The following is a 144,179-nucleotide window of genomic DNA, read 5'->3' as shown; positions in this document are numbered from 1 at the left end:
TAATTCCAATGACTGTGTAACTGATTGAAGAGCACCATTCTGTCAACACATTCCTTCAAGGTGAACAACACATCCGCAGATGGCGCAGACCCATCGGCCGATGGGTCTGCATTGTCATTTCTCGTGCATCCACAGATGGGTCAGACCCATCGGCCGATGGGACCGATCCACAGATGGGTTCCAACAATCTCTCTGACTCTCTTGAAAATCCTCTCTATCTCTTTGCTGATGACTCCACTCTCTGCCGCTCCATTCCTCATCCCTCAGATCGGCAGTCTGCAGCCTCCTCACTCTCTGCAGACCTGGAGAAAATCACAGACTGGGCAAACAAGTGGAACATGTCTTTCAATCCTGACAAATCTCACACTCTTACGATGTCTCTCTGAAAAGACCGACTGGACAACCCTCCCATCTACTTTCTGAATAATCCTCCAAGAAGTTCTGTCACTCAAGCTTTTGGGTCTCACTATCTGCCATGATCTTTCCTTGGAAAACCACATTTCCAAGCTGGCCTCCAAAGCCAGTCGCCGACTGGGCATCCTCCATCGTGCGAAGTCCTTCCTTGGCACACCTGAGCTCCTCACCACCTACAAGGCTTTCATCCGCAGCTCAATGGAGTACTGCTCTCCCCTCTGGGCTGGTGCTCCTGCCTCACACCTAGCTCGTCTTCACGCTGTTTAAACCAAAGCGTTCAGAATCATAAGAATCTCCGGCGATGAAGCTATCTCCGAGGGCCTCTCACTCACTCACCGCAGGCAGGTTGATGGTCTTTCCGTCTTCTACCGACTCCTCTCCGGCCTTGCTCCCCCAGCTCTCTCTGGGCCCTGTCCCCCAAATATTCCTACAGGTCGCACAAGATCTTCCTGCAACCCTCTTATGGTTAAACTGCCAAAATCAAGACTCTCTGCTCACCTTCACTCCTTCATACCTCTTTTCTCCCACCTCTGGAACAAACTCCCTCACTCTCTTCAATCCCACTCCTCCCTCCAGGTCTTTAAAACAGCTGTTCACCACCATCTCTTATCTTCCCCCATCCAAAACCTTGATCTTATCTACCCCCGCTAATTTTACCCCAAATCCACTTTTTTGAAATACCAACTTCTTTCCTGGAAGTCCTTGGTGTCCTTGTGTTTTATACTTCTCCCACCCCCTCCCCCTTCCCACGCCTCCTCCCCCCAAGCCCTCTCCCTCCCACACCTCTCCCGATGTCCCTGCTCTCAAATGTTGTGTTTGCGTGCTTCCCCTTCTCTCCCCATCTTGTCTACCGCTCCCTCTTTTTATATATATTTGATTGTCTGTTGTACACCGCTCCTTTCCTATGCCATCTCCAGGCATTGCAAATCGTCATTGCCGGGCACCAAAGGGGGCTCGGCAGTGACGCACGCTGAAAGAGAGTACTCAGTTTTCACTTTGGTTTCTTGTTGTACACCGCTCCTTTCCTATGCCATCTCCAGGCATTGCAAATCGTCATTGCCGGGCACCAAAGGGGGCTCGGCAGTGACGCACGCTGAAAGAGAGTTCTCAGTTTTCACTCTGGTTTCTTGTTTTCTTTCTTGGTTGTCCGGACGATATCTCAGCCATCCTTTGAGCTAGGAAGCTGAAATTTCGGCACAGTAGTGAGCAAGTCCTTTGTCAAATACGGTATTTTTTGTTTTTTGAATAATCAATTAATTGAGGAGTTATTTAATTATTAGCGTTTAATTAAGTACTTATTTAATTAATTAAATTTCATTTATCTTCTGACCATTATTAACTCAGGCACCTTTTGAGTTAGGAAGCTGATATTTGGACATGCCAATGACCAGGTGATTTGGCTGCAAAGGATATTTTTGATTTATTAATTAATCAATTAATCGATTAATTATTTAATTATTCGATTAATGACAAAAAAAATTTTTTTTTTTAAGTTACAGATTCTGATGAAATAGTGGTAGTTTATGTGTTCTCTGACCAAATTGATTAATAATTTAATTTTTTTATGATTATTATTTATTTATTTTCATTATTAATCATTTATTTATTTTCTTTCTCATTTGGCCAATATCTCAGGCACCTTTTGAGCTGGGAAGCTAATATTTGGACATGAGTGACCAAGTGATGTGGCTATCAAGGATATTTTTGATTTATTGATTAATCATTTCATCTATTAAGTATTTATTGATTAATCGATTAATTATTTATTGAGTAATCAATTAATTATTTAATTTTTTATAAATGACTTATTTAATTAAATTTCTAAAAGATACATCTTCGGATGAAGCACTACTGGTTTAGTTATGCGATTAGCCAATTGATTATGAAAATATTTTGTGATAATCTTTTATTGATTTTAATTATACAATTAATCAATCAATTAGTGTACACCTCTCCCTCCCAATGCAGCCTCAATGAGCTGCACTGCGGTATTGCCGGGCGCCGGAGGCGCCCCGGCAATGCCGCGCTGCAGCATATTTAATTATTTGGCATGGGGCGGTGTACTTTGAATGTATGTGTACTTGTTTTCTTGTTTGTTTGTTTTCTTTCTTGGTTGTCCGGACGATATCTCAGCCATCCTTTGAGCTAGGAAGCTTAAATTTCGGCACAGTAGTGAGCAAGTCCTTTGTCAAATACGGTATTTTTTGTTTTTTGAATAATCAATTAATTGAGGAGTTATTTAATTATTAGCGTTTAATTAAGTACTTATTTAATTAATTAAATTTCATTTCTCTTCTGACCATTATTAACTCAGGCACCTTTTGAGTTAGGAAGCTGATATTTGGACATGCCAATGACCAGGTGATTTGGCTGCAAAGGATATTTTTGATTTATTAATTAATCAATTAATCGATTAATTATTTAATTATTCGATTAATGACAAAAAAAAATTTTTTTTTAAAGTTACAGATTCTGATGAAATAGTGGTAGTTTATGTGTTCTCTGACCAAATTGATTAATAATTTAATTTTTTTATGATTATTATTTATTTATTTTCATTATTAATCATTTATTTATTTTCTTTCTCATTTGGCCAATATCTCAGGCACGTTTTGAGCTGGGAAGCTAATATTTGGACATGAGTGACCAAGTGATGTGGCTATCAAGGATATTTTTGATTTATTGATTAATCATTTCATCTATTAAGTATTTATTGATTAATCGATTAATTATTTATTGAGTAATCAATTAATTATTTAATTTTTTATAAATGACTTATTTAATTAAATTTCTAAAAGATACATCTTCGGATGAAGCACTACTGGTTTAGTTATGCGATTAGCCAATTGATTATGAAAATATTTTGTGATAATCTTTTATTGATTTTAATTATACAATTAATCAATCAATTAGTGTACACCTCTCCCTCCCAATGCAGCCTCAATGAGCTGCACTGCGGTATTGCCGGGCGCCGGAGGCGCCCCGGCAATGCCGCGCTGCAGCATATTTAATTATTTGGCATGGGGCGGTGTACTTTGAATGTATGTGTACTTGTTTGATTTCTTTTTTATGTGATAAATGTTAGCTCTTTCACGAGCCTCGATTCTGCATACAAAAAAAAAGAAAAAAAAAAGCAAGCTGCACGCTAACATAACACACCAAGCAAGCTGCACGCTAACATAACACACCAAGCAAGCTGCAAGCTAACATGACACACCAAACAAGCTGCATGCTAACATAACACACCAAGCAAGCCGCATGCTAACATAACACACCAAGCAAACTGCAAGCTAACATGACACACCAAACAAGCTGCATGCTAATATAACACACCAAGCAAGCTGCAAGCTAACATGACACACCAAACAAGCTGCATGCTAATATAACACACCAAGCAAGCTGCAAGCTAACATGACACACCAAACAAGCTGCATGCCAACATAACACACCAAGCAAGCTGCACGCTAACATAACACACCAAGCAAGCTGCATGCTAACATAACACACCAAGCAAGCTGCACGCTAACATGACACACCAAACAAGCTGCACGCGAACATGACACACCAAACAAGCTGCATGCTAACATAACACACCAAGCAAGCTGCAAGCTAACATGACACACCAAACAAGCTGCACGCGAACATGACACACCAAACAAGCTGCATGCTAATATAACACACCAAGCAAGCTGCAAGCTAACATGACACACCAAACAAGCTGCATGCCAACATAACACACCAAGCAAGCTGCACGCTAACATAACACACCAAGCAAGCTGCAACTAACATAACACACCAAGCAAGTTGCATGCTCACATAACACACCAAGCAAGCTGCATGCTAACATAACACACCAAGCAAGCTGCATGCTAACATAACACACCAAGCAAGCTGCATGCTAACATAACACACCAAGCAAGCTGCATGCTAACATAACACACCAAGCAAGATGCATGCAAACATAACACACCAAGCAAGCTGCATGCTAACATAACACACCAAGCAAGCTGCATGCTAACATAACACACCAAGCAAGCTGCATGCTAACATAACACACCAAGCGAGCTGCATGCTAACATAACACACCAAGCAAGCTGCATGCTAACATAACACACCAAGCAAGCTGCATGCTAACATAACACACCAAGCAAGCTGGTTGCTAACATAACACACCAAGCAAGCCGCATGCTAACATAACACATCAAGCAAGCTGCATGCTAACATAACACACCAAGCAAGCTGCATGCTAACATAACACAACAAGCAAGCTGCATGCTAACATAACACACCAAGCAAGCTGCATGCTAACATAACACAACAAGCAAGCTGCATGCTAACATAACACACCAAGCAAGCTGCATGCTAACATAACACACCAAGCAAGATGCATGCAAACATAACACACCAAGCAAGCTGCAAGCTAACATAACACACCAAGCAAGCCGCATGCTAACATAACACATCAAGCAAGCTGCATGCTAACATAACAAACCAAGCAAGCCGCATGCTAACATAACACATCAAGCAAGCTGCATGCTAACATAACACACCAAGCAAGATGCATGCAAACATAACACACCAAGCAAGATGCATGCAAACATAACACACCAAACAAGCTGCATGCTAACATAACACACCAAGCAAGCCGCATGCTAACATAACACACCAAGCAAGCTGCATGCTAACATAACACAACAAGCAAGCTGCATGCCAACATAACACAACAAGCAAGCTGCATGCTAACATAACACACCAAGCAACACCAACATAACACACCAACATAACCAGCCAACCAACACACCAACATAACAAACATAACACACCAAGCAAGCTGCATGCTAACATAACACACCAAGCAAGCTGCATGCTAACATAACACACCAAGCAAGCTGCATGCTGACATAACACACCAAGCAAGCCGTATGCTGACATAACACACCAAGCAAGCTGCATGCTAACATAACACACCAAGCAAGCCGCATGCTAAAATAACACACCAAGCAAGCTGCATGCTAACATAACACACCAAGCAAGCTGCATGCGAACATAACACACCAAGCAAGCTGCATGCTAACATAACATACCAAGCAAGGTGCATGCTAACATAACACACCAAGCGAGCTGCATGCTAACATAACACACCAAGCAAGCTGCATGCTAACATAACACACCAAGCAAGCTGCATGCTAACATAACACACCAAGCAAGGTGCATGCTAACATAACACACCAAGCAAGCTGCATGCTAACATAACACACCAAGCAAGCTGCATGCTAACATAACACACCAAGCAAGCTGCATGTTAACATAACACACCAAGCAAGCTGCATGCTAACATAACACACCAAGCAAGGTGCATGCTAACATAACACACCAAGCGAGCTGCATGCTAACATAACACACCAAGCAAGCTGCATGCTAACATAACACACCAAGCAAGCTGCATGCTAACATAACACACCAAGCAAGCTGCATGCCAATATAACACACCAAGCAAGCTGCATGCTAACATAACACACCAAGCAAGCTGCATGCTAACATAACACACCAAGCAAGGTGCATGCTAACATAACACACCAAGCGAGCTGCATGCTAACATAACACACCAAGCGAGCTGCATGCTAACATAACACACCAAGCGAGCTGCATGCTAACATAACACACCAAGCGAGCTGCATGCTAACATAACACACCAAGCGAGCTGCATGCTAACATAACACACCAAGCAAGCTGCATGCTAACATAACACACCAATCAAGCTGCATGCTAACATAACACACCAAGCAGGCTGCATGCTAACATAACACACCAAGCGAGCTGCATGCAAACATAACACACCAAGCGAGCTGCATGCTAACATAACACACCAAGCGAGCTGCATGCTAACATAACACACCAAGCAAGCTCCATGCTAACATAACACACCAAGCGAGCTGCATGCTAACATAACACACCAAGCGAGCTGCATGCTAACATAACACACCAAGCGAGCTGCATGCTAACATAACACACCAAGCGAGCTGCATGCTAACATAACACACCAAGCGAGCTGCATGCTAACATAACACACCAAACGAGCTGCATGCTAACATAACACACCAAGCGAGCTGCATGCTAACATAACACACCAAGCAAGCTGCATGCTAACATAACACAGCAAGCAAGCTGCATGCTAACATAACACACCAAGCAAGCTGCATGCTAACATAACACACCAAGCAAGTTGCATGCTAACATAACACACCAAACAAGCTGCATGCTCACATAACACACCAAGCACGCTGCATGCTAATATAACACACCAAGCAAGCTGCATGCTAACATAACACACCAAGCAGGCTGCATGCTAACATAACACACCAAGCGAGCTGCATGCAAACATAACACACCAAGCGAGCTGCATGCTAACATAACACACCAAGCGAGCTGCATGCTAACATAACACACCAAGCAAGCTCCATGCTAACATAACACACCAAGCGAGCTGCATGCTAACATAACACACCAAGCGAGCTGCATGCTAACATAACACACCAAGCGAGCTGCATGCTAACATAACACACCAAGCGAGCTGCATGCTAACATAACACACCAAGCGAGCTGCATGCTAACATAACACACCAAACGAGCTGCATGCTAACATAACACACCAAGCGAGCTGCATGCTAACATAACACACCAAGCAAGCTGCATGCTAACATAACACAGCAAGCAAGCTGCATGCTAACATAACACACCAAGCAAGCTGCATGCTAACATAACACACCAAGCAAGTTGCATGCTAACATAACACACCAAACAAGCTGCATGCTCACATAACACACCAAGCACGCTGCATGCTAATATAACACACCAAGCAAGCTGCATGCTAACATAACACACCAAGCAAGCTGCATGCTAACATAACACACCAAGCAAGCTGCATGCTAACATAACACACCAAGCAAGCTGCATGCTAACATAACACACCAAGCAAGCTGCATGCTAACATAACACACCAAGCACGCTGCATGCTAATATAACACACCAAGCAAGCTGCATGCTAACATAACACACCAAGCGAGCTGCATGCTAACATAACACACCAAGCAAGCTGCATGCTAACATAACACACCAAGCAAGCTGCATGCTAACATAACACACCAAGCGAGCTGCATGCTAACATAACACACCAAGCTAGCCGCATGCTAACATAACACACCAAGTAAGCTGCATGCTAACATAACACACCAAGCAAGTTGCATGCTAACATAACACACCAAGCAAGTTGCATGCTAACATAACACACCAAACAAGCTGCATGCTCACATAACACACCAAGCACGCTGCATGCTAATATAACACACCAAGCAAGCTGCATGCTAACATAACACACCAAGCAGGCTGCATGCTAACATAACACACCAAGCGAGCTGCATGCAAACATAACACACCAAGCGAGCTGCATGCTAACATAACACACCAAGCGAGCTGCATGCTAACATAACACACCAAGCAAGCTCCATGCTAACATAACACACCAAGCGAGCTGCATGCTAACATAACACACCAAGCGAGCTGCATGCTAACATAACACACCAAGCGAGCTGCATGCTAACATAACAGACCAAGCGAGCTGCATGCTAACATAACACACCAAGCGAGCTGCATGCTAACATAACACACCAAACGAGCTGCATGCTAACATAACACACCAAGCGAGCTGCATGCTAACATAACACACCAAGCAAGCTGCATGCTAACATAACACAGCAAGCAAGCTGCATGCTAACATAACACACCAAGCAAGCTGCATGCTAACATAACACACCAAGCAAGTTGCATGCTAACATAACACACCAAACAAGCTGCATGCTCACATAACACACCAAGCACGCTGCATGCTAACATAACACACCAAGCAAGCTGCATGCTAACATAACACACCAAGCAAGCTGCATGCTAACATAACACACCAAGCAAGCTGCATGCTAACATAACACACCAAGCAAGCTGCATGCTAACATAACACACCAAGCAAGCTGCATGCTAACATAACACACCAAGCACGCTGCATGCTAATATAACACACCAAGCAAGCTGCATGCTAACATAACACACCAAGCGAGCTGCATGCTAACATAACACACCAAGCAAGCTGCATGCTAACATAACACACCAAGCAAGCTGCATGCTAACATAACACACCAAGCGAGCTGCATGCTAACATAACACACCAAGCTAGCCGCATGCTAACATAACACACCAAGCAAGCTGCATGCTAACATAACACACCAAGCAAGTTGCATGCTAACATAACACACCAAGCACGCTGCATGCTAACATAACACACCAAGCAAGCTGCATGCTAACATAACACACCAAGCAAGCTGCATGCTAACATAACACACCAAGCAAGTTGCATGCTAACATAACACACCAAGCACGCTGCATGCTAACATAACACACCAAGCAAGCTGCATGCTAACATAACACACCAAGCACGCTGCATGCTAACATAACACACCAAGCAACACCAACATAACACACCAACATAACCAGCCAACACACCAACATAACAAACATAACACACCAAGCAAGCTGCATGCTAACATAACACACCAAGCAACACCAACATAACACACCAACATAACCAGCCAACACACCAACATAACAAACATAACACACCAAGCACGCTGCATGCTAACACTAGAACGCCACTCAGTGGAGCGCATACTCCCGCCGTGCGTCAAGTTGGAGCCCTGTCTTCCAATTGTAAAAAATCCTTCAAAAAAATTCCTGGATCCGGAATAATATCCTGAGCTTCACCAAAAACTAATCAATTCTTCCTTATCCCAAGGGCAATCATCCCACCAACTTTCATCCAAATCCGTTGAGAACTTTTCCAGATATCTTGTTCACAAACACACAAACATATGAACACACATACGCACACACACACACACACACACACACACACACACACACACACACGGACGGACACGATCGAATGCATTACTCCCTGGCGGGAGTAATCTATCTATAATTCCAGTAATCTCTGTGTGTATGTATGTATGTATGTATGTATGTATGTATGTCTGTATGTCTGTGACCGCTGTTTCTCGACAACCACGGGTCCGATATACTTTTAACTTGCCAGGTATATTGCTGGGGGACCCGAGGATGTGCCTTTTCAAGGTTTCATATTAATCGGACAAGTAGTTACCGAGCTATGTCCAAAAAACGATTCAACCAATCAGAGAGCAGCGAGCTATCACGTGTGCCGAACGTGCCGAACAGACTCTGCCTCGGACGGCACATTTGAGAGCGTATTCATTTATTTCACGTTGGCAAACTATGTTGGCGTTCAACTATGTTTTAAAACTAATTAAAACTAATTTGCGATTCTTTCGCTTTCCTGCGCGTTTGTGCACGCTATGGCGATTTCTTTACCAAACTCCGCAAGCCGTTCGCTTTGGACCAAACCATTTCATGTAAATAGAGGGGGGGGATTGTCACCGTACTCGCAAGCCATTCGCTTTGGACCAAACCATTTCATGTAAATAGAGGGGGGGGGATATAATTTTAGATATAGATATAGTACGGGCATGCCCTAGTAAGTATAAACATCACAGAAACAAGGCAGCTGTAAGTTAACCCACGACTCTCGATATGGCAACTTATCAGTTTTTGCAAGAAAGCAGTTTGTACAATCAATCCCAGTAGTGGGGCGGCTTAGCCCAAATATTCAAAAGAATTGTGCATTTTGTGATACAAGCACCAAATTTGGCACAAATGTACATTAATATGTTGCGAACATTTTCAGATATTGGGCCACTTGAAATTCCGTAATTTTTTTTTTCAAATTTTTTCAAATTTCGTAATTTCAAATTTTTCGGGTGACACCGTCACAATTTCGGTCTTCGAGGCCGGCCGATAGGCAAAGTGTGACCGGAAGGGACGAGGTTCTCCTGACCACGTGGCCCTCGATCTGGGAAGCGAGAGGCGTTCCATTAGTGGACGCGCCCCTCACGCCCGACTTTTGGGCGGCCCCGGCAGGCCGTTTGTTTTGACGTTCCGTGACAGGCCCCGCACCCCCACCTCCGGGCCGACCGGAAGCTTGTGCTGAGTACATCATACCTGAACAACTCAGTGAGGCAGAACACAGCAGTGCACACCAGGGTGACCCCTTCAGTGCATAAACCAATTAACCTGTCCACTGCAGGGCATATAGAAATGAAGTTATTTTCTGCATATAATAATAATATAAGTTCAGTTCTATATAACAATTTCTGTTATCACCACTACCACTACAACTACCACTACTACAAGCTTTGTCTGGAATTTTGTGGACTAACAGACAAACAGACATACAGACAAGCTGGGATCAAAACATTACCTCCTTCCACCATTGAGTGTAGAGGTAAACATCATGGAAATTATATCATGCCCTAGATTTAATTCATGCTTACCCGTGTATTTGCTTCACTGGTTCACAAGGTCTTTTGCATACATGTAATTCAGACTCTCGTCTTCATTGCTGACCACACAATGTTCGCAACATATTAATGTACATTTGTGCCAAATTTGGTGCTTGTATCACAAAATGCACAATTCTTTTGAATATTTGGGCTAAGCCGCCCCACTATATCGGCCGGCCTCGAAGACCGAAATTGTGACGGTGTCACCCGAAAAATTTGAAATTACGAAATTAGAAAAAATTTGAAAAAAAAAATTACGGAATTTCAAGTGGCCCAATATCTGAAAATGTTCGCAACATATTAATGTACATTTGTGCCAAATTTGGTGCTAGTATCACAAAATGCACAACAGGTTTGCTATGCTGCTACACTACAGTGTGTTATAAGTGGGTGAAAGGTCGGCGGTGAGCAAGGTCAAAATGATCTAGTCCGGAGGGTGCGCACATGATGAAGCTGAATGGACAGTCGTGTCTTACAAGTCCTCAGAAGGTGAAATCCTCATATCACCGAAGCATGGAAAAGAACTTGAGTCCACAGGTAATGTTGTATCAGAAATTATGAAGATGGGAATTCCAAGCTGTTTTGGACAATGTGTTACTTGAAGAAGAGGGGAGATTGGAGGAAAGAATAAGCTTGGTGACGGAATAACCCGTCAATCAGCCATGTGCCTTCTCAAAAATTACGTGTAAATCACCCGAAATGTCGCCAACGAGGGTATACAACCTTCAAAATTGCCGCAGAGGTAACATCAGTGCAATGTCCGACAGGTAGATTCCACGAGTAGGAGTATAGACAAAAATACCTCACTGGGTATGATATAAGCGAAGTTGAACCTCCACAGACTAACACACAGCGGGTTGAAGTTGGTCCGTTGTAGTAGTATATTTGGTCTTACTGACTTTTCTTTCAATGAGGAAAAGGAGAAAATACCTGGCCTGTCATGGCTGACCCGGAATAATTGGAAGCAACACTAAAACCTTGTCACCAGGATCAAATCCCTTTTCTTGGAATACCTATCATGCTGAGCTTTCATTTTCCCCTGCGACGCTTTCAAGTTTTCTCTTGCTATTTCACGTGCCATCTCAATAAGCAAGAGCAGACCCAGTCTCTGGACGCTTCTACGTTTCTTTACATAAATTTTCATTTGCAGACGCTTTCCAACTGTTCTGTGATTTTTTCTCTGTGTATCGACTTCGATGTCCATCTGCATGCGCAATTTTAGCTTTCTACATCACCTGGAAGGTACCAAAATATGAGAAATTTATGAGGATATCCCGAAGACTCAATAGCTCAGTGGGCTGTCACCTTGTAAGTGATGAGGTCCTTGGGTTTGAATCCCAGATTGAGTCAGAACTTTTTCACATTAGCCCCCACAGGAATATAGTTTGTTAATATATATATATATATATATATATATACGCACTGTCATTAATATATATATACTAGCCGAAAGCAGCCGGCGTTGCCCGGGTTCTTTTTGAATGAATTTACTACTATAATTCAGCTTTTACCACGCGGTCGTAGACGATTGACTACTATAATTCAGCTCAGCTTTTAATTGCGAAATGGGCCCAGCCTGGCCGAGGCGGCCTCGACCGGCCTCGCCACCTAGCCTATAACGTTCCCGGGGCCCGTCCCGACATTTTTTGTTTTAGAGGTTTCCTCCTATCTTTCACCGTTCAGGAGATTAGCGCGTGCAGACAAACAAACAAAGAAACAAAAACTTTCTTTTATATATATAACAAAAAGTAAATAAATATATATATATATATCAGAATATAATTTCAGCTCTCCAACCAAATGAGCGCATGCTGTGACGTCACCACCACGTACGTACGCAGAAGCTCCAGAAGACCCATATGACAGTGCGTAATTTAGATCTTAGTTCAGATACTATCACAAGTGCATACAAAACTCACAGTTACCGACATGGTTTCACCATTGTTGGGGCTTAAATCAGGGCAATGCAGTGAGTATACTGCGTTCAGTGAGTATAATGACTGATATATATATATATATATATATATATATATATATATATATATATATATATATATATATATATATATATATATATATATATATTGTTACGGACCGCGGATAAGATGTTGGTTTGCCAAGCGGATGGCACCGCGGCCGCACAGTTACCCCGACTAACCCGATTCCTGAACGTTGGCCGGATCGCGCCACAGATATTCAATGGGGAAAAGACTAAAGCGAAGGATGTGAAGAAGAAGAAAGACAAAGGGTAAGGAATACGAATATAATTTATTTACTATTTACAACCAAAAGTAACCAAGGAAGAAGGAAAGATAAGAAAATAATTTACAGAAGAATTCAGAGACACAGTGCAACGCTAGCTTATACAAACTTAATTAACCCAGGGACAAGACACACAGAACAAACTCATGTACACAAAAGGATGGCAAGGCAGGAGGTGGATGGCTGGAGGGAGAGGAAGGTCCAACGGGTCCTGCAGCACGATCGGCGCGTTTCGCAGCCGCCGTTCCTTCGCGGCCCTGCTCAAAACTGCCGTCCGGGCCCCAAGCGGCTGTTGTTGCTGCTGTGGCTGCTGCTGCTGCTGCGGCTGGGTGGACGTCGCGTGCTCTTTTTAGGACTCGTCTCTCTCGTTTTGTCAAAGCTCATCTGGTCCAACCACTCAACTCAACAACAACGCACGTCTCCCTGTCCAACAACTCCTCGGCTCTTGCGCGCGCGCTTTTTATAGCGCCTCCGGCGATCAAGCCGCCGGCCTTCAGGACCCGCCCCCCGGTGAGCTCGCTTCGGGCCTGGTTGGTGGGCACAGGCCCTCTGACTCCACCCTTGATGACGATGGGCGGGCACGCCCTTCTTCTCCGAGCTGAGCACATGCTTAATGGCGGCTTTGGGGCGAAATCAGCAACCCACCGCTGTAACAAACCTGGCAAACTGCCCAGTGCGGTTGGCAATGGAGACTTGGAGGGGATGTAGCTGGAAATGGAGATTTTGGGAATGCGAATGAAAGGGGATCTAGCTTGTTTCACTTGGTGCAATGGAGTGTCATCTTAATGGAAGACAAGGCCTTACCCTAATACACATAATAAAGATATAACTATCAACAAGGGGAAAATCTATGATTGGCTGACATGTATGCTTTATGGAATTAACTACGGGAACGCCCTTTGACCTTGAAACAACACTGGAGTGAGGAGGGTCCAGAATAAAGCGATAATTATAAAAAACACAATAAAAAAACACAATCCTCATATCCATAACACTGCACCCTCCTCCTCTTAGGCACGTCCCTGGCCTATAACTTTAACTTGGTGTGACACGTAGGTGTAGTTCCCTCTACTTTTAACCTGACCCTGAGTGCGACAGTTTTAAAACATAAATAAATATGTCCCGCTGCTCCATTGCACCCTGCCTAACAGATTCACGCCCACAGCTAACCGAATTGCGGAATGGTCTTCAAACTACACATTGACGGTGGGGAGCATTATTTACAATGGCTCAACTTTATTTACAAAATGCAACCCAGGACCTGTGATTGTTCTTTTGGGGGGAGAGACAGTCTGCTCTGCATCGACGCACCATGAAAGCACCAAAAACGCACCAACACACCCTCAAGCACCAATCGGTGCACAGTATCACTGTCATCAATAAAAATAAACCAACAACCCCTAACCCTGCAGGTGGTCTCTTGCTCTTCGGCTCCCTCTGCTGGCTATTTGCTTTCTTCCAGTTGTTGTCTTTCTTTCATTTTCTTACTGGCGGCCTATTGGTGGAATTAAAATGCACCCAACGTGTCCATTTTTATTTATTTATGGCCCACAGGGCCGACTAGTGTGGTTCACCTGTGGGGCATCGGTGCCCTGTGGCCAAGGTCCGCCAGCAAGATCTCGGGCCTTCATGGCCGGTTCCAGCAGAGGGGCCATGCCCCAACCCATGGGGTCCATAAGTGGTGCTCGGCCACAGACATGTGGTCCATAATGTGGTGCATCGATGCAGACAGCTGGTTCTGGGAGTTCCGGGCGCACAATGGCGGACTCACGCACGCTCCCCTCGGCGCCCAGTGGCGCACAGGTCCTCATGTGGGAGACAAAGGGGGGGAAAAGACAGATGAGCGAGGGGCAAGGTGCCCTGTGGCCAAGGGTACACATCAAACAAGGCAATTCAAGGCGAAGTGCGTACGGAGAGCGAAGTGAGAAAAACTCGTCCCTACCGTACGTCACCCCCCCCCCTTGTCACCTACTCTACCCTTGCCCTTACCCCATATTTACAAAATCTACATCTTTACAAATTCGTCGCTAATGTCACATCTTCCCCATATTTCCCCGATACCAAATTCGTCTCCACAATCCCTCTATCCAAAATTTGCCATCACCCAATTCATCATCAATCCTCATAAGGAGGCAGAGATGGAACATCAAGCACAATGTCACACCCACGTCATGATGCGTCTCACATTCCAAACATCTGCACAATAAAAATAATAAAAACAACCTGGCATGGTGTGGAGGTACGTCATCTCAGGTGAGTGGATGTAGATGGTGGGAGGAGATTTTCATCCTAACTACTTTCTAAATGACTTTAATACACTTTACACTACCCGGGGTCTTTCCCTGCCAATCCATTGGCCATCTTACTCTCTGGGTTCTAAAAACCAATTCCCATTGACCAAACTGTGGTGCTTCTCAATTTGGGGTCTCACTCCCCCGATTCAACTCCCTGTGCCCTTGCACAATTTCTGGGCTGGGTCGTGCAGCTCTCCCAGCAGGTCTACCCACCTGCACACCTCCACCACTGTAGTTGCCTCCGAGCTTACCTGCTCCTTACCTAACCTATCTAACTGGGGAAGGCCCCTCCTGGCTCTGTCACCCCTCGGTGCCCTCTAGCACTGGGCTACCCGGGTCCGTCCTCCGGATCCTCGGGCCCCATCCACAACAACTCTACCGGCTCCCAGAGCCCACCTCCGGCCTCACCTGGTCAACATCCTCACTGTGGTGGAGTGCCCAAACCAACTACACACACTAACAGGCTACACGCCCAGCCATTTCCACAGCACTAATGCACCCATCACAACTCTCCTGTGCAACTACCCGCACCACAGATGCCAATATCCAACCACACTTTACCTATACCCTCTACCTAACACTTACACTACCCTCCCCGGGTATTCCTGATGGGGGTCCATCCTTCCCCCATTCACACCTTCGCACCATCCACTCCACTCCATAGTTTCCACCATACTCACTCCACGACCATCCATTCCAATACTCCATATATTCCACACTACCATTTATTCCATACACCTGTTCTTCATTCACCTGTAGTTGCACACCTGTGCAATCTCACCTGGTGCCACCTGCACCCTCCTTGGTCCCTGGACCATTTCGTCAACACAACGCACAATCACCTTCTCTCACTCATACACTGCTCCACACACCTGTTCAGTTGCACACCTGTGCAATCACACCTGTTCCTCACACACTTTTCACAATACACTTCTGAATACACCTCCAACACTCACACGGCATCATCTAAACTACCTGTTGCCCTGCTAACTTAGTGCTCCCCGTCTTCCCTTTAAACTAAGCACATACCACGTCATTATCATCCACACTAATCTACCTGCGTCCCCACTACAGGTATCATTGTCACTAACTAATCTTAACATTACCTAAGGTCATCTTCTAGGTCCCTATCATTATATCCTAACCCTCCCAGGCTAGTTTTCACTGCCAAACCCCATAAACTAATGCTCCTTTGCCCCCGCTGTGAGAGATGGCAGAGTTGCCATCCCACCACATCAGGTATCTCTCACTATAATTTTGCTCACCAAATTCCAGCCAATCAAAAATTTGCCAATCACTACCCATCATCTGCTAATCATCACTCTGCCAATCATCAAATTTTGTTTTTCTAATTTCGGGTCCAAAACACTATCCTCGTCACACATCTACTCACTAGTGCCTCTCGGTGCGCCAATTCCTCTCCAAAGCTCGGCTTCATAAAGCCGAGCAATGAATGCGGGTTGCTTGGTGCCAGCGGCTGGATACGTCCGGCATTCGGTGCAGGGAAGGACGCTTACCCGGGCCGAGATCCCACGCACCATCTCGGCACAGAGCCGTCAAATGGCCAGATCTCGACCTGCCGGAACGCCTCAACAAAAAGGGGTCGCCATGACGACCCTTCCTATCGGGCTGCCCGCTCTGCCTAGTGGAGCACGGACGCGGCCGTTCCGAGCGAGGCCCAGCGTGGATCGCGTACGGCGGTTCTTTCGAAACCGCCGTGGTTCGGATCCCCGCTGGTCCTCGCGGCACGCAAAGCTGCCCGGCGCGCACCGAGGGCCCGATTCGGCTATACGTCGCTCTAACTGCTAACCCGGTCACCGTCGATGCTCCACTTGCATGCTCACACCCCGCAGCCCGTTCCTTGCTCACACATCCAGCTGCCTCCATGCTATTTGTCATTGCACCTTCCCTGACACACCCAGGTACACTCCTTCCGCTCACAGACTTGGTCACACACCTGACCACCGCACACCTTTGCACACACTCGTCGTTCGCACACCTCACCAACACACCTCTTCGCGCCCCCTCCTCGGTCACCTCCTCTGTGACAACCACAGGTGTGCTCTCACTTGCACACCCAACCACGTGCCTCACTACTAACTCAAGTGTGCATTCCCACACACGCTCTACCATTCCAGGTGTGCATCCTTCCATTCCAGGTGTACATCCTCTCATTCCATGTGTACATCCTCTCTCACCTGCCACAACCAACTCACGCTCCGTGTCACTCTCACTACTCTCACTACTCTCACCACCACTCTTGACAGCGCACTCTTTCCTCATGCACTCCTCCATTACACACCTTCCTCGCGCATCCTCTTGCGCACACTCTCGCGTTACATCCTCCGTAACACTCACCACAGGTGTGCATTCTCCCTTACTTTTGACAGCGCACTCTTCCCTCATGCACCCGTCCGTTACACACCTTTCTCGCGCATCCTCTTGCGCACACTCTCCCGTTACGTCCTCCGTAACACTCACCACAGGTGTACACTCTTTCGTTACATCCTCTGTAACACTCCCCACTACGCGCTTCCATGTGCTCCCTCGCACACGCGCTACGACCAACTCACTCTCGACAGCACACTCACTCCTCGGCGCGCACTTTATCCTCACACACCCCATGGTCGGACATTCTCGCACACCTCTTCCTTCGCACACCGTACCTGTCGCACACTTCACCAACGGCCTCTCATGAACACCCGGATCCAAATCAACCCCCAAGCCGACTGAAGCTCCCCTCACATCATATGCATTTCCGTTTATATCGCCACTCACCTTGGCACCTCGTCTCCGCACCTCCTTCGCCACCTGCAAACTCTTTATTTGGTTAGCGAGCACATCATCACGATTTGAACAACGACCTTGCACATATTCCATCACTTCCTCCTGTATTTCTCTCTTAGTTTCTGTCCGTCTCTTCTTAATTTCACTCACCCCCTCTTCCACCTTCTCTAATTTTTCCTTCACCTTTTTTATTTCCCGGTGCATCTCCTCAATCTCGTCCTCTAAGGCTACCTTGACCGTTTCTATGTGCGTCCTCACCTCCCGGTCCTTCGTCTCCATTACTTCTGTCACCTCGTCCAACCTCGTTGTCAGTCCCTCACGTACCATCTGACATTGCTTCTTCGTCGCTATCAAGTCGTCCTTGATGTCTCTTTGTGTCGCTTTTAACCCTCCTAGTACCGCAGTATTCCTTTGTACCTGCTCCACTAATTCCGTCTGTCCCACCGTCAGCTGTTCCACCTCCTGCGTCAGGTCCTCTATGCCCCCTTGTAACCTTGCTGTCCCATTTCTCACCTCTTTCTCCATACGCTTTTCACCTCGCTTTACCTCCTCGCGTACCCCCGAGACCTCCTCGCTTACACCTCGTCGTATCTCCTCCTTCATCTCCTCCCTCTCTTTTGTAGATGCCACCCTCATCTGTCCCAATTCATCCCTCTGAGCATCCAATTTACCTTCTAACCCGATTTTCACCTCCTCTATCTGGTTCCCCATCCGTTTGATTTCCTGGGCGGATTGCTCCCCTACTTCCCGCAATTTGCCTTCCATCCTATCTTCTAGCCCCCTTAACCCATTTTTCACCCCCTATATCCCATTGTCTAACCCCTCAAATTTCTTGTCTAACCCCTCAAATTTCTTGTCTAACCCCTCAAATTTCTTGCCTAACCCCTTAAAATTATTGTCTAACCCCCCAAATTTGTGCCTAGCCCCCCGATTTTTCCATCGAGCCCCCCAATTTTTCCATCGAGCCCCCCGATTTGGCTTCCCATCCTATCCATTTTTGCATTCAGTTGGGTCAAGAATAATCTGAGGTCAAACCCGGTTTGCCCAGCGTCCCCAGCCGCCACCGCGGGCTCGCCCTCCGCGGCGCCGCTATTTTGGGACCCTTCAACCACGTGCGCGAGAGCGCCATTTTGTGCGCCTAATACTCCCTCAACCACCTCCTCATTGCTCCCCTCCATTTGATCCTGGGTTACTCCTAACCCCTCTTCTAGTTCCCCCACCGGCATCCGATCGCCTTGACTAGCCATGGCGCGATTTCAAAATTCGGGTTTTTTAAAACAAAACAAATTTCAGCAGCTTGTAATTTTGAGCACGTTAAGCGTGCTTCGGGTCCGACCCCGCTCCCGACACCAATTGTTACTGCCAATAGTACAATTGGTGTTCCAAATTTGGGCTAAATAAATTTAGTCCCAGGTTCGAATCCCAACTCCTGACTACCAATTGTTACGGACCGCGGATAAGATGTTGGTTTGCCAAGCGGATGGCACCGCGGCCGCACAGTTACCCCGACTAACCCGATTCCTGAACGTTGGCCGGATCGCGCCACAGATATTCAATGGGGAAAAGACTAAAGCGAAGGATGTGAAGAAGAAGAAAGACAAAGGGTAAGGAATACGAATATAATTTATTTACTATTTACAACCAAAAGTAACCAAGGAAGAAGGAAAGATAAGAAAATAATTTACAGAAGAATTCAGAGACACAGTGCAACGCTAGCTTATACAAACTTAATTAACCCAGGGACAAGACACACAGAACAAACTCACGTACACAAAAGGATGGAAAGGTGGGAGGTGGATGGCTGGAGGGAGAGGAAGGTCCAACGGGTCCTGCAGCACGATCGGCGCGTTTCGCAGCCGCCGTTCCTTCGCGGCCCTGCTCAAAACTGCCGTCCGGGCCCCAAGCGGCTGTTGTTGCTGCTGTGGCTGCTGCTGCTGCTGCGGCTGGGTGGACGTCGCGTGCTCTTTTTAGGACTCGTCTCTCTCGTTTTGTCAAAGCTCATCTGGTCCAACCACTCAACTCAACAACAACGCACGTCTCCCTGTCCAACAACTCCTCGGCTCTTGCGCGCGCGCTTTTTATAGCGCCTCCGGCGATCAAGCCGCCGGCCTTCAGGACCCGCCCCCCGGTGAGCTCGCTTCGGGCCTGGTTGGTGGGCACAGGCCCTCTGACTCCACCCTTGATGACGATGGGCGGGCACGCCCTTCTTCTCCGAGCTGAGCACATGCTTAATGGCGGCTTTGGGGCGAAATCAGCAACCCACCGCTGTAACAAACCTGGCAAACTGCCCAGTGCGGTTGGCAATGGAGACTTGGAGGGGATGTAGCTGGAAATGGAGATTTTGGGAATGCGAATGAAAGGGGATCTAGCTTGTTTCACTTGGTGCAATGGAGTGTCATCTTAATGGAAGACAAGGCCTTACCCTAATACACATAATAAAGATATAACTATCAACAAGGGGAAAATCTATGATTGGCTGACATGTATGCTTTATGGAATTAACTACGGGAACGCCCTTTGACCTTGAAACAACACTGGAGTGAGGAGGGTCCAGAATAAAGCGATAATTATAAAAAACACAATAAAAAAACACAATCCTCATATCCATAACACTGCACCCTCCTCCTCTTAGGCACGTCCCTGGCCTATAACTTTAACTTGGTGTGACACGTAGGTGTAGTTCCCTCTACTTTTAACCTGACCCTGAGTGCGACAGTTTTAAAACATAAATAAATATGTCCCGCTGCTCCATTGCACCCTGCCTAACAGATTCACGCCCACAGCTAACCGAATTGCGGAATGGTCTTCAAACTACACATTGACGGTGGGGAGCATTATTTACAATGGCTCAACTTTATTTACAAAATGCAACCCAGGACCTGTGATTGTTCTTTTGGGGGGAGAGACAGTCTGCTCTGCATCGACGCACCATGAAAGCACCAAAAACGCACCAACACACCCTCAAGCACCAATCGGTGCACAGTATCACTGTCATCAATAAAAATAAACCAACAACCCCTAACCCTGCAGGTGGTCTCTTGCTCTTCGGCTCCCTCTGCTGGCTATTTGCTTTCTTCCAGTTGTTGTCTTTCTTTCATTTTCTTACTGGCGGCCTATTGGTGGAATTAAAATGCACCCAACGTGTCCATTTTTATTTATTTATGGCCCACAGGGCCGACGAGTGTGGTTCACCTGTGGGGCATCGGTGCCCTGTGGCCAAGGTCCGCCAGCAAGATCTCGGGCCTTCATGGCCGGTTCCAGCAGAGGGGCCATGCCCCAACCCATGGGGTCCATAAGTGGTGCTCGGCCACAGACATGTGGTCCATAATGTGGTGCATCGATGCAGACAGCTGGTTCTGGGAGTTCCGGGCGCACAATGGCGGACTCACGCACGCTCCCCTCGGCGCCCAGTGGCGCACAGGTCCTCATGTGGGAGACAAAGGGGGGGAAAAGACAGATGAGCGAGGGGCAAGGTGCCCTGTGGCCAAGGGTACACATCAAACAAGGCAATTCAAGGCGAAGTGCGTACGGAGAGCGAAGTGAGAAAAACTCGTCCCTACCGTACGTCACCCCCCCCCCCCCCTTGTCACCTACTCTACCCTTGCCCTTACCCCATATTTACAAAATCTACATCTTTACAAATTCGTCGCTAATGTCACATCTTCCCCATATTTCCCCGATACCAAATTCGTCTCCACAATCCCTCTATCCAAAATTTGCCATCACCCAATTCATCATCAATCCTCATAAGGAGGCAGAGATGGAACATCAAGCACAATGTCACACCCACGTCATGATGCGTCTCACATTCCAAACATCTGCACAATAAAAATAATAAAAACAACCTGGCATGGTGTGGAGGTACGTCATCTCAGGTGAGTGGATGTAGATGGTGGGAGGAGATTTTCATCCTAACTACTTTCTAAATGACTTTAATACACTTTACACTACCCGGGGTCTTTCCCTGCCAATCCATTGGCCATCTTACTCTCTGGGTTCTAAAAACCAATTCCCATTGACCAAACTGTGGTGCTTCTCAATTTGGGGTCTCACTCCCCCGATTCAACTCCCTGTGCCCTTGCACAATTTCTGGGCTGGGTCGTGCAGCTCTCCCAGCAGGTCTACCCACCTGCACACCTCCACCACTGTAGTTGCCTCCGAGCTTACCTGCTCCTTACCTAACCTATCTAACTGGGGAAGGCCCCTCCTGGCTCTGTCACCCCTCGGTGCCCTCTAGCACTGGGCTACCCGGGTCCGTCCTCCGGATCCTCGGGCCCCATCCACAACAACTCTACCGGCTCCCAGAGCCCACCTCCGGCCTCACCTGGCCAACATCCTCACTGTGGTGGAGTGCCCAAACCAACTACACACACTAACAGGCTACACGCCCAGCCATTTCCACAGCACTAATGCACCCATCACAACTCTCCTGTGCAACTACCCGCACCACAGATGCCAATATCCAACCACACTTTACCTATACCCTCTACCTAACACTTACACTACCCTCCCCGGGTATTCCTGATGGGGGTCCATCCTTCCCCCATTCACACCTTCGCACCATCCACTCCACTCCATAGTTTCCACCATACTCACTCCACGACCATCCATTCCAATACTCCATATATTCCACACTACCATTTATTCCATACACCTGTTCTTCATTCACCTGTAGTTGCACACCTGTGCAATCTCACCTGGTGCCACCTGCACCCTCCTTGGTCCCTGGACCATTTCGTCAACACAACGCACAATCACCTTCTCTCACTCATACACTGCTCCACACACCTGTTCAGTTGCACACCTGTGCAATCACACCTGTTCCTCACACACTTTTCACAATACACTTCTGAATACACCTCCAACACTCACACGGCATCATCTAAACTACCTGTTGCCCTGCTAACTTAGTGCTCCCCGTCTTCCCTTTAAACTAAGCACATACCACGTCATTATCATCCACACTAATCTACCTGCGTCCCCACTACAGGTATCATTGTCACTAACTAATCTTAACATTACCTAAGGTCATCTTCTAGGTCCCTATCATTATATCCTAACCCTCCCAGGCTAGTTTTCACTGCCAAACCCCATAAACTAATGCTCCTTTGCCCCCGCTGTGAGAGATGGCAGAGTTGCCATCCCACCACATCAGGTATCTCTCACTATAATTTTGCTCACCAAATTCCAGCCAATCAAAAATTTGCCAATCACTACCCATCATCTGCTAATCATCACTCTGCCAATCATCAAATTTTGTTTTTCTAATTTCGGGTCCAAAACACTATCCTCGTCACACATCTACTCACTAGTGCCTCTCGGTGCGCCAATTCCTCTCCAAAGCTCGGCTTCATAAAGCCGAGCAATGAATGCGGGTTGCTTGGTGCCAGCGGCTGGATACGTCCGGCATTCGGTGCAGGGAAGGACGCTTACCCGGGCCGAGATCCCACGCACCATCTCGGCACAGAGCCGTCAAATGGCCAGATCTCGACCTGCCGGAACGCCTCAACAAAAAGGGGTCGCCATGACGACCCTTCCTATCGGGCTGCCCGCTCTGCCTAGTGGAGCACGGACGCGGCCGTTCCGAGCGAGGCCCAGCGTGGATCGCGTACGGCGGTTCTTTCGAAACCGCCGTGGTTCGGATCCCCGCTGGTCCTCGCGGCACGCAAAGCTGCCCGGCGCGCACCGAGGGCCCGATTCGGCTATACGTCGCTCTAACTGCTAACCCGGTCACCGTCGATGCTCCACTTGCATGCTCACACCCCGCAGCCCGTTCCTTGCTCACACATCCAGCTGCCTCCATGCTATTTGTCATTGCACCTTCCCTGACACACCCAGGTACACTCCTTCCGCTCACAGACTTGGTCACACACCTGACCACCGCACACCTTTGCACACACTCGTCGTTCGCACACCTCACCAACACACCTCTTCGCGCCCCCTCCTCGGTCACCTCCTCTGTGACAACCACAGGTGTGCTCTCACTTGCACACCCAACCACGTGCCTCACTACTAACTCAAGTGTGCATTCCCACACACGCTCTACCATTCCAGGTGTGCATCCTTCCATTCCAGGTGTACATCCTCTCATTCCATGTGTACATCCTCTCTCACCTGCCACAACCAACTCACGCTCCGTGTCACTCTCACTACTCTCACTACTCTCACCACCACTCTTGACAGCGCACTCTTTCCTCATGCACTCCTCCATTACACACCTTCCTCGCGCATCCTCTTGCGCACACTCTCGCGTTACATCCTCCGTAACACTCACCACAGGTGTGCATTCTCCCTTACTTTTGACAGCGCACTCTTCCCTCATGCACCCGTCCGTTACACACCTTTCTCGCGCATCCTCTTGCGCACACTCTCCCGTTACGTCCTCCGTAACACTCACCACAGGTGTACACTCTTTCGTTACATCCTCTGTAACACTCCCCACTACGCGCTTCCATGTGCTCCCTCGCACACGCGCTACGACCAACTCACTCTCGACAGCACACTCACTCCTCGGCGCGCACTTTATCCTCACACACCCCATGGTCGGACATTCTCGCACACCTCTTCCTTCGCACACCGTACCTGTCGCACACTTCACCAACGGCCTCTCATGAACACCCGGATCCAAATCAACCCCCAAGCCGACTGAAGCTCCCCTCACATCATATGCATTTCCGTTTATATCGCCACTCACCTTGGCACCTCGTCTCCGCACCTCCTTCGCCACCTGCAAACTCTTTATTTGGTTAGCGAGCACATCATCACGATTTGAACAACGACCTTGCACATATTCCATCACTTCCTCCTGTATTTCTCTCTTAGTTTCTGTCCGTCTCTTCTTAATTTCACTCACCCCCTCTTCCACCTTCTCTAATTTTTCCTTCACCTTTTTTATTTCCCGGTGCATCTCCTCAATCTCGTCCTCTAAGGCTACCTTGACCGTTTCTATGTGCGTCCTCACCTCCCGGTCCTTCGTCTCCATTACTTCTGTCACCTCGTCCAACCTCGTTGTCAGTCCCTCACGTACCATCTGACATTGCTTCTTCGTCGCTATCAAGTCGTCCTTGATGTCTCTTTGTGTCGCTTTTAACCCTCCTAGTACCGCAGTATTCCTTTGTACCTGCTCCACTAATTCCGTCTGTCCCACCGTCAGCTGTTCCACCTCCTGCGTCAGGTCCTCTATGCCCCCTTGTAACCTTGCTGTCCCATTTCTCACCTCTTTCTCCATACGCTTTTCACCTCGCTTTACCTCCTCGCGTACCCCCGAGACCTCCTCGCTTACACCTCGTCGTATCTCCTCCTTCATCTCCTCCCTCTCTTTTGTAGATGCCACCCTCATCTGTCCCAATTCATCCCTCTGAGCATCCAATTTACCTTCTAACCCGATTTTCACCTCCTCTATCTGGTTCCCCATCCGTTTGATTTCCTGGGCGGATTGCTCCCCTACTTCCCGCAATTTGCCTTCCATCCTATCTTCTAGCCCCCTTAACCCATTTTTCACCCCCTATATCCCATTGTCTAACCCCTCAAATTTCTTGTCTAACCCCTCAAATTTCTTGTCTAACCCCTCAAATTTCTTGCCTAACCCCTTAAAATTATTGTCTAACCCCCCAAATTTGTGCCTAGCCCCCCGATTTTTCCATCGAGCCCCCCAATTTTTCCATCGAGCCCCCCGATTTGGCTTCCCATCCTATCCATTTTTGCATTCAGTTGGGTCAAGAATAATCTGAGGTCAAACCCGGTTTGCCCAGCGTCCCCAGCCGCCACCGCGGGCTCGCCCTCCGCGGCGCCGCTATTTTGGGACCCTTCAACCACGTGCGCGAGAGCGCCATTTTGTGCGCCTAATACTCCCTCAACCACCTCCTCATTGCTCCCCTCCATTTGATCCTGGGTTACTCCTAACCCCTCTTCTAGTTCCCCCACCGGCATCCGATCGCCTTGACTAGCCATGGCGCGATTTCAAAATTCGGGTTTTTTAAAACAAAACAAATTTCAGCAGCTTGTAATTTTGAGCACGTTAAGCGTGCTTCGGGTCCGACCCCGCTCCCGACACCAATTGTTACTGCCAATAGTACAATTGGTGTTCCAAATTTGGGCTAAATAAATTTAGTCCCAGGTTCGAATCCCAACTCCTGACTACCAATTGTTACGGACCGCGGATAAGATGTTGGTTTGCCAAGCGGATGGCACCGCGGCCGCACAGTTACCCCGACTAACCCGATTCCTGAACGTTGGCCGGATCGCGCCACAGATATTCAATGGGGAAAAGACTAAAGCGAAGGATGTGAAGAAGAAGAAAGACAAAGGGTAAGGAATACGAATATAATTTATTTACTATTTACAACCAAAAGTAACCAAGGAAGAAGGAAAGATAAGAAAATAATTTACAGAAGAATTCAGAGACACAGTGCAACGCTAGCTTATACAAACTTAATTAACCCAGGGACAAGACACACAGAACAAACTCACGTACACAAAAGGATGGAAAGGTGGGAGGTGGATGGCTGGAGGGAGAGGAAGGTCCAACGGGTCCTGCAGCACGATCGGCGCGTTTCGCAGCCGCCGTTCCTTCGCGGCCCTGCTCAAAACTGCCGTCCAGGCCCCAAGCGGCTGTTGTTGCTGCTGTGGCTGCTGCTGCTGCTGCTGCGGCTGGGTGGATGTCGCGTGCTCTTTTTAGGACTCGACTCTCTCATTTTGTCAAAGCTCATCTGGTCCAACCACTCAACTCAACAACAACGCACGTCTCCCTGTCCAACAACTCCTCGGCTCTTGCGCGTGCGCTTTTTATAGCGCCTCCGGCAATCAAGCCACCTGCCTTCAGGACCCGCCCCCCGGTGAGCTCGCTTCGGCCCTGGTTGGTGGGCACAGGCCCTCTGACTCCACCCTTGATGACGATGGGCGGGCACGCCCTTCTTCCCCGAGCTGAGCACATGCTTAATGGCGGCTTTGGGGCGAAATCAGCAACCCACCGCTGTAACAAACCTGGCAAACTGCCCAGTGCGGTTGGCAATGGAGACTTGGAGGGGATGTAGCTGGAAATGGAGATTTTGGGAATGGGTATGAAAGGGGATCTAGCTTGTTTCACTTGGTGCAATGGAGTGTCATCTTAATGGAAGACAAGGCCTTACCCTAATACACATAATAAAGATATAACTATCAACAAGGGGGAAATCTATGATTGGCTGACATGTATGCTTCATGGAATTAACTACGGGAACGCCCTTTGACCTTTATACAACACTGGAGTGAGGAGGGTCCAGAATAAAGCAATAATTATAAAAAACACAATAAAAAAACACAATCCTCATATCCATAACAATATATATATATATATATATATATATATATATATATATATATATTGTTGCGGACATGAGGCCTGTATTTTTTTGATTGTGTTGTATTGTGGTAAATTGGTGATGATTATTGTTTATTCTGCGCCCCCCTACCTCCGGAGCTGTGTAAAGGTGAAAGGGCATCCCATAAATAGTCCACAAGCATACACATCAGCCAAGTAATAGAATACCCCTGTTGATAGTTATCTCTTATTATGTGTTTTTAGAGTAAGGCTGTGTCTCCCATTAATTGAAATACTCCATTGCACCAGTGAAAGAGATAGATTCCCTTCATTCCCACTCCCAACACTTCCATTCCCCCCTTTCCGTCAATTGCAATTCGCATTGCCAACTGCATGTTGGGCGGTTTTCCCTTCATCCGCCATTGACCACGAGGCAGGGTTGGGGGAAGGAAGGCGGGTCCCCACCTCGTCAGAGAGGGGAGGAGTGATCCAGCCCCACTCGACCAACCATGAACAAGGGGTTTGGCTTGAGAGGGCGGGGAGAGAACGTTTGGGGGAGGTTCGCAAAGGTTGAGGGGCGGGGCCTATATAACCCACGGCGGGGGTGTTCCCAAAAGAGATGCACTTTGAGTTGGTTGAGAGTCGGTCGTCAAGTGGAGAGTGGTGAAGAGTCAGTCAGTAGAGTCGGTTGCCAGTAGAGGGTCCGTGAAGAGTTGGTCACAAAGAGTTGGTCACAAAGAGTTGGTCGTCAAGAAAGAGTCCTGAAGCTTGTGAGGGAAGGAGAGAGAACCCGTCACACCAGAGCTCCACCAAGCGTTCACCTCCACCAAGGCTCCACCAAGCTCCGCGTTGGCTCCACCAAGCGTTCACCTCCACCAAGGCTCCACCAAGCTCCGCGTTAGCTCCACCAAGCGTTCACCTCCACCAAAGCTCCGCCAAGCTCCGCGTTGGCTCCACCAAGCGTTCACCTCCAGCCATCCACCTCCTGCCATTCCTGTCATTCCCCGCGTGAGTCTGCCTTTTGTTTGTTCTGTCCTGGGTTAATTAAGACTGTAGGTAAGCTAGTATTTTCCCTGTGTCACCTGCGTCTTATGTGCTTGTAAATAAACGTGACTGCTCCTTTTTGCTTGTGTGTGTACAATAAATCCAATTACTCTTCTGTCCGTCTTCTCGTTTTATTCCTTTTCCTCTTTGCATTCGTCGTTTTTGTCTTTTCCCCTCATTGAGCAGCTGCGGTGCGATCCGGCCAAAGTTCTGGGTGAATCGGGTGAGTCGGGGATCCTGTTAGGTCGCGGTAATACACCACCGCTCGGTCATCATAACATCTAAACCGCGATCTTTAACAATTGGTTGTCAGGAGTTGGATTCGGACCTGGGACTAAATTTGTTAGGCCCAAATTTTGGACACCAATTGTGTTAGTACAGTAACAATTGGTGTCTGGGAGTGAGATTCGGGGCCCGAACCAAATTTTTTTTAAAAACATCTAGAAAAAATTAGGTCAAAATTTGGAGCGGACGAAATTTGTTTTGTTTTAAAGCAAAACCCGAATTTTGAAATCGCGCCATGGCTGGTCAAGGCGACGGGATGCCGGTGGGTGAGCTAGAAGAGGGGTTAGGAGTAACCCAGGATCAAATGGAGGGGAGCAATGAGGAGGCGGTTGAGGGAGTATCAGACGCACAAAATGGCGCCTTTGCGCACGCGGTTACAGCGGCACCAAATCTAGCCGCGCCCGTGACCGTAGTAGCGCCGCTGGGGAATTCGGACCTTTTTATGATGATACAAATGAGGGCCCTTATGGAGAGGCTAGAAGCAAAAATGGATGCCATGATAGACAAAACAAGGTGTGATCGGGGAAAATTGGAGGGAATAAATGACCGGGCCAAAGAAGTAAATGAGGGACTGGCGAGGGACAGAGTCGCATATGAAGCAAGGGAGGAGCAGAGGGACAGAGACCGCAAGTTGGGCGAAAGGGTCCCACGGGTGCACGACGAGGTAAAGCGGGTCGAAAAGCACTGGTTGAGCGAAGCAGAGGAAAGCACGGGTACAATGACGGGGGTAGAAATCGCGACACGGGGTTTGGAAAAGCCGGCGACCGCTGAGGTAGAGGGTGTTTTATTAAAGCCAGCGGTCGTCGAGGTGAGTAAAGAAAAAACGGAAGTGGGCATTGAAATTGAAGAGATGACGGAGGTAGCCCGGGAATTGCAGGGAGAAATGGATTATGTACAAAGTCCCTGCTCACATCACGATGCTGTGCTTAACCCGAATGGAAGTTTGCAGGTTCGCGTGGAGAAAAGGATCCCCCAGGTGAGTCGTGCTGTTGTGTATTGTGCGGGGAGATTTTGTAAGAGGATGTTTGGCGACAAAAGAATTTTCGCGCGCTTGGGATCGAGGAGGCATCCGGGCGTTGGTGAAGGGTCCCGTGTGAGTGGAAATGGCACGCGTGCGAAGGAAAAAGTGTGCGTCGGCGAGTGGGTGTGTTATAAAGTGTGGGAGTGAAACCGAGTGCGAGCGAGAATGCACGTCGGTGTGTACGGGGTGTGACACAGGGAGTGAGAGCAATACGGAGTGTACGTGCGAGGGTGAGTGTGACACGGAGAGTAAGGTGGTGGTGGAACGTGTGCGACAAAGCACACCTGAGTTGGTGGTAGCACGGGTGTGGGAGAGCCCGTGTGAGCGCGTTAGTGGGTGGATGCAAGAGTGCACGCCCATGGTGAGTGTTACGGAGGACGTAACGGAGGAGAGGTGTGGACCAAAGTGTGCGCAAGAGTGCGCGCGAGAGGTGTGGTGTGTAACAGGGAGAGCGTTGGTGGAATGTACGGACGGCGTTGGAACGCCAGGTTTTGTGAGGGTGAAAGGGGTAGCGTATGCTTGTAAGCATGCAAGTAAAGCATCGACGGTAACCGGGTTAGCGGTTAGGGCGACGGATAGCCGATGCGAGCACTCGGTGCGAGGGGTGCTTTGTTGGGTGCGAGGCCCGGCGCGGGTCGATGCTGCGTCGCTTCTCTTCGAAGCGTCGTTGCCGATTCGGGCTTGGCCCCGCCCCGCACGGTCGAGTCCGGGCTTTGTCGGGCGAGGCGACCGGTCCGGTTCGAGGGCGAGTGGGAGGAAGCGGAACGGTGCCCCCTCGTGGGGACGGGGTTCCGACCGGGGGAGATTGAGCCATCGGGCCTGGGACCGCAAGGTGCCGCGCCGAGATGGTGCGTGGAATCTCGGTCCAACCAAACCACCTCCCTTGAACCGAAAGCCGGATGGATTCAACCTGCAGGCGACCAAACCACCCGAATTCATTGCTCGGCTTTACGAACCGAGTTTAATGATGTCACGGCGCACCGAGAGGATCTCATAAGTAGACGGGTGATGAGGATAGTGTTTTGGCCCCGAAATTAGAAAAAAGCAAAATTTGATGATGGTATGGTGATTAGCAGTAAATGGCAAATTTTTGGTTTATTGAATTTGGACGAACAAAATTTATAGGGAGAGACCCCCGATGTGGAGGGATGGCAAATCCACCATCCCTCACAGAGTGTGGGGCAAATGCGCTATAGTTTATGGGGTGGCTATGACAACCGAGCCAGGCAGGGTTTGGTTATATTGATAGGGATCTAGCGAAGATGACATTAGGTAACGTTAAGGTTTAGATAGTGACTGATACCTGTAGTGGGGACGCAGGTAGTTTAGTGTGGTTGATAATGACGTGGGAGCGCAATAGTTTAAAGGGACGACTGGGAAGCGCAAGTTTCAGAAGGGAGTAGTTAGCTGAGATGATGCCGTGTGTGTGAAGATTGAACAGGTGAGAATTGAACAGGTGTGATTGCACAGGTGTGCAACTGAACAGGTGTGTGGAGCAGTGTATGAGTGAGTGATGGTGATGTGTGTTGTGTTGACCAACTGGTCCAGGAAGAGGAGGAGGGTGCAGGTGGCACCAGGTATGATTGCACAGGTGTGCAACGACAGGTGAATGGAGGACAGGTGTATGGAATAAATGGTATGGAGTATTGGAATGGATGGTCGTGGAGTGAGTATGGTGGAAATTGTGGAGTGGAGTGGATGGTGCGAAGGTGTGAATGGGGGAAGAGTGGACCCCCATCACGGATACCCGGGGCGGGTAGAGTAAGTGTTAGGTAGAGGGTACAGGTAAATTGTGGTTGGATATTGGCATCTGTGGTGCGGGTGAAAGAATGGTCTTTGGATGGGTGCATTAGTGTTGTGGAAATGGCTGGGCGTGTAGCCTGTTAGTGTGTGTAGTTGGTTGGGCGCTCCACCACTGTGAGGATGTCGGCCAGGTGAGGCCGCAGGTGGGCTCTGGGAGCCGGTAGTAGTTGTTGTGGATGGGGCCCGAGGATCCGGAGGACGGACCCGGGTAGCCCAGTGCCAGAGGGCACCAAGGGGTGACAGAGCCAGGAGAAGGCCTTCCCCAGTTAGATAGGTTAGGGTGAGGAGCAGGTAAGCTCGGGTGGCAACTACAGTGGTGGAGGTGTGCAGGTGGGTAGACCTGCTGGGAGAGCTACACGTCGCAGCCCAGAAATTGTGCGAGGGCACCGGGAGATGAATCGGGGGAGTGAGACCCCAAATTGAGAAGCACCACAGTTTGGTCAATGGGAATTGGTTTTTAGAACCCATAGTGTAAGTGGCCAATGGATTGGCAGGGAAAGACCCCGGGTAGTGTAAAGTGTGTTAAAGTCATTTAGAAAATAGTTAGGATGAAGGATCTCCTCGCACCATCTGCATCCACTCACCTGAGGTGACAGGTACTCCGCACCATGCCATGTTTAATTATTTTTACTGTGCAAATGTTTGGATTGTGAGACGCATCATGACGTGGGTGTGACATTGTGCTTTGATGTTCCATCTCTGCCTCCTTATGAGGATTGATGATGAATTTGGTGATGGCAAATTTTGAAGTAGAGGGATTGTGGAGTCGAATTTGGTATAGGGGAAATATGGGGAAGACGTGACAGTAGTGACGAATTTGTAAATGTGTAGATTTTTGTACATATGGGGTAAGGGCAAGGGTAGGGTAGGTGACAGGGGGGTGACGTACGGTAGGGACGAGCTTTCTCACTTCGCCCTCCGTACGCATTTCGCCTTGCATTGCCTTATTGATGTGTACCCTTGTGACCTTACCCCTCGCTCAATTGTCTTTCCCCTTTCGTCTCCCACATGACCTGTGCGCCACTGGGTGCCGAGGGGAGCGTGCGTGGGTCGGCCATTGTGTGCCCGAAATTCCCAGAACCAGCTGTCTGCATCGATGCACCACATTATGGACCACATGTCTGTGGCCGAGCACCACCTATGGACCCCATGGGTTGGGGCATGGCCCCTCTGCTGGAACCGGCCATGAGGGCCCGCAATCTTGCTGGCGGACCTTGGCCACAGGGCACCGATGCCCCACAGGTGAACCACACGTAGTCGGCCCTGTGGGCCATAAATAACGAAAATAAAAAGGACACATTGGGCACACTTTATTGCAAATAGGCCGCCAGTAAGCAAAGCAAAAGAATGACAACAACTGGAAGAAATAATAATAACCAGCAGAGGGAGCCGAAGAGCAAGAGACCACCTGCAGGGTTAGGGGTTGTTGAATTTATTTTTATTCATTGAACACTCTTGAACAATGGTGACTGCACCGATTGGTGCTTGGGTGCTTGTATTGGTGCGTTTTTGGGTGCGTTCATGGTGCGTCGATGCAGAGCAGACTGTCTCCCCCCCAGAAAGAACAATTACAGGTCCTGGGTTAGTTTTGTAAATAAAAGTAGCGTCAAGTGTAAATAATGCTTCCCACCGTCAGTGTATAGTTTGAAGACCATTCCGCGATTCGGTTAACTGTGGGCGTAAGTCTGTTAGGCAGGGTGCAATGGAGCAGCGGGACACATTTATTTATGTTTTTAAAAAAACTGTCGCACTCAGGGTCAGGTTAAAAGTAGAGGGAACTACACCTACATGTCACACTAAAAATAAAAGTTGTAGGCCCGGGACGTGCCTAAGAGGAGGAGGGTGCAGTGTTGCGGACATGAGGCCTGTATTTTTTTGATTGTGTTGTATTGTGGTAAATTGGTGATGATTATTGTTTATTCTGCGCCCCCCTACCTCCGGAGCTGTGTAAAGGTGAAAGGGCATCCCATAATTAGTCCACAAGCATACACATCAGCCAAGTAATAGAATACCCCTGTTGATAGTTATCTCTTATTATGTGTTTTTAGAGTAAGGCTGTGTCTCCCATTAATTGAAATACTCCATTGCACCAGTGAAAGAGATAGATTCCCTTCATTCCCACTCCCAACACTTCCATTCCCCCCTTTCCGTCAATTGCAATTCGCATTGCCAACTGCATGTTGGGCGGTTTTCCCTTCATCCGCCATTGACCACGAGGCAGGGTTGGGGGAAGGAAGGCGGGTCCCCACCTCATCAGAGAGGGGAGGAGTGATCCAGCCCCACTCGACCAACCATGAACAAGGGGTTTGGCTTGAGAGGGCGGGGAGAGAACGTTTGGGGGAGGTTCGCAAAGGTTGAGGGGCGGGGCCTATATAACCCACGGCGGGGGTGTTCCCAAAAGAGATGCACTTTGAGTTGGTTGAGAGTCGGTCGTCAAGTGGAGAGTGGTGAAGAGTCAGTCAGTAGAGTCGGTTGCCAGTAGAGGGTCCGTGAAGAGTTGGTCACAAAGAGTTGGTCACAAAGAGTTGGTCGTCAAGAAAGAGTCCTGAAGCTTGTGAGGGAAGGAGAGAGAACCCGTCACACCAGAGCTCCACCAAGCGTTCACCTCCACCAAGGCTCCACCAAGCTCCGCGTTGGCTCCACCAAGCGTTCACCTCCACCAAGGCTCCACCAAGCTCCGCGTTGGCTCCACCAAGCGTTCACCTCCACCAAAGCTCCGCCAAGCTCCGCGTTGGCTCCACCAAGCGTTCACCTCCAGCCATCCACCTCCTGCCATTCCTGTCATTCCCCGCGTGAGTCTGCCTTTTGTTTGTTCTGTCCTGGGTTAATTAAGACTGTAGGTAAGCTAGTATTTTCCCTGTGTCACCTGCGTCTTATGTGCTTGTAAATAAACGTGACTGCTCCTTTTTGCTTGTGTGTGTACAATAAATCCAATTACTCTTCTGTCCGTCTTCTCGTTTTATTCCTTTTCCTCTTTGCATTCGTCGTTTTTGTCTTTTCCCCTCATTGAGCAGCTGCGGTGCGCTCCGGCCAAAGTTCTGGGTGAATCGGGTGAGTCGGGGATCCTGTTAGGTCGCGGTAATACACCACCGCTCGGTCATCATAACATCTAAACCGCGATCTGTAACAATATATAATTATATATATATATATATATATATATATTGTTGCGGATATGAGGACTGTATTTTTTTTATTGTGTGTATTATTATTATTGCTTGAGTCTGGCCCCTCCTGCCTCCAGTGTTGTGTAAAGGTCAAAGGGCGTCTCGGTAATTAGTCCATAAAGCATCCACGTCAGCCAATCATAGAATACCCCTGTTCAGTAGCTTATATCTTATTATGTGTTTTAGAGTAAGGCCTTGTCTTCCATTAGGATAATACTCCATTGCACCGAGTGAAAAAGAGATAGATTCCCTTCATTCCCATTCCCAAAAACCTCCATTCCCCCTTTCGTCGATTGGCAATTACCTCCCCTCCAATTGCCGCCATTGACCACGAGGCAGGGTCGGAGAAGAAAGGCGTGTCTCCACCTCATCATAGAGGGGAGGAGTGAGCCAGCCCCACTCGACCAACCATGAGCCAGGGGTTTGGCTAGAGAGGGCGGAGGAAGAGCGATCAGGGAGGTTCGCAAAGGTTGAGGGGCGGGACCTATATAACCCACGGCAGGGCGTTTCCCGAGGCAGATGAGCTTTGACGGAATGAGCTATGACAAGAGTGGAGTGTGTGGTTTTTTTGGTCAGAGCTGGGTTGGTCGTCAGTGGTGGTCAGTGTTTGCGTAGAGTGGAGGGGTTGCGTTGAGTTGTCGGTGGTGAGGAAGAGTTGGACTAAGCAAGAGAGAAAGAGTCCTGGAGTTAGTGAGAGAGGGAGAGAGAACCCGTCACGCCAGACCCCCCACCAGCAGCGTTGGCTTGGCTCCACCAAGCAGCTCCAACCCACTACCCTGCGCACACGACAGGATCGGTGGCATCGGCGGCCGTCGAGGTCCAGTCCGACGTCCCGTGCGGGATCAAACTCCAGCCAGCTCTGTGCCTTCCTCCAGCCACCCACCTCCTGTCATTCCTGCCTGCAATTTCCATCCATTTGCGTACGTGAGTTTGTTTTGTTCGTGCTGTCCTGGGTAGTAACAATAAGTCTGTATAAGCTAAAGATTTCACTGTGTCACCTGCGTCTCATGTCCCTGTAAATAAACGTGACTGCTTTCTTTTTGCTTATATGTGTGTAAATAATAAATCCAGTTACTCTTCTGTACGTCTTCTTCCTCTTTGCATTCGGTCGCTTTAGAGTTTTCCCGATTGAATAGCGGTGGCGCGATCCGGCCAAAGTTTGGGGTAAATCGGGTTTTAGTTAGGGGAATAACTGTTCGGTCGCGGAGCCTCCGCTCGGCAAACATACCATCTTTAACCGCGTACCGTAACAATTGGTAGTCAGGAGTTGGGATTCGAACCTGGGACTAAATTTATTTAGCCCAAATTTTGGACACCAATTGTGTTATTACCGTAACAATTGGTGTCAGGGAGTGAGATACGAGGCCCGAAGCGCGCTTAACGCGCTCAAAATTACGAGCTGCTGAAAATTTGTGTTTTAAAGGAAAACCCGAATTTTGAAATCGCGCCATGGCTGGTCAAGGCGATCGGATGCCGGTGGGTGAGCTAGAGGAGGGGTTAGGAGTAACCCAGGATCAGAGGGACGAAGTAGAGGAGAACATTGGCAATGTGGTTGAGGGGGTATCAGACGCACAAAATGGCGCTATCGCGCACGTGGTTGTAGCGGCACCAAATTTTGCCGCGCCCGTGGTCGCGGCAGCCGAGCCAGAAATGCCAGAGTACATGCGAGTCTTTATGATTCAAATGATGGCAAAAATGGATGCCCAAAATGATAAGTCCACCCGAGAGCGAAGAGAAATGGGTGAGCGGTTGGGAAACCAAATTGTGGGATTGAGGGCTGATAGTGAGCGACAGGGTGAGCAATTGGGGGTAATGAGGGACGAAGCGAGGGGTACCGGTGAGGGGTTAGACAATAATTTTAAGGGATTAGACAAGAAATTTGGGAAGTTCGACGACAAGTTTGAGGGGTTAGACCACGGGATAAAAGAGGTAAAGAATGGGTTAATGGGGCTAGAAAATAGGATGGAAGACAAATTGCGGGAAATAGGGGAGCAATCCGCCAGGGAAATCGAACAAATGGGGAACCAGATAGAGGAGGTGAAAATCGGGTTAGAAAGTAAATTGGATGCTCAGAGGGATGAATTGGGACAGATGAGGGTGGCATCTACAAAAGAGAGGGAGGAGATGAAAGAGGAGTTACGACGAGGTGTAAGTGAGGAGGTCTCGGGGGTACGCGAGGAGGTAAAGCGAGGTGAAAAGCGTATAGAGAAAGAGGTGAGGAATAATACGGCTAGGTTACAGGGGGGAATAGAGGGTCTGACGAGGGGAGTAGAACAGCTGACAGAGGGACAAACGGAGTTAGTGGAGCAGGTTCAAAGGAACACTGCGGTACTAGGAGGGTTAAAAGCGACACAAAACGACATAAAAAAGGACTTGATAGCGACACAGAGGCAATGTCAGATGGTACGTGAGGGACTGACAACGAGGTTGGAAGAGGTGACAGAGGTAATGGAGACGAAGGACCAGCAGGTGAGGACGCACATAGAGACGGTCAAGGTAGCCTTAGAGGACGAACTTGAGGAGACGCACCGGGAAATAAAAGAGGTGAAGCAAAAATTAGAGGAAGTGGAGGACGAGGTGAGTGAAATTAAGAAGAGACGGACAGAAACTAAGCGAGAAATACAGAAGGAGGTGATGGAATATGTTCAAGGTCAGTGCTCAAATCGTGATGTGGTGCTCACTAACCAAAAAAAGAGTTTGCAGGTGGCGAAGGAGGTGAGGAGACGAGGTGCCAAGGTGAGTGGCGATATACGTGGAAATGTAGATGATGTGAGAGGAGCTTCAGTCGGCTTGGGGGTTGCTTTGGACCCGGGTGTTCGTGAGAGGCCGTTGGTGAAGTGTGCGACAGGTCTGGTGTGCGAAAGAGGAGGTGTGCGAAAATGTCCGACTCTGGGGTGTGTGAGGAAAAAGTGCGCACCAAGGAGTGAGTGTGCTGTCGAGAGTGAGTCAGTCGTAGCGCGTGTGCGAGGGAGCACATGGAAGCGCGTAGTGAGAAGTGTTACAGAGGATGTAACGGAAGCATGCACGCCCGTGGTGAGTGTTACGGAGGAAGTAACGAAAGAGTGTGCGCAAGAGGATGCGCGAGAAAGGTGTGTAACGGACGGGTGCATGAGGAAAGAGTGCGCTGTCGAGAGTAAGGGTGAGTGCGCTGTCAAGAATGGAGGTGAAAGTAGTGAGAGTGACACGGAGCGTGAGTTGGTTGTGACAGGTGAGAGAGGATGTACACCTGGCATGGCAGGAAGCACACCTGGAATGGTAGAGCGTGTGTGGGAATACACACTTGAGTTGGTAGTGAGGCATGAGGTTGGGTGTGCGAGTGAGAGCACACCTGTGATTGTCACAGAGGAAGTGACCGAGGAGGGAGCGCGAAGAGGTGTGTTGGTGAGGTGTGCGACCGACGAGTGTGTGCAAAGGTGTTCGGTGGTCAGGTGTGTGACCAAGTCTGTGAGTGGAATGAGTGTACCTGGGTGTGTAAGAGAAGGTGCAATGACCAAGAGCAGGGAGACAGCTGGATGTATGAGCAAGGAACCGGCTGCGGGGTGTACGGGCGGTGTTGGAGCATCGAGCTCAGTGAGGGTGAAAGGGGTAGCGTATGCGTGTAAGCATGCAGGTGAGGCATCGACGGTAACCAGGTTAGCGGTTAGAACGACATTTAGCCGAATCGGGCCCTCGGTGCGTGCCGGGCTTCGCGTGCCGCGAGAACCGGCGGGGATCCGAACCACGGCGGTTTCGAAAGGACCGCCGTACGCGATCCACGCTGGGCCTCGCTTTGAACGGCCGTGTCAGTGCTTCACTAGGTGGAGCGGGCATCCCGATAGGGAGGGTCGTCGTGGCGACCCCTTTTTGTGGAGACGATCCAGCAGGTCGAGATCGGGCCATTGGACGGCTCTGTGCCGAGATGGTGCGTGGGATCTCGGCCCGGGTAAACCTCCTTCCCTGCACCGAATGCGGGAGGCATCCAGCCGCCGGCACCAAACAACCCGCATTCATTGCTCGGCTTTACGAAGCCGAGCTCTGGAAGTGAATTGGCGCACCGAGAGGCACTAGTGAGTGGACGATGATGATGGTGATAGTGATAGTGGATTTGATACGAAATTTAGAATAGTGAATAGAATTGGCAGTAATTGGAAAATTTTTGATTCGTTGAAATTTGGTGTGCAAAATTGATAGTGGGACCTCCCCGATGTGGTGGGATGGCCAATCCACCATCCCTCACAAAAAGGGGGGGGGGGCAAAGGAGCACTAGTTTATGGGGTGTATGGCAGTGAAAACTAGCCCGGGTGGGTTAGGATATTGTGTGTAGGGCCCTAGAAGATGACATTAGGTAACGTTAAGGTTTAGTTAGTGACTGATACCTGTAGTGGGGACGCAGGTGGGTTAGAGTGGATTATAATGACGTGGTATGTGCTTAGTTTAAAGGGAAGACGGGGAGCACTAAGTTAGCAGGGTAACAGGTAGATGAGATGATGCCGTGTGAGTGTTGGAGGTGTATAGAAGTGTATTGTGAAAAGTGTGTAAGGAACAGGTGTGATTGCACAGGTGTGCAACTGAACAGGTGGATGGAGCAGTGTATGAGTAAGAGTGATAGTGATAGTGATGTGTGTTGTGTTGACCAACTGGTCCAGGAAGAGAAGGAGGGTGCAGGTGGCAGCAGGTGTGATTGCACAGGTGTGCAACAACAGGTGTATGTGGTTGTGTGGAATAAATGGTATGGAGTATATGGAGTATTGGAATGGATGGTTGTGGAGTGAGTATGGTGGAAGTTGTGGAGTGGAGTGGATGGTGCGAAGGTGTGAATGGGGGAAGAGTGGACCCCCATCACGGATACCCGGGGCGGGTAGTGTAAGTGTTAGGTAGAGGGTATAGGTAAATTGTGGTTGGATATTGGCATCTGTGGTGCGGGTGAGAGAATGGTATTTGGATGGGTGCATTAGTGTTGTGGAAATGGCTGGGCGTGTAGCCTGTTAGTGTGTGTAGTTGGTTTGGGCACTCCACCACTGTGAGGATGTCGGCCAGGTGAGGCCGCAGGTGGGCTCTGGGAGCCGGGAGTAGTTGTTGTGGATGGGGCCCGAGGATCCGGAGGACGGACCCGGGTAGCCCAGTGCCAGAGGGCACCAAGGGGTGACAGAGCTAGGAGGGGCCTTCCCCAGTTAGATAGGTTAGGTAAGCTCGGGTGGCAACTACAGTGGTGGAGGTGTGCAGGTGGGTAGACCTGCTGGGAGAGCTACACGTCACAGCCCAGAAATTGTGCAAGGGCACCGGGAGATGAATCTGGGGAGTGAGACCCCAAATTGAGAAGCACCACAGTTTGGGCAATGGGAATTGGTTTTTAGAACCCAGAGTGTAAGTTGGCCAATGGATTGGCAGGGAGAGACCCCGGGTAGTGTAAAGTGTGTTAATGTCATTTAGAGGATAGATAGGATGATGAAGTCTCCTCGCACCATCTGCATCCACTCACCTGAGATGACGTACCTCCACACCATGCCATGTTTAATTATTTTTATGTGCAAATGTTTTGGCTTGTGAGACGCATCATGACGTGGGTGTGACATTGTGCTTGATGTTCCATCTCTTCCTCCTTATGAGGATTGATGATGAATTTGGTGATGGCAAATTTTGAAGTAGAGGGATTGTGGAGACGAATTTGGTATAAGGGAAATAAGGGGAAGACGTGACAGTAGCGACGAATTTGTAATGTGAAGATTTTGTACATATGGGGTAAGGGCAAGGGTAGGGTAGGTGACAGGGGGGGTGACGTACGGTAGGGACGAGCTTTCTCACTTCGCCCTCCGTACGCATTTCGCCTTGCATTGCCTTATTGATGTGTACCCTTGTGACCTTACCGCTCGCTCATTTGTCTTCCCCCTTTTGTCTCCCACATGACCTGTGCGCCATTGGGCGCCGAGGGGAGCGTGCGTGAGTCCTCCATTGTGCGCCCGGAATTCCCAGAACCAGCTGTCTGCATCGATGCACCACATTATGGACCACATGTCGGTGGCCGAGCACCACTTATGGACCCCATGGGTTGGGGCATGGCCCCTCTGCTGGAACCGGCCATGAGGGCCCGAAATCTTGCTGGCGGACCTTGGCCACAGGGCACCGATGCCCCACAGGTGAACCACACGTAGTCGGCCCTGTGGGCCATAAATAAAATAAATAAAATGGACACGTTTGGGCAAGCTTTATTGCAAATAGGCCGCCAGTAAGAAAATGAAAGAAAGTCAACAACTGGAAGAAATAGTAATAGCCAGCAGAGGGAGCCGAAGAGCAAGAGATCACCTGCAGGGTTAGGGGTTGTTTGGTTATTTTTATGATTGAACATTGATGAACAGTGATGACTGCACCGATTGGTGCTTGGGGGTGTATTGGTGTGTTTTTGGGTGCTTTCATGGTGCGTCGATGCAGAGCAGACTGTCTCCCCCCAGACAGAACAATTACAGGTCCTGGGTTGAGTTTTGTAAATAAAATAGCGTCACTGTAAATAATGCTCCCCACCGTCAGTGTATAGTTTGAAGACCATTCCGCAATTCGGTTAACTGTGGGCGTAAGTCTGTTAGGCAGGGTGCAATGGAGCAGCGGGACACATTTATTTATGTTTTAAAACTGTCGCACTCAGGGTCAGGTTAAAAGTAGAGGGAACTACACCTACGTGTCACACTAAATAAAAAGTTGTAGGCCCGGAACGTGCTTAAGAGGAGGAGGGTGCAGTGTCGTGGATATGAGGACTGTATTTTTTTTATTGTGTGTATTATTATTATTGCTTGAGTCTGGCCCCTCCTGCCTCCAGTGTTGTGTAAAGGTCAAAGGGCGTCTCGGTAATTTGTCCATAAAGCATCCACGTCAGCCAATCATAGAATACCCCTGTTCAGTAGCTTATATCTTATTATGTGTTTTAGAGTAAGGCCTTGTCTTCCATTAGAATAATACTCCATTGCACCGAGTGAAAAAGAGATAGATTCCCTTCATTCCCATTCCCAAAAACCTCCATTCCCCCTTTCGTCGATTGGCAATTACCTCCCCTCCAATTGCCACCATTGACCACGAGGCAGGGTCGGAGAAGAAAGGCGTGTCTCCACCTCGTCAGAGAGGGGAGGAGTGAGCCAGCCCCACTCGACCAACCATGAGCCAGGGGTTTGGCTAGAGAGGGCGGAGGAAGAGCGATCGGGTAGGTTCGCAAAGGTTGAGGGGCGGGGCCTATATAACCCACGGCAGGGCGTTTCCCGAGGCAGATGAGCTTTGACGGAATGAGCTACGACAAGAGCGGAGTGTGTGGCTTTTTTGGTCAGAGCTGGGTTGGTCGTCAGTGGTGGTCAGTGTTTGCGTAGAGTGGAGGGGTTGCGTTGAGTTGTCGGTGGTGAGGAAGAGTTGGACTAAGCAAGAGAGAAAGAGTCCTGGAGTTAGTGAGAGAGGGAGAGAGAACCCGTCACGCCAGACCCCCCACCAGCAGCGTTGGCTTGGCTCCACCAAGCAGCTCCAACCCGCTACCCCGCGCACACGACAGGATCGGTGGCATCGGCGGCCGTCAAGGTCCAGTCCGACGTCCCGTGCGGGATCAAACTCCAACCAGCTCCGTGCTTTCCTCCAGCCACCCACCTCCTGTCATTCCTGCCTGAAATTTCCATCCATTTGTGTACGTGAGTTTGTTTTGTTCGTGCTGTCCTGGGTAGTAACAATAAGTCTGTATAAGCTAAAGATTTCACTGTGTCACCTGCGTCTCATGTCCCTGTAAATAAACGTGACTGCTTTCTTTTTGCTTATATGTGTGTAAATAATAAATCCAGTTACCCTTCTGTACGTCTTCTTCCTCTTTGCATTCGGTCGCTTTCGAGTTTTCCCGATTGAATAGCGGTGGCGCGATCCGGCCAAAGTTTGGGGTAAATCGGGTTTTAGTTAGGGGAATAACTGTTCGGTCGCGGAGCCTCCGCTCGGCAAACATACCATCTTTAACCCGTACCGTAACAATATATATACAGTCACGTGAAAAAGTAAGTACACCCCATGTAAAGTTTTGACTTTTTCAACATATTTCAACGTACAGCTATTTGATCTTCATTTCAACAATATTGACAGATAAAGGTGATATAATATAACAAATATCATGAAACATTTACATTTTGTAGTCCATTGTATAATTTAAATAAACATAAATGCAAATTTCGCATGTGGAAAAAGTAAGTACACCCCTACATTTATCACTACTTCAAATACCTAAAATTAGAATCAGGTGCCCCAGCTCAGGTGCAAATGATTATAATATCATTAGAGAGGATCTTGGAGAAACCTGTCTTATTTAAACCTCAGACATTTAGTTTGGTTTGCTCTTGGTTGTTGAATTGTGCGGCGTCACCATGCCGAGATCAAAAGAGCTCTCTGAGGCCTTCAGAAAGAAGGTTATAGATGCCTACGAGTCTGGGAAGGGATTTAAAAAGATCTCCAAACAATTTGAAATCAATCATTCGGCTGTCCGGAAGATCATCTACAAGTGGAGAAGATTCCAAACAACTGCCAACTTGTTCAGGCCAGGCCGCCCCAGCAAGTTCAGCCCGAGAGCAGACCGCAAGATGCTGAAAGAAATCTGTAAGTACCCCAGAATGTCATCACGGGACCTACAGGTAGCTCTTGCCACTGTTGATGTCAAAGTTCACGAGTCTACCATTAGAAAGCGGCTGCACAAATTTGATCTACATGGCAGGTGTGCCCGGAGGAAACCTTTGCTGTCCAGAAAGAACATCAGGGCAAGACTAAAGCTTGCCAATGAACACCTCGGCAAAGACCAGCACTTCTGGAACAATGTGCTCTGGGCAGATGAGTCAAAGGTAGAGCTATTTGGCCACAGTACCAGAAGACATGTTTGGCGAAAACCCAAGACAGCATTTGACCACAAGAACCTGATACCAACTGTAAAGCATGGTGGTGGAAATATTATGGTTTCGGGCAGCGTTGCTGCCTCAGGGCCTGGGCAGCTCACCATCATAGAATCCACTATGAATTCTTCATTGTACCAGAGGGTGCTTGAGGATAATGTGAGGCCATCTGTCGGAGAGTTGAAGCTCAACCGAGGGTGGACCTTGCAACATGACAATGACCCTAATCATACCAGTAAATCCACCAAGGAATGGCTGAAAAGAAAGAAATGGAGGGTTCAGGAATGGCCAAGTTAAAGCCCGGATCTAAATCCCATCGAGATGTTGTGGGGGGATTTGAAACGAGCTGTGCATGCAGGAAACCCCTCAAACATCGCACAGCTGAAAGAATTCTGCATGGAGGAGTGGGGAAAATTTCTCCCAGTCGATGTCAGAGACTGGTGGACAATTATAAGAAACGCCTACTTGAGGTTGTTTCTGCCAAAGGGGGCAATACCACCCATTAGAGCCAAGGGTGTACTTACTTTTTCCACATGCGAAATTTGAATTTATATTTATTTAAATTATACAATGGACTACAAAATGTAAATGTTTCATGATATTTGTTATATTATATCACCTTTATCTCTCAATATTGTTGAAATGAAGATCAAATAGCTGTATGTTGAAATATGTTGAAAAAGTCAAAACTTTACATGGGGTGTACTTACTTTTTCACGTGACTGTATATATATATATATATATATACATATATATATATATATATATATATATATATATATATATATATATATATATATATATATATATATATATATATATATTACATATATATATATATTGTTACTGATCGCGGTTTAGATGGTATGATGGGCCGAGCGGATGGTCCAACCGCGACCGAACAGTTATTCCCCGATTAGAACCCGATTCCACCCAAACGTTGGCCGGATCGCACCGCAGCTATTCAATAGGGAAAAGACAAAGGCGACACGGATGTGAAGAAGAAGAAGAAGAAGACAAAAAGGTTGGAAATACTACTAAATTTATTCCTACTATTTACATGCTCAAAGTAACCAAGGAGAAGGAAAGATAATAAAATAATATACAGAAGAATCAGAGACACAGTGCAATTATTAGCTTATACAGACTTAATTAACCCAGGGACAGAACAAACAAAACAAACTCACGTACACAAGAAGGGTGGAAAGGCAGGAGGTGGATGGCTGGAGGGAGAGGAAGGTCCAAGGGGGTCCTGCAGCACAACCGGCGCGTTTAGCAGCCGCCGTTCCTTCATGGCCCTGCTCCAAACCGCCGTTCAGGCCCCCAAGCTGCTGTTGTGGCTGCTGTGGACGTCGCGTGCTTTGCCAGGCCTTGTCCGACTCGTCTGGTCCAAACCCTCAACTCTTTCTTGGTCCGCTCACTCTTTACCACCGACTCCTCACCGCAACCAACGCAACCAACTGACCACCGACTCCACTGACTGACTCCTCACGACTCTCTCTCTTGCTTCTTGCGTGCGCGCCTTTTATAGCGCCTCCAGCGATCAAGCCGCCGGCCTTCCTGACACGCCCATCGGTGTGCTCACCTCGGCCCTGGTTGGTCACGCGACCCTCTCGCTCCGCCCTTGATGACGACGGGCGGGCACGCCCCTCTTCCCCTCTATGACGAGGTGGAGACACGCCTTTCTTCTCCGACCCTGCCTCGTGGTCAATGGCGGTTATTGGAGGGGAGGTAATTGGCAATCGAGGGTTGGCAATCACCAGAGGGGATGTAAAAGGGAATGGAGATTTTGGGGATGGGAATGAAAGGGGATCTATTCTCTTTCACTGGTGCAATGGAGTACTTCAATTAATGGGAGACACAGCCTTACTCTAAAACACAGAATAAGAGATAACTATCAAACAGGGGTATTCTATTATTTGGCTGATGTGTATGCTTGTGGACTAATTATGGGATGCCCTTTCACCTTTACACAGCTCCGGAGGTAGGGGGGCGCAGAATAAACAATAATAATAATAATACAGCACACAATCAAAAAATATACAGTCCTCATCTCCGCAACAATATATATATATATATATATATATATATATATATATATATATATATATATATATATATATATATATATATATATATATATATATAAAGGCTTGGCATTTAATATGGAATTTTTTTTTTCTTGACGGGTTTACTTTCTTAACTCAGTATATCAATCTGGTGAGTTTCTTTAACACTTTGGTGATTTATTTGTTAAAAGAACCATGTCACTGATTGTCTGTCGCAGCAAGAAGTCAACAACAGGATTATATCACAGGTGGCGTGGCAAAATGTACGGACAGGTGCATTTGATGATTGGCTTCACAGTCGGGTATACAAGGGTTGTTGCGTTCTGTGTTAGTGGAAAACAACTGCTGCACATCTCCAAAAGTTATTGCCGCTTCCTCTGGAGATGGTCCGTCAACTCGACAATGCTGTTTGTCATGGAGTGGTGGCTTTACGAAATTACGGCATGAAACAGCGTGCTCTTGCTCAGCAGTCTGGCATCACTGAAGGTCAGGAGTCAAAGATCCTGAAACGAAATGCTCAGAGGGGTGTCCCTACTCCAATACCGAGGCCAGGACGTCCCCGCAGAACCACAAGGAGGGATGATCGCCAGCTGCACCGGTTAGTCCGCAATGGCCATACCAAGTCAGCTAATCGGCTTAGGGCTGAGTGGCAGCAACTGACAAATGTGCCTGTATCCAGAAGGCTAGTCAACCAAGGACTGGTTCAAGAAGGCTATCGTGCCAGGCGTCCCCTGAGAAAGCTACGCCTGACCAGACAACACCGCCAGTGCCGATTGCAGTGGGCCAGAGAGCACCGTCAGTGGCAGCCAGGACACTGGAATCACGTGATCTTCAGTGACGAGTCTAGATTTCTGGTCTATCGTCAAGATGGCCGCGTCCGAGTGCGCAGACAAGTGCATGAAGCCTACAACAAAGATTGTATAGTGCCAAGATTCCAAGCTGGAGGTGGTGGGGTGACCGCTTGGGCTGCTTTTCATGCAGGGGGCAAAACTGACCTGGTTGTTCTGAATGGAAACCTGTACCAGTTCAAGTACAGGGCCATTCTGGAAGAAACATTGCTTCCATTTGCTCGTGCAGCCTTTCAAGGAAACTTTGTCTTCCAAGATGACAATGCACGGCCTCATCATGCTCGCATGATCCAACACTTTCTTGCTGACCGTGGTGTAGAGCATATGGAGTGGCCTGCCATGTCCCCGGATATGAATCCGATAGAGAACTTGTGGGCAGAATTAACGCGTCAAATCGACCACTTGGACCAGCAGCCAACCTCTGTGCGTGAATCGCAGCAGGCTATTGTCACTGCATGGCAAGCGATTCCTGTCCAAACCTTGGCAAATCTCGTGAACAGCATGCCTCAACGTGTACGTGCTCTCCTGAATGCTCGTGGGGGTTACACGAAGTACTGAACTGTAATTTTACTGTCCGTAATCCCAGTCGTAATTTAACTTTTGTTTTTGTTAAAAAAAAATTTGGCTAATGTGCAAAATAAAGAGATACTTCTGGAAAACGTACATAAGTTTGACACAGTACTCTCCATGAATTGAGTTCGATATCAGTTTACAACACTTTCAAGGATCAATTTATTTGTTTCGAAATGTCTAATGTGGTTTTTGTTTCTTTTAAAGGTCACATCAACAAAATCTAGAATAATTTCAACATAATTCCAATGAACTTTTGGTTCTAAGACATCTTGAAAAGTAAGTTCACCCCCACAAAAAAAATTACATATTAAAGGCCAAGTCTATATATATATATATATATATATATATATATATATATATATATATATGTATATATTGTTACGGGACCGCGGCGAGGATGTTGTTTGCCGAGCGGATGACCGCCGCGCCCGAACAGTTACCCCGACTAACCCGATTCCTGAACGTTGGCCGAATCGCGCCACAGATATTCAATGGGGAAAAGACTAAGACGAAGGATGTAAAGAAGAAAGAAAGGCAAAGGGTAAGAAATACGAATATGATTTATTTACTATTTACACAATTGAAAGAAACCAAGGAAGAAGGAAGGATAAGAAAATAAAATACAGAAGAGGAAAGGTGACACAATGAAATGCTAGCTTATCTATACAGGCTTAATTAACCCAGGGACAGAACAAACAAAGACAGACTCACGCGGGGAATGATGACAGGAATGGCAGGAGGTGGATGGCTGGAGGGAGAGGACGAAAACTGGAACCGGAGCACGGTCAGGCCGGGAGTGAGCAGCCGCTGCCCCCCTGGTCGATCGGCACGTTTAGCAGCCGCCGTTCCTTCACAGCCACGGACGAAAACTGCCGTCGAAGCTCAAAGCTGTGGTGGTTTAAAGCTGCGGTGGTTGCACTTGTTCTCAGGCTTGGCACTTGTTACTTGTCCTCAGGCTTGGCACTTGGCACTTGTTCTCTCTGACTCCCTCTCTTCCTCTCTTGCTTCGCCCTGACTCCCTCTTTCTGCTTCTTTCTCCCTCTCTCTCTCTTGCTCTCTTCGCTTCGCTTCGCCCTTTTTCTTCAAAGGCTTCCGCGCGCGCTCTTTATAGCGCCTCAGGCGATCAAGCCGCTGGTGTCCAGGACACGCCCATCGGTGAGCTCACCTCGGCCCTGGTTGGTCGCGCGGGCTCCCGATCCCGCCCTTAGAGGAGGCGTTGGCAAGGCCACGCCTTGTTCCCGGCGCTGGGCCGACTCCTCCCACCTTCGGCTCCGAGATTACCTCGTGGCTAATGGAGTCTTGGGATGAAACAAACCACAGCTGTAGCAACCCTAACAAACCGCCCAGTGCAGTTGGCAATTGAGGCTTTGAGGGAATGCAGTTGGCAATGGTTGGAAGGGGAATGTGAAGGGAATCTACTCTTATTTCACTTGGTGCAATGGAGTATTTAAATTAATGGAAGACACAGCCTTACACTAATACACATAATAAGGATATAACTACCGAACAGGGATATATGGTGTCCTGCGTGTATGTTTTATGGAATTAACTACGGGAACGCCCTTTGACCTTTATACAACAACAAATGCAGGAAGGAGGGTGACATTTTACAACAATTCATTACACAACAATAATAAATAAAAAAACATTCTCATATCCACAATATATATATATATATATATATATATATATATATATATATATATATATATATATATTTATATATATATATATATATATATATACTGTATATATATATATATATATATATATATATATATATATATACATATATATATATATATATATATATATATATATATACATATATACATATATATATATATATATATATATATATATATATATATATATATATATGTATATATGTATATATACATATATATATATATATATATATATGTATATATATATATATATATATATATATATATATATATATTTATACAGTATATATATATATATATATATATATAAATATATATATATATATATATATATATATATATATATATATATATATATATATATATCAATCAAATGAATCAATTTTTAGTTCTCCAACCTTTTATGAGCAAAATAAACAACTGCTCGACGTTTCGATCAGCAACATGGATGACCTTTCTCTGACCTTTCTCAAGAGTAAAGCAAAACAACTCTATACCCTCTCTTATATAAGAGAAAAAGGGGTGGGGACACCGAAACCACCAATCAATGCCATTCTGGAACAACTCGTGCCATTCAAATTTAAACCGTAAATCAAAACCAAAACCGTTGAACCAACTGAAACCACACATTGGGATGTTACATAAAAACAACCGTTAAATCACACGTTGAAGCAAACAAAACGTAGCATAATTCAAATAAATCGATGAAAAATAAACAACTTGATTAATTGCTTCAAGTGATGGTGGTAACTTAAACGAATTAAGCTAAATGGATACATCGCAAACCTAAGGTAAGAATATATACCAAAGTGACAGCAACCGAGGTAATAATTTATATACTTGGTGACGCAGTTTCTCTGATACGTTTCTGCATGAGAGGGCCAAAAGCTAGTGGTAAGTCCAACACTTCCTCTGTGAGCGACACAACAGACTCCTCCACATACCATGCCTCCAAAATCCCCCTTATTCGTTTACTGGGGGTTGCACCCAAAATACTGGCACTATCCCATCGGGGAACATGGCCAGCCTTCAGACCATGTTTGGCAGTGACAGATCTCTTTGGATAGTTGCACTCGAAGGCCTTGCGGTGCTCATTGACACGTTGTCTTAATGTTCTCCCTGTCTCTCCAATATATTCTGCCCCACAAACACAGGGAACCCTGTATACCACCCCTGCCTGGTCAAAGACCACGAACACCCAAAAGACCCTGAAGTCCAAAAAACCCCAAAGACCCTTAAATATCCAGAAGACCCAAAATGCCCAAAATACCCCAAAGATCCCAAAGACCCTTAAATATCCAGAAGACCCAAAAAATACCCCAAAGACCGCAAGACCCTTAAAGACCCAAAAGGCAACAAAAACCCAAAAGGCCCTGAAGACCCAAAATTCCCCAAAAACCCATAAAGACCCCGAAAACCCAAAACACTGAAAAGACCCCAAGACTCTTAAATACCCATAAGACCACCAAGACTCAAAATACCCCAAATACCCAAAAGACCCTGATGATCCAAAGACCCCAAAGACCCTTAAATACCCAGAAGACCCAAAAGACCATGAAGACTAAAAATACGCAAAAGATCCAAAAGACACAGAAGACCCTTAAATACCTCAAGGACCCAAAATATCACAAATACCATTAAAGACCCAGAAGACCGAAAAGACCCCAAAGACCCAAAAGACCCAAAAACCCAAAAGACTCAAAAACCCAAAAGACCCAGAAGACTCAAAATACCCCAAAGACTCAAAATACATCAAAGACCCAAAACACCAAAAAGACCATGAAGACCCCAGAGACCCAAAATATCCCAAAGACCCCCAAAAAATCGAAAAGACCCAGAAGACCAAAATGTCCCTGAAAACCCAAAATACCCCGAAGACCCTTAACGACTCTACAGAACCAAACAATCCAAAACACCAAAAAAGACCCTTAAAGACCCTGAGGACCCAGTGGAATCCAAAGACTCAAATTACCCCAAAGACCCAAAATACCTAGATGACTGAAAAGACCCGAGGACCCTAAAGAGGCAGAGGACCCAAAGGACTCAAATGGCCTAAAAGACCCCGAAGACCCAAATGAACCAGAAGATCCCAAGGATGCAAAAGAGCTTGACCACCCAAAAGACCCAAAATTAACCAGAGGACACAAAAGACCCTTAGGACTCTGAATAACCAAAAAAGAGTAATTATTTCTCTTACATTGGAATTGTAGATGGTGGCTTGCAAACCGAGCCTCAAGGTCAGTGTCCGGAAGCGGTTTTTAAAAATTACAAGACATACACGGCATAGGGAGGTGAAATTTGCTGAATGTGACGTGCAAAGTGCGCAGAGTAAACTGAGTGTTCATTTATGTCTGGAGGATGTCAATCCAAAACACCAAAACGACCCTTAAAGACCCTGAGGGAGCAGTGGACCCCAAAGACCCAAATTACCCCAAAGACCCAAAATACCCCCAAAGACCCAGATGACTGAAAACACCCGAGGACCCCAAAGATCCAGAGGACCCAAAAGACTCAAATAACCCAAAAGACCCTGAGGACCCAAATGACCCAGAGGACACAAAATACCCAAAAGATCCCAAGGATGCAAAAGAGCTTGAGTACCCAAGAGTCCCAAATGAACCAGAGGACCCAAAATACCCCGAGGACTCCGAAGACCCAAAAAGAAGAGTAATTATGTCTCTTACATTGGAATTGTAGACGGTGGCTTGCAAACCGAGCCTCAAGCTCGGTGTACGGAAACGTTTTTTTTTTAAATCACAATGAATACGAGGCACAGGGAGGTGACATTCGCTGAACGTAACATGCAAAGTGCGCAAAGTAAAACGAGTGTTAATTTACGTCTGTAGGATGTCTAATAAATAAAGATGATATAAGCATCCCGGACACTCGGCCCAGACTTCGGCATGCTCACGCCGCTGTACCGTCAAAAACTGTTCCAACCCGTCATTTTTGACGGGCTTTATACTCGTATGTATATATATATATATATATATATATATATATAAATATATATATTACCCTTTAGCTGATACGTTAAAGGCCAATGTGCCTTTCGCGCAGAGTTGGAGTGTTATGGAAACATCTTGACCAATTTCCAAATTCCTGCCCTCTTCAGTCAAATATTGGTCCTGGATAGTGGGTTCGTGAAAATTTTGGTCTTAAAACCATCTTTGATCAACACCTCAAAAAGGTGGGAATAGTTGGAGATGTTTAACAAAATTGTTGTCGTAGTAGTAGAAGCAGTAGTAGTATTAAAAGAAGTAGAAGTAGTAGTAGTAGTAGTAGTAGTAGTAGTAGTAGTAGTAGTAGTAGTAGTCGTAGTAGTAGTAGTAGTCGTAGTAGTAGCGCAGTAGTGGTAGTAGTGGAAGTAGTAGTAGTAGTAATAGTAGAAATCGTAGTACTAGTAGAAGGAGTAGTAGTAGTAGTAGTAGTAGTAGTAGTAGTAGTAGTAGAAGGAGTAGAAGGAGTAGAAGGAGTAGTAGAAGCAGTAGTATTAGTAGCAGTAGTAGTAGTAGAAGCAGTAGTAGTAGTAGTAGTCGTAGTAGTAGTAGTAGAAGTAGTAGTAGTGGTGGAAGAAGAGGAAGTAGTAGTAGTTGTAGTAGTAGTGGTAGTAGTAGTAGAAGTAGTGGAAGAGGCAGTAGTAGTAGTAGTAGTGGAAGTAGTAGTAGTAGTAGTAGTAGAAATCGTAGTAGTAGTCGTAGTAGTCGTATTAGTAGTAGTAGTAGTAGTAGTAGATATCGTAGAAGGAGTAGTAGTAGTAGTAGTACTAGCAGGAGTAGGAGTAGTAGAAGCAGTAGTATTAGTAGCAGTATAATTAGTAGTAGAAGAAGTAGTAGTATTAGTAGTGCTTTTGTTGGAAAGGCTATAGAGATTTGCGCTCAGAGCTCATGAAAGCTCAGGCAAACATATGTTCCCTGTTTAATGTCGTTCAATTCCTCGTCCCTGCAAGTCCATGGTTTGCACTACAGTGGACAAGGTAGTGCATTTTGAAGGGAAAGCACTACCAAGACAGATAAGGAGAAGGTAAAAGAACATCAAAGAAAACCAAAAAAAGGACCTAAATAACACATTTATACAAATAAGAGCAAAGTACCTTGCGGGGAAAAACTACAAAGTGCATAGTAGTAGTAGTAGTAGTAGTAGTAGTAGTAGTAGTAGTAGTAGTAGTAGTAGTAGTAGTGTTAGTTGTAGTGGGGGGAAGAAGAAGAAGTAGTATTAGTAGTAGTAGTAGTAGTAGTAGTAGTTGTAGTAGTAGAAATAGTTGTGGTATTAATAGTAGTACTAGAAGGAGTAGTAGTAGTAGTAGTAGTAGTAGTAGTAGTAGTGGTATCAATAGTAGTAGTATCTCTATTACACACGCATATATGGCGGAATGTTTGTATGAATGTTTACTAAACACCCCCATCGTTCTTAACTCCAAACTGAGAGGCAACCCTAATCTCAAACTCCTCCCTTCTTCCTAATCCTCTTCATCTTATGCCATGCTTCATAACTATCTTGTATTTCCCCTTCCATATTTGTCTTTCTTTCTTTTCCCATTTTATATTTTCTCAATCACCCCTCCCACTGCTTCCATAACAAGTAGCTGCCCCTTTCCAATGTTTGACTGCAATGTTGAAAAAAATATTGGAAGAACTATTCCATAGCTTTGTAGCCTACCATTCAGGATCATCTCTGCACGACCATCGTTCCAGTATAACGAATCGGGTCACCTTTGACCATTTGCCTTTGTCAAGGACCTTTGCGCATCAGCAGCACCGTTGCCGTGGAAACTGCGGCAAGTTCTTGAGGCCTCTTATGCACCCGCAACACCCTTTGTAGACCCGCCCCCGGCTCAAAGGTTGTGATACATGACGACGAGGAGGGGGCAGTGTTATCGTGTTGCTTTTTGGCGCTGCACACCCGGGCACTCCATCAGGCAGGCGCACCATGGTGCTTTGGTTCTTCGCGGGACTCGTGGCTTTCTTTACCCTTCTCGTTGTAGCAAAGGGCAGCAGGAGGGTCCAACTTGCCTGCGCCGATTTGTTCTTCTTCGCACGGTTGCTATGGATCTGGGCGAAGCTGCGGACACGACTCAGCCGTTCGCCTCCTCTCACCATCGTCGACCGCTTCTTGGAGCAAGTCCGAGCGCATCCGCACAAGCCCTTCCTCGTGTACGCCGACGAGACGCACACGTACGAGCAGGTGGCCCGCTGGAGCGCGCGAGCGGCGCGGGCACTCGTCCAGAAGGTCGGCGTCCGCCCTGGAGACACGGTCGCCATCCTCGTGGACAATGAACCGCTTTTCGTCATGCTATGGTTGGCCTTTGCCGGTATCGCTTGTCCCGTGGCCTTCCTGAACCACCACCTTAGTGGCAGCGCGTTGCTGCACTGTTTTGGCTGCAGCGGTGCAAAGTACATCATCGTGGCACAAGGTAAGTTTCTCTTATTGGTCAATTCAAATGGTGATTGAAGTGAATAGTCACTCAGAATTAGCCTGAAGTGACATATTTCACTCTCTAACAACAGTTGTTATTACAGGGATTTGTCTCCACCCCAACCACCTACTCCGCCACCCACTCCCTCTAAGGTCACAGGACATTGTTCAGCGTTTCTTTAAATCCCAAGAAGTTTGCACATCCTCTTTACAACATCATCAAAACTTGTTATTCCATGAATCCTTCAGCACATGCTAGGAATCTGCAAGTTGCACCACCAACTGTTGTGGCGTAACCAGTGCCCCCTGACAGTGAACACGCTTGGCCGTTCACCAGCTGCCAACCCAATGAGGTTTGTATATAACTTCAACCTCCAAACACCAGATTACAATGCCGGTAGCTCAACCAGTTCAATCAACTGAGAACCCTTGAACAACAGCTCGAAAAATGACAGGATACAATTTGGGAAGTACACTACATTCCACAACTGTACATGAACTTATGAGAATGCAAATAAAGCATCGTATGACTTCTTTGTTGTGGAATATAGCAATTTCAAATAAATAAATAACTCCATGAGCAAAACAACCAAACCACAACTCAATAATAAGTTGGGATATGGGTGGAAAACTTGCTGGAATGTGAAGTGATTCCAGCTGGCCTTGGCCATCAGTACCATTCTAGTGAATGAAGAACGCTTCAAGGAAGTTGCGGAAACGACATTTCTGCATACGTGCAATGGAGTAGCTTGCTGATTGATCAACTGACATAGATTAATGTCTAAAAAATTGGACGGATTTCCCTCCCAAGTCTATTAAGTGAAATTAAGTTCCCTTGTGACACTAATTCATTTTCAACTAAACTTTCCCATGTGCAGACCTGGCATTCAGGCCTCAACCCTGCTCAAATTGCTTCCTGTGAAATCAAGCCTTTTAATTTGGCGGAGGTCAACAACGACAAAATAATCCACAGAACATGGAATTCAGGATTCATTCTTATTATTTAATTCCCACATTCTTGTGGGGTCATTCGAGGAAAGTCTTTGGACAAGCCTGGAAAACATTCTGTCCAGGCCTGATGTTTCACTGAAAGTGGCGGGGATTTGCAAATCGCAATTAGTTCAGGGTGCCGGCAATAACCCCCCCAGTGTTCGCAAAAGACCGAGGGATATTTAACGTCCACCAACAAATGCTAGCAGATAGGACGACCGGCTTAACGTCTGTCGGAAGAACGGCATACGCTATGTTGCAACGCCCGATAGCTCTGTGCCACCCTGTTGGAGATGTTGCGGATATTCATCTCCAGGTCAATGTATCATGTTTTCCTAATTCACCTTTTCACTTTGAGAATAGTTGAATGGCTCCTGGAAGGGAAAAGACACTCAAGCCTGGCATTAAAGGACGTGAGGCAACTCAGCAGTACACACTAAATACACCTAACGAAATACACTAAATACACTCTGCAGCACATACACCTCTCACAAAATCAGTCAGGTCAAGATGGTTGGTGCAGATTATTATTTCTTAATAATTCAGATTATTCATTATTTGTAAAATCTTACATTTATAAAAACTAGCGTGGATCGCCTTGGTGCACTTGCTTCACCACACGTCGCTGCACAGGCACGGGCTTGTTCAAACTGAGTATAATGATCTGACTGAACTTAAGTTGCTGTGTTGTCATGATTTACACCAATCATAATACAAACATTTCTTTTGTATAGATTTATTTTTAATATTGGTGATGTTACTTATTTGTAATCAAAAAGGTCCAAGTGGTGCAAAGCTCTAAATGGTCAAGGGTCCAATCTGGTCTAATGGGTCTAAAGCAGGGGTTCTTTACCTTTTTTGAGTCATGGACCCCTTTGAGAATCTGGTGAAAGCTACGGACCCCTCCACAGAAAAATGCACAAAAGCACATAAACACAAAATTTTCCATGCAATGAATAAATTGTATTGCATAGGAATTTTTTTTCCTTCACATACCGTCATAATCACAATAAAAAAACAATCTTCACAAAGAATACATCTCACTTTTTTCATGCAAAAATCAACGACCATTCCCTGAATTTTTTTTTTTTTTTTTTTTTTTGTATACAAGATCGAGGCTCGTGAAAGAGCGAACATTAATCACACAGAAAGACAAACCGACACATAAAACATATAACATCGGGAGCGGTAGACAAGATGGGGAGAGAGGGGGAAGGACACAAACACAACATTTGAGAGCAGGGACCGAGAGACATGGAGACATCGAGAGATCTGAGAGAGGGCGAGGGCTTTGGGGGGGGGGGGCATGAAAAGGGGGCGGTGGGAGAGGTATAAAACATATGGACACTGCCAGGACTTCCAGGAAAGAAGTTGGAATTTCAAACAAGGTGGATCTGGGGTGAATTAGCGGGGGTAGAAAAGATCAAGGTTTTGGATGGGGGAAGATAAGAGATGGTGGTGAACAGCTGTTTTAAAGACCTGGAGGGAGGAGTGGGATTGAAGGGAGTGAGGGAGTTTGTTCCAGAGGCGGGAGAAAAGAGGAATGAAAGAGTGAAGGTGAGCAGAGAGCCGAGATTTCGGCAGTTTAACCATCAGAGGGTTGCTGGCAGATCTTGTGCGACCTGTAGGAATATTTGGGGGACAGAGCACAGAGAGAGCTGGGGGTGCAAGGCCGGAGAGGGGTCGGTAGAAGACAGAAAGACCACCTACCTGCCTGCGGTGAGTGAGTGAAAGGCCCTCAGAGATAGCTTCATCGCGGGAGATTCCAATAATTCTGAAAGCTTTGGTTTCAACAGCGTGAAGCCGAGCTAGGTGTGAGGCAGGAGCACCGGCCCATAGGGGAGAACAGTATTCCATTGAGCTGCGGATGAAAGCCTTGTATGTGGTGAGGAGCTCAGGTGTGCCAAGGAAGGACTTCGCACGACGGAGGATGCCCAGTCGGCGACTGGCTTTGGAGGCCAGCTTGGAAATGTGGTTTTCCCAAGAAAGATCATGGCAGATAGTGAGACCCAAAATCTTGAGCGACAGAACTTCTTGGAGAGGATTGTTGAGAAAGTAGATGGGAGGGTTGTCCAGTCGATCTTTTCGGAGAGACATAGTAAGAGTGTGAGATTTGTCAGGATTGAAAGACATGTTCCACTTGTTTGACCAGTCTGTGATTTTGTCCAGGTCTTCAGAGAGTGAGGAGGCAGCAGACTGCCGATCTGAGGGAAGAGGAATGGAGCGGCAGAGAGTGGAGTCATCAGCAAAGAGATAGAGAGGATTTTCGAGAGAGTCAGAGAGATCATTGATAAAGACCAGAAAAAGCACGGGGCCCAGAACACTGCCTTGGGGAACTCCAGCCTGAACAGGAAGAGGAGATGAGAGAAACCCATTCAGGGCCACACGTTGACGACGACTAGAGAGGAAGTCCGCCAGCCATGCGTGGAGATTTCCATGGATACCAAAGGAGGAGAGTTTGGTGAGCAGAGCGGGGTGCCAGACCGTGTCGAAGGCACGTGATATGTCGAGGGAGACAGCTCTAATTTCCTGTTTGGCATTGAGGACCTCCATCCATTGTTGAGACAGCAGAAGCAGCATGTCCAGAGTAGAGTGACCTGGTCTGAAACCAAATTGATGATCAGAGATCAAGCCATTGGAGAAGAGGAAAGATTTCATATCCGAAGCAATGATGGATTCCATGACTTTGCTGATAATTGGGAGAAGGCTGATTGGTCTGTAGTTGCTAGGATCTGTTTTTGCACCTTTTTTGTGCAAAGCGGTGATGTTGGCTGATTTCCAAGCAGATGGCAGTTGACCCTGAGCAAAAGAGAGGGTGAAGAGAACAGAGAGAGGGTGAGATAGAGCAGCAGAGCAGGATTTTAGGACCCGTGGGCTGATGCCGTCGGGTCCAGTTGCAGAATCAGAGTCGAGGGTTGACAGAAACTTTTCCACCTTGTCAGGAGGAAAGGACACGGAGTCCAGGAGCAGCAGGGTACGACTGGGTATGGTGGGTACAGAGAGGGATGGGTTTGGGACACAAGATTTAGAGGCAAACACAGAGTTGAGGCATTCAGCTTTTTCACGTGCGGAGTCAGCTGTGTAGCCGTTTGAGGTAAGGGAGGGGATGGAGGGGGAACAAACACCAGAAACGGATTTGACCAGACGCCACCAGGATTTGGAAGAGGGAGACAGATAAGAGAGTTCGGTCTTGAGAACGGAGAGATATTGTTTCCTGGCTCTCCTGAGGGTGGACACACACTTGTTTCGGGCTTTGTGAAAGGAAATGAGATTTCCTTCCGTTGGATTTGCTTTCCAGGAGACGAAGGCAAGTTGTTTCTGGGCAACAGCCTCACCACAAGATTCCGTGTACCATGGACGGGAGGAAGGGTATGACAACTGAAGACGAGATGGGATAAATCTGTGCATGAGAGAGAGCAATTTACTTTGGAAGAATTCCCAGGATGAGTTGATGTCAGAGGTGGTAGAGATGGGAGACCAGTCCAGATGATTGATGGCTGCTTGAAGACCGTGCCAGTTGGCCTGAGTGAAATGCCAGACTCGTCGACGCTGAGCAGGCTCCCTGAGGATGGTCAGAGAGATGTCCACTTTAACAAGGACATGATCAGATGATCCGATCGGAGCAGAAGAAGAGCAGCAGACATTTTCAGGGAAGTTAGTCATAACCAAGTCCAGAAGAGAAGATGTTCCATTGACTGAGATCCGGGTCGGGAAATTGACAGATTGTGTCAGTCCCAGTGAGTCGCAGAAGTCCTTTGCTGAGAAGCCATGGCTGGTGAGAGAGGTACCCACACCCAGCCAACTGGCATGATGACAGTTGAAATCACCACATATGAGGAAGAGAGAGTTGGGATGAGTAGATAGAAGTTGGTCCATATCATCAGACAGCGAGATGTAGATGGAGTCATCACTGTTTGGTGGACGGTACAACACACATATGAACAAGAGGTGGGAGCGAAGGGGAAGCCGTAGCCAGAGGTATTCCTGGGGGTGAGGTGGAGAGAGTGCAGTGCAGGGCGAGTGAGGAAGAGAGTTTTTGATAAAGATAGCAACCCCGCCTCCAGGACGAGGCTCAGGTCTATCATACCGGAGGAGGGAGTATCCCGGGAGAGATACTATGGAATCAGAGACATCATAAAGGAGGAAAGTTTCTGTTAAGCAGATCACGTCTGGTTTGACAGAAGCAACCTGTATGGAGAGATCAGTTAAGTTTGAACGAAGGCCCCGGATGTTTGAGGTCCATACTGTTAATGAAGAGGAAGGGGGAGCATCAGATACAGAACAGGGGGGAGGAGGGGTAGCGTAAGATGTGGAAGAGGTGGAAGAGGTAGGGAGAGCTGTTGAAGGTGTGTCAGAGATTTCAGAATAGCTCGGAGAAAGGGAAGGATGGGGCGGACAAAAGGTTTGATGGTGATTGGGTGAGCCACAATGAGGTGTTATTTGAGGAGGGGGAAGAGCGAGGCAGAAGGTTGGGGGAGATGGAGGTGAGAGTTTGAAGGGGGAAGAAGCGGGGAGGACGCTTTGAGGAGGGGGAGTGAGAGGGGGGAAATTGAGAAGCAATGAGGGTGGGGAGATTTGAAGGGGAGGGGTGAGGGGGGAGTTTGGGAGGGAAGGGACAAGGGGAGGGATTTGAAAGGGATGGGATATGGGGGAGATTTGGAGGGGAGGGGTGAGGCAGGAGTCTAGGAGGGGAGGGGCGAGGGGGCGTCTTGGCGGGGAGGGGTGAGGGGGTAGTTTAGGAGGGAGGGGGCAAAGGGGGAGATTTGAAAGGGATGGGTGATGGGGAAGATTTGGAGGGGAGGGGTGATGGGGAAGATTTGGAGGGGAGGGGTTATGGGGAAGATTTGGAGGGGAGGGGTGAGATTGGATTTTTGAAAGTGTACGATTTATGGGAAACGAACATTTATTGCAAAATGAGTTTCTTGTGACCTTCGAGTTAAAAATACGTTTAAGGACGCTGGATGGAGGATGGAGTGCAGGAGAGTTTAGGGAATGTAGAAAAAAGGCACTATAGGAGATGGATATTTTTTTTGGGATGAATTGATTTGGTGAGCAAGTCGAAAGCAGCCTTTTAAAGAAGAAGAAGAAAAAGGTGTTATAAAATATGACGGAATACATAACTTGAGGGGAAAGTGTAAACATTGAAGGTTAATGAGTGAAAACTATCTGGGGAAATGGGGGAGAAACACGTGGTCGAAGAACGAACGAACGAATAAGAATGAATAAACGAATGAGAAAAGAGAAGGAAATGTTTTTTTTTTTTTTTTTTTTTTTTTTGAGTTGAGATTTGCACAAGGAAGAAGGCTATGGGTGAAAAGACTGGGAATACAGAGAACGAAAGTTATTGGATCACAAAGGACGGACCGCTGAGAAAAACAAAGCCTCAAGGTTGTACAGTGCACACTGTACAAGGCCTCAAGACACGACACGAATGAACACGATTTTCAATACAGGTATGAAAGATTTGCACCGAAAAATCTTCGTCGGGACACAATATACGTACAACACCATAAATAAATACAGTTTTAACGAAAATACAAATGGGAACAATCACTTAACTTCGATTTCAAATCGTTCGCGACGCGGCAAAGGCCTTGCTCGCGACACGGCAAACAGACGATCAATTTATGAAAGATAAACACCGAGAAACAAGCAAAGTTGCACACAATAACTTGACACACCCGCGATATCCTCAATGAAATATAAAATGAAATGTATCCAAATTGTGCAAATTAAACCAAAAATAAACTTCAATTCTGCTCAAAAAGTACATTTCAGTGAGAAGGGTTTTGTTGTTTGGCTTCAATAAGAAGATGAAATTGGGGAGTGGTCTTTGACAAGGCAACACGCATGTCATGTTTGACATCCAATCGATTTCTACTTTTCGTTTTGATGGTAACAAGTGCTGAAAATCCTGACTCGCAAAGATTTGTGGTTGCAAACGGAATCAGAGCTCCCACAGCTCGCTTTGCTAGACGAGGGTAGGTTTGTGTCAAGGAACACCAAAATTCTCCAAGACTCTTCGAGTTGAACTCATGTCGTATCATTTCCTTTGTCCTCAGGTCAATGAGGTCATCTTTGGCAAGGTCTGCATCATTAATACAGTTTATATCAGCAAGGAAAGGATTACGAATCCACGTTTCAACTTCAAGGTCATCTGAGCAGAAGTAACCTTCGAACGAGTTCTGCAATGTTTCCAGGTGTCTGCACATTTCTGCCTGCAGAGAAATTGACAGGGCTATCTATGTCTCTCTCGACTCCATCCTGCAGAAGCACTTCCTCCAGCATTGGAAAGTTTGCATCGTTGTGTGCCTCCAATCTACTCTTCCACAGTGACAGCTTGGCCAAAAGAGCTTGTAGGTTTTCAGCAGCATCCATAATGGTGACTGCAGGGCCTTAAATCGAAAGATTCCTGAGTCGTGACAAGCCGTGGAAAGTGAGAAATAAGCACTTAACTATGGAGTGGCACTGGGTGGCGGTCCTGCAAACGACGACACCAAACTGTAAACACGCGGTCTAGCGGCCAGCGCTAAAATCTGGGGCAAGGTACATTTTCTTCAATTTCTATCGACGGGAACTACTCTAGAAGTCATAACTTGACGACGATGACAACTGTATGCTACCTGACTGTACACTCAGTATCATCCCATTTCAACCTACCTTACAAATCTACTTGTCTTCACTGAGCAATAATAAGTACATAACATCCTGTACATAGACAAAAAATAAAACTTTTTATAAAAAGCTAGCGAAAATAAATTTTAAATAATTTTTATGCGCCTGGTTCACTGACACCCTGAAGCCCATCCACTGACCCCAAAGGGGTCCATAGACCACAGGCTAAGAATCCCTGGTCTAAAGGGTATTACAGGTCTTTTGGGGTCTTTTAGGTCTTTGGGGGTCTTGGTGGTCGAAAGGGTCTTGGGGGATTTAAAGTGTTTTCAATGTGTAAAGGGTCTCAGCAGTATAAATGGTCGATAGGTATATTCCAACAGAAAGTAATTAATAGACAGGATGCAATCGATGTTCAAACATTATGTAATTAACAGACAGGATGAAACAGATGTTCAAACATTGTGTAATTAATAGACAGGATGCAACCGATGTTCAAACATTATGTAATTAATAGACAGGATGCAACCGATGTTCAAACATTATGTAATTAATAGACAGGATGCAACATATGTTCAAACATTATGTAATTAATAGACAGGATGCAACATATGTTCAAACATTATGTAATTAATAGACCGGATGCAACATATGTTCAAACATAATGTAATTAATAGACAGGATGCAACAGATATTCAAACATTGTGTAATTAATAGACAGGATGAAACAGATGTTCAAACATTGTGTAATTAATAGACAGGATGCAACTGATGTTCAAACATTATGTAATTAATAGACAGGATGCAACTGATGTTCAAACATTATGTAATTAATAGACAGGATGCAACTGATGTTCAAACATTATGTAATTAATAGACAGGATGCAACTGATGTTCAAACATTATGTAATTAATAGACAGGATGCAACTGATGTTCAAACATTATGTAATTAATAGACAGGATGCAACATATGTTCAAACATTATGTAATTAATAGACAGGATGCAAGATATGTTCAAACATTATGTAATTAATAGACAGGATGCAAGATATGTTCAAACATTATGTAATTAATAGACAGGATGCAACAGATGTTCAAACATTGTGTAATTAATAGACAGGATGCAACTGATGTTCAAACATTATGTAATTAATAGACAGGATGCAACTGATGTTCAAACATTATGTAATTAATAGACAGGATGCAACTGATGTTCAAACATTATGTAATTAATAGACAGGATGCAACTGATGTTCAAACATTATGTAATTAATAGACAGGATGCAACATATGTTCAAACATTATGTAATTAATAGACAGGATGCAACATATGTTCAAACATTATGTAATTAATAGACAGGATGCAACATATGTTCAAACATTATGTAATTAATAGACAGGATGCAACATATGTTCAAACATGATGTAATTAATAGACAGGATGCAACATATGTTCAAACATTATGTAATTAATAGACAGGATGCAACAGATATTCAAACATTATGTAATTAATAGACAGGATGCAACAGATATTCAAACATTATGTAATTAATAGACAGGATGCAACAGATATTCAAACATTGTGTAATTAATAGACAGGATGCAACTGATGTTCAAACATTATGTAATTAATAGACAGGATGCAACATATGTTCAAACATTATGTAATTAATAGACAGGATGAAACAGATATTCAAACATTATGTAATTAATAGACAGGATGCAACAGATATTCAAACATTATGTAATTAATAGACAGGATGCAACAGATATTCAAACATTATGTAATTAATAGACGGGATGAAACAGATATTCAAACATTGTGTAATTAATAGACAGGATGCAACTGATGTTCAAACATTATGTAATTAATAGACAGGATGAAACAGATATTCAAACATTGTGTAATTAATAGACAGGATGCAACTGATGTTCAAACATTGTGTAATTAATAGACAGGATGAAACAGATATTCAAACATTGTGTAATTAATAGACAGGATGCAACTGATGTTCAAACATTATGTAATTAATAGACAGGATGCAACAGATATTCAAACATTATGTAATTAATAGACAGGATGAAACAGATATTCAAACATTATGTAATTAATAGACAGGATGCAATTCAAACATTATGTAATTAATAGACAGGATGCAACTGATGTTCAAACATTGTCTAATTAATAGACAGGATGAAACAGATATTCAAACATTGTGTAATTAATAGACAGGATGCAACTGATGTTCTAACATTATGTAATTAATAGACAGGATGCAACAGATATTCAAACATTATGTAATTAATAGACAGGATGAAACAGATATTCAAACATTGTGTAATTAATAGACAGGATGCAACTGATGTTCAAACATTATGTAATTAATAGACAGGATGCAACTGATGTTCAAACATTGTCTAATTAATAGACAGGATGCAACATATGTTCAAACATTATGTAATTAATAGACAGGATGCAACTGATGTTCAAACATTATGTAATTAATAGACAGGATGCAACTGATATTCCAACATTGTGTAATTAATAGACAGGATGCAACTGATGTTCAAACATTGTGTAATTAATAGACAGGATGCAACATATGTTCAAACATTATGTAATGAATAGACAGGATGCAACATATGTTCAAACATTATGTAATTAATAGACAGGATGCAACCGATGTTCAAACATTGTGTAATTAATAGACAGGATGCAACATATGTTCAAACATTGTGTAATTAATAGACAGGATGCAACTGATGTTCAAACATTGTGTAATTAATAGACAGGATGCAACAGATATTCAAACATTGTGTAATTAATAGACAGGATGCAACTGATGTTCAAACATTATGTAATTAATAGACAGGATGCAACATATGTTCAAACATTATGTAATTAATAGACAGGATGCAACAGATATTCAAACATTATGTTATTAATAGACAGGATGCAACCGATGTTCAAACATTATGTAATTAATAGACAGGATGCAACAGATATTCAAACATTATGTAATTAATAGACAGGATGCAACCGATGTTCAAACATTATGTAATTAATAGACAGGATGCAACAGATATTCAAACATTGTGTAATTAATAGACAGGATGCAACTGATGTTCAAACATTATGTAATTAATAGACAGGATGCAACAGATATTCAAACATTGTGTAATTAATAGACAGGATGCAACTGATGTTCAAACATTATGTAATTAATAGACAGGATGCAACATATGTTCAAACATTATGTAATTAATAGACAGGATGCAACAGATATTCAAACATTATGTAATTAATAGACAGGATGCAACTGATGTTCAAACATTATGTAATTAATAGACAGGATGCAACGGATATTCAAACATTGTGTAATTAATAGACAGGATGCAACAGATATTCAAACATTGTGTAATTAATAGACAGGATGCAACTGATGTTCAAACATTATGTAATTAATAGACAGGATGCAACATATGTTCAAACATTATGTAATTAATAGACAGGATGCAACTGATGTTCAAACATTATGTAATTAATAGACAGGATGCAACATATGTTCAAACATTATGTAATTAATAGACAGGATGCAACAGATATTCAAACATTGTGTAATTAATAGACAGGATGCAACTGATGTTCAAACATTGTGTAATTAATAGACAGGATGCAACTGATGTTCAAACATTGTGTAATTAATAGACAGGATGCAACTGATGTTCAAACATTATGTAATTAATAGACAGGATGCAACAGATATTCAAACATTATGTAATTAATAGACAGGATGCAACAGATATTCAAACATTGTGTAATTAATAGACAGGATGCAACTGATGTTCAAACATTATGTAATTAATAGACAGGATGAAACAGATGTTCAAACATTATGTAATTAATAGACAGGATGCAACAGATATTCAAACATTGTGTAATTAATAGACAGGATGCAACTGATGTTCAAAGATTGTGTAATTAATAGACAGGATGCAACTGATGTTCAAACATTGTGTAATTAATAGACAGGATGCAACTGATGTTCAAACATTATGTAATTAATAGACAGGATGCAACAGATATTCAAACATTATGTAATTAATAGACAGGATGCAACAGATATTCAAACATTGTGTAATTAATAGACAGGATGCAACAGATATTCAAACATTGTGTAATTAATAGACAGGATGCAACTGATGTTCAAACATTATGTAATTAATAGACAGGATGCAACAGATATTCAAACATTGTGTAATTAATAGACAGGATGCAACTGATGTTCAAACATTGTGTAATTAATAGACAGGATGCAACAGATATTCAAACATTGTGTAATTAATAGACAGGATGTAACTGATGTTCAAACATTATGTAATTAATAGACAGGATTAAACAGATGTTCAAACATTATGTAATTAATAGACAGGATGCAACATATGTTCAAACATTATGTAATAAATATACAGGATGCAACTGATGTTCAAACATTGTGTAATTAATAGACAGGATGCAACAGATATTCAAACATTATGTAATTAATAGACAGGATGCAACCGACGTTCAAACATTGTGTAATTAATAGACAGGATGCAACAGATATTCAAACATTATGTAATTAATAGACAGGATGCAACAGATATTCAAACATTATGTAATTAATAGACAGGATGCAACAGATATTCAAACATTATGTAATTAATAGACAGGATGCAACAGATATTCAAACATTATTTAATTAATAGACAGGATGCAACAGATGTTCAAACATTATGTAATTAATAGACAGGATGCAACCGATGTTCAAACATTATGTAATTAATAGACAGGATGCAACCGACGTTCAAACATTATGTAATTAATAGACAGGATGCAACCGACGTTCAAACATTACATAATTAATAGATATATAGTCGCATGGCTTCAAGCCTTCACGAGCTCACCTCATCACGGCTTCACGGACCATGTAGTTCGGTTTCATCATAACCATATACTTTGCTCCATTATAATAAATATATACTGTATATAACAGAGTGAAAACAAACATGTAATGTTCTTTGTTTTTACATAGGGCTCATACAAAAACATATTAGAGCACCGTACGCGTTATTCATCATTATTTTATACCTTCGGTCAAATTAATTCCTTACATAATATGTAGATAGTTTAGCTCGTCACCTGCGCAGTGGACACAGGCTCTTGCAATCACTTCTGTGTGTGTGTCTGTTTGTCCAGGCCATAACTTTTTTTTAACCATTTGAGTTTTTGTCATCATATTTTCAACAAACCGTTATTATGAGAATATGAAGAACACTAATTAAAATTTTCACTTTTTTAATGCCGATAAGTAATTGGCATTATTGCCGGTGGCATTATGTTTTCAGGTTGTCCATCCGGATGTCCATCCGTCCGTCCGTGATAGGGTTTTTGTTACAGCGATAACTTGAGAACGACTGAAGGGATCTTAGTCAAACTTGGTGCAGGTATGTATAATGAGGTAAAGATTCACTGATTATATTTTGGGGTCCCAAGGTCAAAGGCCACAGGTCAGAGGTCATGTCAGGTAGTGATAACTTGGGAACAGCTAAAGGGTTTTAAATCAAACTTGGTACAAGTATTATAATGATGTAATAATAGTCCAGTCAATCTAAATAAAATTTGACAAAACCCACCACAAATTGCAACAGAAATGAAACCTCTTCTATTTGTCGAAGTAAGGTCTACTTGATAAGGTATCAAAAGTATAATGACATATTTGCGGTGGAAAATGGTGAATTTTGATAATTAAAATTATCTGTTTTTAACCCATTTTCATTATAAAACGCCGAAATAGCAGAATTTTCAGATAGGCATAACTTTGTCAATTTTCAAGATAAAACAATAAAAACAACACCATAACGCATAATTTAATGGTCTATTAATAATATGGACGTGTTTAAAGTATTATATTGGGTAACTAGGGGAGAGTGGGGATAGTTGAGCCGGAGGTAAGTTGAGCCACCCCGTCTAATTTGCGCTGGCATATATTTTGGGCAAATTTTGCGGTCACGGTCACTTTCTTATCGATTCTGTGCTTCATACACTTTTGCTGTGTGATATTTTCCAAACAAAGCGGTCCATATCACCCCAAGACATCAATTCTGAGGAACTTGAAGCAATAGGAAACCTCTACGATGATCTCGTTTCTGGTAAAACCACAGTGGAGGAAGTGAAATCATCTTCAGAGCTGAACTCTCTGCAAAGGAAACTTGAAGCAAGCACAAAAGGTCTACTGGAGGCAAAATACATCACTGCCAAACTGTGGCTGCAGTATATGGAAATGGTTAATATCATGATGACATTTATCAGATCTGAACGAACAGGCGATTGGTCTCTCCACCTAGGGACATTGCAAGCCATGTTACCATACCTTGCAGCATCTGGTCATAACCTCTACACAAAGTCCTTACACTTGTACCTGCAGAAGATGACGCAGTTGGCAACCACACATCCCGATGTTCACAGGCAGTTCACCCAGGGACTACACGTTGTCAGGAGGAGTGATCGTTTTTGGGGAGGGTTGTCCCCGGACCTTGTTATTGAGCAGGTACTAATGAGAAGCCTTAAGACGTGTGGTGGTCTTACGAGAGGGAGGGGCATGACAGAAATCCAACGACTCGTTTGGTGTCTGTCAAGACCTGCTTGCGCAGAAGTGAACATTGCCATGCAGCAGCTGACGTCAGTCACATATGAGACAAGTGAACAACACAAGGACCAATCAAGATCGAGGCAAACAAGGGACACTGCGGATTCAGAAAAGCTCATGTCATTCATTGAATGGAGGTCCCCATTTGAGGCAAAGCTCTCACTTCGGAACGTAGTTAGTGGCATCACAGCTGGACAAAAGGTTAATGTTGATTGTGCAAAACAGATCGGAGAGGCCATTCTAAATGAAATGGATGGAAAAACTGTGCTTCAGTATTCTTTCAAGAGAAAGAACCAAGCTGTAACGTTTGATTCTAAGGCAGCAGTCAAGATAGGTAATGACGTGGTCCAAATAGACCCTCTACTCCTATTCCAAAGGCTAATCATCACCGGATCTCAAGCTAATGATCTTGCGAATGCCCTGACCTATGAACTCTGTAACTACCCCCCTGCATTGTTTGAAGGGAAGGACAGACTCTTAGAAGCCGTGAAAGCGCAACTTGCTAAAGCCATCTGGACTGTTGTACCATCACAACCACCACCAAGTCAGAATTTCAAGTATGTTCTTGATGGAGGGGCTCTCCTGCATCGTATTGCTTGGCAAGTGGGTGACACATATGGCAAGATATTGGAGGATTATAGCAAATATGTGACAAAACACTATGGTCAGGCAGTGGTCATATTTGACGGGTATAAGGCAGGGACTTCAACAAAGGACAGCACACATCAGCGCCGAGGGGGGTTTGACGGGCAGAAAGTGATGTTCAATCCATCCATGAAGTTGCAGTTAAAAAAGAATGAGTTCCTCTCAAATCAAGAAAACAAGGTACGGTTCCTTGACCTTTGGGGGGAAAGTCTAGTCAGGTGTGGCTGTGAAATAGCATTTGCTGCAGGGGACGCTGACTTACTTATTGTCCAAACAGCAGTGGACATCTCAGAAACATGTGAAGCAGTACTAGTGGGTGATGACACTGACCTGCTTGTTCTGCTAATTCATCTTGCTGGCAGAAACAAGCACAATATCTACTTTCGACTCGAACCAAAGAAAGGAGCAGGTGTCAAATGTATAGGGGGCAATGTCATCAGGGACACACTAGGGCAGAACATCTGTGAGAATATTCTTTTTGTGCATGCTTTCCTGGGGTGTGACATGACATCGAGGATATTCGGGGTTGGAAAAGCAGTTGCTTTGAAACTGGTCAATGACAACACAGAATTCTGTGAACAGGCTGAACTATTCGGAAATAGACAGTCATCAAAGGGTCAGGTCATCAAAGCTGGAGAGAAGGCCATGGTCACTTTATACAAAGGGAAGGAGAATGACCACCTTAATGCCATGAGATATCTACGGTTTCAGGAGCTGGTCACTACATGCAAAAAAGCCATCCACCCCAACATGTTGCCGCCAACAGCTGCGGCAACAAAGTATCACAGCCTCCGAGTGTTCCATCAGATCCAACAATGGAAGGGTAACACATTGGATGCTGAAGAGTGGGGATGGAAGGTTTTGGATGGGCGCTTGACACCCGTGACCTCAGACTTGGATCCTGCCCCTCAGTCATTGCTGAGATTGGTCAGTTGCACCTGCACGTCAGGCTGTGGTACACTACGCTGTGGGTGCCGCCGACAGGGACTGGAATGTTCATCGGCTTGTTCGGGATGCAGAGGCATTTGCCAAAACATGTCAAATGATAACGTAGATGATAATGAGGACAGTGACAGTTAAATGTAACTTGCCAAACATGTTGACCATACATGATGTTCCTCATATAATGTTCGACTATATGCTATGTTGACTCGGCGGTTGTTTGCATGTATATTCCGTATATAAGAATGAAGCTTGAAACCATATATGGGTACTTAGGGCCACGTTACGGCCTGAATGGTGTTTTCATTTGAAAGATTGACCCTGAAAACATGGGTAAAGACACCAGATTTGTCCATTTCTGATGAATGGTTGAGGAGTTATGTAATTTTGTGAATTTTTTATATAGCGGTCAAGGCTACTGGACGGGTCATATGTTGAACCCTAAAAAAAAACAAGTTCCACTCCAAATAGTTTCTTATACTTTTAGTATGTCATTAAGATACCTTCAAGCAACAAAATACACCAGGTTTCATTTGTGTTGCAATTTGTGGTGGGTGTTTCTGCAGTTTGGCTGGACTATAATGTGGGCGGAGGCATATCGGTCGACGTCGTGATGTCGAAGAGTGTCTTTCTAGTTCAAATGTTGTTTTCGTCAAGTTAAGTTTGATTGCAATGCGGACACGGAGAGTCCTTGCATTTTGAGATTTTTCTGGTTTAAACCTTTTTCTTGGATTTATGACTTCATACAAATTCTTAAAAGAAGAAAAACTAGAACAATGCGACTGTGTTGCCAATATGCCTCCACATAGTCTCACAACGGGTAGATGCCCCTTTTCATGTCCTAAAAATAAACAAGTTTGATTTAAATCCCTTCAGCTGTTTTCAAGTATCACATTTTCACCAGCCATGACAGGTTGGTTTCACATCGATCGGTGAAGCAGTTTCAGAGAAGGGATTTTTTTAAATAAACAATTTTGGCTGGTATACCACTTCAACTATGATGTCATCATTATCATGCATTTGTTCCCCATTGGAAGTACTTGACAATGTGCCAAGTTTCAAATTTTTCCATTCAGCGGTTTCTGAGAAATATATATTTAATTATTTGCTTTTAATCCAAGATGGCTGCCATACCACGTGACTATGGCGTCACAATTATCACAAAAACATTCTGCATGGGTGTCACCCCTACCCTGAAAGTGTTGTCTCAATCGGACATATGGTTGCTGAGAAAAACGAGGTTTAGCCCGTACGGACGGACGGACGGACAACCCAAAAACATAATGCCTCCGGCGACTTTGTCAGCGGAGGCATAAAAAATGTGAAGAAATAATTATTATATATGAAAACGTTTATGGTGTGCTCTCTTTTCTCATTGTCAGAGTTTGAGGACACATTGCAGCGCTTATATGGACAATTGCAAGCCGATGGAGTATCAATGTTACTGGCTACGGGGTGTCCTGCTAATGATGGCGTGTGCAGCCTGGAGGCCCAGATGGCGGACATTCCAGATGAGTCCATCTCATATGTTATACAAAAAGGGATCCAGCTTGGCAGCCCTTTTATATACATTTACACCTCTGGAACCACGGGTGAGTTGCTGCCGATGAGAAAAGTGAAAAAATATTTAAGTTCATTCTGCTCGCTTTGTGGGATCAACAATTACATATTATTTTTCAATCTATTTAATTACTAGGCCGGTGACTTATTAATGAACTCGTGTGCTGTGTGGGTGTGTGCATGTGTTTGTTTATGTGTGTGCATGTGTGTGTGTTTGTGTATGTGTGTGTGTGTGTGTATGTATGTGTGTGTATGTATGTGTGTGTGTGTGTGTGTGTGTGTATGTGTGTGTGTGTATGTGGGTGTGTGTGTATGTGTGTGTGTGTGTGTGTGTGTGTGTATGTGTGTGTGTGTGTGTGTGTGTGTGTGTGTGTGTGTGTGTGTGTGTGTGTGTGTGTGTATGGGTGTCTGTGCATGTGTGTCTGTGTATGCGTGTGTCCTCCTCACCCAATGAGCAAACGGTATGTCATGGCTTGACAAAAAGACTCCACTCATCTCTGCAGTGTGAACTTCAAGGATGATTTTTTTTTACCTATTAGGTGTGTGTCTCCCTCCTATAAACCTGGTGGTGCCTTATTAAGTCTTTCTGTGGCATGTGCTCCCCCTCCATCCCTTCCCTCTCTTCAAAAGACACCACAGCAGACTCCGCTCGTGAGAGGACAGATGCCTCAATTCTTTGTTTGCTTCCCAATCCGATGCCTCCAAACCCTTGGTCTCGGTCTCTGTGCTCTCGCTACGCAGTCGCACCCAAATGCTCCTGCACTCTGTGTCTTTTACACCTGAGAAGGTGAAGAGGTTTCTAGCCACCCTCAACTCTGATTCTGCAGTTGATTCTGCAGCTTCAGATACAGTCTGGCATCCCGCCTTACTTAATAAATGCTCTGCCTATGGCGTCCAAGACCATCTCCACACAGGGCTTCCAGACTTCCTCTACTCTCGTAGCCAACGTGTGGCACTCATCGGAATCCTTTCCACCAGCTCTCCCTGTCAAGCCTGGAGTGTCCGAAGGCAGTGTTCTGGGCCCAGTGCAATTCCTGATGTTCATCAATGATCTCTCTGACTCTGGAAAATCCCCTTTATCTATTTGTTGACGACTCTTCCCTGTGTCGTGACATTCCTCATCCTTCAGACAGGTTGTCTCTTCCCTCTCTTTAGACCTTGACAAAACCACAAGGTGTGGAATGTCTTTCAATCAGACAAATCTCCCTTTCCCTCTCTCTCGTCTATGCCATGCATGATACATTCTGTGTTCTCACTCTTAGCTTTGATTTTGTGTACATTAAATAAAAATATGTAAAGCTTAATCAAAACCATCTTCACCATCATCCTCAGCCAGATTTTAACCTCTTGATGCGTCAGTATATCTACTACCTCGTCACTCAGCCACCATCATGACATTATGTGTTATTCAGACTCATGCTGGGATGATAAATTGTTATGAAAGATTATGATATCCATTAATTTTTTATGGGAGCCACGTTGTTCCCTGTGTCTGTGACAGGGCGGCCAAAAGCAGCGATCGTCAGCCATCTGCGGGCATGGCTTGGCGTGTTCATATTCGAATCAAACGGAATGACCGAGGCTGATGTGTTATACATCTCTCTGCCACTGTACCACAGCTCGGGCACTATGGGGATCATCTCCTCCATCCAAGTTGGTGAGAAGCCTTGCATCATGTTATTGCTTGGGGTCTAGCTTTTTATCAGGTTACGTTCCAAGTGGGCCATGCTATATCTGTATTATTTGGTTCCGATTTGCGGTTATCACACTATTTATGTACAATATATCACATTTATTGTGTGGTAAATATGAGTCACTCTTCCAGAACAAAAACCACCTTCAGAGGCCATTTTTCCCCGCACAGCAGGGGTTGGCCTTTTTTGGGCACTGTGGTCCCCTTTTTGAAGCAATGTTTTACAGCCGGATGCCCTTCCTACTGCCAACCCTGTTAGTCGCCTCTTGCGACACCCAGGGAATTACCAGTGAACTGGTACTCAATTTGCCGACCTCAGAAAAATGACAGGCTGAGTCAACTCCCCTGGTGTTAATTCAGCGATCGACCGGGATTCGAACCCAGGATACTTGGATCCCAAGCCAGCACCCTAACCGCTAATCCAACACCAGGCGTGAGTCACTTATCTACAAGATCATTAATCAAAGAAATAATATTAATTATCCATTTTACTCATGACTACTCCACCATTTTTCTTGGTTGCCTTAACTCTGCAGGAACCATTATTTTAAGGAGCATTTAGGGTCATGATGTCAAATCTACCATATAAAACAGTCAGTTTGTGCGTTTGTACAGATGTCTGTCCCCATTCATAAGGGTAGGTTTTAAAGGCCAATCTTTTAACATGAAAGTGTGTTCACTACGGTCTATTTTGAGGATAAAACAAACTCGAAAAACATTTTCCATAAAAGAATAATTATGTCTCTTCTATTGAAATTGTAGACGGTGGCTTGCAAACCGAGCCTCAAGGGCGGTGTACAGAAATGTTTTTAAAAAAACAACAATAAATACAAGGGGCAGAGTGGTAACAATTTGCTGCACATGATGTGCAACAACCGCAGAGTAAAAAGAGTGTTCATGAACATCCGTATGATGTCTAATAAATAAAGAAGATATAAGCACACCTGACACTAGGCCGAGGCTTCAGACTTTGGCACACTCACGAGACTGCACCGTCGAATAAACTGTTCCAACCCATCATCTTTGACGGGCTTTTATACTCGTATCTTTATAAAATTCCACCATGAAATGAAGTCCTGCATTCAGTTAATCTGGGGGGAAAAAAACGATGGTTATAGTAAATAATAAAGGTAAATGTGCCTAATCACACTCACCACGCTACCTCATCTTTCGTATGCAGCACAAGGCCGCTCCAGTCCCACTGGAGTGTGGCTGTGCTGCTGGTGCAGTGATCTAACCCCTGTAGTCGAGCAGGAATTGGTAATTTGTCCCGGGTTTCAACGATATAGTCAGGTTCACGATGTTTTTTCATTCAAATTTTTTCGAGATTAGCAAAACTATACATTTTTGGAATATTCAGAGCATGAGGAAGCCAAAAATTAATGTTTGCATTTGCATAGACACCTTTGCGAAAATGACCCTCAGGACAGTGATGAAGATCTGTAAAAGCATATTCCTGAACGGTGTAGACGTAGTAGATCCTGTGTATAGGACTTATAGTTCAATCTGATACTACCTATAACTTCCTATAACAACCTATAACTTCAAAGGACTTGCAATATCATGTATTATGTAATACAGTTATATCACAAATATAAAGACAATGGTTTTCAATTACCTTTGTTTGTTGCTTTTCTATAATCCTGAGCACTATTTTGAGGCCTTTATTGGATTCCTTGACCCAGAAAACATAGGATTAGCATATTTAATTAAGTCTCCAGGTTGACTAGAAGCCGAGATAGCGCAAAATATGTATTTTATGGCGGCCATTTTGAAAATCCAAAATGGCGGCCTTGCAGGTGTCTGTACAAATGCCAACATTGATTTTCGGATTCTCCATGCTCTGAATATTCCAAAAATGTACAGTTTTGCTAATCTCCAAAAATTTTGAACGAAATTATATTTGTTAACATAGTGAACCTGACTAATAGTATTCTCTATGAAGGACGAAGGACACCGTGGGATCGTTAACATCCATCAAATAGCCTAATGCTGGCACGGAGGACCCACGTTACGTCGGTGGCCTTCATGATCACAAGAAAGGGAAGCAAGAGTGCCATGCCCGCTGTAACCTATTCTTTATGAGGTTGGAACATGTATGCCTGATAGTTGTTGATGGCATGAAAGAGGAGTAAAACCACGAAACATGTTTTAACACAGGATATCAAAGTGGCAGAGATAACGTCCGTGCCTTGACATAATCACCATGCGGCAATTTTTTCTTGCACGAAAGTACTAATTAATATATATATATATATATATATATATATACATATATATATATATATATATATATATATATATATATATATATATATATTGAAGGAACTGCGCTCCAACGCGAGTCGAAAGAATTGACGCGACCAAAGACGGAATTCGTCCGAGTTGCTTTATTGAAACAAAACAGCTCAGGTATTCTCACAAGCCCGTTTATCGGGCAGCAATATATATACACATTTATGTCGGGAAGTTTGCCCGGCAAAAGCTATACCGGGCATGCCCGGGTGTCAAGGGCGAGCCTTGGAAAGGCGAGTCTGGACCTGCCCGGGCGTGTTTGGCTGCGGCCTGGCAAGTCGAGGCTGGGCATGCCCGGGCGCTCTGGACAAGCCCTGGAAAGGCGATAGCGGGCATGCCCGGACGCTCTGGGCGAGCCCTGAAAAGGCGATAGCGGGCATGCCCGGACGCTCTGGGCGAGCCCTGGAAAGGCGAGAGCGGGCATGCCCGGGAAAGACGAGACCGGGCGTGCCCGGGAGGTTCGGGCGTGCCCGGGAACAGTGAGTCCGGGCATGCCCGGGAGAGGCGTGTCTGGCCGTGTTCTGGCCGGTGCAAGGCGATTGTGTGCATCCAGCGGTAACCGCTACACACGCCCCTCCAGAATCGACCTGCACCGGCAGGGTCAATTTAAGGGGGGTCCGGATGACCCGGCCGAAGCGACCCCTGGAGGGTCGTGGGGAGGGGTCCGACGTGGTGGTGGGTGGTCGAGCGGGGGGAACTGTGGACGGGGGGTGGCCTCGCCGCGGAGGAAGGGCCAACCGTGGTGGTCGGTCGACGTCCATGTGCGCCGGTTTGAGGCGGTCCACAGAAATCCGGTCCGGCCGGCCGCCGAAGTCGACGATGAAAGACTTGTCGCCCCGTCGCAGGACCCGGAAGGGCCCGTCGTACGGCGGCCGGAGTGGCCCCCGGTGCGCGTCATGATGCACAAAGACGTACTCCGCTGTGCGAAGCGCCGGGAGGACGTAGGACTGGGGGCCACCGTGGCGGGACGTCGGCACGGGGGCAAATCGTCGGGCGGCCTCCTGGAGGTCCGAGCGCTGGCGAGCGGCGGACCAGGGACTGGTAGCGTCGGGCACGAATTCGCCCGGGACGCGGAGCGGCTGGCCGTAGACGAGCTCGGCGGCGGACGCCTGGAGGTCTTCCTTGGGGGCCGTGCGAAGGCCCAAAAGGACCCATGGCAGCCGGTCGGCCCAACCGTCGTCCTGAAGGCCGGCCATGAGTGCGGCCTTCATGGAGCGGTGAAACCGCTCGCACAACCCGTTGGCTTGGGGGTGGTAGGCCGTGGTGCGGTGCAGCGTGACCCCCAACGAACGGGCGACCGCGCCCCAAAGCTCAGACGTGAACTGTGGGCCGCGGTCGGACGAGATGTCCGCTGGTGCGTCGAAGCGTGCTACCCAGGTGGCGATGAACACCTGCGCCATGTCAGCGGTGGTGGTGGAGGCGAGGGGCACGGCCTCCGGCCACCTGGTGGTCCTGTCCACCATGGTGAGCAGGTGGGTGAACCCCCGCGAGGGGGGCAGGGGACCCACCAGGTCCACGTGGACGTGGTCGAAACGCCGTTCAGGCACGGCGAAAGGTGCCAGCGGGGCCTGGGTGTGGCGGTGGACCTTGACCCGCTGGCAGGCCGTGCAGGCGTTGGCCCAGTCGCGGATGTTTCGTCGAAGGCCGTGCCAGACGAAACGCGCCGACACCAGCTTCTGAGAAGCTTTCCGGCCCGGGTGAGAAAGGCCGTGGATGGAGGCGAAGATGCGGCGCTGCCAGGAAACGGGCACGATGGGGCGAGGCTGGCCCTGGGAGACGTCGCAGAGCAGGACGGTGCCCGCGAAGGGAATGTCGGCCAGGCGGAGGCCCGTGTCCGCTGCACGGAGTGCCTGCACCGAGGCGTCGGTGGTCTGGTCGGCCACCATGAGCGCGAAGTCCACGCCGAGGTGGACCGCGTTCGCGCTGGCCCGAGAAAGACAGTCGGCCACGGCGTTGTCTTTGCCGGCGACGTGCCGGATGTCCGTGGTGAACTCCGACACGGCGGAGAGGTGGCGCTGCTGGCGGGCCGACCACGGCTCCGTGACCTTAGCCATTGCGTAGACCAACGGCTTGTGGTCGACGAAAGCCGTGAACGGGCGGCCCTCCAGGAGGTGTCGGAAATGGCGAACGGCCAGGAATAGCCCGAGCAGCTCGCGGTCGAACGTGCTGTAGTTTAACTCGTTCGGCCGGAGTTGCCGGCTGAAAAAAGCGAGTGGCTGCCAAAACCCGTCCACCCATTGCTCATGGACGGCGCCCACCGCGTAGTTGGAGGCGTCCGTAGTGAGGGCGATGGGCGCGTTGAGCACCGGGTGAGCCAGCAGCGTTGCGTCGGCGAGGGCCCGTTTGGCGCTGGCGAAGGCCGTGTCCATGGCCGCGGACCAAACAATGTCATGCTTGGCCGGCTTGCCCCGGAGGGCCTCGTAAAGGGGCCGCATGAGCTGAGCAGCGCGGGGCACGAATCGGTGATAAAAATTCACCATGCCGAGGAACTCTTGGAGGGCCTTGATGGAACGGGGACGCGGGAACGTGGTGATGGCCTCGACCTTGGTCGGCAGCGGCACGGCCCCGGTCTTGGTGATGCGGTGGCCCAAAAAGTCAACGGTCGTCGCGCCGAAGTGGCATTTGACCGGGTTGACAATTAAGCCGTGCTCGGTGAGGCGACCGAACAGTGTTCGGAGGTGGAGGAGGTGCTCGGCGCGGGACGTGCTGGCGACGAGGATATCGTCCAGATAGACGAAAAGAAATGGCAGGTCGCGCAGCACGCCGTCCATCAAGCGCTGGAACGCCTGGGCCGCATTCTTGAGGCCAAACGGCAGCCGCAAAAATTCGAACAGGCCGAACGGCATGATGACGGCCGTCTTCGGGACGTCGGCCGCCCGGACAGGTACCTGGTGGTAGCCCCGTATCAGGTCAATTTTCGAAAAGATGACCCGTCCCGCCAAACGGGCGGAAAAGTCCTGAATATGCAGGATCGGGTACCTGTCGGGGGTGGTAGCATCATTGAGACGGCGGTAGTCGCCACACGGGCGCCATTCACCCCCCGGCTTTGGCACGATGTGCAGTGGCGAGGCCCACGCGCTATCGGAGCGCCGCACGATGCCGAGGTGCTCCAACGCGTCGAACTCGGCCTTCGCCACGGCGAGCTTGGCCGGGTCGAGGCGGCGGGCCCTGGCGTAGACCGGCGGGCCCGTAGTGGGTATGTGGTGCTCGATCCCGTGCCGCACCGCGACGGCCGAAAACGTCGGCCGCGTGAGGGCCGGGAATTCCGCGAGCAGGCGAGCGAACTTGTTCGCTGCCGGGAGGGCGCACGCCAGTTCGGTCGGCGCGGAGCTGCTCATCGTGCACGCCAGGGAGCTGAAGGTCTCGGCGTTGACAAGGCGACGACGTTTGACGTCGAGCAGCAGCCCGTGCGCGCAGAGGAAGTCGGCGCCCAGCAAAGCCATGGGGACGCAGGCGGTCACAAAAGTCCATTGAAAACGCTGGCTGCCGAAGCAGAGGGTGACGACGCGTGGGCCGAAAGTGCGTATGGCCGAGCCATTAGCAGCGACCAAAGAGGGGCCGCAAACGGCGTCCGCCTGTCCTGCTCGGAGGCAGGTATGACGCTCAGTTGGGCGCCGGTGTCACACAGGAAACGCCGCCCAGATGCTTTGTCCCGAATAAACAGCAAGTTGCCCGAGTGGCCGGCGCTCATGGCTGGGAATGAACGCCGGCCCGGCCGTTTCCCGACCTGCCGAAAGTGCACGGGGGCCGGCACGTCCGAGCCTTGTGTCCGAACCTGGCGTGGAAATAACACCACGCCCGGTCAGGTGGAGGCCCCGGCCGTCGTGTCGGAAGCGGGCGGTGCGGCGTGGCGGCCGCCAGTTGCACCGGCAGTTCGGCCTCCAACCGCGCAGGGCGCTCGGGTGTCGTGGGCGTCGCCTCGGACGGCGGCGGGCTCCAGGTAGCCGCGCCGATGTGCTGGCCCGCCGAGGAGATCTTATCGGCTTCCCTGGCGAGGGCGCGGGAATCCGTGATCAACGTGCCAGCCAGGGCGAGGCGTACCGGGTGAGGCAGCTGGCGAAGGAACAGCTCGCGGAACAGAAAATCCGGAGAGTGCTCACCGAGCAACGAGAGCATATAGTCCATGCGCTCGGACGGGCGCGTGTCGCCGAGCTCGGGCAGAGCGAGCAGGCGCCGTGCGCGTGCTGCCGGTGAGAGGGCGAAAGCGTCGAGGAGGAGTGTCTTCAGCGCGTCGTATTTGTCAGCAGCCGGCGGGTGCTCGAGGAGGCTCAAGGCGCGGGCCGCGGTGGCGGAACCGAGCGCCGCCACAACATGGTGGAAGCGGGTGTCGTCCGCGGTGATGCCTCGCAGGGCGAACTGAGAGTCCGCCTGAGCGAACCAAACAGCCGCGTGAGCCTCCCAGAAGGTAGGCAGTTTAAGCGTCACTGCCGTATCCATGTCGGTAGGTCACCAATGAAGGAACTGCGCTCCAACGCGAGTCGAAAGAATTGACGCGACCAAAGACGGAATTCGTCCGAGTTGCTTTATTGAAACAAAACAGCTCAGGTATTCTCACAAGCCCGTTTATCGGGCAGCAATATATATACACATTTATGTCGGGAAGTTTGCCCGGCAAAAGCTATACCGGGCATGCCCGGGTGTCAAGGGCGAGCCTTGGAAAGGCGAGTCTGGACCTGCCCGGGCGTGTTTGGCTGCGGCCTGGCAAGTCGAGGCTGGGCGTGCCCGGGCGCTCTGGACGAGCCCTGGAAAGGCGATAGCGGGCATGCCCGGACGCTCTGGGCGAGCCCTGAAAAGGCGATAGCGGGCATGCCCGGACGCTCTGGGCGAGCCCTGGAAAGGCGAGAGCGGGCATGCCCGGGAAAGACGAGACCGGGCGTGCCCGGGAGGTTCGGGCGTGCCCGGGAACAGTGAGTCCGGGCATGCCCGGGAGAGGCGCGTCTGGCCGTGTTCTGGCCGGTGCAAGGCGATTGTGTGCATCCAGCGGTAACCGCTACAATATATATATATATTAATTAGTACTTCTTCTATGTATATATATATATATATATATATATATATATATATATATATATATATATATATATATATATATATATATATATAATATATATATATATATATATATATATATATATAGATATATATATATATATTAATTAGTACTTCTTCTATATATATATATATATATATATATATATATATATATATATACATATATATATATATATATATATATATATATATATATATATATATATATATATAGATAGATATATATATATATATATATAAATATACATATACGTATATATATATATATATATATATATATATATATATATATATATATATATATATATATATATATAATTATATATATATAAAATTAGTACTATATATTATAGTCCGAAACGTTGGATTTAGTCCAAAATGGGGGCTTATGGATTGGGTCTCATTTGTCTGTGCGTGCGTGCGTGCGTCCGCACCATACCTGACACGTATGCACCAATTTTGTTCATACGTGGCATAAAGACAATATATGATGGTGTAGCGGCTACCGCTGGGTTTACACAATCGCCATGCACCTACCAAGGACGCGGAGCGATCACCATGCCGGGCTCGTCCAGGACGCCTGGGCAGGCCCGCGCTCAACTTGCCAGGCCTCGGCCGGGACGCACGGCCACGCCCCCTCTCGCCTTTCCCGGGCAAACGCTCCTGGATAATGTGTGTATATATATTGCTGCCCGATAAACGGGCTTTTCAGAGTACCCGAGTTGTTTTGTGACAATAAAGAAACTCGGACGAATTCCAGCTTTTTGTCGCGTCCATTCTTCCGACCACGTGGGAGCACAGCTCCTTCATTGGTGACCTACCGACATGGACACGGCAGTTGCCCTTAAACTGCCTACCTTCTGGGAGCCTCACGCGGCGGTTTGGTTCGCCCAGGCGGACTCCCTGTTCGCCCTGCGAGGCATCACGGCCGACAACACCCGCTTCCACCATGTGGTAGCAGCGCTCGGTTCAGCCACCGCGGCCCGCGCCCTGAGCCTCCTTGAGAGCCCGCCAGCCGCTGACAAATACGGCGCGATTAAAAAGCTCCTCCTCGACGCTTTCGCCCTCCCATCGGCGGAACGCGCACGGCGCCTGCTCGACCTGCCCGAGCTCGGCGACACGCACCCGTTCGTGTGAATGGACTACATGCTTTCGCTGCTCGGCGAGCACTCTCCGGCATTCCTGTTCCGGGAGCTGTTCCTCCGTCAGCTGCCTAGCCCGGTACGCCTCGCCCTGGCGAGCACGACGATCACAGATCCCCGCGCCCTCGCCAGGGAAGCCGACAAGATCTCCGCGGCAGGCCAACGCATTGCAGCAGCGACCTGGGGCCCACCGCCGTCCGACGCAACGCCCATGGCGCCCGAGCGCCCGGCATGGTCGACGACCGAACGGCCGACGCAATTGGCGGCCGCAACGCCGAGCCGACCACCTCCAGCACGACGACCGGGGCCTCCACCTGACCAAGCGTGGTGTTACTATCATGCCAGGTTCGGACAGAAGGCCCGGACATGCCGACCCCCGTGCACCTTCGGCAGGCCGGGAAACGGCCGGGCTGGCGTTCATTACCAGCCATGAGCGCCGGCCACATGGGCAACTTACTTTTCATCACGGACAAAGCGTCCGGACGGCGCTTCCTGTGCGACACCGGCGCCCAACTGAGCGTCATACCCGCCTCCGATCAGGACAGGCAGTCCGCGGTTTGCGGCCCCTCCTTGGTTGCGGCCAACGGATCGGCCATCCGCACCTTCGGCCCGCGCAACGTCACCCTCTGCTTCGGCGGCCAACGCTTTACTTGGACGTTTGTAACCGCAAACGTGCCCATGGCTCTGCTAGGCGCCGACTTCCTCTGCGCACACGGACTGCTGGTGGACGTCCAACAGCATCGCCTCATCAACGCCGAGACCTTCAGCTCCCTGATATGCACATTGAGCAGCTCCGCTCCGACCGAGCTGGCATGCGCCCTCCCGGCGGCGAACGAGTTTGCTCGACTGCTCACGGAGTTCCCGGCCCTCACGCGGCCGACGTTTTCGGCCGTCGCAGTACGACATGGGATCGAGCACCACATACCAACCACGGGCCCGCCGGTCTACGCCAGAGCCCGCCGCCTCGACCCAGCCAAGCTCGCCATGGCCAAAGCCGAGTTCGACGCTTTGGAACACCTCGGCATCGTGCGGCGCTCCGATAGCGCGTGGGCTTCGCCACTACACATCGTCCCAAAACCAGGGGGCGGCTGGCGCCCATGTGGCGACTACCGCCGCCTTAACGACGCTACCACCCCCGACAGGTATCCGATCCCGCACATCCAAGACTTCTCCGCCCATCTGGCAGGATGGGTCATTTTTTCAAAAATCGATCTCATACGGGGATATCACCAGGTACCTGTCAGGGCGGCCGACGTCCCTAAAACGGCCGTCATCACGCCGTTCGGCTTATTCGAATTCCTACGGATGCCGTTTGGCCTCAAGAACGCGGCTCAGGCGTTCCAGCGCTTGATGGACGGCGTGCTGCGTGACCTGCCGTTCCTCTTCGTTTACCTGGACGACATCCTCGTCGCCAGCACGTCCCGGGCCGAGCACCTCCTCCACCTCCGAACACTGTTCGGGCGGCTCAGCGAGCACGGCCTCATCGTCAACCCGGCCAAATGCCACTTTGGCACGACGGCCGTTGATTTTTTCACATCACCAAGAACGGGGCCATGCCGCTGCCAACCAAGTTCGAGGCCATCACCACGTTCCCGCGTCCCCGCTCCATAAAGGCCCTGCAGGAATTCCTGGGAATGGTGAATTTCTATCACCGCTTCGTGCCCCGTGCTGCTCAACTCATGCGGCCCCTCTATGAAGCCCTCCGGGGCAAGCCGGCCAAGCACGACATCGTCTGGTCCGCAGCAATGGACACGGCCTTCCAAAGCTCAAAGCGGGCCCTCGCCGACGCAACACTGCTCGCTCACCCGGTGCTCAACGCTCCCATCGCCCTCACCACGGATGCCTCCGACTACGCGGTGGGCGCCGTACATGAGCAATGGGTGAACGGGGTTTGGCAGCCACTCGCTTTTTTCAGCCGGCAGCTCCGGCCGAACGAGCTCAAATATAGCACGTTTGACCGTGAGCTCCTCGGTCTACACCTGGCCGTTCGCCATTTCCGCCACCTCCTGGAGGGCCGACCCTTCACGGCGTTCGTCGACCACAAGCCGTTGGTTTACGCAATGGCCAAGGTCACAGAGCCGTGGTCGGCCCGCCAACAGCGCCACCTCTCCGCCGTGTCGGAGTTTACCACGGACATCCGGCACGTCGCCGGCAAAAACAACGCCGTGGCCGACTGTCTTTCTCGGGCCAGCGCGAACGCGGTCCACCTCGGCGTGGACTTCGCGCTTATGGCGGTGGACCAAACCACCGACACCACGGTGCAAGCCCTCCGGGCGGCGGACACAGGCCTCCACCTGGCCGACATCCCCTTCGCGGACACTGTCCTGCTCTGCGATGTCTCCCAAGGCCAGCCTCGCCCCATCGTGCCCGTTACCTGGCAACGCCGCATCTTCGCCTCCCTCCACGGCCTTTCCCACCCGGGCCGGAAAGCTTCCCAGAAGCTGGTGTCGGCACGATTCGTCTGGCACGGCCTTCGACGGGACGTCCGCGATTGGACCAGCACCTGCACAGCCTGCCAACAGGCCAAGGTCCACCGACACACCCAGGCCCCGCTGGCACCTTTCACCGTGCCCGAACGACGTTTCGACCATGTCAACGTGGATCTGGTGGGCCCCCTCCCCCCATCACAGGGGTTCACACACCTGCTCACCATGGTGGACAGGACCACCAGGTGGCCGGAGGCCGTTCCCCTCGTCTCCACCACCACCGCCGACGTGGCGCAGGCTTTCATCGCCACCTGGGTCACCCGCTTCGGTGCACCGGCGGACATCTCGTCGGACCGCGGACCGCAGTTCACCTCCGAGCTGTGGGGCGCGGTCGCCCGCAACCTGGGGTTCAAGCTCCACTGTACTATGGCCTACCACCCCCAAGCCAACGGGTTGTGCGAGCGATTCCACTGCTCCATGAAGGCCGCGCTCATGGCCGGCCTTCAAGACGGCGGTTGGGCCGACCGGCTGCCCTGGGTCCTTTTGGGCCTCCGCTCGGCCCCCAAGGAGGACCTCCGGGCATCCACCGCCGAGCTTGTCTACGGCCAGGCGCTACGCGTCCCGGGCGAATTCGTGCCTGACGCTACCAGTCCCTGGTCCGCAGCTCACCAGCGCTCGGACCTCCAGGAGGCCGCCCGACGGTTTGCCCCCGTGCCAACACCCCACCATGGTGACCCCCAGTCCTACGTCCCCCCAGCGCTTCGCACAGCGGAGTACGTTTTTGTGCGTCATGACGCACATCGCGGGCCACTCCGGCCGCCGTACGACGGGCCCTTCTGGGTCCTGCGACGGGATGACAAGTCGTTCGTCATCGACATCGGCGGCAGGTCGGACCGGATTGCGGTGGACCGCCTCAAGCCGGCGCACGTGGACATCGACCAACCGCCACGGTTGGCCCTTCCGCAGCGGCGAGGCCGCCCCCCATCCACGGTGCCCCCCACTCGACCGCCCACCACCACACCTGACCCCCCCCCCCACGACCCGCCAGGGGTCGCTTCGGCCGGGTCATCAGGACCCCCCTCAAATTTACCCTGCCGGTGCAAGTCGATTCTGGGGGGACGTGTGTAGCGGCTACCGCTGGGTTTACACAATCGCCTTGCACCTCGGAGCGATCACCATGCCGGGCTCGTCCAGGACGCCCGGGCAGGCCCGCGCTCAACTTGCCAGGCCTTGGCCGGGACGCCCGGGCATGCCCGGGCACGCCCCGGCCACGCCCGCTCTCGACTTGCCAGGCCGCGTCCGGGACGCCCGGGCATGCCCGGGCATGCCCGCCCTCGACTTGCCAGGCCACGGCCAGGACGCCCGGCCATGCCCCCTCTTGCCTTTCCCGGGCAAACGCTCTGGGATAATGTGTGTATATATATTGCTGCCCGATAAACGGGCTTTTCAGAGTACCCGAGTTGTTTTGTGACAATAAAGAAACTCGGACGAATTCCAGCTTTTTGTCGCGTCCATTCTTCCGACTACGTGGGAGCACAGCTCCTTCAATGGTATACATATATAAATCATTTTGCTTCACGATATGATCAAATATGGCCGACTGGCAGCCATTTTAGTTATAAAAAAACAACAACTTTGAACACGTCCTCGCCCATTTCTCAGACATGCATTTACCAATCATGTTCAAATTTGGCAAACAGATAATGAATGATGGTCGACATAAGCACTAATATTATTTTGAGGTCAGATCCAATATGGCTGCTGGCGGCCATTTTGTTAGTTAAGAGTGTCCCCAACCATTCCTTGGCCATGCATGGGCCGCTTTTGTTCAAACTTCGCACAAGGACAATACCCGAGATTATAGATATGCAGAAGATTTTGTTTTGTAATCCGAGCAAAGATGGACGACTGGCAGCCTTTATCGACATAGAGCAAAATTACTAAAAGCACAGGGGCTATGACTTTTTATGTCTTTTTCTCCTTGTTCATTTAGTAGAGGAACATTTTAACGTAAATGGAATTCAAGTCATATGAATGACCAATCCCATTGAGCAAACTTATATAATGACCGCATGAGCTGTTCAATGTACCCTTTAACATTCTGCTCCACCTGCCATTCTATTGTAGGAGCGACTGTGGTTTTAAGGAAGAAATTTTCAGCAAGTCAGTTCTGGAATGACTGCCGAAAATACAACGTGACTGTAATCCAGTACATTGGAGAGCTTTGCAGATACCTCTGCAATCAGCCTGAGGTATGATATAGCATGGTGCTTTCAATACTGAGTAACGGCACTTTGTGCTTCATGGCTCTACTGAACGAAGCGAAAAGTAGGGATAAGCAATTGGATCACTTCTGTCTGTCTGTCTGTCTGTCCATCCACAAACGTTAGTATGCAGTACTTGGAAATGTTGTGCAAAGTGGTTTATAAGACACCATCAGCGGTGCTAAACCTCTGGAATTTTTTTATACGATGCTTAAAATCATCATTTTATTTCAATTAAACATATATATATATATATATATATATATATATATATATATATATATATATATATATATATATATATATATATATATATCTATCTATAATTCCAGTAATCTCTGTCTGTACGTTTGTCTGTGACCGCTGTTTCTCGACAACCACGGGTCCGATATACTTTTAACTTGCCAGGTATATTGCTGGGGACCCGAGGATGTGCCTTTTCAAGGTTTCATATTAATCGGACAATTACTTACCGAGCTATGTCCAAAAAACGATTCAACCAATCAGAGAGCAGCGAACGATCGCGTGTGCCGAACGTGGCGGGCACACTCTGCCTCGGATGGCACATTTGAGAGCGTATTCATTTATTTCACGTTTGCAAACTATGTTGGCGTTAAACTATGTTTTACAACTAATAAAAACGAATTTGCGATTCATTCGCTTTCCTGCGCGTTTGTGCACGCGATGGCGATTTCTTTACCAAACTCCGGAAGCCGTTCGCTTTGGACCAAACCATTGCATGTAAATAGAGGGGGGGGATTGTCACCACTCGCAAGCCGTTCGCTTTGGACCAAACCATTTCATGTAAATAGAGGGGGGGGGATATAATTTTAGATATATATATAGTACGGGCATGCCCTAGTAAGTTCAAAACACACTTGGTCACAAGTGTGCCGCACTGACCGGGTCCTCAGTCGAGGTCCTCAGCATCATCCCGTTTCGGCCCTTCAACCTCGATACGGTCAGCTAAGGTGGGCCAGCAGGGGCACGTACACATCCACATGCAGCAACTGCATCTGGATGCATACATACCCCCACCCCCAGCCAGTGCGAACAACAACAACAACAACAACAACAACAACAACAACACCACCTCCACATCCAGAATCCACAGCACCAAACAAACATGGTGGAACACGCAAACACCCACCTTTATACCCTTCACCACTCACCAACAAAACACACCAGATCATTCATACACACACATACACACCCATACACACACATACACCCACATACATACAGAACACCAACCAAACAACCACCTACACTTACATCATACACCACTCAACACACAAAAACACACACTCATGCAAAAATTAATTCATGCAAAAACACACACCCTCACCCACTCACTCATATACACAAAATAAGAAGTAAGGCCAGATAAAAAAAAAGAGTTGGTGATCGTCCCCGCCCGACCCTACGAAACACACCCGACCCGAAACTTTTTTTATTTTTTATTTTGAAAAAAATCATTAAAAACGATCTTTTCACAGTCAAATTTGGCGCCGTTCTGCACCCCATGCGCAGTGCGTGCTGCGCGGAGCGTCGCAAGTGCCTCGGGCAACTTCACCCATTTTACGTTAGCCATTCATGGCGGCTATTGTGTGAGATTTTCCCCGCTGAAATCTATTGATTCGTGCTGCTATGGACACCATTCTCTACAGCTGTGGAAGTGTGTTCACGGAGATCAACAACAATGGTGATGACGATCCTGAACAGGATACCAGACTCGCTGATCTTTATGTTCGTGCCAATCTGAACTGTGCTTCCCCTATAGAACTAGCGTACTACTCTGCTGGCTATGAAATGCTCTGCATCCACTGTGGTACTGAGGAGAATTTGGTTGAAAAGGCAGGGCAATACCCTCAATGTAACATTTGTACTGCAAAGCCAGTACCAAAGCGTGGCAGAAATCTTGTTCAACATGCTCGATAGTTTCAAGGTGCCGAGGGCATGGTGTTTATCTGTTTTTCCGATGTCATGGTGGATATACATGTACAGGTGTCTTGCCCTTTCACTACCAAGCTCAGCTAGGACATTCAACATCATCCAAAATCACACAAACACTGCGCTTCATAGAGATTTGGGCAATGTCTGTAAATCTGTGAGATGAATGAAGAAATTAAATCATTTTGAGGAGAAAGGAGTCTTTATTTCATATTTTTCCATGTCAACAAAACTCAATGGAAAGTAGGAAAAAAAAAAAAAAAAAAACCCTCCCTACCCGAACTTTTGAGAAAAAAGGACGATCACCAACTCTTTTTTTTTATCTGGCCTAATAATGGTTACAAAAAAAATGAAAAAAACAAAAAAAACACACACACACACACACACACACACACACACACACCCAACCTACACCGTTCGACGTGCCTCCATAAACTTCCTCCATATCCAAAATGAGCCTTTCAAGGCAACCTGCGCCACCTTGTCACACATCCTCCTTCTTTCTGTCCCACACACTCCCAGCCTAGCAAGAAATGCAGAAAAGGAATTGCCAATATACCCTCTACACCCCACCTCAAACGGCTGACACAAAACGCGCCAACTCTTCTCCCGGCACTCTGCCTCCAGCTCACTGTACTTTCCTCTCTTCCTCTCGTGCACCTCCTCCATGTTCTCTTCCCAAGGTACCGACAACTCCCCTAAGATGACCTGTCTTGTTGCACTTGACCAAATGACAATGTCAGGCCGCAACCTTGTCACACAGATCTCCTCTGGGAATACCAATTGTGGCTTTAGGTCTACCACCACCTGCCAATCACAAGCATCTGACAGCCCTCTTGCTTTCCACCTCCTCCTCCTCTTTCCACGTCTTTCCACTTGGCCCTCTTTGATAAGCAATTGGATCACTTCTGTCTGTCTGTCTGTCTGTCTGTCCATCCACAAACGTTAGTGTGCAGTACTTGGAAATGTTGTGCAAAGTGGTTTATAAGACACCATCAGCGGTGCTAAACCTCTGGAATTTTTTTATACGATACTTAAAATCATCATTTTATTTCAATTAAACATATATATATATATTATATATATATATATATATATATATATATATATATATATATATATATATATATATATATATATATATATATATATATATATATATATATATATATATATATATATATATATATATATATATATATATATATATATATATATATATATATCAGTCACTATGCAACCTTCATATCATCAGTGGAGAACCGCCAGCAAGGTGTCCCATACAGCTGCTGCTGCACCTTACTGGGAGCGATAAGCACTGCCTGCCACGCGGTGACGTTATCTCTGGTATCCACTCATCATATGGAGTCGACCTGTCAATGTCAATGTCAACAAGTCGACACATCAATATATATATATATATATATACGTGTATATATATATATATATATATATATATATATATATATATATATATATATATATATATATATATATATTGTTACGGACGCGGTTAAAGGATGTTATTTTACCGAGCGGTGGTATTACCGCGACCGAACAGTTATTCCCCGACTGGAACCCGATTCCACCCAAACGTTGGCCGTATCGCACCGCGGCTGCTCAATATGGAAAACTCTAAAGCGACCGAATACAAAGAGGAAGAAGACGTACAGAAGAGTAATTGGATTTATTATTTACACATATAAGCAGGAAGAAAGCAATCACGTTTATTTACAGAAGATATTAGATACACAGTGCAACGTTAGCTTACCTACAGTCTTAATTAACCCAGGGACAGAACAAACAAGGACAGACTCACGCGGGGAATGATGATAGGACTGGCGGGAGATGGATGGCTGGCGGGAGATGGATGGCTGGCGGGATAGGGAGGTCCAACTGGTCCTGCAACCGATCGACTCGTTGGGCAGCCGCCGCTCCTTCGCGGCCCTGCTCCAAACTGCCGTCCAGGCCTCACGCTGCTGTGGCTGCAGTTTCGGTGGCTCCAGCTGCAGTAAGTGCAGTTTCGGTGGCTCGAGCTGCAGTAAATGCAGTTTCAGTGGCTCGAGCTGCAGTAAATGCAGTTTCGGTGGCTCGAGCTGTAGCTCAACTCTGGACTTCTCTCGGACTCAACTCAAGCGCCTCTCTTGGACCTAACTGCTTGGACTCCCTCTCGTCTCTCTGTAAAAGCTCATCTCCTCTGGGAAACGCCCTAGCTGCGGGTTATATAGGCCCCGCCCCTCAACCTTCGCGAACCTCCTCGATGTTTCTCTCCACACCCTCTCCAAGTCCAACCCCTTGTTCGTGGTTGGTTGAGTGGGGCTGACTCACTCCTCCCCTCTATGACGAGGTGGGGACCCGCCTTTCTTCCCCAACCCTGCCTCATGGTCAATGGCGGCAATTGGAGCGGAGGTAGTTTCCAATCGACGAAAGGGGGAATGGAGGTTTTGGGAATGGGAATGAAGGGAATCTATGTCTTTCACTGGTGCAATGGAGTATTTCAATTAATGGGAGACACAGCCTTACCCTAAAACACATAATAAGATATAACTATTGAACAGGGGTATTCTATGATTGGCTGTGGTGTGGATGCTTTATGGACTAATTATGGGACGCCCTTTGACCTTTACACAGCTCCGGAGGCAGGAGGCGCAGAATAACAAAAATAATGATACACACAATAAAAAAAATACAGTCCTCATATCCGCAACACTGCACCCTCCTCCTCTTAGGCACGGCCCGGGCCTACAACTTTTATTTAGTGTGACACGTAGGTGTAGTTCCCTCTACTTTTAACCTGACCCTGAGTGCGACAGTTTTTAAAACATAAATAAATGTGTCCCGCTGCTCCATTGCACCCTGCCTAACAGACTTACGCCCACAGTTAACCGAATTGCGGAATGGTCTTCAAACTACACACTGACGGTGGGGAGCATTATTTACAATGACTCTGCTTTTATTTACAAAACTAACCCAGGACCTGTAATTGTTCTTTCTGGGGGGAGACAGTCTGCTCTGCATCAATGCACCATGAAAGCACCTATAACGCACCAACACACCCTCAAGCACCAATCGGTGCAGTCACCACAGTTCATCAGTGTTCAATGCATGAAAATAAACTCAACAACCCCTAACCCTGCAGGTGATCTCTTGCTCTTCGGCTCCCTCTAAAAAAAAAAAAAAAAAAAACACCTTTAGAGGCCATTTTTTCCCCGCAAGCGGGGGTTGGCCTTTTTCGGGAACTGTGGTTGTTGTTGTTTTTTCGGTCCCCTTTCGGTCTTCGGCTCCCTCTGCTGGCTATTATTATGTCTTCCAGTTGTTGTCATTCTCTCTCATTTTCTTACTGGCGGCCTATTTGCAATAAAGTGTGCCCAACGTGTCCATTTTATTTTCTTTATTTATGGCCCACAGGGCCGACTACGTGTGGTTCACCTGTGGGGCATCGGTGCCCTGTGGCCAAGGTCCGCCAGCAAGATTTCGGGCCCTCATGGCCGGTTCCAGCAGAGGGGCCATGCCCCAACCCATGGCGTCCATCAGTGGTGCTCGGCCACAGACATGTGGTCCATAATGTGGTGCATCGATGCAGACAGCTGGTTCTGAGAGTTCCGGGCGCACAATGGCCGACTCACACACGCTCCCCTCGGCGCCCAATGGCGCACAGGTCATGTGGGAGACAAAAGGGGGACAAGACAAATGAGCGAGGGGTAAGGTCACAAGGGTACACATCAATAAGGCAATGCAAGGCGAAATGCGTACGGAGGGCGAAGTGAGAAAGCTCGTCCCTACCGTACATCACCCCCCTGTCACCTACCCTACCCTTGCCCTTACCCCATATGTACAAAAATCTACACATTTACAAATTCGTCACTACTGTCACATCTCCCCATATTTCCGTTATACCAAATTCGTCTCCACAATCCCTCTAACCAAAATTTGCCATCACCCAATTCATCATCAATCCTCATAAGGAGGAAGAGATGGAACATCAAGCACAATGTCACACCCACGTCATGATGCGTCTCACAATCCAAAACATTTGCATCAAAAATAAATAAACATGGCATGGCGCGGAGTACCTGTCACCTCAGGTGAGTGGATGCAGATGGTGCGAGGAGATCCTTCATCCTATCTATCCTCGAAATGACTTTAACACACTTTACACTACCCGGGGTCTCTCCCTGCCAATCCATTGGCCAACTTACTCTATGGGTTCTAAAACCAATTCCCATTGACCAAACTGTGGTGCTTCTCAATTTGGGGTCTCACTCCCCCGATTCATCTCCCGGTGCCCTTGCACAATTTCTGGGCTGTGACGTGTAGCTCTCCCAGCAGGTCTACCTACCTGCACACCTCCACCACTGCAGTTGCCACCCGAGCTTACCTAGCTCCTCACCCTAACCTATCTAATTGGGGAAGGCCCATCCTGGCTCTGTCACCCCCTGGTGCCCTCTGGCACTGGGCTACCCGGGTCCGTCCTCCGGATCCTCGGGCCCCATCCACAACAACTACTACCGGCTCCCAGAGCCCACCTGCGGCCTCACCTGGCCGACATCCTCACAGTGGTGGAGTGCCCAAACCAACTACACACACTAACAGGCTACACGCCCAGCCATTTCCACAACACTAATGCACCCATCCAAATACCATTCTCTCACCCGCACCACAGATGCCAATATCCAACCACAATTTACCTATACCCTCTACCTAACACTTACACTACCCGCCCCGGGTATTCGTGATGGGGGTCCACTCTTCCCCCATTCACACGTCCGCACCATCCACTCCACTGCACAGTTTCCATCCTACTCACTCCACGACCATCCATTCCAATACCCCATATACTCCATACCATTTATTCCACACCACATACACCTGTTGTTGCACACCTGTGCAATCACACCTGGTGCCACCTGCACCCTCCTTCTCCCTGGACCATTTGGTCAGCACAATACACAATCACCTTCACTCACTCATACACTGCTCCACACACCTGTTCAGTTGCACACCTGTGCAATCACACCTGTTCAATCCTCACACACTGCTCAATACACTTGAATACACCTCCAACACTCACACGGCATCATCTGAACTACCTGTTGCCCTGCTAACTTAGTGCTCCCCGTCTTCCCTTTAAACTAAGCACATACCACGTCATTATCATCCACACTAATCTACCTGCGTCCCCACTACAGGTATCCTTGTCACTAACGAATCTTAACGTCACCTAAGGTCAATGTCTAGGGCCCTACACATTATCCAAACCCACCCGGGCTAGTTTTCACTGCCATAAACCCCATAAATCTAGTGCTCCTTTGCCCCCCCTGTGAGGGATGGTGGATTGCCCATCCCACCACATCGGGGAGGTCCCACTATCAATTTTGCTCGCCAAATTTCAGCCAATCAAAAATTTTCTATTTACTGCCAATTCTATTCCAATCATCAAATTTTGCCTTTTTCTAATTTTGGGTCCAAAACACTAACCTCATCACCCGTCTACTTATTAGATCCTCTCGGTGCGCCAATTCACGTCTATAGCCCGGCTTCATACAGCCGAGCAATGAATGCGGGTTCTTTGGTACCGGCGGTTGGATGCGTCCGACATTCGGTGCAGGGAAGGAGGTTTTCCCGGGCCGAGATCCCACGCACCATCTCGGCACCGAGCCATCCAATTGCCCGATCTCGACCTGCCGGAACGTCTCAATAAAAAGTGGTCGCCATGACGACCCTTCCTATCGGGCTGCCCGCTCCGCCTAGTGGAGCACGGACGCGGCCGTTCAAAGCGAGGCCCAGCGTGGATCGCGTACGGCGGTCCTTTCGAAGCCGCCGTGGTTCGGATCCCCGCTGGTTCTCGCGGCACGCGAAGCTGCCCGACGCGCACCGAGGGCCCGATTCGGCTAAATGTCGTTCTAACCGCTAACCTGGTTACCGTCGATGCCTCACCTGCATGCTTACACGCATACGCTACCCCTTTCTTGCTCATACATCCAGCTGTTCCCATGCTCCTCGTCGTACCTTCTCTTACACACCTCGGTACACTCATTCCGCTCACAGACTTGGTCACACACCTGACCACCGAACACCTTGGCACACATTCGTCGCTCGCACACCTCACCAACACACCTCTTCGCGCTCCCTTCTCGGTCACCTCCTCTGTGACAATCACAGGTGTGCTCTCACTCGCACAACCAACCACGTGCCTCACTACCAACTCGAGTGTGCATTCCCACACACGCTCTACCATTCCAGGTGTGCATCCTTCCATTCCAGGTGTACATCCTCGCTCACCTGTCACAACCAACTCACGCTCCGTGTCACTCTCACTACTTTCACCACCACTCTTGACAGCGCACTCCCCCTTACTCTCGACAGCGCACTCTTTTCTCATGCCCCTGTCCGTTACACACCTTTCTCGCACACGCTCTCCCGTTACACCCTCTGTAACACTCACCACAGGTGTACACTCTCTCGTTACAACGCCACAACAAACAACACCAACAACCACGCATACAATCACATACACCGATACTAATACACCACAACTCACTTTACCTAAACCAAAAAGCACCTGGACACAACGTGTTGACAATCCATATCTACATGTCTATATGGAACAAGTGAGCAATGAAATTGAAAAGGTGGCACAAAAATATAATTGTTCCAGACATAAGGACAATCTTACAAAGGCAGAGCGACGAGCACTTCACAATCTCCAAAACAATGAAAAGATAGTCATAAAGCCAGCAGATAAAGGTACTGCCATTGTCATTATGTCGACTACCGATTACGTTGCAGAAGGTAATCGTCAACTACATAGTGATACTTACAAAGAGCTCCCATCCGACCCTACCCTTTTACATCTTGAAGAGGTTAAAAAGGTAGTAGATTCTATTCGGGTGGATAAAACCATCAAATCTCGCTTGGTTCCGAAAGATCCTCATTGCCCTAACCTTTATTTTCTTCCTAAAATACACAAGGTAAACAATCCAGGTAGACCAATCGTATCTGGCTGCACATGTCCAACTGTTCTCATATCAAAATTTGTTGACTGTCATTTACGTCCTCTCGTGTTGAAGCTCTCCTCATACCTCAAGGACACAACCAGTTTTCTGACCCACATCCAAGGATTGAACAGAATATACTCACCTTTCAACTCCCAAACCATTTTAGTCACAGCAGATGTTACATCCCTCTACACTAATATTCCACATTCAGAAGGCCTGTCTGCATGCCGCAAAGCCCTCGATACACGACAAGTCCCAATGCCACCTACTCAAGACCTTATGCGCCTATTAGAACTGACACTCAAACTGAATAATTTCCAATTCAACGGACGACATTACATTCAAACTCAAGGTACCGCTATGGGTACCCCTGTTGCACCATCGTACGCTAACATCTTCATGGGAATGATAGAGGACAAGATCAATGCACAACCTCATCACGGAATCTTGGAAAAATCCTGGGTACGTTATATTGATGACATCCAGTTCATCTGGTCAAAATCCCCCCGTAGTCTCGCACAATTCCAAAATGAATTAAATTTGATTCATCCGACCATCAAGTTCACATTCGACAGCTCACAGTCCGAAGTTCACTTTCTAGACACATCACTCACGCTTCAAAATAACAGACTCGAAACAGAACTATACACCAAACCAACAGACACTCACTCTTACCTTCTCCCTTCTTCATCTCATCCTAAACATACAATTGCAAGCATACCATACAGTCAAGCACTCAGAGTAAGACGCATTTGCTCAACAAAAATGGCAGAAGAAACTTCTCTCTGCCAATTAGAAACACACTTCATTTCAAGAAACTATGACCCTCACTCTGTGAAAGAAGCAATAACCCGAGCAAAACACATACCGAGAGCAGACCTTCTGACTTACAAACCCAAACCTGCAACTAACCGTGTCCCACTGGTAACCACCTACTCTGCTACCTCATCCCAATTGCCAAGTATTCTGAATAAGGCCCTTCCTCTCCTCCATCAATCAGAAACACTCGGCACCACATTTCCTCAACCTCCACTAACATCATTTCGATGTGGTCGGACACTCAGGGACCTCTTGGTAAAAGCAAAGCACCCACAGCCCCACAACAAACAAACTAGGATCCCTGGCTTCTATAAATGCACAGCAAACAAATGCATTATTCACAAACATTTACTAGAAGGAAACAAATTCTGTAGTTCTAGCACTGGACAAAAATTCCCCATCACCTCCTATATGAACTGCAAATCTACATGGGTCATATACCTAATCACTTGCCAAAAGTGCACCAAACAATATGTTGGAAAAACTGAAAATACACTCTACACACGATTTAATAACACCCGGTCAGAAATCAATAACTTCCACACCAGTCAGGGCAAATCTCTACCTTACACGATACACTTTAATCAACCGGATCACTCTATAAATGACATTCAGATCTCTGCCATTGAATCAATCACAAATCGATCACACACCACGATTCTGAAACGTGAGTCCTTTTGGATACACAAACTTCGGACAAAAGTCCCTCATGGCATAAATTTTGATGACTAAAGCATGTTCCCACATCAACCCAATCAAATTGTTAACCGTAACCCATTCATTCATTCATTCATTCATTCATTCATTCATTCATTCTACCTTTATATGTCATTTATATAAATATATAAATATATTATATGAATATAAATGGGATATGAATATATGCTTGTGTGTTTATGTATGTATATCTCTATATTTGTATATGCACGTGCACCCTAACTGTAACGCAAACGGTCACTTCCGTTGAACTTGGGGCTGGTGAGTGAACTTTGGCGTGGCTCTTCCTTCTGTATGCATTTTCTACACACATCACACATCTTACACACATATCACCATACATACTTGACTGATATACATGCCTACTGTTTTTGTAGACTCAGAAGAACACCTTTGTTGGTCGAAAGCTTGTCGACAATTAAAGATCGACGTCCTGAAGCTACGTCCGCGTCTTATTTAATCTAACGATTATATATTCAATACAAATGAGACGCCCTGCTCGTACTTTGGAGTTTCTACTATTTCTTACAGTTATATATATATATATATATATATATATATATATATATATATATATATATATATATATACGTATATATATATACATATAAATATATATATATATATATATATATATACATATATATATACATATATATATATATATATATACATATATACATATATATACATATATATATATATATATATACATATATACATATATATACATATATATATATATATACATATATATATATATATATATGTATATATACATATATATAGATATATATATATATATATGTATATATACATATATATATATATATATACATGTACATATATATATATATATATATATATATATATATATATATATATATATATATATATATATATATATATATTGTTACGGACCCAACGTCCGCCTTTCCCCCCCCCCCCCCCCTTATCGAGGGGGGATTAATCCCCTCGTCTATGACTGACCGACGTGGTGCTGGGGGTATGACATCACGCCCGGTCAGCGCTGGGTAGGGTATTAGGCCCACCCGTCCTCTGACCTAAATACCAGCGCCTCTCGGTACGCAAGGAAATACTCCCGCTCACGGCCGCAGCGTAATGGATTGGTTGCGCCGAGCGAAGCGAACTGCGGCGCGAGCCGTTTATCGAAGGGCTAAACCCGATTCATATGCGTTGGCCGAATCGTGCCACGTACACTCAATTTGGAAATCGCTAAAGCGACCGAATGAGAAAGAAGGAAGGCAAAGGTAAAGAAGAACAGATATTTATTAATTATTTACACAACCCAAAGAAAAGTGAGCAATCAAAGTAATATACAGGGAAATGGAAGGAGCAGAAGGACACAGAGCAATTCTAGCTTATACTATACAGGCTTAACTTAAAACCGCAAGACAACACAGAGGACGGACAACGAGCAGACTCACATGACTGGGGGGATGAAAGGAATGGCAGATTCGAATCCTGGCACGGCGGGGGTACGGCCCAAAGAGATCGTGGCAGGAAGGTCCGGGGCCAATGGCTCGATGTCGGTTTCCCCGCTCGAGCGTCCACGCACCGATTCCACAGAGAAGGCTCAAGAGCAAGGTCAAGAGCAAGGCAGCACAGCGAGGCAGTGAGCGGGCTCAAGCACAGACGAGGTACAGCAACGAACAGGGCGCACGAACCATCTCCATCTGCATCTCTCGGTCAAAGGCTTCCGCCCGCGTTTTTATATCGCGCTTTTAGATCAAGCCGCGGGTTAAGAGGGCACGCCTACCGGGTCGCTCTTCGCAATGCCGATTGGTGGGCACGGGCTCTTCCTGGCTCCGCCTCCCAGTGACGATGGCTGAGCCACGCCTTTCTTTCCCAGGTCGACCGCATGGAACAATGGCGTCTTGTGGAGGGATAACGCCAACAACCACCCGTACCCTTTCGAAGGGAGAATGGGCCTACACCTCTTTAATTGATGCAACGCAATGAACTAGTGGAAACGAAGCCTTATGCTGACATTTACTAAGGACATAACTACTGAGGGGAACTTATGATTTGCTACGTGTGTGCGATGGCCTAACTAAGGACGACCTTTGACCTTTACACTTGGAGGTATTTACAAGGAATATTTACAGCACACAAAAGGGTATATTTTACAGCAAATTACACACAGGGTTCTCAAATCCTCAACACTGCACCCTCATCCTCCAAGGCACGTCCCACGCCTATAAAACTTACTTAGTGTGGCACGTAGGTGTAATTCCCTCTACAATTAACCTGACCCTGAGTGCGACAATTTAAAAACACAATTAAATATGTCCCGCTAATTGCGTTGCACCCTGCCTAACAGTTTCACACCCACAGCTAACCGAATTGCGGAATTAATTCTCAAACTAAACATGAACGGTGGGGGAGCATTATTTACAGTGACGTTATTTTGACTATTTACAAAACTGCAACCCAGGACCTGTGATTTTCCAGGAGAGAAACAAAAAGAAATTCCTGTTGGGAGGGAGGAGACAGCATGCATTGCAGCGACGCACCAGCACCAATAAACACCAAAGCACCAATGACCAAAACCACACCAAAAGCACCATTCGGTGCAACAGTCACCAGTTCATAATAATAACACAAAAAAAAAACAACTGGTGGTGGTCTTCTTCTTCTCTGCTGGGCCGATGATCTTCCTGATGTTTTCTCTACTTGCGGCCTATTTGAAAATAAAAGGGCACCAACGCGTCCACTTTTTATTTAGGGCCACAGGGGCCAACTAAGGGTGGTCCACCTGTTTGGCATAGGTGCCACCTTTACCCTGGGCCGCAAGTAAGATTACCTGGCCACCATGGCCGGTCCCCAGCAGAGGTGCCAGGCCCCAAAACGTGGGGTCCATAAAGTGGTGCTTGGCCGCAGAACGGCGGTCCATAAGTGGTGCATCAATGCAAGCATGCTGGTTGCGGGGGTTCGGGCTCACGGACGCGACCTCCCCGCACGCTCCTCTCAGTGCCCAGAGAGCACAGTCCTCGGGTGGGAGACAGGGGGACAGAAGACAGGTGAGTAATGGGTCAGGGCGCAAGGGTACACATCAAACAAGGTAATGCAGAACGAGGTGCGCACGGAGAGCGAAGTGAGAAAGCTCGTCCCCACCGTACGCCCCCCACATGTGACCTACACTACCGCCCCTTTCCCCTCCCCGTATTTACAAAAACCTACACATTTACAAATTCGTCACTACCGTCACGTCTTCCCCATATCTCCCATATACCAAATTCGTCACCATCCCATTGTCTAAATTTGCCATCACCAATTCATCATCAATCCTATTAAGGAGGGAGAAATGGAACAACCAAGCACAATGTCTCACCCACGTCATGATGCGTCTCACAATCCAAACATTTGCACAAAAAAATAACAACAACAAACCATGGCATGGTGTGGAGCACCGTCATTACCTCAGGTGAGTGGATGTAGATGGTGCAAGGAGATTTCAATCCTAACTATCCTCTTAAATGACATTAACACACTTTACACTACCCGGGGTCTTTCCCTGCCAATCCATTGGCAATCTTACTCTATGCGGTTTTAAGAACCAAATCCCCATTGGCCAAACTGTGGTGCTTCATCAATTTGGGGTCTCACTCCCCCGATTCGACTCCCTGTGCCTTTGCACAATTTCAGGACTGGGTCGTGTGGCTCTCCCAGCAGGTCTACCCACCTGCACACCTCCACCACTGCAGTTGCCCCCGAGCTTACCTGCTCCTTAACCTAACCTATCTACCTGGGGAAGGCCCTCTGGCGCTCTCCCCACTCGGTGCCCTCTCTGGCACTGGGCTACCCGGGTCCGTCCTCCGGATCCTAGGGCCCCATCCACAACTCTAACGGCTCACAGAGACCACCTGCGGCCTCACCTGGCCGACATCCTCACAGTGGCGGAGTGCCCATTTAACTATACACACTAACAGGCCACACGCCCAGCCATTTCCACGTCACTAATGCACCCATCCAAACACCATTCTTCCACCACGCACCACAGATGCCAATATCCAACCACAATTTACCTACTCCCTCTACCTAACTCTTAAACTACCCGCCCCGGGTATTCGTGATAGGGGTCCACTTTTCCCCCATTCACACCTTTGCACCATCCACTCCACTCCACAGTTTCCACCATACTCACTCCACACCATCCATTCCATACTCCATATATTCCACACAACTATTCTCCATACCCCTGTATTTGCACACCTGTGCCATCACACCTGGTGCTTCCTGCACCCTCCTTCCTCCAGGACCATTTGCTCAACACAACACTCAATCACTATTACTCACTCATACACTGCTCCATACACCTGTTCACTTGCACACCTGTTCACTTGCACACCTGTGCAATCACACCTGGTGCCACCTGCACCCTCCTTCCTCCCAGGCTTCTTCAATCATTCCATACAATGCACAACCACAATTGTTCCTCATACACTGCTCCATACACTTCCACGCTCAATACAACTCACAATCACCTCACTCTTTTCACAATACACTTCCGAATACACTTTCAATTCTCAAACACACGGCATCATCTGCTCTACCTGGTGCCCTGCTAACTTGGTGCTCCCCAACTTCCCTTTAAACTAAGCACATCCCACGTCATTAACAACCATTCTAACCTCTCTATGTCCCCGACTACCTGTCCAATGTTGCTACTTAAATCTACAGTTACCTATGGTCATCTCTAGGTCCCTATCATTTTATCCTAACCCTCCCTCGGCGAGCTTACACTGCCAAAAACCCCATAAAACTATAGCTCATGTGCCCCATGTGAGAGATGACAGAGTTGCCATCCCACCACATCAGGCATCTCTCACTACCAATTTCGCCATCAAATTCCAACCAATCATCAAATTTTGCTTTTCAAATTCACTACTGCTACCACCCTCACACGTCTACTCACTTGAGCCTCTAGGTGCGTCAATTCATTTCCAAAGCCCGGCTTCGCGGAGCCGAGCAATGAATGTGGGTGGTTTGTTGCCGGCGGTTGGATTCACCCGGCACTCGGTTCAGGGAAGGAGGTTTTCTCGGGCCGAGATCCCAAAGTCCACCTCGGCGTGGAGCCGTCCGGTCTCCCGCCCGATGGCCCGATGTCACCCTGCCGGAATGCCTCAACCACAAGGGGTCGCCGTACCGACCCTTTCTGCTGGCCCTTGAACCGGGCCGCCCGCTCCGCTTAGCGGAGCACGCACACGACCGTTCGGATCGAGGCCCGGCGTGGATCCCACACGGCGGTTCTTTCAAAACCGCCGCGGTTACGATCCCCGCTGGTTCCCGCTGCACACAAAGCCCGGCACGAACCGAGGGCTCACTTCGGCTAAAGGTCGACCGAACCGCTGCTCCATTCAACGTCGATGCTTCGCTTGCATGCTCACACCCCGCGTTCCGTCCCTTATTCGCACATCCAGGTGTCTCCATACACTCCGTCATTGCACCCTCTTTTACACCCCCCCCAGGTACACTCATTACGCTCTCAGACTTCGTCACACACCTGACCACCGCACACCTTGGCACACACTCGTCGTTCGCACACCTCATCAACACACCTCTTCGCGCCCACTCCTCGGTCACATCCTCTGTGACAACCACGGGTGTGCACTCTTCCGTACACCCAATCACGTGCTTCACTACCAACTCAAGCATGCATTCCCACACGCGCTAGACCATTCCAGGTGCGCATCCTTTCATTCCAGGTGCACATTCTCTCTCGCCTGCCACAACCAACTCGTGCTCCGTGTCACTCTCACTTCTCTCACCACCACACTCGGTCACGCATTCACCCTTACTCTTGACAGCGCACTCTGTTATCATGCACCCATCTGTTACACACCTTTCTCACGCATTCTCTTGCACACACTCTCCCGTTACGTCCTCCGTAACACCCACCACAGGTGTGCACTCTTCCGTTACATCCCCTGTAACACTCCCCATCACGCGCTTCAAGGTGCCCCCCCGCACCTGCGCCACGACCAACTCTCTCTCGACAGCACACTCACTCCTCGGCGCGCACTTTTTCCTCACACACCCCATAGTTGGACATCCTCGCACACCTCCTCCTTCACACTCTGTACCTGTCGCACACCTTACCAGCGGCCTCTCATGAACACCCGGGTCTAAACCAACACCCAAGCTGACTGAACCTCCCCTCACACCATATACATTTCCGAGTATTTCGCCACTCACCTCGATACCTCGTCTCCGCTCCTCCTCCGCCACCTGCAAACTCTTTATTTGGTTAGTAAGCACATCATCACGATTTGAGCACAGACTTTGTACCAATTCCATCACCTCCTCCTTTATCTCTCTCTTAGTTTCCCTCCGTCTCTTCTTAATTTCACTCACCCCCTCTTCCACATCCTCTAATTTTTGCTTCACCTCTTTCATTTCCTGGTGCGCCCCCTCAATTTCGTCCTCTAAGGCCACCTTGATTGTTTCTATGTGCGTCCTCACCTCCCGTTCTTTCGTCTCCATCGCCTCTGTCACCTCGCCCAACCTCTTTGTCAACCCCTCATGTACCATCTGACATTCCCTCTTCGTCGCTACCAGTTCCTTTTTTATTTCTTTCCGCGTCGCCTTTAACCCCCCGATTATCGCAGTGTTCTTCTCCACTTGCTCCACTAATTCCTTTTGTCCCACCGTCAGCTGTTCTACTCCCCTCGTCAGATCCTCTATGCCCCCCTGTAACCTAGCCATACTATTTCTCACCTCTTTCTCCATACGCTCCTCACCTCGCTTTACCTCCTTGCGTACCCCCGCGACCTCCTCGCCCACACCTCGTCTGATCTCCTCCCCCATTTCTCCCATCTCCTTGGTATATGCTGCCCTCATCTGTTCCAAATAATTCCTCTGGGCATCCAATTTGGTTTCTAACCCGATTTTCACCTCCTCTATCTGATCTCCCATTTGTTTAATTTCCCGGGCGGATTGCTCCCCTATTTCCCTCAATTTGCCTTCCATAGTGTTTTCTAACCCCATTAACCCATTCTTCACCTCTTTCATCCCGTTGTCTAACCCCTCAAATTTGTTGTCTAAACCCTCAAATTTATTGTCTAAACCCCCAAATTTAGCTTCGAGCCCCCCCGATTTGATTTCCCATATTACTTAACCCGTCTCTCAATTGCTCACTGGTACCCCTCGCTTCGTCCCTCATTGCTCCCATTTGGCCTCCCAATTGCTCACTATCAGCCCTCAATCCCACAAGTTGGTTTCCCAATTGCTCACTATCAGCCCTCAATCCCACAAGTTGATTTCCCAATTGCTCACTATCAGCCCTCAATCCCACAAGTTGGTTTCCCAATTTCTCCCCCCTTTCTGTTTTCCATTCGTTCCAATTGTTCTCCCATCCCCATTTGCACGGCGGCCTGCAGCTGCGCAATGAGGGCTTGCACGTCTATCCCTCCCACTTGCGCCACGGGCGTGGCTACCGCAGCGCCGCCATTTTGTGCCTCTGCAACCACATGCGTGAGGGCGCCATCTTGTGCACCTGATACCCCCGCAACCACATCCTCATTTCTCTCCTCCTCCCTGGGGTCCTGGGTCGATTCTACCCCCTCTAACTCTACCCCCACCGGCACCTGATCGCCTTGACTATCCATGGCGCGATTTTAAAATTTAGTGGTTATAAAATAAAATTTTGGGCCACTCGTAATTTGAGTGCGTTAAACGCACTTCGGGTCCGAATCTCACTCCTGACACCAATTGTTACGGAACCCAACGTCGGCCTTTCCTCCCCCCCCCCCCCTTATCGAGGGGGGATTAATCCCCTCGTCTATGACGAACCGACATGGTCCTGGGGGTATGACGTCACGCCCGGTCAGCGCTGGGTAGGGTATTAGGCCCACCCGTCCTATGACCTAAATACCAGCGCCTCTCGGTATGCAAGGAAATACACCTGCTCACGGCCGCAGTGTAATGGATTGGTTGCGCCGAGCGAAGTGAACTGCGGCGTGAGCCGTTTATCGAAGGGCGAAACCCGATTCATATGCGTTGGCCGAATCGCGCCACGTACACTCAATTTGGAAATCGCTAAAGCGACCGAATGAGAAAGAAGGAAGGCAAAGGTAAAGAAGAACAGATATTTATTAATTATTTACACAACCCAAAGAAAAGAGAGCAATCAAAGTAATATCTATCTATAATTCCAGTAATCTCTGTGTGTATGTTTGTATGTTTGTATGTTTGTATGTTTGTATGTATGTATGTATGTATGTATGTATGTTTGTCTGTGACCGCTGTTTCTCGACAACCACGGGTCCGATATACTTGAAACTTGCCAGGTATATTGCTGGGGACCCGAGGATGTGCCTTTTCAAGGTTTCATATTAATCGGAGAAGTAGTTACCGAGCTATGTCCAAAAAACGATTCAACCAATCAGAGAGCAGCGAGCTATCACGTGTGCCGAACGTGGCGAACAGACTCTGCCTCGGACGGCACATTTGAGAGCGTATTCATTTATTTCACGTTGGAAAACTATGTTGCCGTTAAACTATGTTTTAAAACTAATTAAAACTAATTTGCGATTCATCGTAACTGCGATTTGCGACCTTCCGGACAGTGAAGACTGCACTTCCGGCAGCCAATCACAGAACGCGTTATTGCGTAGGCGTGGCCGATGTGAGAGCGAGCCGAGCCGACCGCGTGCGCCATTACGGTTCGTAATTCGATTTCTTCCGGAGAAAATAATAATTTCTCGATTTCTTATGCGCATTATTTCTCCCAATTCAGTCAGAGCGAAGGGCGGAAGCGAAGAGCGTTGTTTTTTTTGTTTACGGGCGTACGGGCGTACGGGCGGGGTAGAGCGTACGGGTTGCGTTATTTATTTTTTTTGGCAAGGAACGGGCACCCACGTACGGGCATGCCCTAGTACAGGGAAATGGAAGGAGCAGAAGGACACAGAGCAATTCTAGATTATACTATACAGGCTTAACTTAAAACCCCAAGACAACACAGAGGACGGACAACGAGCAGACTCACATGACTGGGGGGATGAAAGGAATGGCAGATTCGAATCCTGGCAGGACAGGGCCACGGCCCAAAGAGATCGCGGCAGGAAGGTCCGGGGCCAATGGCTCGATGTCGGTTTCCCCGCTCGAGCGTCCACGTGCCGATGCCGCAGAGAAGGCTCAAGAGCAAGGTCAAGAGCAAGGCAGCACAGCGAGGCAGTGAGCGGGCTCAAGCACAGGCGAGGTACAGCAACGGGCAGGGCGCACGAACCATCTCCATCTGCACCTCTCGGTCAAAGGCTTCCGCCCACGTTTTTATATCGCGCTTTTAGATCAAGCTACGGGTTAAGAGGGCACGCCTACCGGGTCGCTCTTCGCAGTGCCGATTGGTGGGCACGGGCTCTTCCTGGCTCTGCCTCCCAGTGACGATGGCCGAGCCACGCCCTTCTTCCCCTGGTCGACCGCATGGAACAATGGCGTCTTGTGGAGGGATAATGCCAACAACCACCCGCACCCTTTCGAAGGGAGAATGGGCCCACGCTTCTTTAATTGATGCAACACAATGAACTAGTGGAAACGAAGCCTTATGCTGACATTTACTAAGGACATAACTACTGAGGGGAACTTATGATTTGCTACGTGTGTGCGATGGCCTAACTAAGGACGACCTTTGACCTTTACACTTGGAGGTATTTACAAGGAATATTTACAGCACACAAAAGGGTATATTTTACAGCAAATTACACACAGGGTTCTCAAATCCTCAACTATATATATATATATATATATATATATATATATATATATATATATTGTTACGGATCCGGGGGATGGCACTCCCGTTAGCAAAGGGGGGGGGGGGGAGGGGTTAATCCCCTTGTCGTGTTAAGCTGGCCGTCTCCGCCGGTCCTGGAGCTATTACGTCACCTCCGGTCAGCGCTGAATAGGGTAGTAGGCCAATTATTCCTTTGACCTAATTACCAGCGCCTTCAGTTAAGCGAGGAAATGAGCCCCGCCCGAGCCGCGGCTGTAATGGAGACGCCGAGCGAAGCGAGCCACGACTCAGGCCGTTAACAAAAGACTAAACCCGATTATAGCGGTTGGCCGAATCGCACCACAGGTACTCAATCGGGAAAGGACTAAAGCGATCGGGGGAAGAAGAAACCAAAGTAAGGAATACCAGATATTTATTAATTATGTCCACCAAAACCAAAGAAGAAACGAAAGGGAATGTACAGTGAAGAGGAAGAAGCAGATACACAGGGCAAGCCTTAAAACAGTCTTATATTATAACCCCGGACAAAGAAACAGACTTACATGACCGGGAATGGCAGGACAGAATGGCTGGAAGGAGGAGAAGGCCAAGGCAGATGGTAGGGCGGTGAGGTCCGGCTCCAGGAGTGGACTCGCGTTGTGGCGGGAAACCCTGGCAGGCAGCGAGCGTGTATCGTGGACGTTACATAAATCGGGGAAACTGGGATACGGCGTACGTAATATGTGGCTCGTGCCAATGCTCTCTTTCTCTCTTTCGAACAAGGCTCGTATCATCAACGGTCCCCTGTGCAGTCCGTTGCCATCAGCAGTTCGTGGCGCAGCTCATACCAAAAGCAGTCCGTGGCGCACTCCCAGCTCCGCTCCAGCTTATCGACCCGAACTCCTTCTCACCTCATCTGATCTCCTTCTCACCTCATCTGATCTCCTTCTCACCTCATCTGATCTCCTTCTCACCTCATCTGATCTCCTTCTCACCTTATCTGCTGAAGCAGTCCCTCGCAGCCGCTTTTATTGTCCGTTGTTGTATCAAGCCGCCGGCTCCGATGATACGCCTACCTGTCGGCTCACCTCGGCGCTGGTTGGCCGGCATGGGCTCGCTGGCTCCACCTCTGATGGTGAGTCGACGTGCCACACCTTGTTCTTGTGGTTCCGCCCCCTTTTTCCTCGGCTTGAGACCGCGTGCGTAATGGTGGCTTGGAGCCAGAAAACAGCCCAAGGCAAACGGCAGCGAACCGCTTTGCGAACCGAATCCTACTGTTACTGCACTTTGACGAGCGGGAGAGATGATTGGGAAAATTGAAAGGGGCCTATCTTATTTGATTAATGCAATGCAGATTCAACTATTGGGAACAGATCCTTAACTGAAACACATAATAATGAAATAACTACAGAGAGGTCCTATGGTTCTCTACATGTTGTACATGGACTAACCAGGGTGCGATCTTTAATAAAGCCAATTAATGGGGATATTTACAGGGGATCATTTATAAGGGAACATTTACTAAAATTTACTAGTGAAGGTTCTAAAAACCGTAACAATATATATACATACACACTACATGACTAAAAGTATGTGGACACCCGAACATCACACACCTCATTCCAAAATCATGGGCATTAATATGGAGTTGGTCCCCCCCCCCCCCCCCCTTTGCTGCCATAACAACTTCCACTCTTCTGGGAAGGCTTTCACTAGATGTTGGAACATTGCTGCAGGGATTTGCTTCCATTCAGTCACAAAAGCATGAGTAAGGTAAGGCATTGATGTTGGGCGATTAGGCCTGGCGTTCCAATTCATCCCAAAGGTGTTCGATGGGGTTGATGCCAGGGCTCTGTGCAGGCCAGTCAAGTTCTTCCACACCGATCTCAACAAACCATTTCTGTATGGACCTCACTTTGTGCATGGGGGCATTGCCATGCTGAAACAGGAAAGGGCCTTCCCCAAACTATTGCCACAAAATTGGAAGCACACAATCATCTAGAATATCATTGTATGCTGTAGCATTAAGATTTGCCTTCACTGGAACCAAGTTCACTGGAACCCGAACCATGAAAAACAGCCCAGTCCATTATTCCTCCTCCACCAAACTTTACAGATGGCACTATGGATTCGAGCAGGTAGCGTTCTCCTGGTATCCGCCAAACCCAGATTCGTCCTTTCGACTGCCAGGTGGTGAAGCGTGATTCATCAAGACAGAGAACGCGTTTCCACTGCTCCAGAGTCCAATAGCGGCGAGCTTTACACCACTCCAGCCGACACTTGGCATTGCACATGGTGATCTCAGGTTCGTGTGCGGCTGCTCAGCCATGGAAACCCATTTCATGAAGCTCTCAATGAACATTTGTTGTGTTGACATTGCTTCCATAAGCAGTTTCGAACTTGGTAGTGAGTGTTGCAACCGAGGACAGATGAATTTTACATGCTACATGCTTCTACACTCAGCTGTCCTGTTCTGTGAGCTTGTGTGGCCTACCACTTCGCGGCTGAGCTGTTAGTGCTCCTAGACGTTTCCACTTCACAACAGCAGCATGTACAGTTGACCGGGGCAGCTTAGCAGGGTAGAAATTTGATGAACTGAGTTGTTGGAAAGGTGGCATCCCATGACGGTGCCACGTTGAAAGTCACTGAGCTCTTCAGTATGGCCCATTCTACTGCCAATGTTTGTCTATGGAGACTGCTTGGCTGTGTTCTTGATTTATATATACCTGTCAGCAATGGGTGTAGCTGAAACAACTGAATCCACCAATTAGAAGGGGTGTGCGCATACTTTTGGTCATGTAGTGTATATATATATATATATATATATATATATATATATATCAGTAACCCAGGGTGGTGTGGTCAGAGGGTCAGAAAGTCAGAGCAGTGACACAGGGAGGTGTGGTGGTCATGGACTTGGCTTTAAACTGCATTGCCTTGGTTCAATTCCTATCCCGATTATCAGCTTCAATTCATAACCATAAGATTCATTCATTCATAAGATTCATTCATAACATTCACTTCAATTCATAAGATTCAATTCATAACCCGATTATCTCTCTGACCATTCTCAGGGAGCCTGCTCAGCGTCGACGAGTCTGGCATTTCACTCAGGCCAACTGGCATGGTCTTCAAGCAGCCATCAATCATCTGGACTGGTCTCCCATCTCTACCACCTCTGACATCAACTCATCCTGGGAATTCTTCCAAAGTAAATTGCTCTCTCTCATGCACAGATTTATCCCATCTAGTCTTCAGTTGTCATACCCTTCCTCCCGTCCATGGTACACGGAATCTTGTGGTGAGGCTGTTGCCCAGAAACAACTTGCCTTCGTCTCCTGGAAAGCAAATCCAACGGAAGGAAATCTCATTTCCTTTCACAAAGCCCGAAACAAGTGTGTGTCCACCCTCAGGAGAGCCAGGAAACAATATCTCTCTGTTCTCAAGACCGAACTCTCTTATCTGTCTCCCTCTTCCAAATCCTGGTGGCGTCTGGTCAAATCTGTTTATGGTGTTTGTTCCCCCTCCATCCCCTCCCTTACCTCAAATGGCTACACAGCTGACTCCGCACATGAAAAAGCTGAATGCCTCAACTCTGTGTTTGCCTCTAAATCTTGTGTCCCAAACCCATCCCTCTCTGTACCCACCATACCCAGTCGTACCCAACTGCTCCTGGACTCCGTGTCCTTTCCTCCTGACAAGGTGGAAAAGTTTCTGTCAACCCTCCACTCTGATTCTGCAACTGGACCTGACGGCATCAGCCCACGTGTCCTAAAATCCTGTTCTGCCGCTCTTTCACTCCCTCTCTCTGTTCTCTTCACCCTCTCTTTTGCTCAAGGTCAACTGCCATCTGCTTGGAAATCAGCCAACATCACCGCTTTGCACAAAAAAGGTGCAAAAACAGATCCTAGCAACTACAGACCAATCAGCCTTCTCCCAATTATCAGCAAAGTCATGGAATCCACCATTGCTTCAGATATGAAATCTTTCCTCTTCTCCAATGGCTTGATCTCTGATCATCAATTTGGTTTCAGACCAGGTCACTCTACTCTGGACATGCTGCTTCTGCTGTCTCAACAATGGATGGAGGTCCTCAATGCCAAACAGGAAATTAGATATGTCTCACTCTACATATCACATGCCTTCGATACGGTCTGGCACCCCGCTCTGCTCACCAAACCCTCCTCCTTTGGTATCCATGGAAATCTCCACGCATGGCTGGCGGACTTCCTGTCTAGTCGTAGTCAACGTGTGGCCCTGAATGGGTTTCTCTCATCTCCTCTTCCTGTTCAGGCTGGAGTTCCCCTAGGCAGTGTTCTGTGCCCTGTGCTTTTTCTGGTCTTCATCAATGATCTCTCTGACTCTCTTGAAAATCATCTCTATCTCTTTGCTGATGACTCCACTCTCTGCCGCTCCATTCCTCATCCCTCAGATCGGCAGTCTGCAGCCTCCTCACTCTCTGCAGACCTGGACAAAATCACAGACTGGGTAAACAAGTGGAACATGTCTTTCAATCCTGACAAATCTCACACTCTTACGATGTCTCTCCGAAAAGACCGACTGGAAAACCCTCCCATCCACTTTCTGAATAATCCTCTCCAAGAAGTTCTGTCACTCAAGCTTTTGGGTCTCACTATTTGCCATGATCTTTCCTGGGAAAACCACATTTCAAATCTGGCCTCCAAAGCCAGTCGCCGACTGGGCATCCTCCGTCGTGCGAAGTCCTTCCTTGGCACACCTGAGCTCCTCACCACATACAAGGCTTTCATCCGCAGCTCAATGGAGTACTGCTCTCCCCTCTGGGCTGGTGCTCCTGCCTCACATCTAGCTCGTCTTCACGCTGTTGAAACCAAAGCGTTCAGAATCATTGGAATCTCCCGCGATGACGCTATCTCCGAGGGCCTTTCACTTAATCACCGCAGGCAGGTTGGTGGTCTTTCCGTCTTCTACCGACTCTTCTCCGGCCTTGCTCCCCCAGCTCTCTCTGGGCTCTGTCCCCCAAATATTCCTGCAGGTCGCACAACATCTGCCTGCAACCCTCTTATGGTTAAACTGCCAAAATCAAGACTCTGTGCTCACCTTCACTCTTTCATTCCTCTTTTCTCCTGCCTCTGGAACAAACTCCCTCACTCTCTTCAATCTCACTCCTCCCTCCAGGTCTTTAAAACGGCTGTTCACCACCATCTCTTATCTTCCCCAATCCAAAACCTTGATCTTTTCTACCCCCGCTAATTTCACCCCAAATCTACTTTTTTGAGGTGACTTTTGACTACTTTCCTGGAAGTCCTTGGTGTCCTTGCGTTTTATACCTATCCTGCCTCCCCCCAGGCCCTCTCCCTCCAAAAACATCTCCCGGTGTCCCTGCTCTCAAATGTTGTGTTTGTGTGCTTCCTCCCCTTCTCTCCCCATCTTGTCGACCGCTCCCCTTTTTATATACTTTGTTTGCTTGTTTGTTTGATTTGTTTGTTTGATAAATGTTAGCTCTTTCACGAGCTTCGACTCTTTATACAAAAAAAAAGAAAAAAAGAAAAAAAAAAGCTGTTGGATTGGCGTTTCGCAAGGCATGGCTTTGCATGACAAAATGCGCCGTCCCTCGAATGAGACCTTAAGCTGGCTGTTCTTTCTGTGAGCATTATCTACTATAAATGGATGAGGTGTGTGTGTGTTTGTTTGTGTGTGAGGCATACCTTTTTGTCTATTAATTACGTACATCTATTAATTAATTACGTACTATTGAAATGTACCTTTTAACTCTTTAGACTGCTGAGTCCCCTTCGACCTTTGAAGACCCTTTAAGACCCCTAAGATCCTTAAGACCTCAAAGACCCAAAAGTCCATGAGGACTCAAAATACCCTGAAGACCCAAAAATCCCCAGAGGACCAAAAAGAATCTGAAGACCCAAAAGTCCCCGAGCACCCAAAAGACTCCAAGGACACAAAAGACCTCAGCGACCCAAAAGATCCAGGGAATCCAAAAGTCTCTGAAGATCCAAAAGACCCCTGAGTCTAGCAGGCAGGTATGCTACAAGGTGGTGAAAGAGCAATGAAAATTTGGTCCAAAGGACCAACGGGTCCCCTAGTCTTGTAAATGTGGAAGAAGAGTAGGCGAGATACCGCTGTCATCGGGACAAATTCCTGCTCTCACATACAGGGGGCACTGCATCAGTGACACAGCTGTGCTCCCTATCAATGATGCTACAAATAGCCAGGTGCTTGATGTGAGAGAAGTTTGAGGCAATATATCCATCTTATAAGTATGAGGACAAATTTCATTGAACCTATCTGTGGTCCTTTTGATTATGACTCTGCTTTTGATTATGAAAATAACATTTTTACTTTTTCAGCCACAATTAATTTTGTCTGATTCTGTGATATTTGTGTTGAAACCTTTTGTTTCTTCGTGGAAGGCAGACAGACATGGATACAAATCACAAGGTGCGTTTGGCTATTGGAAATGGAATGCGGCAGGATGTCTGGCACAATTTCCTCTCTCGCTTTGGACCCTTTATACGCATCTCTGAGTTTTATGGAGCGACCGAGGGAAACATCGCTTTCATCAACTACATGGGCCATGTTGGAGCAGTTGGTCGTACAAGCTTTCTGCTGAAAGTAAGCAACATTTCTCTTTCGTCTCTTAAAAAGAGTGGCTGGTGTCCATTATGTCACAAAAACTCCATGTGATCTTTTACATAAATTAATCCCTCATGTATCACTCACATGGCCGTTGATGTGAGTGATCTTCACATGATCCTCTTCCTCTGCAAGACTTTTTTAAAAGTTTTTTTTAAAACTTTTTAAAACTATTTTTTTGTCTTATTAAAAAAAATAATTCAATGTTCCCTTTGCCAAGTGTGATTTTGCTACAGGTGGTGTGTGGGGCTAAAATAATTGAAAATAGGGGAATCATTGGGGAGTTTAATCTGTGAATATCCGCAGGTAAATTGTCTGGAGATCTAAGAAAGGGAATTAAAGTTTGCTTTTTGCCATTCTTTGAAAATGAAAGGTTTTTATTTTAGTGAAAGTATTATTTTCCCTTTTGCTTTCATTCCAAAAGTTGCCTATATTTATTTTCTAATCTTCTCTAATCCAGCCTTGCCCCAATCCTCAAGCACTCAACCCAAGTGGGGAGGTGGAGATGGGATGATGAGAGGGGGAGAGAGACAAGAGGGAAAGGGCCGGTCCATGGGGGACTGATCAGAACTCTGACCATGACCGCGCTGCCCTGATGAATGTGGGCAGCTGGGATAGAATGGGGGAAGATTTGGCCGCCGACTTGTGTTGGGGGGTACAACCACCATGAAGAGGCGTCCCCGAACGTTTGGGATTGTAAATGAGAACCAGAAATTTGTATTCCTCCTCCCCAAAAATTATCATGTGGTATGTAGCCCGTTACTTTTAAAGATCCCATTTATAAAGATGACAGCCCCAGTTTATCATTTAGAAACAAATGGGTTTTTAAAGGGCTAAATTCATTAAACTTTGCTAAAGGTACAACGACATCATGATGCCTGTTTCACCTTGAAGACCTGAGCTTTAACCAAAAGTTATATTTTTAATGGAATCATCAAAAACATCTTTATTCATCTTCTTCTTTTCACCAGATTTTAACCTCTGGGGGCGTCGCAGTATCTGCCTGGAAAAGGGTCTTTAACAAGCCAAGGGGATACAGTAATGGTGAACAGCAATGAGTGGACTAGCCTCAAATGTAGACCAGACCAAGTGGACCAGACAGATTAATCCACCCTGAAGGCCATAATGAACCTTCTTACCAACAATCCAATCATGACGTAGCAATTCACGTGACAAGTGCTCGATTTCCTAAAGAGTGGAATCCAAATTATAGATAGGCCTACCGCTGCCTTCAGCTGGATTTGAACCAACAAATTATAGGATTCTTGTCCAGTGTTTTCATCAATAGGGCAAAATCAATAGAGCACTGTACTCAAAAGATGCAAAAAATGACAAAACGCCAGAATTCTCGACCCATCCATTTTCTGTAAAGCTTCTGCATTGTCACAGCCACCATGTTCTTCTTTTAAAACTCAGATTATAACTCAGCTGATGCAATTCCACAAATCAATAGCTGTTCAGGTAGTGCAGAAGTATTGGTGTCTCTTCCCTGCTACAGCTACATCTTTAGTTGAAGTACGTACATTGAGAAGTAAAAAGGAAAATCACACAGGAAACAACATTATTTTATGGAACCACATAAAAATCCTGTGGCTTTTAATGTGTATTTTCATGAATGGAACTTCACATAGGAGAACTTCATCTTTTTACATCCTTTTTATTACAGAAGTTGTATCCATTCGAACTGATAAAGTATGACACTGAAACAGAAGAACCTAAAAGGGATGAGCTGGGCTGGTGCATTAAGGTGAACAAAGGTAAGTGCCTTCCACTGGAGAGGACTTTCTCTGGATATGGGACAATAAAGATTACTCTGGGTATGGGACAACATTATACGTTGCGCCACTCTCTTTTCAAGGCTAGTTTATATTTGTTAGTGCTTTCCTCCAAAGCTCTCCTGACCAGGCTTCTATATGTAGTGGAAGTTGTGTCACCGGATCAATATGGGGTTATTTAGACGTTAGTAAACATTAAGAAGATTGATGTTTAGCCACAGCAAAATTTAACCTGGGAGTGCAACACGGCAATGTTGGGCCAAATGGCCTGGTTGAATATTCTTATTGTGACATTGACCTTCCTCATGTGAAACTAATGTTGTAGCGCCAGGGGTATGGCACTGGATAGAAATGAAAGAAAATACTACACACACACACACACACACACACACGCACACACACACACAACAGACACACACATACACATGTTGGCAGTGAGGGAGAGGCCATGCGCTTTGCTGCGTCCCTCTTGTCAGGGAAGATGGGAACGAAGATCACACCGAATACAACCGCTTTGATGTTTTATAGGGCAAAGCCGTCTAGAACAGTATTTGTGCGCATATATGTATGTATGTACATCCCCTCAAACGTATACCAATCAGAGCTGAGGATCTGGTCACATGACAGGGTGATGTGATGACGTCTGATGTCATTACGGCGTAAGGCTGGCTGACTCTCCACACTCCGCCATTTTGTTTTATATGCCGTTCATGTCGAACATATCGTTGAACCTGTCATATATCACAATCGCCGTGCTCTACCTTCACGTTTTTCATTCAGTGTGACACACAAACAAACCGATTGTTAAAATGACCATGAAATATCGAAAGCATCGGCGTTACGGCTCTTACAACAAAACGGTACATACCATTACCCAACCCTTGTGGGGTATAAATCTAGATTACAGGAGATCCTCCCTCGGTTCTGTAAGTAAAAGTTAACCATGTGTGTTTGTGGTTTATAATATTTTACAAGTCCGGCTACGCCGCTGTTAGACTTTCGGTCTTGTTTTTATTTGCACCCAGGGGAAGATGGTCTTTTGATTGCTCCCGTGACTATGCTCAGCAAGTTCTCTGGCTATGCTGGAGACCCTGAACTCACAAAGAAGAAGCTTCTTTGTGATGTTTTTAAAAAGGGCGATGTGTACTTCAACTCAGGGGACTTGTTGATGCAAGATGAAGAAAATTTTCTTTACTTCGTTGATCGTGTTGGAGACACTTTCAGGTAAATCGCAAAGCCGGATCAGCCATTTTGATTTCCTGTATGTAGCGCATGGAGGAGCTTATGAAATGGTTTATGAAACATGGAGTTGCTTTCACCAAATTAAAAATAGACGGGGTTGGCAGGATAGCCACAATTTGGGCACACTCTCCTCTGAGCTGTTTAGCCTGGGTTTTCATCTCGGCCAATAATAAGTAGATATCGATGATCACAAAGTGATTGCCAAGCCCTTAGCCGAATTACCATTCGCTTACCCTTAGCGATGGCCCACGACTTACCTTTGGCCCATGATCCAATAATGGCCATATATTTTTCAGACTACCATGTGACCTTGACCTTCAACATGAGGGATAGAATGTGAATTAAGAAAATGTGTCCCCATCTAAAAGTCTTCGATAAAACTCAACTTCATGAAAATCGGAGAAAAATTATTCATGTTATGATCGAAAAGATGTTTTTTGTTAATTAGGTCATAATCCGACAAAATAGGTCAAGCACAATAAAACAAATATCAGGTGCACAACTTCTGTGCAGGTCTACTATTATGCTGCAAGAACATCTTGGAAGGCCAAGCAGTCTTTGAGATTTCGCATTGGCCAAGTTGAGCGGTGACAAAAAACGTGTTTCTTTTTCAGACCGCCATTTGACCTTGACCTTTAACTTGGAGGGCTATGATGTAAATTAAGCGTAAATGCGCCTTGCTATAGGTTATAGAAAGGGAAATTTAGTTCCGATCCGACAAACCTTAGTCGAGATAGGGTGAAAAATGTTTGAATGTCTAGATAATTGAGTCATGACCTTAAAAAAGGTCATGGTAAAATTTTTTATCTCAACCTCGCAAACCTTTTATTCCCATTATTGATGCAAATTTTCATTCCGAAAGTCACAGCCGGATTTCAGATACATCGTGGAATTTGCCAGGAAAGGGAAAATAAACCTAAATTGTGATTTAGTACAGCTAGTGGTGTAAGACCTTGATAACCCAGAGGGGTATGATGTAAATCAGGATGAAATGCGGCTTGCTCTCGGATATCTGGAGAGGGCGATTTTGTTCCTATAGGACAAAAATTATTCGAGTTATGCTGGAAAATGTTAAAATGCCTATAGTTTGGTCATGACCTTAAAATTAGGTCAAGGTTAAAAAATTATGTGAACACCGCATACTTTTTATTCCCATTCTTGATGCACAATTTCAATCCAAAAGTCCTCGGACATTGGTAGAAAAGCAAATGGAGAAAACCCTAAATGGTGGTTTCATACTCCAAGTGGTGTAAGACCTTGACCTTTAACCCTAAGGGGTATGATGTAAATCGAGATTAAATGCACCTGCCCGAAACTATCTAGTGAGGGCAATTTCGTTCTGATCAGACAAACTTTCATTGAATCACGGTGAAAAATGTTAAAATGACTATAATTATGCCATGGTCTTAAGAATTTGTTAGGGTAAAATAAATTAGGTCAACCCCACAGACTTTCAATTCACATTATTGATGCAAAATTTCATTCTGAAAGTCCCAGCCGGCTCTTGAGATACAGCTCGGAAATTGATAGTTTGGAAATTTCTAATTGGAAGTTTGGAACTCTTGGAGGTCGAAGAAACTCTGGGGTACCATTAGAAATTGGGGACGCTAAATGTAGAAAGAAACCCCACAACAGCAATGTGTGGGGCAATGTACCACAGTATTTTAGTCTTCGTGAATGAATAATGCAAGGATGAAAAACACTTGTGTACAGGGATTCAAACAAAAATGTACATTTTATTTTAATTTGGGCAGAAAAATGATGTTACTCCTAGTGTTGCCTGGGGTTGGCTTAACGGTTAAGGTGGCCAGCTTAAGATCTTAGGGTTCTTGCGTTCAAGCCCCTGTTGTGCCGTTGAAATAACACCAGGTGGGTTGACCTACCGAGGTCGGCAAAATGAGTACCAGCTTGCTGGGATGAACGAGCCATTTGAGTATCCTGCGTTGGAGTGGCGACCCAACCAGGATTGTGCCCAACAGCCAATGAAACTGCTTCAGCAGCTCCTATACGCTTCACGGTGTGAAAGGAATGCTTAGATAATGATATTTTTTAGATGGTGTCCTTCATTTTTTAAAACCTGGTCAATACGAATGAACGAATAAAAAATGTTTTTGTGTTGTTGCTTTTCTTTTTTACCAGCTGGATTATTTTATTCCCTTCCACTTTGACTTCATTGCTTTTTACACGTTTTACACTGATGTGTAAATTTACACTGATTAAAATTTACAACTCGAAATGTAAATTAACAAAATAATACAAACTGGAAATCTAACAAAAAATTTATTTATTTTATCTTTATATTAAAAATTACAAAAATTAAAAATTACAAAATTACAAATTACAAAATTAATGAAAAATTAAAATAGAAAATTACAAAATTACAAAATTAATTAAAAATTAAAATTAAAAATTAAAAATTAAAAATTACAAATTACAAAAAAAATTGTAATTTTTTATATATATATAAATTTATTGAAATTTAACAAATTTACAACTGCAAATTTACACTCGGAGTGATTCGCAGATATTGGAATTTTACTTTTGCTTTCAACTTCATTTGAAGTCATACGGAAACTTACAGTCGCAGCATTTTTTTTGAAACCAAAGTTTGGCATTCGGCGTCTGTCATTGCTTTTATTCACTGCCGAATGCTGATGATCTCAGGATGCTTTGGCACAAGTAGGTTGCTGTGTAGCACGTGACTGTCTTTAGGGTCAGGAATCTCACTCATATTCATGCCATCTGCACTTGGCAAGAGACAGCGAATGTGGTTTTGCGAATGGTAACTCCAGCTAATCACGTGATTCTTCAACGAGATTGAATTCCCTTTCATTGGGTGAAGTAATTCATTCAAAATCCAAGTGTACATCCTGAAAATCATGTGATGTATAAGCACCAAATGTTGGCAGCCACCGGTCACAGAAGTTTTCTATTGCTCTGATATACCTTAGCACGTATAATGAGTTCAACACGTTGTTGTGCCCAGGTGGAAAGGTGAGAACGTGGCCACGACTGAGGTTGAAGAGACCCTCGAAGCTTTGGATTTTATTCAGGAGGCGAATGTTTATGGAGTCAACGTGCCAGGTGAAGACAATTATGTTTGGAGTGATTAATGGATTGTATTACCCTGCGTATAATGACAACACTATATAGACTTGGACATGGAGGAAGTGCCATTGTTTTAGCACAAATGCATCCAAATTGACTACGTTTTCAGCTTTATGTGTACTGTATTATTGTCTTACCCATAAAGTGGGATTTTTATTGTATGCATGGTTGAGGCTCATGGAAGAGCTTGAGCAGAATGGATGGGAACACAATGGAAAGTGAAAAACAACAACGGTAGAGTAGAAGTGAGAGTGAGATCATGGGATGGGGAGAACTCTTTCCTTAGCTGTATGATCCTTCTTATATAGCATTTACCCCCTCTAAATCCCTAGCCCGACTCCCATTCAACCCCCCATCCCAAAATACTCAGAAGCACATGGCATGGACTGCCTATGTATGGCCCCAATGAATGTTCCTGAATTCCACAATCCGGTAAATGTTGTAATGCCACATGAGGAGCACACTATTGTCAATGTCAAAGTTGAGCGTTTGCTTCATGACAAGTTGATTGGCTGGATGTGCCTTGTGTTCCCCGGAGGCAAACACCGCTACTTGGTAGATTTACTCCATGGGCGATTAATGGTGCTTTTTACAGGTGGTGATTTTGTTGTTGAAGGTAGACCTGATATTGTTTTTATGGTCACCTTTGCCAGCTAAGCCACTCCCACAAGAAAATACTGGGCAGAATGGGATACGTATATACATATATATACGTATATATATACATATATACATATATATATACATATATATACATATATATATATATACATATATATATACATATATATATATATATATATATATATATATATATATATATATATATATATATACATACAAACATACATACATATATATATATTGTTACAGACGCGGCTTTTAGATGTTATATTGACCGAGCGGTGGTGTATTTAACCGCGTCCGAACAGTTACTCCCCGATTAAAACCCGATTTCACCCGACGTTGACCAGATCGCCCCACGGATATTCAATCGGGAAATCTCTAAAGCGATCGCAAGAGAATGAAAAAGAAGAAGAAGAATACGGAGGAAGAACAGATTTATTATACACACACAAGCAAAGGATGGAAGAAACAGTGACACAGCGAATCCTTAACTTACACTATTCGTTTTTACTTAGCCCCAAGACAAACGAGCAGGACAGGACGTTCACACTTACTCAGGGGATAATGCAGGCAGGTAAGGACTAAGGCTTGAGATGGAGGCAAGGTCGGGAGGCCGCCGGTCGCAATTCCTCGCGGTTTTGGCGGGAAACCCTCCGTCGCGTATCCACTGCGGGAGACGCCACGCGCTGGTTCGGCACACCTGCTCCTCTTCTTGGGGCGGGGCCGTCTCCCTCCTTTCAGCGCGTCTCTCCAAAGCTGGTCTCCTTGCCGAGTACCTCTCCTCTTTGGCTTGGAGCGTTTCGCATCTCACCGCCTCTCTTTGGTGCAGCCTCGTTGCTCCTCTCCAGCTCATCTCCCAAAGCAGTCCCCTGCAGGCGCTTTTATCACCTCGGGCGAAATCAAGCCGCCGACTCCGAGGGCACGCCTACCGGGTCACTCACCGCGGTGTTGATTGGCTGTTAGGGCCGGTTCACTCCTTCCCTCTTCTGACGAGGTGGAGACACGCCTTTCTTCTCCAACCTTACCTCGTGGCCAATGGTGGTTGAAGAGAAAAACCGACCAAAATGCGGAAGGCAAATGGAAGGGAGGTTTTGGGGAAATTGGAAGGGCCTACGCTTATTTTGTTTGATACAATGCAAAGTCAATCTAGTGGGAAAACACATACTTAGCCTACATGGAATAAGGAAATACACTATTTAAAAGATATATCGTGACCTGCGTGTATATTCCATGCAATTAACTAGGACGCTGACTGCGACCATTATTTACATTAACAGGGTGGTACCGTACGTTTGTAACGTTCACATTGTAACGTTTTCACATTCGTTACACTTCCTCAAATTCGTTACACACTTCCCAAAATCGTTACACACTTCTCAAAATCGTTACACTGCACCCCCCTTTCTTCAGGTCCGTCCTCGGACCTATTAAACTTTAACTTAGTGTGGCACGTAGGTGTAATTCCCTCTACAATTAACCTGACCCTGAGTGTGACAATTTTAAAACACAAATAAGTATGTCCCCCTATTGCATTGCATCCTGTCTAACAGACTCAAGCCCACAGCTAACCGAATTACGGGATTATTCTCAAACTATACATTTACGGTGGGGAGCATTATTTACAATGACGTGATTTCTTATTTACAACGCAACCCAGGACCTGTGTTTTTCTTTTTTTTTTTCTTTTTAGGGAACAAGAAAAAGAAATTCCTGTTGGGAGGGAGGAGACAGCACGCATTGCATCGATGCACCAGTACCAGTACCACCAAAGCACCCAAAAGCACCAACCACCACAAAGCACCCAAAAGCACCATCCAGTGCGCAGTCACCATGGCTCATAATAAACACAACAAAAGAACCGGTGGTGGTCTTCTCTTTCTCTGCTGGGCCGATGTTCTTCCCGACGTCTTCAGGCTTCATGCGGCCTAGTTGGAAATAATAAAAAGCACAACTTGTGTCCATTTTTATTTAGGGCCTCAGGGGCCAACTAAGGGTGGTCCACCTGTTTGGCATAGGTGCCACCTTACCGAGGTCCGCAAGCAAGATTCCCTGGCCACTATGGCCGGTCTCCAACAGAGGTGCCCTGCCCCAGAACCTGGGGTCCATCAAGTGGTACATGGCCGCAGAACAGCGGTCCATACAGTGGTACATCAACGCAATGCATGCTGGTTCTGGGAATCTCGGGCGCACAATGGCCACCTCACGCACGCTCCCATCGGCACCCAATGGCGCACAGGTCATGTGGGAGACAAAAGAAAGACAATTGAGCGAGGGGTAAGGTCACAAGGGTACACGTCAATAAGGCAATGCAAGGTGAAATGCGTACGGAGGCCGAAGTGAGAAAGCTCGTCCCTACCGTACGTCACCCCCCTGTCACCTACCCTACCCTTGTTCTCACCCCATATGTACAAAAATCTACACATTTACAAATTCGTCACTACGGTCACGTCTTCCCCATATTTCCCCTATACCAAATTCGTCTCCACAATCCCTTTACTTCAAAATTTGCCATCACCAATTCATCATCAATCCTCATAAGGAGGGAGAGATGGAATTACGCACAATGTCACACCCACGTCATGATGCGTCTCACAATCCAAACATTTGCATCATAAAAAATAATCAAAACATGGCATGGTGTGGAGTACCTGTCACCTCAGGTGAGTGGATGCAGATGGTGCGAGGAGATCCTTCATCCTAACTATCCTCTAAATGACTTTAACACACTTTACACTACCCGGGGTCTTTCCCTGCCAATCCATTGGCCACTTACACTATGGGTTCTAAAAACCAACTTCCCATTGACCAAACTGTGGTGCTTCTCAATTTGGGGTCTCACTCCCCCGATTCATCTCCCGGTGCCCTCGCACAATTTCTGGGCTGCGACGTGTAGCTCTCCCAACAGGTCTACCCACCTGCACACCTCCACCACTGTAGTTGCCACCCGAGCTTACCTAGCTCCTCACCCTAACCTATCTAACTGGGGGCAGCCCCTCTCCTGGCTCTGTCACCCCATGGTGCCCTCTGGCACTGGGCTACCCGGGTCCGTCCTCCGGATCCTCGGGCCCCATCCACAACAACTACTACCGGCTCCCAGAGCCCACCTGCGGCCTCGCCTGGCCGACATCCTTACAGTGGTGGAGTGCCCAAACCAACTACACACACTAACAGGCTACACGCCCAGCCATTTCCACAACACCAACGCACCCATCCACATACCATTCTGTCACCCGCACCACAGATGCCAATATCCAACCACAATTTACCTGTACCCTCTACCTAACACTTACACTACCCGCCCCGGGTATCCGTGATGGGGGTCCACTCTTCCCCCATTCACACCTTCGCACCATCCACTCCACTCCACAATTTCCACCATACCCACTCCACGACCATCCATTGGCCAATACTCCATACCATTTATTCCATACACCTGTCCTCCATTCACCTGTCGTTGCACACCTGTGCAATCTCACCTGGTGCCACCTGCACCCTCCTCCTCTTTCTGGACCAGTTGGTCAACGCAACACACATCACCATCACTCACTCATACACTGCTCCACACACCTGTTCAGTTGCACACCTGTGCAATCACACCTGTTCCATTCTCACCTGTTCAATCCTCACACACACGGCATCATCTCAGCTAACTTCTCCCCTCTGAAACTTGCGCTTCCCAGTCGTCCCTTTAAACTATTGCGCTCCCACGTCATTATAATCCACACTAATCTACCTGCGTCCCCACTACAGGTATCAGTCACTAACTAAACTTAACGTTACCTAATGTCAATCTCTTCTAGATCCCTATCATTATCCAAGCCCTCCCTGGCTCGGTTGTCATAGCCACCCCATAAACTATTGCGCATTTGCCCCCACTCTGTGAGGGATGGTGGATTTGCCATCCCACCACATCGGGGGTCTCTCACTATCAATTTTGTTCGTCCAGATTCCACAAGTCAAAAATTTTCTATTTACTGCCAATTCTATTCACTTTTCTAAATTTTGTATCAAATCACTACTATCACTATCACCATCACCCGTCTACTTATTAGGTCCTCTCGGTGCGCCAATTCACATCTACAGCCCGGCTTCGTACAGCCGAGCAATGAACGCGGGTTCTTTTGTGCCAGCGGCTGGATACGTCCCGCATTCGGGGCAGGGACGGAGGCTTACCCGGGCCGAGATCCCATGCACCACCTCGGCGTGGAGCCATCCAATGTCCCGATCTCGACCTGCCGGCACGTCTCAATAGAAAGTGGTCGCCATGACGACCCTTCCTATCGGGCTGCCCGCTCCGCCTAGTGGAGCCCGGACGCGGCCGCTCCACGCGAGGCCCAGCGTGGATCGCGCACGGCGGTCCTTTCGAACCCGCCGTGGCTCGGATCTCCGCTGGTTCTCGCGGCACGCGAAGCCCGGCACGCACCGAGGGCCCGATCCGGCTAAAAGTCGACCTAACCTTTAACCCGGTTACCGTCGACGCTTCACCTGCAGGCTTACATGCATACGCTACCTCTTTCTTGCTCATACATGCAGCCGTTCCCATTCTCCTCGTACCTTTTCTTTCACACCTCGGTACACTCACTCCGCTCACCGACTTGGTCACACACCTGACCACCGAACACTTTGGCACACATTCGTCGCTCGCACACCTCACTAACACACCTCTTCGCGCCCCCTCCTCGGTCACTTCCTCTGTGACAATCACAGGTGTGCTCTCATTCGCACACCCATCCACGTGCCTCACTACCAACTCAAATGTGCCTTCCCACACACGCTCTACCATCCCAGGTGTGCTTCCTTCCATTCCAGGTGTACATCCTCGCTCACCTGTCACAACCAACTCACGCTCCGTTTCACTCTCACTACTCTCACCTCCACTCTCGGTCGCGCACTCACCCTTACTCTCGACAGCACACTCTTTCCTCATGCACCCGTCCGTTACACACCTTTCTCGCGCGTCCTCCCGCGCACACTTTTTCGTTACTTCCTCCGTAACACTCACCACACCGCGCTTCCCTGTGCTCCCTCGCACACGCGCTTCGACCAACTCACTCTTGACGGCACACTCACTCCTCGGCGTGCACTTTTTCCTCACACACCCCATGGTCGGACATTCTCGCACACCTCTTTTTTCGCACACCAGACCTGTCGCACACTTCACCAACGGCCTCTCACGAACACCCGGATCCAAACCAATCCCCAAGCCGACTGAAGCTTTCCTCACATCATATACATTGCCACTCACCTCCGTACTTCGTCTCACCTCCTCTGCCACCTGCAAACTTTTTATTTGGTTAGTGAGCATCACATCATGATTTGAACACAGACCTTGTACATATTCCATGACTTCCTCCTTTATCTCCCTCTTAGTTTCTGTCCGTCCCTTCTTAATTTCACTCACCTCTTCTCCCACTTCCTCTAATTTTTGTTTAACCTCTTTTATTTCTCGGTGCGTCTCCTCAAGTTCGTCCTCTAAGGCTACCGTGACCGTTTCTACGTGCGTCCTTACCTCCCGGTCCTTCGTCTCCATTGCTTCTGTCACCTCTTCCACCCTCATTGTCAGTTCCTCCCGTACCATCTGACATTGCCTCTGCGTCGCTATTAATTCGTTTTTAATTTCTTTTTGTGTCGCCTTTAACCCTCCTAGTACCGCAGTGTTCTTTTGAACCTGCTCCACTAACTTAGTTTGTCCCTCTGTCAGCTGTTCTACTCCTTTCGTCAGATCTTCTATTCCCCCCTGTAACTTTGCCGTATTATTTCTCACCTCTTTCTCTATACGCTTTTCGCCTCGCTTTACCTCCTCGCGCAGCCCCGAAACCTCCTCACTTACCCCTCTTCTGATCTCCTCTCCCATCACTTGCATCTCCTGCCCAGATGCCACCCTCATCTGCTCCATTTCCTCCCTGTGAGCATCCAGTTTGGTTTCTACCCCCATTCTGACCCCCTCTATCTGCTGCCCCATTTGGTTAACTTCCCTTTCCGCTTGGTCCCTCATGTCCCTCAATTTGCCTTCCATACTGTTTTCTAACCCCATTAACCCATTTTTCACTCCCTCTATCTGATTCTCCTGGGCAGCCATTCTATTTTCTACCCCCTCTAACCCCTTTTGCATCCCTTCCATTTGATTCTCTTGAGCGGCCATTCTGTTTTCTACCCCCTCTAACCCCTTTTGCATCCCTTCCATTTGATTCTCTTGAGCGGCCATTCTGTTTTCTACCCCCGTTAACCCATTCTTTACCTCTTTTATCCCGTTGTCTAACCCCTCAAAAGTATTGTCTAACTTCCCAAATTTCTTGTCTAACTCCTCAAAATTATTGTCTAACTTCCCAAATTTCTTGTCTAATCCCTCACCGGTACCCCTCGCTTCGTCCCTCATTACCCCCATTTGCCCCATAATTCTGCTTTCCATTTTTTCACTATCAGCCCTCCTTTGCTCACTCTGCAGGTTGAGGGACGCCTGCATTTGTACTATACTGTCGTTTTTTTTCTGCATTTCCACCATGAATTGGGCCATGAAGGCTTGCATTTGGGCCGCGCTCATTGGTTCCGTGACCGTGGCCCCCTCAACCACGTGCGCGAGGGCGCCATTCTGTGCGTCTGAAACCTCCGCAACCACATTGCTATTTTTCTCCTCCTCCCTATCCTCCATATACATTTCCCCGAGGTCCTGGGTCGATTCCACCCTGTCTATTTCTCCCACCGACATCCGATCGCCTTGATTGTCCATGGCGCGATCTCAAAATTCGGGTTTTGCTTTATAAAACAAAATAAATTTCGGCAGCTCGTAATTTTGACCAAAAATTTTTTTCTAGATGTTTTAAAAATTTGGTTCGGGACCCGAATTCCACTCCCAGACACCAATTGTTACAGACGCGGCTTTTAGATGTTATATTGACCGAGCGGTGGTGTATTTAACCGCGTCCGAACAGTTACTCCCCGATTAAAACCCGATTTCACCCGACGTTGACCAGATCGCCCCACGGATATTCAATCGGGAAATCTCTAAAGCGATCGCAAGAGAATGAAAAAGAAGAAGAAGAATACGGAGGAAGAACAGATTTATTATACACACACAAGCAAAGGATGGAAGAAACAGTGACACAGCGAATCCTTAACTTACACTATTCGTTTTTACTTAGCCCCAAGACAAACGAGCAGGACAGGACGTTCACACTTACTCAGGGGATAATGCAGGCAGGTAAGGACTAAGGCTTGAGATGGAGGCAAGGTCGGGAGGCCGCCGGTCGCAATTCCTCGCGGTTTTGGCGGGAAACCCTCCGTCGCGTATCCACTGCGGGAGACGCCACGCGCTGGTTCGGCACACCTGCTCCTCTTCTTGGGGCGGGGCCGTCTCCCTCCTTTCAGCGCGTCTCTCCAAAGCTGGTCTCCTTGCCGAGTACCTCTCCTCTTTGGCTTGGAGCGTTTCGCATCTCACCGCCTCTCTTTGGTGCAGCCTCGTTGCTCCTCTCCAGCTCATCTCCCAAAGCAGTCCCCTGCAGGCGCTTTTATCACCTCGGGCGAAATCAAGCCGCCGACTCCGAGGGCACGCCTACCGGGTCACTCACCGCGGTGTTGATTGGCTGTTAGGGCCGGTTCACTCCTTCCCTCTTCTGACGAGGTGGAGACACGCCTTTCTTCTCCAACCTTACCTCGTGGCCAATGGTGGTTGAAGAGAAAAACCGACCAAAATGCGGAAGGCAAATGGAAGGGAGGTTTTGGGGAAATTGGAAGGGCCTACGCTTATTTTGTTTGATACAATGCAAAGTCAATCTAGTGGGAAAACACATACTTAGCCTACATGGAATAAGGAAATACACTATTTAAAAGATATATCGTGACCTGCGTGTATATTCCATGCAATTAACTAGGACGCTGACTGCGACCATTATTTACATTAACAGGGTGGTACCGTACGTTTGTAACGTTCACATTGTAACGTTTTCACATTCGTTACACTTCCTCAAATTCGTTACACACTTCCCAAAATCGTTACACACTTCTCAAAATCGTTACAATATATATAATATATATATATATATATATATATATACATACAAACATACATACATACATACATACATATATATATATAATATATATATATATATATACATACAAACATACATACATACATACATATATATATATAATATATATATATATATATATATATATATATATATATATATATATATATATATATATATATATATATATATATATATATATATATATACGTATATATATATATGATTTGTTCTTCTTTAAAGCCACTAGTGCACCTGCACACGACGGGAGCAGCAGGAGGCAGGAAGGGTCATTCCTCTTTGGGGTATATAGACTACAGCCGATCTATGGTTGGGTCTCAAGAACATTGGGTGTGTGTTCATTTTCCAAGTTACTTGTGTAGAGATCGTCAAGTCGTTTAAGCATTCCAGCAAGCACTCCATTCAAAACCATTAATGAATGGCTGGCTTGGCAAGCGCTAGCGAGCAGCTTGGAAAATGAGCACAACCCGGGCTTCCTGCCTTTCAGCTTCTTGTTAAAGAGCAGGAGCGAGTTTCAAAAGTTCGCCATGAAAAACGCCACATTAGCGGCACGAAGGGTGATGTCATTAACCCAATACTTGTGGGGTTTATCGAGTACAGTAGATCTTCGCTCCGTTCTGTAAGTAAAACCTCCCTCACAGATGTCTGGATTCCTCCAAATTTCTTTATTTAGTGTTACAAACAGCATTAGCGACTGTTTAAAAAGCTAATCATTCGTGTTTGTGGTTTATAATATTTTTACTTCTGGTATAGGCCGTTGGGCCGTTCCTCCCAAGGAAACGCCATGATAACCTATTTATAAACATTGACTCGACATTTGTTCAAGGAGGAAAAACACCTTGGGGAGGTGGGACATTAATCGTATTAATATTGTTTTGTAATAACATTTATATTATGCTTTTATCGTTAGCTTTGTTACTCGAAGTGGCCTTGGAAAAATGCCACGATAAAGCTAATTTAATATGGATATACACCTCAACATGCAACCCCATTGATGGTAATGGCGGAGAAAACCCGCTTGGGGGAGAAACCCCCCTTGGGGAGGGGGGGGGACAAATGAATGTGCTACAACCTTCATTATGTAACCCTTAGTCATCCTGTCAAGTTTGGTTGAGATTGGATAAGTAACGACAGAATGTATTGGGGTAAAAAAATTCATCAGACAGACAGACAGACACAAAATGGCGTATTTTAGTATGATAAAGGAGGGAGATGTATAGGGTAGCAGGGAGGTAAGGTTTTAATAATCTTAATACATTTGTACGTTAAAGTAAAACATTTTGTTATATTTTATGGACAATTTAAGATATAGCTAATGATTAAAAACAAGAACCACTAGATATCTGCGATCACAAGGTGATCTTACCCTCGGCCATGGTTTTTTTTCAAATGTTCTAATGATAGCCATGTTTTTTTTTCTTTTTCGGAACACCATATGAGTTTCACCTTCACCATTTAAGGATATAGTGTACTAGCCAAAGTATCCGGCATTGCCGGGTGGGGGGGAGGGGGTGGGCAGTTGGGTGGGGGAAAGGAAGCAGGAGAGGGATGGGTGAGGAAGGGAGTGGGGGGAGTGGAATGGGGAGGGGGGCAGGTGAGGTGACGGGAGGTGAAGGGGAGGTGAGGGGAGAGGGAGGGGTGAGGGAGGGGAAAGATTTACTACATATACAATTTTGGGGATGGGGGGGGGGTGGCTTTGACAGTCCCCTCCATTTTGGGGAAGGGGGGAAGGGAAGGAGGAAAAATATACCCATGCAAAGAGTGCTTCAAAACCTCAGTGTTGCCCAGGTTAAAAAAAGGAAAAAAAGGAAATTGTAATACCCTCTGCCACCATCACTAGGTGGCGCTTAATGGTACACAGAATTTACGCCCCTCCCCCGATCCCCCACACACCCGAATGAGGCCGCGGCCACATAGCCTATGTTACCCCCCAGGCAAAGTTGTATTTGTATTTGTACCCCGAGTAAAGTGCATAAGCGTTTATAGCTGGAGTACCCAGCGTTGCTCAAGCGAAAAAGAAGCATTAACATATTTGAAATGAGGGCAAATATATTGGAAAAGCAATTACATCCAAATCAGAATCCATCACAAATGTCAAATCATCATTTTATCTTTTCGTTTAATATATGCTGGTGAATATGCCGTTCATCACGTTTCTGAGTTAAGTATGATGACATTTAGGAGAAAAAGAAGCTTTACCACCAACTTCGACCGCTTCTGGAATTGTTTTATTATTTGTGTTCAAATGTCTGATGATTGTTTTGTATTTATTTATGCGAATGTGTACTTGTATATAACTGTCATTAATCAAAAAGGCTTAGGCACTATGGAGCGATTTTTTTTAAAATCCAAAAAAACGAACTTTTTTTTTTTCACTCACTGATGAACCTCTGAATGTTTGACGAAGATCCGTTCAGCCATCTCTGAGAAAAATGGCGACACACAGACCAACGGCTCTCTTATATAGTAGATATAAAGAAAATATGTCACCATCCATAAAAACTCCGCTACATAAAAATCGGAGGAAAGATATTTAATTTATGATCAAAAACGTGTTTTTTTATTAATTAGGTCACAATCCGAAAAAAATAGGTCAAGGACAATAATCAATATCAGGTGCTCAACTAAAATCCAGGTCCACTATTATGTTGCAAGAACATCTTGGCAAGCCAAAGCGGCCTTTGAGATTCCACATTGGCAAAATTTAGCGATGACAAAAAAAACATGTTTTTTTACAGACCGCCATTTGACCTTGACCTTTAACCTGCAGGGGTATGATGTAGATCAAGTGTAATTTCCACTTCCTCTAGGCTAACTATAGAGGGCAATTTCATTCTGATCAGACAAGTATTTGTTTAGTTTATGTGAAAAACATTAAAATATCCTATAATTAGATAATGACCTTAAAAATAGGCTCAAACGAAAAAAAAATTGTCAACCCTGCATACTTTCTATTCCCATTATTAATGCAAATTTCATTCTCAAAGTTCCGGCCAGCTGTGAGACACAGCTCGGATATTGGCAGAAAAATGGGAGAAAAACCTAAATGGTGATTTTAATATTCTTAGGGGTGTAAGACCTTGGCCTTTTAACCGGAGGGTTAGGATGTATATTAAGTGAAAATGTGTCTTGCTCTTGGCTATCTAGAGAGGGAAATTTCATTCTGATCGGAGAAACCTCAGTCGAATTTTGGTGAAACATGTTTGAAAGTCTATAATTATATTATGACCTTAAATTAGGTCAAGCTCAAAAAAACGATGTCAATCCCACATACTTTCTCGTCTCATTATTGATGGAAATTTGAATTCCGAAAGCCCCCGCCAGCTCTGAGAAATTGAGAGTCAAAAAAAATAATCTCGTATTCGGCTCCAGATCCGGATCTTCATCAAAATCAAATCAATTCATCCTTGTCACACACCAAACCTGCCCATCCTGCTACGAGACAGACAGGGGTGAAAGCATAACCTTCGTCCACCTTTATTGATGGAGGTAAAAATTTGCTTACACAGCAGGAGTGCCCATGAGGCGGTTGTCGCCATCTTGTTAGACATCTTAGATGATGAAGAGAAAACAAAGAATGGAGTACTGTCCGTTAAACACATTTAAAACCAGATGTCCGTTAAACACATTTTTTTTAACCCTAATATCACACTCATTTACCAGAACTACACAGAGAAATAGAGCATCACCTGGACAGGCTGGAGTGTCAAGAATGGATAAAATCATTCCTATTTACTCTTCTTCTTCAGGTGGCCAAGATACCATCACAACCCATATGAGGCATTTGCTGAAAATACAGTATGATATATGAGGCATTTGCTGGAAATATGATTCAAGGTCATCATTACAATCCTTCTGATAATATCATTTTGTTTAGATTTGAAAAAATTACCAATTTATATTTGGTTTGATACAATCACCCAGCACCAACACCCTGTAAGGAGTATTGCACATAGATTATGATTACATGCACCTAACATTGTGATATAAACCACAGCAGGACCCATTGTAATTCACTAATCACTTATTTGGGTAATTAATACAGGGTAATTAATACAGGTAATTAATACAGGGTAATTAATACAGGTAATTAATATAGGGTAATTAATACCTGTGATTAATACAGGGTAATTAATACAGGGTAATTAATACAGGGTAATTAATACAGGGTAATTAATACAGGTAATTAATACAGGGTAATTAATATAGGTAATTAATACAGGGTAATTAATACAGGGTAATTAATACAGGTAATTAATACAGGGTAATTAATACAGGGTAATTAATACAGGTAATTAATATAGGGTAATTAATACCTGTGATTAATACAGGCAGCTAAAATTCCATGTAACTATGGGCATGGAGCTAAAATTTGAAGCATTGATCAGATAATGCGAGGTTGGAATCAACAAGTTAACATATGAAGAGTAACATATCAATTTATTTCACTTATATAGCTGTAGAATGTTAGGAATAGTACTATTTTACACGATCGAAAACAAACAAAAAAACAATTCGTTTTTGTCTCTGCTAATAAAAGTAAAGCAAGAACCTCTTTATCCTTTATAAATGAAATAGAGTCAGTAGGGGTATAATATTTTTGCATGTTATAGCTACTGATATTTTAAAGTCAAAGGTTTACTTCTCTGTAGTCGTTACCATATCCACTCACTGTGGCCAGAGGCCAAATTGGTCTTGGTCATGTAACGTGAATAACAATGAGATATTTATTTTTCTTTCTCTTGAATCTTCGTTCAGAAAACAAACATGCTGCTATTCCTCCTTCTACTTATTGTTTATAATCTAATGAAAAATGAATTGTACGCATCCCGTCTCGAAACTGTACAGCATCGGGGGCTATATTTGGTAACATGAGTAACGTAGCATCAGTGATGTCAGTAACATAACGTGGGTAACATTGTAACATGAGTAACGCAGCATGAGTAACGTAACGTGAGTAACATTGTAACATGAGTAATGTAGCATGAGTAACATAACGTGGGTAACATTGTAACATAAGTAACGTAGCATGAGTAACGTAACGTGAGTAACATTGTAACATAAGTAACGTAGCATGAGTAACGTAACGTGAGTAACATTGTAACATGAGTCATGTAGCATGAGTAACATAACGTGGGTAACATTGTAACATAAGTAACGTAGCATGAGTAACGTAACGTGAGTAACATTGTAACATGAGTCATGTAGCATGAGTAACATAACGTGGGTAACATTGTAACATGAGTAACGCAGCATGAGTAACGTAACGTGAGTAACATTGTAACATGAGTCATGTAGCATGAGTAACATAACGTGGGTAACATTGTAACATAAGTAACGTAGCATGAGTAACGTAACGTGAGTAACATTGTAACATGAGTCATGTAGCATGAGTAACATAACGTGGGTAACATTGTAACATGAGTAACGTAACGTGAGTAACATTGTAATTCTGTAACATGAGTAACATATCAGCAATGTAACATGAGTAACAGTATGCATACACATCAGCTACAAGAAGCTCAATGAAGCCTGGTGCCATCTGCTGATATTTGATGGAGTCTCTAACTGCTTAGTTAAATTCTCAACATTAACTTGGCAGCACAAGACATTTCCTGGAGTATTAACATCATATACTTAAATCCAGCATCATCCATTTCATGTGAATTTGCATCTCTGGTGAAGCTGAAATTTCTTTTAAAAATATTCCCCAAAGAAAAACCAAAAGAATAGTTCACCACATCAATATCAGTGAATATGCCACAGAGCAGAGAAAACGATGCTATTTAACTGAGGGAAGAATATAGTCCTTAATTTACCCTTCACGCATTTCATGAAATAGATTATATTATTTGGTCATTAATTTACACATCTGTGTATAAACACTCATCAATTTAATAGTATCAATGTTGAGTGATATAATGTGCTTTAAGTTTGTCAAATTGATTTTAAAATCTGTTAAATTTTAAAATTTGTACAATTGCATTGAACAAATAAATGTACAATGCAAGAGAAGTTGATGATTATGTAAGTGACATTTAGCCTGACAAAAGATGACAAGATTGGTGAATCCAATGATGACGAGATACGTGCCAAATGGAAGGGATGTGGAGCCTCAGATAAATCCTGATCCTGTAATTCAGGTGAAGGATTGCTGTCTAGTTGAATATGATCAGATCTTATATCCTGGTGAAGTAGTGGCAATAGAAGCAGAGGAATTCAGAGTATCAGTTTCATTTCGAATTTCACCTTCCTTTATTGTTACTTTTTAAAAACGTTTCGTTACACCGCCCTTGAGGTTTTGGTTTTCAAGGCACCGTCGATAATTCCAATAAAAGAGACATAATTACTCTTTATGGAAAATGTTTTTCGAGTTTGCTTTATGCTCAAAAATAGACTGTAGTGGACACAGATTCGTGTTAAAAGATTGGCCTTTAAAACCTACCCTTATGAAGGGGGAAAGACATTTGTACAAACACAAAAACTGACATTGTATTTATATCTATATCATAAATCACGAGTGTCTGTCTGTCTGTCTTTTTTTTTTTTTTTTTTGTATACAAGTTCGAGGCTCGTGAAAGAGCTAACATTAATCACACAAAAAGTCAAACCGACACACAAAACACGAAAAATAAGGGGAGCGGCAAACAAGATGGGGAGAGAGGGGGAAGGACACAAACACAACATTTGAGAGCAGGGACAACGGGAGAAATGTGGGAGGGGGAGGGCTTTGGGGGAGGTGGGAGAGGTATAAAACATATGAACACTGCAAGGACTTCCAGGAAAGAAGTTGGAATTTCCAAAAAAAAAAAAAAAATGTTTCTGGGTGTGAATTAGCGGGTGTATAAAATATCAAGGTTCTGGATGGGGGAAGATAAGATATCTGTCGGTCTGTCCATCCCGAAACGACTCCCTCAGTTTTGGGGCTAGCCCCATCCATCGGATGGGATGTTTGGGGTCCCAGCGGGTGTTGAAAGGTAGGTAGGAGCTTTCATAAGTTCTTCAATAAAATTATGATTTTGAAATTGGCTCGATACGAACCTACTTCCGAATCCGGAAGTGGTGAGGTGGAAAGAACTGGGAAGTGGCCGTGTGCTGTGTGCAGGAAGGGTGTCGGAGTGAATTCCATTCAATGTACAATGTGCGCTGAGTGGGTTCATCAAAAATGTAGTGGTCTGAGAGGGTCATTAACCAGTGTGGCAGCTACATTCAAATGTAAGGTGTGCACAGAGGGAGCTGCAGATGGAGGAAATGTTGAGTTGGATCTTGGAGACGGCGTGAAGTTGGAAGGTGTGAAAAAATTTTGCTACCTCGGAGACATGCTGAATGGAGAAGGTGGATCAGACTCCGCAAAGGTTGCTAGAGTGAGATGTGCATGGAAGAAGTTTCAGGAACTGAGTGGCGTGCTGATGAGGAGGGGAGTGGCGTTGAAGCTGAAGGGAAAGGTGTATGCTGCATGTGTGAGAAGTGTTATGATTTATGGGAGCGAGACATGGGTAATGAACGTAGAGCAGCAACAAAGGCTGGAAATGCGAATGGTTCGACGGATGTGCGGAGTGTCGTTGAGAGAGAGGAAGACAAATGATGAATTGCGAAAGATGATGGGAATAGAGCCTGTGATTGATGCTGTGAAGAGGAACAGGTTGAGATGGTTTGGTCATGTGTTGAGCAAGGATGAAAGTGACTGGTTGAGAAGAGTGATGGAAATGAATGTAGAAGGAAGTAGAGGATGGGGAAGACTGAGAAAGACTTGGCTAAAGATGGTGGAAGAAGAAATGCGGGCAAGGGGGTTCACAAGGGGAGATGCAGAAAATAGGGCAAAATGGAGAAGATTGTCATGGGGACCGCAAGGCTAACCCCCGCTCTAGTTGGGAAAATGGCCTTAAAATGACTGTTGTTGTTGTTGTATTAATGTATGATTGGAATGATGCTGTTTGGAATGAAAATAGAGATATTGAGTTTAAATATGAATGAGGCAATGACGGGAGGGTTTCTACTTTCTAACCATGACATTCGTGGATTCACCATATGCAGATTCGCCATCGACTGGGGATAGAACCATTCAGACGGGGTACTTTTATTGTGCAAGTCCTTCACGAACCGGCTGCCAATGCCTCACATTCGATTAAAGTTGACACAGGAATATGGAATTTATTCGATCATCATTTCCTATTCACCGTTTTTTGCCCAAATCATTCAGGAACATGCTGTCCATGTGTGACATTCAACTGACAGTGACACAGGAATGTAGAATTTATTGGTTCCACGGTTTAGCATTCACTGTTTCCGCATTGTTTGTTTGCTTTTGGATTCCCACCCATGCTTAGCATGGGTACCTCGCTAGTATGGTAGATAATACAACATAGTAGTTAAAGAGTTTTGAAATTTAAACTGTTTTGGCAATTTAATGAGTGTTACTTTGTTTCTCTATAGTATCTGTTTGTTCACTGCATACTCTAAAAATGTTTTCTGAAAAAAAGTTTCACACATGGTTTTCAGCTGAGAAGGTCTGTCGGATGAGTAATGGAGTAATTATTAACTTGGTCTTAAAATTGGCTTAATGACAAAAGTAAACCAAAGAATACTGAAACAACTGCATAGAAAGGCAAAAAAAAGAAGAAATAAGCGATATTTAACAGATGGAGTTACATTGTAACACGAGTAATGGTAACGTGAGTAACGCACCCTTTGGTACATACATGTATTCCCCAGTTAACATATTGATGATGAAGAAGAAGAAGAACCATTTTTCCCTGCAGAGCAGGGTGGGGTTGGCCTTTTTCGGGCACCGTGGTCCCCTTTTTGGAGCAATGCTTTTTCGGGCACCGTGGTCCCCTTTTTGGAGCAATGCTTTTTCGGGCACCGTGGTCCCCTTTTTGGAGCAATGCTTTTTCAGGCACCGTGGTCCCCTTTTTGGAGCAATGCTTTTTCGGGCACCGTGGTCCCCTTTTTGGAGCAATGCTTTTTCGGGCACCGTGGTCCCCTTTTTGGAGCAATGCTTTTTCGGGCACCGTGGTCCCCTTTTTGGAGCAATGCTTTTTCAGGCACCGTGGTCCCCTTTTTGGAGCAATGTTTTATGGCCGGATGCCCTTCCTGCCGCCAACCCTGCTTGCCCTGCTTGTCGCCTCTTGCGACACACAGGGAATTACCAGTGAACTGGTACTCAATTTGCCGACCTCGGAAGAATGACAGGCTGAGTCAACCCCGCTGGTGTTACAGGCTGAGTCAACCCCGCTGGTGTTAATTCAGCGATTGACCGGGATTCGAACCCAGGATCCTGGGATCCCAAGCCAGCACCCTAACCGCTAAGCCAAAGCTAACATATTGTACGATTAGAACTTATTATTTTACTGATGTTTTGTTGAAGATATCAGATAAATGAAATACATGATCATTTTGTGGTGTGATGAATCAGTTGAGAATTTGGTAATAAAATTGAAGGTAAAATATCCATGTCCTTTTTTCCGTAATGTGAGTAACAGCCATTAAATACATGCTACAGAAAAGAAAATGAATATTTCCTCTAGTTATCTGTTTGATCATACAGACTATGGCCAAAGTGTGTCATATAACAAGAATGTCCAGGTTTAAATAATAACTTGTACATAAAGAAGAGGTTACAAAACTTTAAATGACTAAAATGTAACGCGAGTAACACAGGAAATGTCTAGAACAAGTTATGCAATGTTTTGTTGAGTAATGGTAGAAATTTGTTTCCATCTTCCGCTGGATTTGCCCAACAAAGTGTGTTTTATAGCAACTGTTTGCATTTCGTGCAGCATACTCCAGTTTTTATCCTGTGATGTTTTCACTTCAGGTCATGAGGGCAAAGCAGGAATGGCGAGTGTCGTGTTAAAACCCGAATCAGAATTGAATTGCAGAAAGCTGTACGAACACATGGTCATCTTCTTGCCAACGTACGCTCGGCCATTGTTTGTTCGCGTTCAGGTAAACAAATGTTCATTCAATTTTATATGCCTAATTATAATTTTATATGTACCTGAGAGGGGTTGGGGAAAGTGGGGGAGAGGAGAGAGTCTTGTCTTGATATATATATATATATATATAGGAGAAAGGGGTTGTTTTCTATTATTATTATTATTATTATTTGGTATCGAGTCATGGCTCATAGAATAATTATAACTAAATGGATTAGGACGCTGAATATAATAAAAGGAGCATTAGAGAGAAGCACAAAAATAGAGGGAGACTTGGACAAATTATAATAGGTGTGGGGAGGGATGATGGGTAGGTGAGGATGCATGGGGTGGACAAGATGGATACAGAAGCAAACTCTCAGGAAGGAGAAACTGGAAATTTGGAGGGAAGTGTGTTTGGAGAGCGGGAGTGGGCGTGGGGGTTGGGGAAGGGGAGAAGGGTTAACGGTGGTTAGAAAAAGATCATGGTTTGGATGGGGGATGATCTGAGAGGGTGGTGAACAACCGTCTTGATGAGCTGGAGAGAATAATAAGATTGAAGAGAATGTGGAAGTTGGTTCCTCAGGTGGGAAAAAGAGGAACAAATGAGTAGACATGAGCAGTGATCCTGGATTTTGGGAGTTTCACCAGAAGGTGGTTGATGGAGATGTGGGGAAGGAAGGGTACCGATACCATTAAGGGACATGAAGGGGATTTGATTGTTGTGAGCAGACAACCTCTGAAAACTGGGCTTCTGAAGTTTCCAAAATTGGACAAACGAAGATTAGGATCATCAGATGGGATGTAAGAATTTTTGTTGAAGGCACGGAGAAAGGTAGAACTGTAGGTTCGAGAGGAGGCCGATTAAGCACTTAACTGACATATCGTTTTGCAAAATAATCTTTGTGAAGAAGAAAGAGAAGAAGAAGAGGTCTATATCATGGTGAAGAAGAAAATGTAGGGTACTCTTGATGGATAAATAAGGAAAATGAAGCATTTTAAAATGTTTTAAATTGCTGTTAAAGGAAGAAGTAAGAAGCGTTAACATTCAAAGAAGATTTAGTTTGGAGATATTGAGAAAAGGGAGAATTAAAGAATGGAGTACAGGAAGTACAGGCAGAAGGAAATTCAAGTATAATAATGTTGTGGAGTGAATCTTTTTTTTTAAGCGAGGAGGGGAAATCGGATCATGATGAGGAGGTAGAAAGTACAATATTTTGGGGAAAAGAAGCAAAATGAGGGACACAGCAAGAAAAGGGACAAAAATATTTTCAAGGTGGTTATCCAAGGAATAGGCCTTGAACACCATGAAAATTAGTTTGACAAAACAACACAACAAGGTACAATTAAATACGCAAAATTGGACAAAAATACAAACAGCATCACAGAGATGGAAAAAACCCAGAAAAACATGACAAACGTAGCTTCAATGAGGTGACAGCAACAACTGCAGATTCAACCTCCACTTGGAAAAATCCCCGAACCAGTTGGGATCTCTTTCCTGATTATTCCGAGTACAAACCGATACAACATCCTGAACATCTTTTTTATATTTTGCTTATATAGGCTGATTTGATTATTACTGCAGTGACACATAGGAATAACCATTGTACGTAAACACAAAAACATTGGATACAATTGTAATATCAGGTTCAGCACAGGACAAGGAACACGATTCCAAAACCATGCTCGTGTAACATGCTGTGGACAGATCGTCGGTTCAGTCGAAGAAGTTTCTTGGCTGCGGGTTAGAATCCTGGACAGGTCGCCACTCCGACACAGGACAATCGGCTGAGGGTACAGGAATTTGTCATTTGTTCAGGGACCCGGAGATAACTCACCTACTCTTCACAAACGACACCGTGGGATCTTTAACATCCACAAAGTCATGCTAGCAGACGGGATGCCCAATTTGACGTCCACCCAAGAGATGGCACAGCCATTGATGAATCCGCTACCTGTGAGACTCCAGGATGACAGTTCATAGCTGGGTCGAGATTCCAACCCAGGCTAGACAACTCAGAGGTGAGTGTGCACACCTCCAAGATATTTTGCCATCCCTAGCCGAGGTATGCACACTCACCTCTGAGCTGTCTAGCCTGGGTTTGAAAACCGACCCAGCTCTAAACTTTCGCCCAGGTGTTTCACAGGTTGGGTGATTCATCCATGCGGCAGATGGATGTTATACTGTGCGTACCATTTACCAGAATTAGTCAGGGGACGTTAAAGGTACCACGGTGTCCTTCACGAAGAATAGGCAAACTATATATCGCCAGTACCCTGACCAAATTCCAAATTCCTGTTTTGACTGCTGGAAAGGCATTGACAACAAGCATTCTGAGTATTGCGCTGCAATACATGTCCCCTACCGGTAGTCTGTCGTCCGGAAAACCGCAAGGTCGCTCCGTGGAGTAGCCTGCACGTATTGCACTATGTGTGAATTATATAATTACCAACTCACGGTCTGAGGTAACTCGCCTAAAAGTATCCAATTTGCACCAAATAAGTTTATGAATGGTTGCACAGACCCCTACTTCTCACTAAAAGTGGAAACAGAATGTAAATTGGAGTTTAAACAAGGAATATTAACAGCTTTGACTTACCGCACTCCAAATTATAGTCCGGAAAACTGTTGGGGAAATTACCAAAGTTCAAAGTGCCATAACTTTGCCAAAAATGATCGAAACGTCGTGAAGTTCGACCTTGATCTGTAACTTATCATGAGGAAACCATGTACCAAGTTTGAAATCATTAGCATTAAGAGTTTCGAAAAAAGTCTGGAAAACTGTTCTTTGCATGACGGACGGACAGACTGACAGACGGTCAGACGGAGGGACGGAGTGCAAACCTATAGTCCCCTCCGGTGTACACCGGTAGGGGACTAATAACCATTATCCATACCAAGAAACCGCTTCTGCAGCCACATCCTTCTATGATAGAGTATATGTCATCAGAAGTAAAAGAGCGTTCTTGCAGCTCGGACTTATCCCAGCACAGAGAAATGCGGGAGAAAATTGTATTAATTAATAATTATTGGTGTAGTGCAGCAACAAGAGTTTTCTTTCCTGTTTTCCAGGACTCCATGGAAGTCACGGGAACATTGAAGCAGCAGAAAGTGAAGCTCGTGAAAGAGGGTTTCAACCCATCCATCCATAGGAACATTTACTTTTTGGACATTCACAGCGCAGTCAAGTCGTATGTTCCTCTCACACCCCAGCTGTACCAAGATATAACCTGTGGCAGAATTAGACTCTAATAATTTCACCAATTTTAACGGTTCAAAGCTTTCCCATCATTTGGTTAGAATCAAAATATGTTCCATTCATCGACGACGACAAATCTGCAAGGAACTTTTCCAGCTTGTTGGTCAAAATGCAGGTTACTGTGATGTTATTATGAGGCTTATACCTTTATCCACATAGCAATAGGTAAACATTCCTGACAGAACGAAACAGATTTTTGCATCCACTTCCTGATTTGAGGAGATTTTTAAAACTTCGTACTACATTTTTTAATAAAGCAATTATAAAACGTTTATACAAATGTATTCGTATAAGTTGAGAAACTGTGGATTTAATTTATATGGTGTCGATGTGGCGCAGGCTTGATGGACCGAATGGCGTCGTCCTGCGTCCAACTTCCTTGTGTATCGTCATATGGTGGTCGAATTTTACGTTTATATTCATCCAAGATCATAATTAAGCAGTAATTTTAAATTGTCTCATTTCACACAGATAAATATCCTCATTATTAAAAATTGTAGGTTTTATTAAATCAATTGGGAATGGGGTGGATGTTTCTCCTTGGTTGCCCCACCAGATGAAGAGAGAGGGTAGCATCGCTGATGCACAGGATTCCCTTGGGAAGCAGGTGTGGTTGGAGGGGTACAGTCCAGAACTGAAACTTCTACCAACTATTCTCAGAGAAACTGACGATTTTGGAACGATCTTTGATTTTAAAAATAAGATGCACTCAACAAACAGATCTTTTGGACGAAGTTAGCTCGGTGGTTGCGCATTGCTAGGCGAAGTTAATCACCATTTTGTCTGCGTCTCGGTGTTACTCCCACATCAGAGCATGTGACAAATTTGATTGGTCGAGATGCCGTAAAATGTTGCCCAAGCACTGCTAACCTGAGGGTTTTTGGAAGTGCAAACGAGGTAATTTATTGTTCTACAGTTCAAATATATAATTCAATTGAAACAAAGTTTTAAAGGCAGTAAAAAAACAAAAAAACATTGAATCAGAACTTCCTTATTTAACAAGTTACATTAGTTATTCATGCCTGTTGTTTGTGTCATTTATGACATCACTAAAAACAGTGAGTTTCCTGTTTGGAATGATTCTTATTTGTCTGCCTGTCTGGAATGATTTTCAAGACACACTGAAGCAATTGGTTTACCGTGCTGTGTGCAGGCGTGCTCGGGACGAGACGCCATGCAATTTGCCAAATTCAGAGTCAAAGTACGATTCAGAGCCATGTTCTGATTAAACTTCCGATTCGTGCTCCACAGTGTTCAAAATATAAAATTCAATTGGAATTGAGTAGTTCCTCGATCATAGAAATAGACTGATAGACAAATTGCTGAACGCTATGCGTGCGGCTAAATACATTTCTTCAACTGACTTCAAAAAAAAAAACATACTTTTTCACGATTTTTTTCTTTCACAATTTTTGTTTTGTTTTGCTTTTTTTGTATACAGGATTGAGGCTCGTGAAAGAGCTAACATTTATCACACAAAAAAAATCAAACAGGCACATAAAACATAATAAGTGGAGTGCTAGAAAACATGGGAAGAGAAGGGGAAGCACACAAACACAACATTTGGAGCAGGGACATCGGGAGATCTGTGGGAGGGAGAGGGCTTGGGGGGAGGAGGCGTGGGAAGGGGGGGGGGGGGAGGTGGGAGAAGTATAAAACACAAGGACACCAAGGACTTCCAGGAAAAACGTTGGTATTTCAAAAAAGTGGAATTAGCGGGGGTACAAGAGATCAAGGTTTTGGATGGGGGAAGATAAGAGATGGTGGTGAACAGCTTTTTAAAAGACCTGGAGGGAGGAGTGGGATTGAAGAGAGTGAGGGAGTTTGTTCCAGAGGTGGGAGAAAAGAGGAATGAAGGAGTGAAGGTGAGCAGCGAGTCTTGATTTTGGCAGTTTAACCATAAGAGGGTTGCTGGCAGATCTTGTGTGACCTGTAGGAATATTTGGGGGACAGAGCCAAGAGAGAGCTGGGGGAGCAAGGCCGGAGAGGAGTCGGTAGAAGACAGAAAGACCACCACCCTGCCTGCGGTGAGTAAGTGAAAGGCCCTCGGAGTTACCTTCATCGAGGGAGATTCCAATGATTCTGGAAGCTTTTGTTTCAACAGCATGAAGCCGAGCTAGGTGTGAGGCAGCAGCACCGGCCCAGAGGGGAGAACAGTATTCCATTGAGCTGCGGATGAAAGCCTTGTATGTGGTGAGGAGCTCAGGTGTGCCAAGCATGGACTTCGCACTGCCTTGGGGAACTCCAGCCTGAACATGAAGGGGGAGATGAGAGAAACCCATTCAGGGCCACACGTTGACGACGACCAGAGAGGAAGTCCTAAAGCCATGCGTGGAGATTTCCATGGATACCATAGGAGGAGAGTTTGGTCAGCAGAGCGGGGTGCCAGACCATATCGAAGCCATGTGATATGTTAAGGGAGACAGCTCTAATTTCCTGTTTGGCATTGTGGACCTCCATCCATTGTTGAGACAGCAGAAGCAGCATGTTCAGAGGAGAGTGACCTGGTCTGAAACCAAATTGATGATCAGAGATCAAGCCATTGGAGAAGAGGAAAGATTTGATATCCAAAGCAATGATGGATTCCATGACTTTGCTGATAATTGGGAGAAGGCTGATTGGTCTGTAGTTGCAAGGATCTGTTTTTGCACCTTTTTGTGTAAAGCAGTGATGTTGGCTGATTTCCAAGCTGATGGGAGATGACCTTGAGCAATAGAGAGGGTGAAGAGAACAGAGAGAGGGAAT

General features: G+C 46.4%; 1 protein-coding gene across 1 annotated transcript; it reads left to right on the top strand.

Annotated features, from left to right (window-relative positions):
- The first annotated feature begins 53,601 nt into the window (after positions 1 to 53,601).
- LOC137420803 (long-chain fatty acid transport protein 2) lies at positions 53,602 to 142,506 on the top strand. Its single transcript, XM_068106192.2, has 10 exons — positions 53,602 to 54,290; positions 71,555 to 71,764; positions 73,234 to 73,389; positions 86,468 to 86,592; positions 113,236 to 113,433; positions 115,121 to 115,211; positions 116,255 to 116,453; positions 119,458 to 119,555; positions 138,072 to 138,202; positions 141,248 to 142,506. The coding sequence occupies exons 1-10, from the start codon at positions 53,807 to 53,809 to the stop codon at positions 141,425 to 141,427; spliced, it is 1,872 nt and encodes a 623-aa protein (XP_067962293.2). The 5' UTR covers positions 53,602 to 53,806; the 3' UTR covers positions 141,428 to 142,506.
- The last annotated feature ends 1,673 nt before the right edge of the window (positions 142,507 to 144,179 follow it).

The sequence above is a fragment of the Myxine glutinosa genome, chromosome 2 (genome assembly GCF_964187855.1).
Source record: "Myxine glutinosa chromosome 2, kmMyxGlut1.1, whole genome shotgun sequence".
Taxonomy (NCBI): domain Eukaryota; kingdom Metazoa; phylum Chordata; class Myxini; order Myxiniformes; family Myxinidae; genus Myxine; species Myxine glutinosa.
This window is presented reverse-complemented; position numbering and strand designations above follow the sequence as displayed.

Bases quoted from the DNA above. Each gene is read 5' to 3' on its own strand.
- LOC137420803 (XM_068106192.2), top strand. From the start codon at position 53,807: ATGGTGCTTTGGTTCTTCGCGGGACTCGTGGCTTTCTTTACCCTTCTC. The intron at 54,291-71,554 runs GTAAGTTTCTCT...TCTCATTGTCAG, and splicing joins GTACATCATCGTGGCACAAG to AGTTTGAGGACACATTGCAG. The intron at 115,212-116,254 runs GTAAGTGCCTTC...ATTTGCACCCAG, and splicing joins GTGCATTAAGGTGAACAAAG to GGGAAGATGGTCTTTTGATT.